At 44.7% G+C, this 144,179-nt stretch overlaps 25 non-coding genes across 25 annotated transcripts; 14 read left to right on the plus strand and 11 right to left on the minus strand.

Moving 5' to 3' along the window:
• Positions 1-5,739: 5,739 nt before the first annotated feature.
• Positions 5,740-5,821, plus strand: trnas-uga (transfer RNA serine (anticodon UGA)). The gene has a single exon. It is a non-coding gene; the product is annotated as a tRNA-Ser (tRNA).
• A 13,621-nt stretch (positions 5,822-19,442) lies between these two features.
• Positions 19,443-19,524, minus strand: trnas-gcu (transfer RNA serine (anticodon GCU)). The gene has a single exon. It is a non-coding gene; the product is annotated as a tRNA-Ser (tRNA).
• An 8,744-nt stretch (positions 19,525-28,268) lies between these two features.
• On the plus strand, positions 28,269-28,339 carry trnag-gcc (transfer RNA glycine (anticodon GCC)). Its single transcript has one exon. It is a non-coding gene; the product is annotated as a tRNA-Gly (tRNA).
• An 11,457-nt stretch (positions 28,340-39,796) lies between these two features.
• Positions 39,797-39,869, minus strand: trnak-cuu (transfer RNA lysine (anticodon CUU)). The gene has a single exon. It is a non-coding gene; the product is annotated as a tRNA-Lys (tRNA).
• A 770-nt stretch (positions 39,870-40,639) lies between these two features.
• Positions 40,640-40,713, minus strand: trnai-aau (transfer RNA isoleucine (anticodon AAU)). The gene has a single exon. It is a non-coding gene; the product is annotated as a tRNA-Ile (tRNA).
• Positions 40,714-45,164: 4,451 nt separating this feature from the next.
• trnap-ugg (transfer RNA proline (anticodon UGG)) lies at positions 45,165-45,254 on the plus strand. Its single transcript is given in 2 exon segments — positions 45,165-45,200; positions 45,219-45,254. It is a non-coding gene; the product is annotated as a tRNA-Pro (tRNA).
• A 526-nt stretch (positions 45,255-45,780) lies between these two features.
• Positions 45,781-45,854, minus strand: trnai-aau (transfer RNA isoleucine (anticodon AAU)). Its single transcript has one exon. It is a non-coding gene; the product is annotated as a tRNA-Ile (tRNA).
• Positions 45,855-48,344: 2,490 nt separating this feature from the next.
• Positions 48,345-48,418, minus strand: trnai-aau (transfer RNA isoleucine (anticodon AAU)). Its single transcript has one exon. It is a non-coding gene; the product is annotated as a tRNA-Ile (tRNA).
• Positions 48,419-50,908: 2,490 nt separating this feature from the next.
• On the minus strand, positions 50,909-50,982 carry trnai-aau (transfer RNA isoleucine (anticodon AAU)). Its single transcript has one exon. It is a non-coding gene; the product is annotated as a tRNA-Ile (tRNA).
• Positions 50,983-52,854: 1,872 nt separating this feature from the next.
• On the plus strand, positions 52,855-52,944 carry trnap-ugg (transfer RNA proline (anticodon UGG)). Its single transcript is given in 2 exon segments — positions 52,855-52,890; positions 52,909-52,944. It is a non-coding gene; the product is annotated as a tRNA-Pro (tRNA).
• Positions 52,945-62,491: 9,547 nt separating this feature from the next.
• On the minus strand, positions 62,492-62,583 carry trnar-ucu (transfer RNA arginine (anticodon UCU)). The gene is given in 2 exon segments: positions 62,492-62,527; positions 62,547-62,583. It is a non-coding gene; the product is annotated as a tRNA-Arg (tRNA).
• Positions 62,584-71,264: 8,681 nt separating this feature from the next.
• On the minus strand, positions 71,265-71,337 carry trnar-acg (transfer RNA arginine (anticodon ACG)). The gene has a single exon. It is a non-coding gene; the product is annotated as a tRNA-Arg (tRNA).
• Positions 71,338-73,968: 2,631 nt separating this feature from the next.
• trnar-ucu (transfer RNA arginine (anticodon UCU)) lies at positions 73,969-74,060 on the plus strand. The gene is given in 2 exon segments: positions 73,969-74,005; positions 74,025-74,060. It is a non-coding gene; the product is annotated as a tRNA-Arg (tRNA).
• A 9,450-nt stretch (positions 74,061-83,510) lies between these two features.
• trnai-aau (transfer RNA isoleucine (anticodon AAU)) lies at positions 83,511-83,584 on the plus strand. Its single transcript has one exon. It is a non-coding gene; the product is annotated as a tRNA-Ile (tRNA).
• A 1,680-nt stretch (positions 83,585-85,264) lies between these two features.
• On the plus strand, positions 85,265-85,337 carry trnak-uuu (transfer RNA lysine (anticodon UUU)). The gene has a single exon. It is a non-coding gene; the product is annotated as a tRNA-Lys (tRNA).
• A 1,018-nt stretch (positions 85,338-86,355) lies between these two features.
• Positions 86,356-86,428, plus strand: trnaf-gaa (transfer RNA phenylalanine (anticodon GAA)). The gene has a single exon. It is a non-coding gene; the product is annotated as a tRNA-Phe (tRNA).
• A 2,828-nt stretch (positions 86,429-89,256) lies between these two features.
• trnaq-cug (transfer RNA glutamine (anticodon CUG)) lies at positions 89,257-89,329 on the plus strand. Its single transcript has one exon. It is a non-coding gene; the product is annotated as a tRNA-Gln (tRNA).
• A 1,018-nt stretch (positions 89,330-90,347) lies between these two features.
• trnaf-gaa (transfer RNA phenylalanine (anticodon GAA)) lies at positions 90,348-90,420 on the plus strand. Its single transcript has one exon. It is a non-coding gene; the product is annotated as a tRNA-Phe (tRNA).
• A 2,850-nt stretch (positions 90,421-93,270) lies between these two features.
• Positions 93,271-93,343, plus strand: trnak-cuu (transfer RNA lysine (anticodon CUU)). Its single transcript has one exon. It is a non-coding gene; the product is annotated as a tRNA-Lys (tRNA).
• Positions 93,344-94,360: 1,017 nt separating this feature from the next.
• Positions 94,361-94,433, plus strand: trnaf-gaa (transfer RNA phenylalanine (anticodon GAA)). Its single transcript has one exon. It is a non-coding gene; the product is annotated as a tRNA-Phe (tRNA).
• A 1,666-nt stretch (positions 94,434-96,099) lies between these two features.
• trnak-cuu (transfer RNA lysine (anticodon CUU)) lies at positions 96,100-96,172 on the plus strand. Its single transcript has one exon. It is a non-coding gene; the product is annotated as a tRNA-Lys (tRNA).
• Positions 96,173-97,198: 1,026 nt separating this feature from the next.
• trnaf-gaa (transfer RNA phenylalanine (anticodon GAA)) lies at positions 97,199-97,271 on the plus strand. Its single transcript has one exon. It is a non-coding gene; the product is annotated as a tRNA-Phe (tRNA).
• Positions 97,272-108,952: 11,681 nt separating this feature from the next.
• trnal-uag (transfer RNA leucine (anticodon UAG)) lies at positions 108,953-109,034 on the minus strand. The gene has a single exon. It is a non-coding gene; the product is annotated as a tRNA-Leu (tRNA).
• Positions 109,035-117,611: 8,577 nt separating this feature from the next.
• trnal-uag (transfer RNA leucine (anticodon UAG)) lies at positions 117,612-117,693 on the minus strand. Its single transcript has one exon. It is a non-coding gene; the product is annotated as a tRNA-Leu (tRNA).
• Positions 117,694-125,899: 8,206 nt separating this feature from the next.
• Positions 125,900-125,981, minus strand: trnal-uag (transfer RNA leucine (anticodon UAG)). The gene has a single exon. It is a non-coding gene; the product is annotated as a tRNA-Leu (tRNA).
• Positions 125,982-144,179: the final 18,198 nt, after the last annotated feature.

Here is a 144,179-nt window from a genome sequence, read left to right on the forward strand (position 1 = left end):
GCAGTTTTCACTCTTAAACCAGTAACCATGATGTTCAGAAAAAGTGTGGCCGAGACATACTCGATTTCAGCGCGGTGACACTGGGTCAGAGTCAAGTTCAGTTCATGCGATTGCCGAGTGGCGAGAAGGTGGATTTGGAACTCCTGTGCGGCTGCACTGCGAGTTGTCCAGATCTGCTTGGAGCGATATTCACTTCAATTCATCACTGACAGGGACAATTTGATTCCAAGTTTCTTTTTCTCTGCTGCTTGGTGAGATTTCAAAAGTTGTAAACGACCCACACCGACCCCAAACTCGTCACTTCCACTCTGACAGATGTAACGCGGTCACACTCTTCACTTCAGTGAGATGAAAGCCGGGAGCGATTTCACGGTCGAATGCAATGGCGAACAAAACTCATTCCAAGAAAGTGCAGGTCATTGAGGTGCCTTTAAATTCCTGATTGTTTGCACTGAACTTCTTCCCAAAGCGTTTGAGATTCACGTGGAGCGATTTGGGGACTTATTTTCCATCTTTGCAAAAGTTTCAACCGCAGTTCAAAATCAAAAGTCGAGGGCAGAATGCGACGCCTTCCTGAAATTTGAGAACCAGGGAAGCAGACTTTGGAGCAAGGTTCTGTTGATTGAGAAAAAGCAGATAAAATATTCATTCCGGAACGATCCAGAATCCGATCAGCTCGAAAAGTAACGGTTGCTCCGTGATTTGAACACGCAGCCTTCTGGTGACGCAAAATGTCATGAAGATAGAAGCAGGAAGTTGAAAAGTGGGAATTGATTGATTCAGTGAGTGGGTAAAACTGCGGCAAATAGAGTTCAATGTGGGGGAGAGCGAGGTCATCCACTTTAAATCTAAGAACGATAAATCAGAATGTTTTCTATATGGTGAGAAACTGGGAACTGTGGAGGAGCAGAGAGATTTAGGGGTCCAATTACAGAAAGCGCTACCAACTAGCGTCGAGGTACAGATATTAATTAAAATGTCTAATGGACCGTCAGTACGGCCGGTTAACTCAGTTGCTTAGAGTGTGTTGTAACGCCTTAATCACGGATTCGATTGTTATAATTTACTTTATTTATTTCGGCTTTTTATCACTTTTAAAATCCAAGCTTTACAAAAAAATATATAAAGACAGATTCGAGGGGACAGTTTTTTGAACAACATCTATTGTCACTTTGCCCCTGGACCGGAGAAACACGTCTTTCTATTTATTCGGGTTTTTCGTTGGCAACTGACCCTGTGACGCAATGGCGAGTGTGTTGGACTTCTACTTGTTTTGTTTGATAAGCTATTCAAAGGTTGTGGATTCGAATTGCAACGGCGTTGGATTTTAGTTCGGGAGCTGGGAAGTGAAATTTTGCAGCAAAACCGCAACAGGATCATTAATGTCCGTCAAGGATGTGAAACTGCCCCCGACACTTCATCTTACACAAGTGGCTCCAGTCACACCCGAATTCATGATTCTTAAACCACTCTGAGCTGGATTGGTGAAACTCTCTCAAGAAGGAGACTCAACATCTGCTCAGACCGAAAGTCAATCTGCTGGACTTCCGGCTCTTCAGACTGCATGTTCCTTCAGACAGGTTTCTAACTGGACACATGCATCCTGCTGCCGTGGCAGCATTGGTGCTTCAGGGGTCGAATTCTTGCCTGTAAAACTAGCTCCTGAAGTGTCGGGTGGAAAGTATCCTGGCTGAGCGGCGTCTGGCGCTGGTTTAAAGCTCCAGTTAAATCCCACGATTTGTAGATGGATCAAAATCATAGTTTGTGTCAACAAAACTGCAGACTCCCTCCTGTAAACAAGTAATACTAAACATCTCATCTGCTATTGCAACAGCGTAGACCGGAGTAAACACATGGCAATTCAGATGAGTAGATGCATTTTGGAACACATCAATTCCACCTTCAGCTCCGGTCGAAATGTTCACAAACAAAAGGATTGCTTGATCGAGGTGAGACTCGAATTAACAACCCCGGCATTTCCCGAGCCTGCAACTCATAGAAGGACCGATTGCGCCGCTGGAGCCCGGTCACTCTGATCACCTGTCCCACTCTGCTGGAAAGAATCTTAAGGTGAGATGTCCTGACCTGTGGAAACGTGTCCTGTCCCCGTGATGAAACTAATATATGCACTTTCACTTTCAGCTTCTTTCACATCCTCTGCTCCATCGCACTGCAATCGGGTTTTCTGTGAACAAGTCAAAATGGACATTTGCATAAATTCTGTCAGTGGTAAAATTCGAATCGAGAAACGCCCCAGACATTGAAACCAGCGATTTAAACCACCAGCTCAAACTTCCACAAAACAACGCATGTCTTTAAAGGTCTGTTTAATGATCAAATAAATTAATTGAAGCTAATTGACCGGATTTGCCGCGTGCTGGGTTGTTCCCCTGAGAGCAGTGAAGGTTCAGAGGGGATTTGATAGAAGTGTTCAAAGTCATGAAGGGTTTAGATAAAGTAAATCAAGGGAAGCTGTTTTAAATGGCGAAATGGTCGGAAACCAGAGGTCCCTAATTTGAGGTGATTGCAAAAGAACAAAAGGCGATATGAGGAAAAACTGAATGACGCAGCGAGTAGTTCTGCTCTGGAATGCGCTGCTTGAAAGGATGGTGGAATCAGATTCAATCGTGACTTAAAAAAGGAATTTGAAGGGGAAAAATACAGAGCACCGGGAAAGGGCCGGGGAATGGGACTAATTGGATTGCTCTTATACAAAGCCGCCACGGGCTCGATGCGCCGAACAGCCTCCTTCTGTGCTGTAACCATTCTATGATTCGATGGACAGAAGCGGTCTGAATGAATAGGCGATCGGTTGTGGGTCGCAGGGATATTTTAACTGGTTGTCCGGTTGTGTTACTGACGGCTCCTTGTTCTCGGATTATGGTTTTCATTTTGGGCGTTTCAATGTTTGATATGCGAGAGGTCCCCAGTTCAAATCCCAGAACCCTCCTGTTTCACTATTTCCAGTAAAGATTCACTCATTTCTTTCTCACATCTTTTCAGCGTTGCAGAAAGCAGGATTGATTTAATCCTCGAGCATGTTTGAGGTCTAGTGGCCAAAATGCAGCCGGCTTGTCGACGCAACACACACGGAGAGAGTAAAATGCCTCACGGCGGTTTGCAGATTGAAACTGAAGGTGAATTTATCCCAATTCAGGCGATCTCAGAGGTGCAGAATAAAAATGCTCCTTAATTGGTCGGGAATATGAAACCTGTTCCCTCGCGTGGTAAGTGCAAATTCTACCAGTGAAACAGCAACGTTTGCATGGTATCGGGCTCTCTGTGTCCAGTTGGAAACCTGTTTGAAACAACATATAATTTCACAAATCTCCTCTGAGTACCTTGCGCATTCTGATTTACAGCCCTGCATTACGAGCACTCACTGCTTGTGATGGCCGAGTGGTTAAGCCGTTACATCTAAAACTCGAAAGGGTCTTTCGGTGAATCATTGGATTCCTGCTCACGGCGCCATTTTTTACAGTTTTGTTCAATGCTCAAATAAATATGAACTGGAGATAACGGGCTGCATTTCCTTCTCTCAGAGAGATCCTCCACCGCGGCAGACCTTCTAATTGGGAGCCCAATGGTCTCTTGCAAAACTTCAAGGTGCTTGAAGGGAACTTGACAATAATCCACAACTGGAGAATTGTGTCCAATTCTGGGCACCGCACTTTTGGAAGGATGTGAAGGCCTTAGAAGTGGCGCAGAAAAGATTTACTGGAACGGTTTCAGGGATGAGGGACTTCAGTGACGTGGATAGACTGGAGAAGTTGGGCTTATTCTCCTTAGGGCAGGAAGGTTGAGAGGAGATTTGATAGAAGTGTTCAAAATCATGACGGGTTTAGATAAAGTAAATAAAGAGAAACTGCTCCCGTTGGCGGAATGGTCGAGAACTGGAGGGCACAGATTTACGGTGGTTGACAAAAGAACCAAAGGCGATATAAGGAAAAACGTTTTAAATCAGCGAGTAGTTATAATCTGGAATGCATCGCCTGAAAGGGTGGTGGAAGCAGATTTAATCGTGACTTTCTAAAAGGAATTGGATAAGTATTTGAAGGAAAAATATTAGCGGGTCCACAGGGAAAGAACGGGGGAATGGGACGAACTGGATTGCTCTTAAAGAGAGCCGGGGAAGGCTCAATGGGCCGAATGGCCTCCTTCTGTGCAGGAACGATTCTATGAATGTATGATTCCATCTCTCTCAAGCTTCATTTCAAATTCTGCTAACTTGATAATCAAGCTTTTTTTCTATACTTAGATCTCTCCATCTCTCCCTGTCTCTGTCCCTCTGTATTTTCCCCTGATGGACTTCTCAGGCTTCGTTGAACGGCCAAAGCTCATCGAACCTGCGACACCAGCAGAGAACGGTAAAGATCGAAAGACTGAGACGGTCGGAAAAGTAAAGGACCAACCCAGATGATGAATTCGTAGCCAATGTCCACATATTGATGTCTCTTCGTCCTCATAGTGAAAACATCAGTACTTTTAGCCCAGTATAAAAACAAAGTCTTGTATTTATAAAGCGCTTTTCACGAGCTCAAGGCTTCCCAAAGCGCTATACAGCCAATGAAGTATTTTTGAAGTGTCGTCACTGTTATACTTGTGGGAGAGTGGATTACCTGCGGATGCCGAGACAGACAACAATGTAGCTTTAGAGCAATTAATTCTGCAAAGTCTCACTTGATAATACAACTCGCACATGCGAAACGAATGTGGTAAAGAGAGGCTAATATTGTTGATATGAAATAGTTAATGTACGTCTTCACATTGCCGTACATCGGAATAGAAAAAGTGATAGGATGCAGAGAATGGTGGCCGATCGGCTGTGGGTGGCACAGAATTCTGCATTGGTTGCACCCCTCTGTTATCAGTGGCTCTTTGGTCTTCGGGTATGATATCTCGCTTTGGGGATTTGCTGATTGTTATGTGAGAGGTCCCGGACGAGCCCTGCGGTGTTACCATTTTTAGTTCAACATCACTAATTGGCTTCTCACGTCTTGTCAGCGGTGTAGTCGGCAGGATTGTCTTAATTCCAGTGCATGGAGGACAGAATGCAGAGGTTCTGTCGACGACAACACACATGGAGAAAGGAAAATGTCACAAGATGGTGTTCAGATTGAAGCTTCATGTGAACGTATCCCAATTCACGTGACCTCATGAATGGAGAATGAAAAATGCTCCTCCATTGAGCGGTGGTCGAACTCGGGCCTCCCGCGCAGACAGCAAGAATTTGATCACTGAAATAACAAAGTCCGCACAGCAGCCGGCGGCAGGCGCTCAGTTCGAAACCTGTCTAAAAGAACATACAGTCTTAGAGTTCTCCTGTCATAACCTTCTTCATTCTCTTCTGCAGCGGTGTCGGATTTGTCGCTTGCAGCTGCGATGACCCAATGATTAAGGCGTTAGACTTGCAATGTGATTTTCCAACCCAGCTTCGACGCAACACAAGTGGAGAATGGAAAATGTCTCAAATGGTGAGCAGATTGAAGCTGAGGGCGAATGTTGCACAATTCAAGCGATCTTATGAATGGAGAATGAAAATAATCCGAAACGAACCGGAAATCGAACCCCGGTTTCTCACGTGATTAATGAGAATTCTATCACCGAAACAGCAAAGTCAGCACATTAACAAGCTGTAAGTTTCCAGTTGGAAACCTGTCTGAGAGAACAAAGTGTCACAGATCTCGTGTGATAACCCTACGCATTCTGATTTATAGCTGTGCATCATGGATGCTTGCAGCTGCGATGGCCGAGTGGTTAAGGCGTTGGACTTGAAATCCAATGGGGTTTCCCTGCACAGGTTCGAATCCTGTTTGCAGTGCTACTTTTTAAAGTTTGTTCAGTGTTCAAATTAATATGAACTTGAACGAACGGACCTTGTTCGCTCCCTCAGAGAGGTGCTCCATCGCCAACGACGCTTTTAACTCGGAGCCCAATGATCTCTTGCAAAATTGCAAGACACGTGAAGGAATCTCTCCCAAGCTCCATTCTAAATTCTGCTCGTTCGCAGAACTTGACATTTATACAATTTGTTTCTATGTTTTAATCTCTCCCTGTCTCTGTCTCTTGACTTTGCCTGTTTTCTCCTGATGGACTTCTCAGGCATCGTGAACAGCGAAGAATGATGGAACCTGCAACACCAGGTGAGAAAGGTAAAGATGGAAAGACTGAGACGGTAGGAAAAGAAAAGGTGCAACGCAGCTGATGAATTCGTAATTAATGTCCACACATTTATGTTTCTTCCCCTCACAATGAAAAAATCAGCAATTTGAGTACAGTACACTTATGGTAGAGTGTATAATATGCGGATGTTGAGACCGACAATCGAACCTTTGCCGTGATGATGAAAGCGCCGAATCCTAAACACTAAACCCCAAGGAAACGCTGAAAATTCTTTGCTGCGAACAAACAGAGCAACGCGGCCTTTCCGACTTGGCCCTTTGTAATTCAGATAATTTTCCTGCCAAACAAACTGCTCGCACAAAATGGCATTTTCTGTTCGAAATAATATCGCGACAGAGGTGATGTTCAGGCAATGACATCACCAAGTGCAAGTAGGCATGTACATGAAATGGAAAGTGAGGTAAAATACTACCACAAGCTGCTGATGGACATGTTCCTATTTCCAAAATTCACGCACTGAATGCAGCTCCTTGGAAAACTGCAAGGTCACGCAGGTCCATCATGAATCGTTTGAAGCAACTGGCAGTTTAAAGTGGCATCTCCTGCTGCTTCTGTGGGGAGTGAGAGAGAGGCACTGTCGGTATTTGCGTGCAGTTTGATTTTGCACAGAACTGCACAGAGAAACAGCAAATATACCGGGGCTGTGAGATGTTCTATATTATTGATATTTGGCCACAGGAATATCCGCGGTCAGAAGCTGAAAAGAAGGAGAGATAAGAGGCCTGAGAATAAACACAGAGCTGAATGAATCATGAAAAAGCGAAAGAAAAAATAATGTCATCAGTTCCACTTTGTCTCGTGCGCAATCTTGGGAGCTCCCCAATGGCCTGGTGGTGAGAATTCGTTACTCTTGCCGCCGCGAGTTTCGATTCCCAGTTAGGGAATTAACTTTAAAAAGAGTTATGAACTTATTAAATTAATTATATGAAGCGAATTAAATCCTGTTCGTCGTTGAATCCCTGCTTTAATCACTATGAATCAATCGATAACTTTCTACTTCAAACTGAAGGCGATGTTGACGTGTTTACCGAGAGACAGTCAAAACTTTAATAAGATTTTTATGCTTTGAATGTGATGAATTTTTTTCATTTTATAGACTGCATCTTAAGAGTGGGATTAAAAACGCAGTGGAGTCCTTGTTAAATTTAACATTAACTGGCAATTGTCGCTGTTTATCACAGGAGCGCCCGAACTGGTTCTCCGATCAAGATGAAAGTAACGCAACGAGGAACATCTGATACAACACGAAAGGCATCGGGCTATGACAAAAATCCCCACCGTTTTGCTTTTCCAAAATAAAGGGTGTGAAATTTATTCTCTGAACATTGGAACAGTCTGGTCTCACTCACTACAGAAATCTCCATGTCACAGCGAACCAGCTCTCCTGCTGCGAATGCGGCCTCCCTTCGGGCCTTTCGGGGGCCTGTCTGTCAAGGAGAATTGTAATTACCGTGAAGCCAATGTTCCATTCCTTTATATCATTCATGTGCCTGATTTCCGACCGCAGGGTAAATGGTAGAATATCAGCCCTGCTCAGCTGGCAATGATTCCGGTACATTTTCTTGATTCCAAAACATGCGTTGAAACCCTGGAACTTTGAGACGATGAATCCTGAGGAAAAATAAAATAAGGGCTCGAACAATCAAACTTTCACGCTAACGGATAACACCGCCGAGAACAGGTGAAGAGATCACCTGCTAAACCAATAATTCACTGGGCTAAACTTTGAGATTGCAGCGACCAATACAACAACTGTCTACAGTCAGTGAAAAATGAATGATTAAAGCTTGTCGGAGTGAAAATCCAACCAGCCAGTCTTCACTCTTAAACCAGCAACTATGAAGAAAAACATGCCGGAGAAATACTCGATTTCAGTGCGGCGACACTGGGCCAGAGTAAAGTTCATTCAATATGATTGCCGAGTGGCTGGAGGGTGGATTTGGAACTCCTGACCGATTGCACCACGCATTTTCTAGATCTGCTTGGATCACCAATCCCTTCAGCTCATCACTGAGAGGGACAACTCGATTCTCGGTTTCTTTTTCCTGACGATTGATGAAATTTTACAAATTGGAAGCGATCAATATCAAATGTAAACACGCCACCGACATGCTCACAGATGCAAAGCGGCCACACTCTGCTTCAATGAGATGAAAGTCAAGAGCGATTTCACGGTCGAATGCAATGGCTAACACAATTCATTCAACGAAAGTTCAGGTCGTTGAGGTGCCTTTAAAGTCCTGATTGTTTCTATTGGACTTCTTCCCAAAGCATTTGAGATTCACGTGAGACGATTTGGGGACGTTATTTTCTTTTGTGAAAAAGTTTCAACTGCAGTTCAAGATCAAAATTCCTGGGACGACAGTTGTTCACAATTTATCGGTGCTGGGACCACTGTTGTTCACAATTTATAGGTGCTGGGACCAAGGTTGTTCACAATTTATCGATGCTAGCACAACTGTTGTTCACAATTTATCGGTGCTGGGACCACTTTTGTTCAAAATTTACATTCATGATTTGGACACGGGAATCGGAAGTACAATTTCAAAACTTAGGGACGACACCTAATTGCGAGCTGTAGTTAATATAAAGAAAAATGCGAATAATAAAGGAAGACATTAGTAAATTCGCAGAATGGGCGTGTAAATGGCAAATTAATTGCAATATTTATTATATACTCCCTTGCCTTTTTGCCCCCCCCCCCCACTAAATGCATTACCTCACATTTCTTCAGATTGAATTGCATTTGCCACTTTTCTATCCACCTGTCTGCTCTCTGGATATTTTCCTGCAGTCGACAGCTTTCCTCCTCACTATCAACCACAGGACCAATTTTTGTATCATCAGCAAATTTCTTCATCATGCCCCCTACATTTAAGTCCAAATCGATGATCTGTACCATGAAAAGCAGGGACCGAGTACGAAGCCGCATGGAACCCCACTCGAAACAGCCTTCCAGTCTCAAAAGCACCCGTCGATCACAACCGCTTGCTTCCTGCTACTCAGCCAATTTTGGATTCAACTTGCCAATGTCCCTTGGATCCAATGGGCTTTTACATTTTTGACAAATCTGCCCTGTGGGACTTTGTCAAAAGCCTCGTTAAAATCCATGTTGACTCCATCAATCGCGATACCCTCATCGATCCTCCTTGATACCTCCTCAAATAATTCAATTCAAACGACCTTCCCTTAACAAATCCACGCTGACTGTCCTTGATTAATCCGTGCCTTTCTAAATGACGATTCATACTTCAGCTCGAGTTTAGGCCGACTGGCCTGTATTTACTCGATCTATTCCTGTCTACCTTTTTCAACAATGGTACAACGTTAGCAATCCTCAAATCCTCCTGCACGACACCTTTTGCCAGGGTGGATTGGAAAATGATGGTCAGAGCCTCCGCTATTTCCTTCCTTGCTTCTGTTAACATCCTGGGATATATTTCATCTGGGCCTGGAGATTTGAGGGCTTCTTTTTCCTCTTTGCAAACGTTTGTCCCGCAGGTCAAGATCACAAGTCTTGGTCCAAATTGGGATGTCTTCCGGCTTTGAACCTCAAATCGTGAATTGTACCCCGATCCCAACGAGCCCAGAAACAAGAAGGTGTCGTTAAATTAACGTGTTACAGACACATTCTCTGAGAGGTCTGTCTGTGGAATGAAAGGGCGTTTTTGAACAGTCATTCTGGTATCCGTTTCCTCATGAAACCTGAAAAATACGAACACCACGTTGTTATTTTGTCGCTTAATTCCACAAATTCGGTAAAATAATAAGCTGCACAAGGCACTGTTGGGAGTTGAACCCAGGACCTCCTATTTATTAGACAGATGCTTTAACCAGCTAAGCCTCAGCGCCAATTGCTAATACTTTGCCCCCACCTCCTCGCACTAATATCTATCAGCGACACTTCACTGTTGGGGGTTCAGGCCGTTTTGTCTCTGTCCATTTCGCTTGTCCGTTTCCCTGTGCATCCCGATACTGCCTGCATTTCTCGCTGTGTATATCTTTGTGTATCCATCAGTGCGTTGATACACGGATGATTACGTATGATTGTATTTGTTACATTAAATAAATTAGGGATTCAGACAATTCTCGCTCTGACATTGGACAACTATTGAGCCGAACTTTGCAGCGAAGTGTTGTTTGTTGTGGTGCTGAAACTAAAAAATCCTCAGAGGAGCAAAAAGGGAAAAGGAGAAAAACTTGTGAGGGAAAATGAGGACAACTCTCAAGGTTTTTACAAGTGTATTCAGAGAAAGAAGGGAGGCTTGGAGTAATGGGGGCCGCTTAAAGACAGATGGAGTTGATATTGTAATTGAAAATCAGGAAATGGCAGATTTGCGAAATTTTTAATTTGCATCGGTCGTCACAGAAATGGATGAGGCTAACATACCAGAGACACGAGGAAAATTGTTAATAAATCAAGGGGATTCGTATAAGTAAAATAATGGCAATGGAGAAAATAATTATGCTAAAGATAGACCAATCTCCAGGACCTGATTGTTACCATCCCAGGGATTAAAAGGAACAGGTGAGGAAATTGTACATACTTTAGTCATGATCGATCAAAACTCTCTTGATTGAGGAATTGTTATTTAACGGAGAACATCTTGATTGGAGGTTTCTTTTTGAGAAAGATCTCGAAGTGGTAATTGAGAGACCGAAAATAAAGCTGTTTGGCAGGAGCGCTGATGCTGTCGGTTGTTCGCTGCTCTCGTGTTGCACAATTGTTAAGCGTGTGTCACTTATTTATAGCAGTATGGGCTCCAGAAATGACCAGGTTGTGAGTTCGAGCATCGTTTAAAATAATCAAACCTTTTACTCCGAACATTTTGACCGGAGTTCAAGGTACAACTGATACGCTCCATAACGCATCTTGTTAACAACCAATCCTTTTTACAATACGCCCTTGTGGGACAAACGTATGGAGGTCAACACTCTACTTCTTAGTTTTCCCATGTGAGCACTTGGGTTCCTCTGGCCTACCGTCTTGCAATAGCAGGTGCCAGTTTACTTGTTCATAGGGGGAGAGGGGGCTTTTAGCGGCAGCTCATATGGCAAAGGGGCCGGTACGAGATCTTTAAATCTAAAGAACCAAACAAACAATTCTTCTTTTCGTTAATCCGATATTCATCGGTTGGAAGTTCCGTGTGGGGAAAATTTGGAAGAGAAATATGCTGCCTGGTGTCACTGTGTAACGGGTGAAATTATTCAGCTTACAGATTTTAATACGCTGAAAGGTCGAGAGGCCTTTTCCAGCTCCCGTGTGGGACAAGTTCAGCTTTTGAGCCGCTGGGTAAAGTGTTGTTTTAATTGCTGCTAACGAATGACAAGACATTTGGTACAAACAAGAAGAATTGTAAACTCACGAGTTCACTGTCCATGTTTCTTGCATCATTTTCAACAGGAACAAGGATTCTCCTCAACACGTTGCTGAGAATTTTATCAAACGGACCTCACCCTTGCTCGACGGCTGCTGGGATAATTCAGAGACCTCCCATGAATATGTACGATGGGAGCTTATGTCGTATCGAGCCTGGGTAGCTCAGTCGGTAGAGTATAATACTTTTAATGTGGGTAGTGAGCTGAAGGTCCAGCGTTTAACTCCCTGTCCAGGTTCCAAATTTCGGAACAGCTGGCAAGCTGTGACTTTGTAGCGGGACCTTCGATGTGTTGTCAAAGTTTCGATAGTATCTTGTTTCCCAGGGATGGGCAGTAATGCGCTGTCTGAGGCGGTTCCCGATCAGGAATTCAACTTTACTGTATTAGTTCACTGTATTAATTTCGCAAAACTCATTAAACTCTGTAAAAATATCGAATACTTGTTCAAATCGCCATTAATCAACCAGTAACTTTCTGTTTCCGGCTGAAAGAAATGCTAACTTTTTTATGCGCTCATTCACCAGGCCGAATTTAAAGAGTTCAGAGGGGAAGTGAAAAAGGAAATGAGAGGCAAAGAGAAATATGACTGTGGACTGATGGCCAGTATAAAAGGGAATCCATAAGTCTTCGACAGGCATGTGAACAGTAAACGGGTAGTAAGGGGAGGGGTGAGGCCGATTAGGCCCGATAAAGCAGAGCTACTCATGGAGGCAGAGGCGATGGCCTAAGTACCAAATGACTACTTTGCATCTATCTTTACCAAGAAGATGCTGCCAAAGTCTCAGCAACGGAAGTTATAGTTGAGATACTGGATGCTCTAAAAACTGATAAAGAATAGGCACTTGAACGGCTGGCTGTACTTAAAACAGATAAACCACCAGGTCCGGATGGGATGCATGCTTGGTTGCTGAGGGAAGTAAGGGTGGAAATTGCGGAGGTCCTGGCCATAATCCAGCAACATCCTCAGATATGTTAGTGGTGCCAGAGGACTGGAGAATTGCAAAGGTTACACGCTTTTTCAAAAAAGGGTGTACGCATAAACCCAGCAATTATAGGCCAGTCAGTTTAACTTCAGTGGTGGGGAAACTTTTAGAAACGATAATCCGGGACAGAATTAACAGTCACTAAGACGAGGGTGGATTGATTAGGGAAAGCCAGCACGGATTTGTTAAAGGCAAATCGTGCTTAACTAACCTGTAAGAGTTTTTTTGATGAGGTAACAGAGAGGATAGATGAGGGCAATTCAGTTAATGTCGTGTATATGGACTTTCAAAAGGTGTTTGATAAAGTGCCGCATAGTAGGCTTATCATCAAGATTGCGGCCCATGGAATAAAGGGGGCAGTAACAACATGAATGCAGAATTGACTAAGAGCAGGAAACAGAGATTACTGGTGAACGTTTGTTTTTCGAACTGGAGAGAGTTGTACAGTGGTGTTCCCCAGGGATCAGTAGTGGGACCATTGCTTTTCTTGATATATATTAATGACTTGGACTTGAGTGCACAGAGCACAATTTCAAAATTTGCAGATGAAACAAACCTTGGAAGGGTAGTAAACAGTGATAAGGATAGTGATAGACTTCAAAGGATATAGATAGGCTGGTGGCATGGGCGGAGACGTGGCAGATGAAATTTAACGCAGAAAAATGCGAAGTGATACATTTCGGTTGGAAGAACGAGGAGAGGCAACATAAACTCCAGGGCACACATGTAAAAGCGGTTCAGGAACAAAGAGGGGCTTATGTGTACAAATCGTTGAATGTGGCAGGGCAGGTTGAGAAAGCGGTTAAAAAGCATACGGGATCCTGGGCTTTATAAATAGTTGTATAGAGTACAAAAGTATAGCAGTCAGGATGAAACTTTATAACACACTGGTTTGAACACAACTGAATTATTGTGTCCGGTCCTGGACACCGCACTTCAGGAAAGATGTGAAGGCCTTAGAGGTGGTGCAGATAAAATATACCAGCATAATTCCAGGGATGAGTTACTTTAGTTACGTGGATAGACAAGATAATCTGGGGTTGTTCTCCTTGAAACAGAGACGGTTTTGTAAAGATTTGATAGAGGTATTCAAAATCATGAAGGGTCTGGACAGAGGAGATGGAGAGTAACTGTTTCCATTGGCGGAAGGGTCAAGAACCAGAGGACAAAGATTGAAGGTGATTGACAAAATAACCAAAGGTGACATGAGGAAAAACTTTTTTACACAGCGAGAGGTTTGGATCTGGAATGCACTGCCCGAGGGTGTGATGGCGGCAGATTCAATCATGGCCTTCAAAGGGGAACTGGATTCGTTCTTGAAAGGAAAAAAAATGCAGGGCTTCGGGGAAAGGCCGGTGGAGTGGTTCTAACTGGATTGCTCTTGTCGAGATCTCGCACGGACTCGATGGCGCGAATGGCGTCTTTCCATGCTGTCACCTTTCTATGATTCAATTCTACGTGTCGGAGGCAATGGAAAGGGAACAGAGCGTGCCATAAATCGACACAACTCTCAGTATCCTCACAAGCAATGTAGTTTAAGAGCAACTAATTCTGAAACGTCTGACTTGATTACTCAAGTCGTTTACTCGAAAGCAATTTGGGAAAGGGAGACTAATATTGGTGACTGGAAATAGTTCGTGTACAACTTGATATTGCTGTACACCCGATTAGAAAACGAGATTGGATGGATCGAAGTGGTCTGAAAGGATGGTCGATCGGCTGTGGGAGGCAACGAACGTTTACACTGGTTGCACAACTAATTTAACAGCGGCTCGTTAATCTAGGGGTATGATTCTAGCTTCGAGAGTTTGATTTGAGTTATGTGGGAGAGGTCCCGGTTTCAAATCCAGGACGAGCCCTCATGTGTTTCTCCTTTTAGTGAAAAGTCACAAATTGGCTTTTCACATCTTTTCAGTTTTGCTGTTGCTAGAACTGAATTATGTCCGGAGGATGTTTGAGCTCCAGTTGTGTGAATGCCGAAGTTTCGTCGGCGCAACGCACATGAAGCAAATGAAATGTCTCAAGATGATGAGGAGATTGATACTGAATTTGGATTTTTCCCAATTCAGGCGGATATTAGGTGACGGGATAGAAAGCCACATATCCAAGTTTGCCGATGACACCAAGATGGGCAGCATTGTAAGCAGTGCAGATGAAAGCATAAAATTGCAGCGAGGCATTAATATAATAAATGAATGTGCAAATTTGTGGCAAATCGATATGAATTTAGTCAAGTGTGAGGTCATCCACTTTGGACCTAAAAGGAGAGATGAGAGTACTTTCTAAATGGTGAAAAGCTCGAAACAGTGGAGGTACAAAAGACTTTGGGGTCCATGAACATACATCATTAAAATGTCATGGACAGGTATAAAAAATAATCAAAAAGGTTAATGGAATGTTGGTCTTTATATCCAGAGGACTAGAATACAAGGGGATAGGCATTATGATACAGTTATACAAAGCTCTGGTTAGACCACACCTGAAGTATTGCATTCAGTTCTGGGCAACGCACCTTCGGAAGGATATATTGACTATGAAGGGAGTGCAGCGTCGATTTACCAGAATGCTACCTGGACTCCAAAGTTGAAATTACGCGGAGAGATTACACAAACTCGGGTTTGCCTCGAATTTGTAGATTAAGGGCTGATTTGATCGAACATTTCAAAATATTAAGGGGAACTGATGGGGTAAATAGAAAAAAAAAGATTTCCACCCGTTAGCGTGCCTTGGACTCGGGGACGCAGCTTAAATATTAGGGTCAGGACTTTCAGGAGTGAAGTTGGGAAACTCCTCTGCAAGCAAAGGGAGGTAGAAGTTTGGAACTCTCTTCCACAAACGGCAGTTGATGCGAGCTCAATTGTTAATTTTAAAACTGAAATTGAACGATTTTTGTTAACCAAAGGCATTAAGGGACATGGGGCTAAGGCGATAATATGCAGTCAGGTTACATATCAACCAGGATCTCACTGAATTGCGCATAAGGCTCGAGGGGCGAAATAGTATACTTTTGCTCCTCAGTTCCTCATTGTTGCAGAATGATCCTGCATTGTATTGGGAATCGAACCAAGGTCTCCAGCGTAACAAGTAAGAATTCGACCCCTGCACAACCAATGCGCGCGTCTGTAACAGCAGCATGTGTCCATTTGGAATCCGATCTGAACGAACATGCCGTTCACAGCTGCGGTGGCCGAGTGTTCAAAGCGTTGGACTCAAAATTCAATTGAGGATTTCCTGCGCAGGTTTGAATTCTGCTCGCAGAGCTACTGTTTAAAGATCCCTTCAGTGCTGAAATAGATTAATTGGAGTTAATTGACCGCATTTATCTCTCTCCCAGAATGAGAGATTCTCCAGCGAGGCCGGTGCTTTTAACTTCTGTCCAATCTTCTCTTGAAAGATTTCAACACCCGAGAAGGAATCTCTCCCAATCTGTAACTTAAATTCTGCTAGTTTGCAAAACCTGACAGTTATACTCTTGATTTTCTTTGTCTGCATCTCTCTATCTCTCCATGTCTCTGTCTCTTGTCTCTCTGTATTGTCCCCAATGGACTTCTCAGGCTTCCTTGAACGGCGATGGCTGATCTAACCGGCAACAATAGCAGAGAAGGGTAAAGAAAAAAAAAGACTGAGACAGCAGGAAAAGGAAAGGTGCAACCCAGGTGATAAATTCGTAATAATGTATCCACATTCATGGCTCTTCGCTCTCACAGTGAATAAAAGCAGCAATTTGAGTGAAGTGTACTTATGGTGGCGTGTAAACTATGACGATGCCGAGACAGACGACAATGTCGTTTCAGAGTAATTCATTCTGTAAAGTGTTACTTGATAATACAAGTCGTACATTCAAAACAAATTTGATAAAGAGAGAGTAATATTGTTGATATGAAATAATTAGTTTAGAACCTGATATTGCTCTACATCGTATATCGTACAAGAAAGCGAGATTGGATGGCCATGGTGTTCTGAAAGGATGGTGGATCAGCTGCGTGGCAGCGAAATTTTACATTGGCTGCACGGCTCTGTTGCCAGTTGGACTTTGGATCTGATTCTCGCTCAGGGAGTTTCACCGGTACAAATCCGGGATGAGCCCCCTTGCGTCCCCATTTTTCGTCAAAAACCACCAATTGGCTTCTCACATCTTTGCAGCAAGTGCACAAGGCAGGTTTGACTTATCTCCAGCAGAGCATGTTTGAACACCAGTGGACAGAATGCAGAAGGTTATGTCCACGAAAGACACGTGGACGAAATGAAGATAATCTTTCAAGAAGTTGTACAGATTGAAGCCGGCATATGAATTCATCCCAATTCAGGCTATCTCATGGGTACAGATGCAAAAGGTAAAGGAAGCTGCATTGGCCTGGAACCAAACCCCTGGTTTCCCACCGGCAGGCGAGGGTTCTGCACTGAATCACCAATGCCCGCACGGCTGCAGGCTGCACGTGTCGTGCTGGATACGTGTCTAAGAACATGCAGTCTGGCAGAGTTCCTGTGATAACCGTATGCAGTCTGTTCGACAGCCGCGTGCTACCTGTGGGTGACGTAATGAGTGGGTGAAGCATGGTCTTGAATTTCACTGGGATTCGAAATCACCTCACATTGTCACTGTGAAATGCTCAAATAAATAAGAGCCGTCGTTACCAAGCAGTGTTTACTTCTCTCAGAAATAAAGTTGTAATCCAACCCTATATACACCTCTAAGATTTCACGACATGCGACGGATTTCCTTTAAGCTGCTCAATCACAGAATTTGGAGATTTATATTATTTTTCTTTGCATGTATCCCTCTATCTCTGTCTGCATTTCTTCACTTTCGGTGTTGCTCCCTAATGGACTTATCAGGCTTCCTTCAACGGCCAGTTCTGGAAACCAGGGATGGGAAAAGGCTGTCGGATCTTCGACCAATTGTTGGATTTCGACGGAATGAGTTTTGCTATTTTCCGTCTCCGCTTTCGGAAAATATAAACCCAGATGGGATTTCCCCTCCTCGGGTCCCGTCACCCCCGGGTAATGGGAATGAACCCGATCTAGCACTCGATCTTAATATCTGTATTCTCATTGCTTAACAATAAAATTACGGGGTTACAGCTATTTTGAGGACACATTTTAGAAATTAACACATAACAGACATATTCGAAATCTAGAAGCACGTGGGATTAAAGGGCCGGTGGTAACGTGGGCAAGTAATTGGCTCAGGGATAGGAGGCCGAGAGTAGTGGTGAACGGATGTTTTTTGTGACTGGTGAGAAATATGCAGTGGGATCCCCCAGGGGTCGGTATTCGGACTATTGCTTTTCTTGTTATATATAAATGATTTTGATGTGGCAATAGGGAGTACAATTTCGAAGTTTGCGGATGATACAAAACTTGGTAACGTGGTAAATAGTGAGGAAGATAGTAGCAGACTTCAGGAGGACAAAGACAGACTGGGGAAATGAGCAGTCACGTGACAGATTTAACGCCGATCAGTGTGAAGTGATGCACTTTTGGAAGAAGAACATGGAGAGGCAGTATAATCTAAATGGAACAATTTATGGGGGTTTCTAAGAGCAGAGGGACCTGGGGGTTCATATTCAGAAAACAGGGTAAGTTGATAAGGTGGTTAAGAAAGCGTATGGGATACTTGGCTTTGTAAATAGGGGCATTGAATACATTAAAAAGGGAAATCATACTAATCCTTAGAAATCTTTGGTTAGCCCTCAGCTGAAGTATATTGTACAGATCTGGGCACCACACTTTTGGATGAAAAGGCATTGAAGAGGATTCAGAGCAGGTTGACCTGGATGACACCAGTGATGAGGGACTTCAGTTATGTGGAGAGATTGGAGAAGCTGGGATTGTTCTCCTTACAGCAGAGATGGTTAACGGGAGACATAATAGAGGTATTCAAAATAATGAGGGGTTTTGAAAGAGCAAGTAGGGAGAAACTGTTTCCTCTGGTAAGTAGGTCGGTAACCGGAGATCACAGATTGAAAATAATTGGCAAAAGAACAAGAGGGGAATTGAGGAGATTTTTTTTCACACAGAGGGTTGTTAAGATCAGGAACGCACTTCCTGAAAGGGTGGTGGAAGCAGATTCCATAGAATCATTCAAAAGGCAATTGGACATAATTGAAGAGGACTAATTTGCAGGGTTATGGGGAAAATCTGGGGTGTGGGTCTAATTTGGACAGATCTTCGAAAAAGCTGACACTGGCACGACGGCCGAATGGCCTCCTTCTGTGCTGTAAGTTTCTATGATTCTATGATAACCTTCTGAATCATTGCAATTGATGCTATTCAGTGTTGAGCAACTAAGAAAATTATAACCGTGATATTCGGCTTCTCCATTCCCTTATGAATATCGCAGATTATAATGTCCAGGCGGGGGTGGGACTGAATGTGGGATAGAGTGCGGAGATTGGAATGGAAGCCCAGCAAAATGAACTTGGTCTCATCAGTTTTTGTTGTTTTTCCTACCAGTTGCCCGAAGCAGGCGGTTAACCTTCTTCTTGTGAGAGGATCGTCATTTCAGTTCAGAAGGGAAAAGGTATCAAGAAAATCTGGTAAAACGCACACAGAATGATACGGGACTGACAGCACACCCCTTTTAAACAGACACAGATACGGAATAATCCGGGACTAACAGTACGTCCCTTTTTAACGGACACAGACACGGAATGATCCGGTCATAAATCTTCATTGTGGTCCATAAGTTTCTCTTCCGTTCACCATAAGATTTACTCTTTTTACAATGACACCAATGTACAATCTGATATTTCGCGACCATACAATCTCAACACCTTCCTGGAAGGAACTGTTGCTGATTTCGGGAAACAATGCAATACCCACGGTCTGCCGTTTCGAGAAGGATGGGACTTCGACCAGAACTTCTGGGTGGACTGAATGAGAGAAACAAAACAACGACGAGGGTGGGATTCGAACCCACGCGTGCATCGCACAATGGATTAGCAGTCCATCGCCTTAACCTCTCGGCCACCTCGTCGCATGCTGAAGTAAGCGAAAGCTCCTTTATTCAAAATGAAAATACTGGCTATGTTGCCAACCTGAAATGAAAATTGTGAATTGTTTATCCTCAGCAGGTCAGGCAGAATCTTTAGATATGGAAACAGAGTTAACGTTTCAGGTCGATGACCATCACATGAGCATTCCAACGGCTTGAGGGAATTAGAAGGTGAGTGACTTGGCTCTGAATATCCAGCCTCTGATCTGCTCTTGTAACCACAGTATGTATGTGGCTGGTCCAGTTATGTTTCTGGTTAATGATAACCACTAGTATGTTGATGGTGGGGGTTCGGCGATGTTAATACCAAATCCCCACAGAAGAGATTTACTGTAAAGATTCTAGGGATGAGGGGCATAAGTTTCATGGATTGATTGGAGAAGCTGGGGTTGTTCTGCTTGGAACAGAGACGGTTACGAGGAGATTTGATAGAGGTATTCAAAATCATGAAGGATCTGGACAGAGGAGATAGAGAGAAACTGTTCCGATTGGCGGAAGGTTCAAGGACCAGAGAACATCGATTAAAGGTGTTTGGCAAAATAACGAAAGGTGACATGAGGAGAAACATTTCTGCACAGCGAGTGTTTAGGATCTGGAATGTACCGCCCGAGGGGGTGGTGGAGGCAGATTCAATCATGGTCTTCAATAAGGAACTGGATAAGTATTTTAAACGAAAGAGAATAAGGGCTACAAGGAAAGGGTGGGGGAGTGGGTCTGTCTGGATTGCACTTGCAGAGAGCCGGCACGGACTCGATGTGCCGAATGGCCTCTTTTCGTGCTGTGACCTTTCTATGATTCCATTCTATTTGTGGGAGGCGATGCGAAGCGACCGGAGCGTGACGTAAATCGACCTGCATATGTACTTTCTCTGATAATAAATCCTAGTGTGATGCCAAGAAGAAATTCATAATTATGGTGCATATCATTTTTATTATGCTGACTATAAGAGGTACTCAGTTCACCAGGGCGCCATTGTGCACATTGATTGATACTTCGCCGAGATCACCCCTTACAGTCCCAGCACCTCCGTCTCAGAAACAGTTGGGTGGCAATCCAGACTTTGCTGAATTGTGCAAATAGGTGGAAACCAGCAATGCGGAAAAGCACTTCTTTTTTAAGAAGGGTTTTTGGTGAGGCGGCTAAAATGGAAGGGTGTACAAATTCTGGCAGCAGTGAGATTCGAACCCACATAATTCAGAGATGGAAACCAGCATCGCAGACAGCGAAGTTACTCACGCATAGGGTAAGCTATTCAGATCTGACGATAAATGCCACAGAGCTGAAACATTCCCTCTGGCTCTTTCGCCACAGGTGCTGCCTGACCTTTTCAGCATTTTCTGTTTTCATTTTTGTGATTTCACAGTGGCTGTTTTCCTGAAAACACCCAATTTGACCCAAGCACGCAGCTCGCACTTTACTTTCCTCACGCGCTTAAAGTCTGCCGTTTCCGAACAAAATCCCCTCCGCGCCGAGCTTTCAAAGGACCTTTCGCTCACGGCCAATCTCCTGTCATCGACAACTTTTCACCATTGCCGCTCTTTTCATTTCTCCTCATTTCTTTTCAATCGGACATTTCCACAGACCTATTACGATCCAGCCGAACATTTCCGACTTTCGTGCACCGCCCAAATTGCCAAAAGTGCACCTTTCAGCCGTCATTCGCAGCTACGTCGCGCCGCCCGTCTCTCCCGCACATCAATTGCTCGGGGAAAAGCGCCAACGACCATGAAAACAAAACCCAGTTCTTCAGTTAACATCCCCCGTGTCACAAGATATCCCATGGTAATTTCACGGAAAAGTATTCCGCTGTCCTTCCGAATGCCTGCCCTGCTTTCTCAGTGCTTGTCTCTGGAACAGTCACGCAGATCGAAATGTATCGATTGGTTTCAAGGCACAAATTAACATTGGTGAGAACGGAACATGTGCCCCCGAGAAACAGCGGTCGATGTAGAGCAAACTTGAAGGCGTAAGAATGTGAAAGTAAATGTTAGAGTGGGCAAGGCCGCAGTGAAGTCTCAATGAAATGGACCATGATTGTGGAAGGAAGGAAAAGCTGGAAGAAGCGGCGGGTCTGAATTTTTGATCATCCAACAGAGACACGTGAGAGAACAAAAACAGGATACGGACACAGGTGTTGGAGGCAGAAAGAAAAAGAACGAAAGAAGAGGAATGAAAAGAAAGTGACTTACTTGAGAGCGAAGAGACATTATTGTGCAGACATTGGCTGCAGCAGCGGGGCTGCACCTTTACTTTTCCTACCGTCTCAGTCTTTCTTTGACCTTCTCTGCTGGTGTTGCAAGTTCGATCAGCCAACGCCGTTCAAGGAAGCCTGAGACAACAAAAGAGACAGAGACAGGGAGAAATAGAGAAATGCATACAAAAAAAATAAAGAGAATAAATAGAATCATACAATCATAAAATGTTTACAACACAGAAGGAGGCTATTCGGTCCATCGAACCCGTGCCGGCTCATTATAAGAGCGATCCAGTTGGTCCCACTCCCGCGCCGCTTCCCGGTAGCCCTGCATTTATTCCCCTCCAAGTATTTATCCAATTCCTTTTTGAAATTCACGATTGAATTTGCTTCCACCACCCTTTCAGGCAGCGCATTCCAGATTATAACTACTCGCCGGGTAAAGAAGTGTTTCCTCATTTCGCCTTTGGTTCTTTTGGCAGTCACCTCAAATCTGTGTCCTCTGGTTCTCGACCCTTCCGCCAATGGGAACAGTTTCTCTTTATTTACTTTTTCTAAACCCTTCATTATTTTGAACACTTCTATCAAATCTCCTCTTAACATTCTCTGCTCGAAGGAGAACAGCCCCAGCACGGGGTAAATGCGGTCAATTAGCTTCAATTCATATATTTGTGCATTAAACAGCTCTTTAAACATTACTGTGACATTATGGTAGCGCGGCCACGCGGTCTAAGGTGTTACATTTAATTTCTATGGAGGCGTGGGTTTGAATCCCAATGCTCTTAGAATTTCTGCCAATGTTTATTTTGACCTGTTCACAGAAAACCCGGATGTAGTGCGATGGAGCAGAGGATGTGAAAGAAGCTGAAAGTGAAAGTGCAGATATTATTTTCATCACGGGGACAGGACACGTTCCCACAGGTGAGGGCCTCTCTCCTTAATATTCCTTCCAGCAGAGTGGGACGGGTGATCAGAGTGACCGGGCTCTTGCGGCGCGATCAGTCAGTGGGCGGTCCTTATATGACAGTCCAGGGTCGGGAAATGGCGAGGTTGTTAGTTGACTCTCATCGAGATCAACCAATCCTTTTCTTTGTGAACATTTCGAACGGAGTAGAATGTGCAATTGGTGTGTTACAAAATGCATCTAGTTATTTGTTCAGCCATGTGGTTCCTCCGGCCTACGCTGTTGCAAAAACAGATGAGCTGTTTAGTTTTATTAGTTTACAGGAAGGAGGCTGCGGAATTGGAGCCACAAACCGTGATTTTGAACCCATCTACAAAATATGGGATTTAACTGGAGCTTTAAACCAGCGGGTGAGACCGCTCAGTCACGATACTTGAATTCTTGCGATTTTCAGGAGCTACAAGAGGGTTGTTTCCCTTCTTTGATGAACATTTGTGATCCTGTTGTGGTTTTGCTGCAAAGTTCTAATTCCCACCACCAAAATTGAGCCCTCAACTTCAACGGTAGTCAAATTGGAATCCACAACTTTGGAGCTGGTGATTTGAAGTCCAACGTGCGATCGATTGCGCCACAAATCGGCTGTCGATTATGTGATTTCACATTACCCATTTGCTGCTTTTGACTTTTTGCTGCGGTGGAGCAAGTGGTTCGAAAGCTCAGTGGGGATTCACAGCAGCTCCTGAGAAATCTACACAGCGACGGTTTCTCCAATGCCTAGTGATCTGTCTGTCTGTCTGTCTGTCTCTATTCGTCTTGCTCTCTCTCGCTTTCATTCTTGAGCTCTTACTCTCCCCGTTTATTTCAAGAAGGCTGGAATACAAAGGGGTGGAAGCTATGTTACAGCTGCACAGAGCTCTGGTGAGACCTCATCTGGAGGACATCATTCAGTTCTGGGCACCCCACCTCAGGAAGGATGTGTTAACCTGGAGGCTCGAGGGGCTGAATGGCCGATTCCTGTTCCTATGCTCCAATAAATGAAAACATAAATCAAGTATAGAGACCCTAATGTATAAGGGTATCCGTTCACCACTGCTCTCTGCCTCCCATTCCTGAGCCAATTAGGTGCCCACGTTACCACAGGTCCTTTAATTCCACGTGTTTCTAGTTTTCGCATAAGTCTGTTACGTGTTAATTTCTAAAATGCGTCCTGAATATAGCTGTAACCCCGTAATTTTATACTTAAGCAATAAGAATACGGATGTTCCGACCGAGCGATAGATTGGGTTCATTCCCATTACCCGGAGGTGACGGGACTGAGGAGGTGAAATCCCATCTGGGTTTATATTTTCCGAAAACGGAGACGGAAAATAGCAAAGCTCATCCCGTCGAAATCCAACAATTGGACTGAAGATCCGACAGTCTTTTCCATCCCCGGTTTCCAGACCTGGCCGTTCAAGGAAGCCTGATAAGAGAGAGAAGAAACGTGGACAGCGATAGAGAGATGCATGCAAAGAAATAAAATAGTATAAATCTCCAAATTCTGTGATTGAGCAGAATTTAAGGTACAGTTTTTTTGAAATTCTGTCTCAAGTCGTGAAATCTTAAAGGTGAACATTGGGCTGGATTATCCCTTAACCTCTGAGAGAAGTAAACACTACCTGGTAATTACAGCTCTTATTTATTTGACTGTTTCACAATCGTCGTGTAAGCTGGTTTCGAACCCCCATTGAATTTCACGACCATGCTGAATCTATAAGTTAACACAAAGGCATCGCGCGGCTGTCGAGTCGATTGCGGAGGGTAATCACAGGAACTCTGCCAGAGTGCATGTTCTAGACATGTATCCAAAGCTACATGTGCTGCCTGCAGCCGTGTGTCCATTGCTGGTTCAGTGGTGGAACCCTCGCCTACTGGTGGGAAACCAGGGGTTTGTTTCCAGGCCAATGCAGCATCCTTTACCTTTTTTGTTCTGTACCCATGAGATTGTCTGAATTGGGATAAATTCATGTGCCGGCTTCAATCTACAACTTCTTGAAAGATGATCTTCATTTCGTCTACTTGTGTTGCATGGACAAACCCTTTGCTTTCTTTCCTCTGGTGCTCAAACATGCTCTGCTGGAGATAAGTCAAAACTGCCTTCCACACCGCTGAAAAGATGTAAGAAGCCAATTGGTGATTTTTGACTAAAAATGGGGACATAACAGGGCTCATTCGGAATTTTGAACGATTCGAACTTCCTGAGCGACATTCAGACCCAAAGACCAACAAGCAACAGAGCCGTGCAGCCGCTGGAAAATTTCGCTGCCATGCAGCCGTTCCGCCATCCTTTCAGAAGGCTCTGTCCATACAATCCCGCTTTCTTCTACGATGCACGATGTGGAGCAATATCAGGTTCTACACTGATCATTTCATATCAACAATATTTCTCGCTCATTATCAAATTTGCTTTGAATGTAAGGCTTGCATTATCAAGTAACACTTTGCAGAATGAATTGCTCTGAAACAACATCATCGTCTGTCTCGACATCGTCATAGTTTACATTCTACCATAAGTATAATTTACTCAAATTGCTGCTTTCAATCACTATGAGAGTAACATAAATGTACATATGCAGTGCGTGTACGCACGAGTATTGGTGGCTCTGGGATAGAATTCTGGCCTCTGACACGGATTCGATTCGCGGACAATGCATGAACGTTTCATGTTTTGGACCAATTAGGAAGATGAGTAGGTCATTTAGCCACTCGAGCCGGTTCCGCAATTCAGTGAGATCATGGCTGATCTGTGACCTAATTCCATATAACCGCCATCGCTCCGTATCCCTTAATACCACTGGTTAACGAAAAAATCTATCAGTCTCAGGTTTAAAATCAACAATTAAGCTAACACTGTCGCTTGCAGAAGAGAGTTCCAAACTTCTACCCCCCTTTGCTTGTCGAAGTGTTAACTAATTTCACTCCTGAAATTCCTGACTCCAATTTTTAGGCCAGGTTCCCGAGTCCAAGACATCCGAACGAGCGGGAAGAGTTTCTCTCCATCAACACCAACAGTTCCCCGTAATATCTTGAAAACTTCAATCAAATCAGCCCTTATTCTACTAAATTCCAGGGAATACAACCCTAGTTTGTGTAATCTCCCCTCGTAATTTAAACCTTGGATTCCAGGTATCAATCTAGCAAAATTACACTGCACTACCTCCACGGCCAAAATATCCTTCCTAAGGTGTGGTGCCCAGAATTGAACACAGTACTCCAGGTGTGGCCTAACCAGAGCTTTGTGTAGCTGTATCATAATGTCTATCACCTTGTATTCTCGTCCTTTAGATATAAACGCTAGTTTTCCATTAGCCTTTTTGATTATTTTCTGTACCTGTCCATGACATTTTAATGATCTATGTATATGGACCGCTAAGTCCCTTTGGAACTCCACGGTTTCGAGCATTTCACCAGTTAGAACGTATTCTGATCAGTGCTCTATAGGTCCAAGTTGGATGACCTCACACTTACCTAAATTGAAATCCATTTGCCACAGTTTTGCCCATTCATTTATTATATTAAATACACTCTGTAATGTTCTGCTTCCATCTACTTTGCTTACAGTGCTGCCCATCTTGGCGTCATCTGCACATGTCGCTCTCTATCCCGTCATCTTATATCAATGAGACCGACTGCACTGGGGTAAATTCACATTCAGCTTCAATCTCCTCACCATATTGAGACATTTTTTTTTTCACCTGTGTTGTGCCTTGGAAATTTCCGCACTCTGTCCTCTGGAGCTCAAACATTCTCTGGATATAATTCAATTCTACCAACAGCAACACTGAAAAGATATCGGAAGCACATTGGTGACTTTTCACTAAAAGCACAGAAACAGGAGGGGTCATGCTGGATTTGAAGCTGAGATCGCGCGCATATCACATAACACAACCCTCGAAGCGAAAATCATACCCCAAGACCAACAAACCACTGATGCTGAAGTCGTGGAGTCAGTTGAAAGGTGCGCTGCCTCCCACAGCCGATCGGCCATCCTTTCAGACCTCTTCTGTCCATCCAATCTCGTTTTCTGTTCCGGTGCACAGCAATATCAAGTTGTACATTAACTACTTCCAGTCACCAATAATAGTCTCCCTGTAACAAATTGGTTTCGACTGTACAACTTGAATTATGAAGTAAGACTTTTCAGAATTAGTTGCTCTGAAACTACATTGCTTGGGAGGAGACTGAGAGGTGTAGATAAACATCAAAACCTTGGAGTGCATGTCCACAGATCCCAGAAGGTAGCAGAACAGCTGGATAAGGCGGTTAAGAAGCCATAAAGAATATTCTCCTTTCTTAGCCGAGGCATAGAACATAAGAGCAGGGGAGGTTCTGGTAGAAATTTATAACACAATAGTTAGGCCACAGCAAGAATACTGCATACAGTTGTGGTCACCACATTACAGGAAAGATGTGATTGCACGAGAGATGGTACAGAGGAGATTTAAGACAATGTTGCCAGAACTGGAGAATTTTAGCTATGAGATTAGATTGGATAAGCTGGGGTTGTTTGCTTTGGAACTGAGGAGGCTGTTGGGAGATTTAATTGAGGTGTATAACATTATGACGGGCCTCGATCGAGTGTATATTAAGGACCTATTTCCCTTCGTAGGGAGGTCAATAATCAGGATACATCAATCTTAGGTAATCGGTAGAATGATGAGAGGGGAGTGAATTTTTTTTTCCATCCAGAGGGTGGTGGGTGTGGGGGTCGGAAAATCACTGCCAGAAAGGGTGGGAGAGGCGGAAACCCTCATCGCATTGAAAAATAAAAACTTCAATATGCACGTGAAGATCCATAACCGACAAGATGAGGGACCAAACGCTGGAAAGTGAGATGAGGCTCGGTACCGATTTTTCGGCCGGCACAGGCACGATGTGCAGAATGGCTTCCTTCTTTGGCATAACTTTCTCGGATTCTATGATATAATTGCCGTCTGTCTCGGCATCGCGATAATATACACTCGACCAGAAGTATACTTTAATCAAATTGATGCTTTGTTTCACTGTGAGAGTGAAGAGACATAAGTGTGTAGACATTAGCTGCAGCAGCTGGGTTGCACCTTTACTTTTCCAACCGTCTCAGTGCCTTTTTTTTACCTTTCTCTGCTGGTGTTGCAGGTGAGATCAGCCTTCGCCGTTCAAGGAAGCCTGAGAAGCCCGTCGGGCACAACAGAGAGAGAAGAGACAGAGACAGGGAAAGATAGAGAGATGCATGCAAAGAAAATAAAGAGTATAAATGTCAGGTTTTGCAAACGACCAGAATTTAAGTTACAGATTGGGAGAGATTCCTTCTCGGGTCTTGAAATCTTGCAAGAGAAGATTGGACGCTCAATTAAAAGCACCAGCCACGTTGAAGTATCTCTGATGCTGGAAGAGCGGTAAATGCAGTCAATTAACTCCAATTAATCTATTTGAGCATTGAAGAGATCTTTAAACAGTTGGGGGTTGCGAGCAGAATTCAAACCTCGGCAGGAAAACCCCAATGGAGTTTTGAGACCAACGCTTGAACCACTGGGCCATCGCAGCTGTCAACGGCATGTTCGTTTAGACAGAATTCCATATAGGAACATGTAACTTCTACAAAAGCAAGCATTGGTGGTTCAGGGGTAGAATTCTCGCCTGCCACGCGGGAGACCCGGGTTCGATTCCCGGCCAATGCAAGATCGTTTTGCATTTTGCACCAATGAGGAACCTCGGAACAGGGTTGTGGTCTTTGGTCCGTCGAGTCTGTTCCGCAACTCAATACGATCATGGCTGAGTTATGACCGACATCCCTGTACCCGCCTTTGTCCCATATCTCTAAATATCTTTGGTTGACAAAAATCGATAAATCACGGGTTTGAAATTAACAATTGAGCTCGCATCAACTGCCGTTTGTGGAAGAGAGTTCCAAACTTCTCCAACACTTTGCTTGTAGAAGTGTTTCCTAACTTCAACTCCTGAAATTCCTGACTCTAATGTTTAGCCGATGTCCCCAAGTCCTAGACACCCCAACGAGCGGAAATAGTTTCTATCCATCTACCCCATCAGTTCCTCTGAATATCTTGAACATTTCGATCACATCAACCCTTCATCTACTAAATTGAATGGAATACAACTATAGTTTGTGCAATCTCTCCTCATAATTTATTGCCTAGAGTCCAGTTATCTTTCTAGTAAATCACACTGCACTCCCTCCAAGGCCAATATATCCTTCCTAAGGTGCGGTGCCCAAAACTGAACACAGTACTCCAGGTGTGGTCCAACCAGAGCTTTGTGTAGCTGTAGCATAATGTCTATTCTCATCCTCTAAACATATAGGCCACCATTCCATTAGCCTTTTGGATTATATTCTGTTCGTGTCCATGACATGTTGTTGATCTATGTACATGGACACCTAAGTTCCTTTGGAACTGCACAGTTTCGAATTTTTCACCTTTTATAAAGTATTCTGATCTATCCTTTTGAGGTCCAAAGTGGATGACCTCACACTTGCTTATATTGAAATCCATTTGCCACAGTTTTGCCCATTCATTCATTATATTAATGTCTCTCTGGAATTTACCAGAATGATACCCGGACTTCAAGGGTTAAGTTACGAAGAGAGATTACACAGATTGGGGTTGCATTCTCCAGAATTTCGAAGGTTAAGGGGTGATCTGATCGAAGTTTATAAGATATTAAGGGGAACAGATAGAGTGGATAGAGAGAAACTATTTCCGCTGGTTGGGGATTTTGGAAGTAGGGGGCAATGTCTAAAAATTGGAGCCAGACCTTTCAGGAGCGAGATTAGAAAACATTTCTACACACAAAAGGTTGTAGAAGTTTGGAACTCTCTTCCGCAAATGGCAATTGATACTAGCTCAATTTATAAATTTAAATCTGAGATAGATAGCTTTTTGGCAACCAAAGGTATTAAGGGATATGGGCCAAAGGCAGGTATATGGAGTTAGATCACAGATCCGCCATGATCTTATCAAATGGCGGAGCAGGCACGAGGGGCTGAATGGTCTACTCCTTTTCCTGTGTTCCTCTTCCTATATAATCTGCACTGCTTATAACGCTGCCCATTTTGGTGTCATCGGCAAACTTCCATATGTCGTTCCCTGTCCCGTCATCCAATATCAATGAGACCACCTGAATAGGGGGAGATTCACATTCAGCATCAATCTCTGCATCATCTTGAGACATTTTATTTACTTCACATGTGTTGCACTTTGGAAACTTCAGCACTCTGTCCTCTGGAGCTCAAACATGCACTTTAATCCTACCAACAGGAACACTGAAAAGATGTCAGAAGCCAATTGGTGAATTTTACACTCAACGTAGCTGAACAGCAAGAGCTTATTGGGGATTTTACCCCGGGACTCTCAGATATTAATCAACCAAAGCCCCCGAAACAAGAATCATACATCTAGACCAACCAGACGCTGTTACTTACATCATGCAGCCAGTTTAAAGTTTCGCTGTCTCCCATAGCCGATCGGCTACCCTTTCAGACCTCTTCTGTCCATCCAATCTCGTTTTCTATTCCGGTATACAGCAATATCAAGTTGTACACTAACTATTTCCAGTCACCAATATTAGTTTCCCTTTACTAAATTGGTTTCGTCTCTACGACTTATATTATCAAGCAAGACGTTTCAGAATTAGTTGCTCGGAAACTACATTGCTTTGGAGGATACTGAGAGGTGTCGATAAAAAGAGAGACCTTGGAGTGCATGTCCACAGATCCCTGAAGGGAAGAGGAGAGGTGGTTAAGGTGGTGAAAAAGGTATAAAGGATACTTTGCTTTATTAGCCGAGGCATAGAATGTAAGAGCAGGGAGGTTATTCTGGAACTGAATAAAGCACTAGTTCGGCTACAGCTGGAGTATTGCGTACAGTTTTAGTCACCACATTACAGGAAAGATGGGACTACACTCGAAATGGTACAGAGATTTACGACGATGTTGCGAAGAGTGGAGAATTTTGGCTATGAGGATAGATTGGATAGGCTGAGGTTGTTTTCTCTGGAACCGACGAGGCTGAGGCGAGATTTAATTGAGGTGTATAAAATTATCACGGGCCTCGATAGAGTGGATAGGAAGGACCTGATTCACGTAGCAGAGAGTTCAATAAAAAGGGTCATAGATTTAAGGTAATTGGTAGAAGGATTAGAGTGGAGCAGAGGGGAATTTTGCTCCACCCAGCGGGTGGTGGGGGTCTGGAACTCACTGCCTGAGAGGGTGGGAGAAGCAGAAACCCTCATCGGGTTTAAAAAGCACATCAATATGCACTTGAAGAGCCGTAATCGACAAGACTACGGACTAAACGCTGGTAAGTTGGGTGATGCTGGATATCTCTTTTCTGACCGGTACAAACATGATGGGCCGAATGGCCTCCGCTAACGTAAATTTTAATGAATCGATGATTCTATGATATAATTGCTGTCTGTCTCGGCATGATGATAATATACACTCTCCCATAAGTATACTTCAATCAAATTGGTGCTTTGTTTCACTGTGAGAGCGAAGAGATCTTAATGTTTAGACATTGGCTGCAGCAGCGGGGTTGCACCTTTACTTTTCCGACCGTCTCAACCTTTCTTTAACCTTCTCTGCTGGTGTTGCAGGATCGATCAGCCAACGCCGTTCAAGGAAGCCTGAGAAGTCCATCAGAGGACAACACAATAGACAGAGACAGGGAGAGATAGAGAAATGCATGCAAAGAAAATAAAGAGTATAAACAGAATCATAGAATCATAAAATGGTTACAGCAGAGAGGGAGGCCATTCGGCCTATCGAGCTCGTGCCGGCTCGTTGTTAAAGCAGTCAAGATAGTCCCATTCCCCCGCTCCTTCCCGTTAGCCCTGAATTTATTTCCCTTCAAGTGTTTATCCAATTCCTTTTTGAAAGCCACCTTTCAATCAGCGCATTCCAGATTATAACTACTCGCTGGGTAAAGAAGTGTTTCCTCATATCGCCTTTGGTTCTTTTGCCAATCACCTTAAATCTGTGTCCTCTGGTTCTCGACCCTTCCGCCAATGGGAACAGTTTCTCTTTATTTATTTATCTCAACCCTTCATGATTTTGAACACTTCGATCAAATCTCCTCTTAACGTTCTCTGCTCGAAGGAGAACAACCCCAGCACCGGCTAAATGCGGTCAATTAGCTTCAATTCATTTATTGGAGCATTAAACAGCTCTTTAAACATTACTGTGACATTATGGTAGCGCGGCCTCGCGGTCGAAGGTGTTAAATTTAATTTCTATAGAGGCGTGGGTTTGAATCCCACTGCTCTTAGAATTTCTGCCAAAGTTTATTTTGATCTGTTCACAGAAAACCCGATTGTCGTGCGATGGAGCAGAGGATGTGAAAGAAGCTGAAAGTGAACGTGCAGATATTATTTTCATCACGGGGACAGGACACGTTTCTCACCTTAAGATTCTTTGCAGCAGAGTGGGACAGGTGATCAAAGTGACCGGGCTCTAGCAGCGCAATCAGTCAGTGCGCGGTCCTTATATGACCGGACAAGGTCGGAAAATGGCGAGGTTGTTAGTCGAGTCTCACCTAGGTCAACGAATCCTTTTCCTTGTGAACATTTCGAACGGAGCTGAACGTATAATTGAGTGTTCCAAAATGCATCAATTATTTGTATCGCCACGTGGTTCCTCTTGTTGCAATATCAGATGAGATATTTAGTGTTATTAGTTTACAGGATGGAGGCTGCGGTATTGGAGCCGCAAACTATGATTTTGATCCATCTACAAATTATGGGATTTAGCCTGAGCTTTAACCCTGCGCGTTCGACCGCTCAGTCACGATACTTTCCATCTTGCGATCTTCAGGAGCTACTTTCACAGGAATAGAATTACTGCAAGCAAGAATTCTACCCCTCAAGCACCAATGCTCGCAGGCAGCAGGGTGCATGTGTCCAGTTGGAAACCTGACTGAAGGAACATGCAGTCTGACAGAGCCGGAAGTCCAGCAGATTGACTTTTGCGGTGAGCAGATGATGTGCCTCCTTCTTGAGAGTGTTTCGCCAATCCAGCTCAGAGTGGATTAAGCATTATAAATTCGGGTGGGACTGGAGCCACTTGTATCAGATGAAGTGGAGGGGGTTATTTCCCTTCCTTGACGAGCATTAATGATCCTGTTGCGGTTTTGCTGCAAAATTTCACTTTCCAGCGCCGAAATCACCGAACCCTGAAATAAAATTCAACGATGGTGAGAATCGGACACACAACCTTTGCAGTGATTCGAAGAAGTCCCACGTGCTACCCATGGCGCCACAAATCGGCTGTCAATTAGGTTATTTCACGTTACCCATATGCTGCTTTGGAACTTTTTCTGCGGTGCAGCAAGTGATTCAAAAGCTCAGTGGGGATTCACAGCGCTCCTGAGAAATCGACACAGGGACGGTTTGTGCAATGCATCGTCCTCTCTCTCTCGCTCCCATTTGCTCACTCTCGCTTTCTCTCTTGAGCTCTGACTCTCCCCGTTTATCTCAAGAGGGCTGGAAAACAAGGGGTGGATGTTATGTTACAGCTGCACAGAGCTCTGGCGAGACCCCATCTGGAGGATTGCATTCAGTTCCGGGCACCCACCTCAGGAAGGATGTATTAACCTGGACGCTCGAGGGGCTGAATGGCCTACTCATGTTCCCAAGTTCCAATGAATGGAACAATAATTCAAGTATAGAGACCCTAATGTCTCAGGATGAGTGAGTGAAGAATGTTTTCTGTTTGAAGTACTGATTTCATTAATTGAATACTCCCAGTGTCCTACCTCATTGCAGCCCAGGCCGGACAAACTGCTCGCACAAAGTGGCATTTTCTGTGAGAACACGAAAGACTTGTTCAGGCCATGACAGTACCGAGTGCGGGTAGGTCTGCGCGTAAAATGGAAAAGTGAGGTGAAATACTCCAACAAGCAGCGGATGTCTCTGTTTCCATTTCCAAAATGCACGCACGCACGGGCCCATGATCCCCACTCACACTCTCCTTCCAATCTCACACACCTCGCTTTGGTTTGAAATCGTGTATGTTTTCACAATGGGATTTAATTTGAAGAAAGCAGTGCTGTAACAACCTGGGGATATTGATGAGATGCAGTACAAGAAGATACATAAAAGGCAAATGATAACAATGACTGTTCTCACACTGTGAGCTACAGTTAAAGGCTGACAACATTTAAAATCTCATGCAGCAGGTCCGGGTCCAAATCTTTCACGTGGCATCTCCTTCTGTTTCTGTCACTCCTTTTCTTTCATGTGGAGTGGATTTGGAATTCCTGTGCGGCTGCATTGCGCATTTTCCAGATCTGCTTCGAGCTCAATTCACTCCAGTTCATCAATTGCAGATATTAGTTTGATCAAGGGGAGAGGACACCTTTTCACAGACAAGGGCTGTTCATCCTATTGTTTTTCTAGCAGAGTAGGGCAGATCATCAAAGTAACCGGATAGGGTGAACTGTCCGTACAGGTGCCTGGTGGGCTCGTGGTTATGATTCGGCGTTCACACCTCTATAATTAATTGCATGAAACCAAATAAACTCGACGAAAAGAGGAATATTTCTGTAAACACCATTAACCAACCTATAACTTTCTGTTGCAGACTGAAAGAGACGCCAACGTGGTTACCGAGTGACAGTCACAAGTTTAATAATGATTTGTTTTGTATGTGAAACGCTTTTCAGACTGCATTTTAGGAGACTGGTTGTACAGCTTGCTGGAGTAAAACATGCCACAATGTCGTGATCGCGGGTTTGATTCCTGTATGGGCTGATAAGGGCCTTTGTTTTGGGTTTTCGTAATTTTAAAATCCAAGCTTTACAATCAGATCCACAGACAAATTCACGGGACAATTTTATTGAATAACATCCATTGCAACTTTACCCCTGGGCCGGAGAAACACGTCTTTCTTTTTCTTTTTCTTTCTCCGGTTTGCAGAGAAACATTCAACTCGCGGCCTGTTCCCTTTAATGATCATCAGCAACAACAGAAAGACAGAGCGGGTCTGACCGCCCCGAGATGTGGAAAAGGGATCAGTTTAGAACAAATGCATCAAATCAAATGGTCACCCGGCACCGAGAGAGGAAAAACCAAGAGGAAAAGGCAGAAGGTAGCAGAGAAATAAAAACCAAATGCAGACGATATAAATATTTCCCATCGTTGATGTCTCTCTGTTCCATCCCCAATCCTTCAGTGGCGGGGATAAAATTTCACTGCAAATAAATGCGAGAATCGACCCAAAGAAGAAGAAACTAAATAACCAAAAACTGCCAAACACTGGGTTACACCAAAGACCTTTAAGTTTTCAGTCTAATGCAACCGCGACTGAGCTGTTGGGACACCAAAGCAAATGCAATTTTTCGCCATTGTCTTGCAAGAAAATATCACACCAGCGACGCCTTGCTGTTTATTACTGCACCTCATATATAAACATCACACTCATATATACCCAACCACAGTCCATAGATAAACACCACACTCATATATTCACATCCACTGTTCAAGATACAAACACCGCACTCATGCACATAACAACAGTTCATATATAAACATCGAACTTATATATACACACTCACAGTTCATATATAAACATCACACTCATATATGCACACCCACAGTTCATATATAAATATCACACTCATATATACACACCCACAGTTCATATATAAATATCACACTCATATATACACACCCACAGTTCATAGATAAACATCGCACTCATATATGCACACCCACAGTTCATATGTCAATACTGCACTCATATATACACATCCACTGTTCGGATATAAACATCTCACTCATACACACTCACACACAGTTCATATTTAAACATCGCACACCTATATATACACCGACAGTTCATATATAAACATCGCACCCACATATACAAATCCACAGTCCATATATCAACATCGCACTCATATATACATACCCACATTTCATATATAAACATCGCACGCATATATAAACACCCACAGTTCATATATAAACATTGCATTCATATACACTCACCCACAGCTCATATATAAATATCGCATTCATTGATAGTCACCCACAGCTTATATATAAAAATCGCATTTTTTTTATTCGTGCATGCGATGTGGGCGTCGCTGGCGAGGCCAGCATTTATTGCCCATGCCTAATTGGCCTTCCAGAACTGCTGCAGTCCGTGCGGTGAAGCTTCTCCCATAGTGCGGTTAGGAAGGGAGTTCCAGGATTTTGACCCAGCGACGATGAAGGAACGGCGATATATTTCCAAGTCGGGATGGTGTGTGACTCGGAGGGGAACGTGCAGGTGGTGTTGTTCCCATGTGCCTGCTGCCCTTGTCCTTCTAGGTGGTAGAGGTCGCGGGTTTGGGAGGTGCTGTCGAAGAAGCCTTGGCGAGTTGCTGCACTGCATCCTGTGGATGGTAAACACTGCAGCCACGGTGCGCCGGTGGTGAAGGGAGTGAATGTTTACGGTGGTGGATGGGGTGCCAATCAAGCGGGCTGCTTTGTCCTGGATGGTGTCGAGCTTCTTATGTGTTGTTGGAGCTGCACTCATCCAGGCGAGTGGAGAGTATTCCATCACACTCCTGACTTGTAACTTGTGGATGGTAGAAAGGCTTTGGGGGGTCAGGATGTGAGTAACTCGCCGCAGAATATCTGACCTGCTCTTGCAGCCACAGTATTGATATGGCTGGTACAGTTAAGTTTCTGGTCAATGGTGAGACCCAGGATGTTGATGGTGGGGGATTCGGCGATGGTAATGCCTTTGAATGTCAAGGGGAGGTGGTTAGACTGTCTCTTATAGGAGATGGTCATTGCCTGGCCCTTGTCTGGCGCCAATGTTACTTGCCACTTATGAGCCCAAGCCTGGATGTTGTCCAGGTCTTGCTACATGCCGGCTCAGACTGCTTCGTTATTTGAGGGGTTGCGAATGGAACTGAACACTTTGCAATCATCAGCGAACATCCCCATTTCTGACCTTATGATGGAGGGAAGGTCATTGATGAAGCAGCTGAAGATGGTTGGGCCTAGGACACTGCCCCGAGGAACTCCTGCAGCAATGTCCTGGGGCTGAGATGTTTGGCCTCCAACAACCATTATTATCTTCCTTTTTGCTAAGTATGACTCCAGCCACTGGAGAGTTTTCCCCCTGATTCCCATTGACTTCAATTTTACTGGAGCTCCTTGGTGCCACACTCGCTCAAATGCTGCCTTGTTGTCAGGGGCATTCACTCTCACCTCACCTCTGGAATTCAGCTCTTTTTTCCATGTTTGGACCAAGGCTGTAATGAGGTCTGGAGCCGAGTAGCCCTGGCGGAAACCAAACAGAGCATCGGTGAGCAGGTTATTGGTGAGTAAGTGCCGCTTGATAGCACTGTCGACGACACGTTCCATCACTTTGTTGATGATTGAGAGTAGACTGATGGGGCGGTAATTGGCCGGATTGGATTTGTCCTGCTTTTTGTGGACAGGACATACCTGGGCAATTTTCCTCGTTGTCGGGTAGATGCCAGTGTTGTAGCTGTACTGGAACAGTTTGGCGAGAGGCGCAGCTCGTTCTGGAGCACAAGTCTTCAGCACTACAGCCGGGATGTTGTCGGTGCCCATTGCCTTTGCTGTATCCAGTGCACTCAGCCGTTTCTTGATATCAAGTGGAGTGATTCGAATTGGCTGAAGACTGGCTTCTGTGATGGTGGAGATATCGGGAGGAAGCTGAGATGGATCATCCACTTGGCACTTCTTCCTGAAGATGGTTGCAAACGCTTCAGCCTTGTCTTTTGCACTCACGTGCTGGATTCTGCCCTCATTGAGGATGGGGATGTTTACACAGCCTCCTCCTCCCGTTAGTTGTTTAATTGTCCACCACCATTCACGACTGGATGTGGCAGGACTGCAGAGCTTTGATCTGATCCGTTGGTTGTGGATTCGCTTAGCTCTGTCTATGGCATGTTGCTTCCGCTGTTTAGCTTTCATGTAGTCCTGAATTGGAGCTTCACCAGGTTGGCACCTAATTTTTAGATACGCCTGATGCTGTTCCTGGCATGCTCTTCTGCACTCCACATTGAACCAGGGTTGATCCCCTGGCTTGTTTATTAATGGTAGAGTGAGGAATATGCCGGGCCAAGATATTACAGATTATGCTGGAATACAATTCTGCTGCTGCTGATGGCCCACAGCACCTCATGGATGCCCAGCTTTGAGCTGCTAGACCTGTTCTGAATCTATCCCATTTAGCACGCTGATAGTGCCACACAACACGTTGGATGGTATCCTCAGTGCGAAGACGGGACTTCGTCTCCACGAGGACTGTGCGGTGGTCACTCCTACCAATACTGTCATGGACAGATGCATTTGCGACAGGTAGATTGGTGACGACGAGGTCAAGTAACTTTTTCCCTCGTGTTGCTTCTCTCACCATCTGCCGCAGTTCCAGTCTGGCAGCTATGTCCTTCGGGCCTCGGCCAGCTCAGTCAGCAGTGATACGACCGAGCCACTCTTGGTGATGGACATTGAAGTCCTCCATCTAGAGTACATCCTGTGCCCTTGCTACCCTCAGTGCTTCCCCCAAGTGATGTTCAACATGGAGGAGGATTGATACATCAGCTGAGGGAGGGCGGTTGGTGGTAATCTGCAGGAGCTTTTCTTGCACTTGTTTGACCTGATGCCATGAGATTTCATGGGGTCCAGAGTCAATGTTGAGGACTCCCAGGGCCACTCCCTCCTGACTGTATATCACTGCACCGCCACCTCTGGTCGGTCTGTCCTGCCGGTGGGACAGGACATGCACAGGGATGGTGATGGAAGAATCTGGGACGTTGGCTGAAAGGTATGATTCTGTAAGTATGGCTATGTCAGGCTGTTGCTTGACTAGTCAGTGGGTCAGCTCTCCCAATTTTGGCACAAGTCCCCAGATGTTAGTGAGGAGGACTTTGCAGGGTCGACTGGGCTTGGTTTGCCTTTGTCGTGTCCGGTGCCGAGTGGTCCGATGCCGGGTGGTCCTTCCGGTTTTATTCTTATTATGACTTTTATTAGCGAGATTTTACAACTGAGTGGCTTGCTAGGTCTTTTCAGAGGGCAATTAAGAATCGACCACATTGCTGTGGCTCATTTATACTCACTCACATTTCACATATAAACATCGCATTCATATATACTCACCCACAGTTCATATATAAACATCGCACTCATATTTTTACACCCACAGTTCACATATAAACATCGCTCTCATATATAAACTCATTCGGTTTATAAAGCAACAGCGCGCTCATACACCCACACCCAGTTTATAGTAGCAGATCGGTACCGATCGCCGAAAGAGCTCTCAGATTCCGAGTCTCCGAAGCAGCAGCGACCGAACAAATTCTGGATCTCATCCTTAACACAGACCGGTCGATCCACCTGTAAAATTACATCGCCCTTGGATATCAGGGAGGGTAATGGTTTCTGAGAATGTATCAGGGAGCCTAATGGCTTCTCAGTGGCGATCCATCGGGGCAAGGGGATCTCAGAGAGGGGAAGGGACTGTCAGAGGGTATCAGAGAGTGTAAGGGGATCTCAGAGCGGGGAAGGGATAGTCAGATGTCATCAGAAAGTGTCAGGGGGCTCAGAGAAGGGAAGGGACTGTCAGAGGGCATCGGAGAGTACATTAAGAACTGAGAGAGGGGAAGGACTGCCGAGTCTGAGAGAGTGTAAGGGGGCTCAGGGCAGATCTGTGCAAGGGGCACTCAGTGGGTATGAGAGAAGGTAAAGAACGCTGACAAGGTTCAAAGATGATCATGGACTCTCTGAGGTCAGAGACAGAGTGTATCAGAGAAGTTAAGGAGCTCAGCGAGAATCAAAGAGGGTAAGGGGGGCTCAGGATGTATCAGAGAGGCAAATGGATCCAGAGATGTCATCTTCTAAATATTACAATTTCGAACATTCAACATTTTTGATCACAGCAATAAATGAAGCCGATTGAACCGATAATCTGCCGTGTCCCATCTGGAGGGAATGAGAAGGTAGAATCGGGAGGGACTGGATATTTGGCAACGCTCAAGGTTTCATTTCACACAGTTCAGTGTTGTGTCTTGTTTTTAACTGGATTTTCATGAACTCGAGAAAAGAGGTTGCAATTTGAAAATGTTATTACCCATTGTGAAAAATAGAACACAAATCGCCCAACGTGGGGCTCGAACCCACGACCCTGAGATTAAGAGTCTCACGCTCTACCGACTGAGCTAGCCGGGCTTGTTGCTAAAATTCTTCCCATTCTATTATTGTAGAGAGACAGCTGTTGGCTTTGCTGCAGGGGTTCAGTTCGTTCTGCAATCTCAGGGTTTCTCCTTCTGTGCACCTGATTTTCATTCTGGTGTCAGTCTGATGCCTTTTGCACGTCATTCAGCACCACGCTGAGCTGAAAAGGAACATCGGAACAGGAGAGGGCCATTCAGCCCCTCTTCCTGCTGTGCCATTCAATTCGATCATGACGTGATCTGCAACTCAACTCTCCTTCCCCGCCTTGGACACATATCCCTTGGAACCCAAACCGAGAAATGATCTATCAATATCAGTCTTGAAAATTTGAATTGAGCCACAATCCACATCCTTTTGGCCGAGAGAGTTCCAGCTTTCCGCCGTATTTTGTTTGCTAAAGAAATTCCTGATTTCTTGCCTGATTGGTCTGTCTCCAATTTCAAGATTAAAACCCCTCATTATGGATTCCGCCAACATAGAGAGAGGTGACACAAAGATAGACAGAATTATAAGCAGTGCAGATGGAAAAATGAGATGACAGAGAGATATTATCAGATTAAGTGAATGGGCAAAACTGCGGCAAATGGATTTCAACGTAAGCAAGTTTGAGGCCGTCCACTTTGGACCTCAAAAAGATAGATCAGAAAACATATTAATGGATGTTGCTCCGAAAAATTAACCTCATGACATTTTGTGCGGATTCGATTGTTTCTGAAGTCTGCCAAACATTTAAAAGTTATCAAAATATTGCAACAGGAACGTTATGGCCCGTACGGGGATCGAACCCGCGACCTTGGCGTTATTAGCACCACGCTCTAACCAACTGAACTAACCGGCCATTTATACATCTTACCTTTATGGGCTGACCCACGTGTTGGGTAGTTTATGTTTATTTTTACACCGGCTGAAAGGGTTTTTGGACGAATGTTGATTGCACCACATCCCTGAAACATTGTTACTTGTTTCTGCATACATTGTCGATGATGTAGATCAAAATTAACAAACAAAGAGCACTTTAATGTCACAAATTAAATTCCGATCAATATTATTTTACAAACAATGAACAGCCCATCCATAAAACACTGCCCCGCTATAAAACCTGTGGGCAGGACCCTGAGCTGCTGTGAAAATGATATCACCGCAACGTGATTCGATCACGCTGCGTTTTGACGTTGAGTCAGATGTCTGTCTGTCTATCTGTCTGTCTGTTTATCCGTCTGATTGGGTCTCTGCCTTATTCTCAGGCCAGGCTTTTTGTTTGCTGGCTGCAGGCCTCGCTCCCCGACTGACTGAACAACTGCCGGGCCGTGTGTCAGAATCAATGACTGTGACTGACTGTCTGCCCATTGATCGCCACATTTCTGAGTTCCTGCCTTCGCTCTGTGTCGCAGGCCTGTCTCTGTCCCTTCGGATCACAACACACCCACAAGCTTCACGACTGAACGCAGGTTTGGTCAGTCTGTCCTCGCAGGTCCTTCGGAAGCTAATGATTTTGAACTGAATTATTTTTCCTGAGTGTCTTGTGAAGTTTTGTTCAGTGATATGTTTGCGAAAGAGAACGGAGGAAACAGTTAGTGTGCAATTCGCCATTTCTCTACATCGGAATAGAAAACGTGATTGGATGGATAGAAGAGGTCTGAAAGGATGGCCGATCGGCTGTGGGTGGCACCGAATTCTGCAGTGGGTGCAGTGGTTCATTACCGGTAATGAAAATGAGGTAATATACTACCACAAGCTGCCGGTGAAAATCATTCAATTTCCCAAACTTGACCCACCGAATCAAATGAAGCTCCTGGGAAAGCTACAAGACAACGCCGGTCTATCGGGCATCGTTTGAAGCAACTGGCAGTTTAAAGTGGCATCTACAGCCATGCAAGTACTGCCATGTGCCGCTGCGATCGACGAGTGGTTGAAGCGTTAAATTCAAGATCAAATGGAGTTTTCCTTCGCAGGTTTGATTTCTGCTCGCTGAATTATTGTTTAAAGATCCGTTCAATGCTCAAATGAATGAACTGGATCGAACTCACTTCATTTATCTCTCTCAGAGCATGAGAGATACTCGAGCGTGGCCGGCGCTTTTAATTGGGTGCCCAATGTACTCTTGCAAAATTCAAATACACAAGAAAGAATCTTGCCCAATCTGCAACTAAAATTCTGCTACTTTGCAGAACCACCCATTTATAAGCGACTTTATTTACATGAATCTCTCTATCTCTCCTTGTCTCTTGTCTCGATGTTGTCCCCTGATGGACTTCTCAGGCTTCCTGGAACGGTGAAGGCTGATCTCACCTGCAACACCAGCAGGCAAAGGTGAAGGAAAAAAAGACTGAGACGGTCGGAAAAGTAAAGGTCCAACCCAGCTGATAAATTCGCAGCTAATGTCTCCACATTTTTGTCTCTTCGTCCTCACAGTGAAAGGAAACAGCAATGTGAGTAAAATATACTTATGGTAGCTTGTGCACTCTGACGATGCCGAGACAGATGCCAATGTAGCTTCAGATTAACTAATTCTGAAAAGTATTATTTGAAAAAACAAGTCGTACTTTGTAAACGAATTTAGTAAAGAGAGGCTAATATTGGTGACTGGAAATAGGTAGTGTACAACTTGATATTGCTGTATGCAGGAATAGAAAACGAGATTGGGTGGACAGAAGCGGTTGGAAAGGATAGCCGATCGGCTGAAGACTATGGTGAAATTTTAAACCGGCTGCAGGGCTTTCTCGGGGTATGATTCTCGCTTTGGGCGTTTTTTCTCATGGAATATGCGAGAGCTCCCGGGTTCAAATCCGGGACGAGCGCGATGATCTCACTGCTTTTTAGTGCAAAGTCACCAATTGGATTCTGACATCTTTGCAGTTGTTCGAATTGAATTATATTTGAGCTCCAGAGGACAAAGTGCAGAAGTTTCCAAGGCGCAACACACACTGAGGAAATAAAATGTCTCAAGATGATGTGGAGATTGAAGCTGAATGTGAATTTACCCAAATTTAGGCGGTCTCATTGATATGAGATGACGGGATCGAGAAACACATATTCAAGTTTGCCGATGACACAAAGATAGACAGAATTATAAGCTGTGTGGATGGAAGAATGAGATTACAGAGAGATATTACTAGATTAAGTGAATGGGCAAAACTGCGCCAATGGAATTCAACGTAAGCAAGTTTGAGGCCGTCCACTTTGGACCTCAAAAAGATAGATCAGAAAACATATTAATGGATGTTACTCCAAAAAATTGACCTCATGACATTTTGTGTGGATTCGCTTGTTTCGAAAGTCTGCCAAATTTTTAAAAGTTACCAAAATATTGCAATAGGATCCTTAAGCCCCGTACGAGGATCGAGCCCGCGACCTTGGCTTTATTAACACCACGCTCTAACCAACTGAGCTAACCGGCCATGTATACATCTTAGCTTTATAGGCTTACCCGCGTGTTAGGTAGTTTGTGTTTATTTTTACACCAGCTGACAGGGTTTCACAACGAATATTGAATAAAGCACATCCCTTAAACATTGTTACTTATTTCTGTGTATACTGTCGAGGATGTAGATAAAAATTAACAAACAAAGAGCACTTTAATGTAACGAATTAAATTCCGATCAATATTATTTTACTAACAATGAACAGCCCATCCATAAAACACTGCCCCGCGATAAAACCTGTGGGCAGGACCCTGAGCTCCTGTGAAAATGATATCACCGCAACGTGATTCGATCACGCTGCGTTTTGACATTGAGTCAGATGTCTGTCTGTCTATCTGTCTGTCTGTTTATCCGTCTGATTGGGTCTCTGCCTTATTCTCAGGCCAGGCTTTTTGGTTACTGGCTGCAGGCCTCGCTCCCCGACTGACTGAACAACTCCCGGGCCGTGTGTCAGAATCAATGACTGTGACTGACTGTCTGCCCATTTATGGCCACATTTCTGAGTTCCTGCCTTCGCTCTGTGTCGCAGGCCTGTCTCTGTCCCTTCGGATCACAACACACCCACAAGCTTCACGACTGAACGCAGGTTTGGTCAGTCTGTCCTCGCAGGTCCTTCGGAAGCTAATGATCTTGAACTGAATTATTTTTCCTGAGTGACTTGTGAAGTTTGGTTCAGTGATATGTTTGCGAAAGAGAACGGAGGAAATTGTTAGTGTGCAACTCGACATTTCTCTACATCGGAATAGAAAACGTGATTGGATGGATAGAAGAGGTCTGAAAGGATGGCCGATCGGCTGTGGGTGGCACCGAATTCTGCAGTGGCTGCAGTGGTTCATTACCGGTAATGAAAATGAGGTAATATACTACCACAAGCTGCCGGTGCAAATCGTTCAATTTCCCAAACTTGACCCACTGAATCAAATGAAGCTCCTGGGAAAGCTACAAGACAACGCCGGTCGATCGGGCATCGTTTGAAGCAACTGGCAGTTTAAAGTGGCATCTACAGCCATGCAAGTACTGCCATGTGCCGCTGCGATCGACGAGTGGTTGAAGCGTTAAATTCAAGATCAAATGGAGTTTTCCTTCGCAGGTTTGATTTCTGCTCGCTGAATTATTGTTTAAAGATCCGTTCAATGCTCAAATGAATTAACTGGATCTAACTCACTTCATTTATCTCTCTCAGAGCATGAGAGACACTCGAGCGTGGCCGGCGCTTTTAATTGGGTGCCCAATGTACTCTTGCAAAATTCAAATACACAAGAAAGAATCTTGCCCAATCTGCAACTAAAATTCTGCTACTTTGCAGAACCACCCATTTATAAGCGACTTTATTTAGATGAATCTCACTATCTCTCCTTGTCTCTTGTCTCTGTGTTGTCCCCTGATGGACTTCTCAGGTTTTCTGGAACGGTGAAGGCTGATCAAACCTGCAACACCAGCAGGGAAAGGTAAAGGAAAAAAAAGACTGAGACGATCGGAAAAGTAAAGGTGCAACCCAGCTGATAAATTCGCAGCTAATGTCTCCACATTTTTGTCTCTTCGCCCTCACAGTGAAAGAAAACAGTAATGTGAGTAAAATATACTTATGGTCGCTTGTATACTCTGACGATGCCGAGAAAGATACCAATGTAGCTTCAGATTAACTAATTCTGAAAAGTATTATTTGAAAAAACAAGTCGTACATTGTAAACGAATTTAGTAAAGAGAGGCTAATATTGGTGACTGGGAATAGGTAGTGTACAACTTGATATTGCTGCAAATAGGAATAGAAAACGAGATTGGGTGCACAGAAGCGGTTGGAAAGGACAGCCGATCGGCTGAGGACTATGGAGAAATTTTAGACCGGCTGCAGGGCTTTTTCGTAAGCGGCTCGTTGGTCTAGGGGTATGATTCTCGCTTTGGGCATTTTTCTAATGGAATATGCGAGAGGTCCCGGGTTCAAATCCCGGACGAGCCCTGTTATCTTACTGCTTTTTAGTGAAAAGTCACCAATTGGATTCTGACATCTTTGCAGTTGTTCGAATTGAATTATATTTGAGCTCCAGAGGACAAAGTGCAGAAGTTTCCAAGGCGCAACACACACGGAGTAAATAAAATGTCTCAAGATGATGTGGAGATTGAAGCTGAATGTGAATTTACCCCAATTTCGGCGGTCTCATTGATATTAGATGACGGGATCGAGAACCACATATCCAAGTTTGCCGATGACACAAAGATGGACAGAATTATAAGCAGTTTGGATGGAAGAATGAGATTACAGAGAGATATTACTAGATTAAGTGAATGGGCAAAACTGCGGCAAATGGATTTCAACGTAAGCAAGTTTGAGGCCGTCCACTTTGGACCTCAAAAAGATAGATCAGAAAACATATGATTGGATGTTACTCCAAACAAGTGACCTCATGACATTTTGTGTGGATTCGCTTGTTTCCAAAGTCTGCCAAACTTTTAAAAGTTACCAACGCATTGTAATAGGAACCTTATGGCCCGTACGGGGATCGAACCCGCGACCTTGGCGTTATTAGCACCACGCTCTAACCAACTGAACTAACCGGCCATGTATACATCTTAGCTTTATGGGCTTACCCACGTGTTGGGTAGTTTGTGTTTATTTTTACACCATCTGACAGGGTTTTACAACGAATATTGAATAAATCACATCCCTTAAACATTGTTACTTGTTTCTGTATATACTGTCGAGGATGCAGATCAAAATTAACAAACAAAGAGCACTTTAATGTAACAAATTAAATTCCGATCAATATTATTTTACTAACAATGAACAGCCCATCCATAAAACACTGCCCCGCTATAAAACCTGTGGGCAGGACCCTGAACGACTGTGAAAATGATATCACCGCAACGTGATTCGATCACGCTGCGTTTTGACGTTGAGTCAGATGCCTGTCTGTCTATCCGTCTGATTGGGTCTCTGCCTTATTCTCAGGCCAGGCTTTTTGTTTGCTGGCTGCAGGCCTCGCTCCCCGACTGACTGAACAACTACCGGCCGTGTGTCAGAATCAATGACTGTGACTGACTGTCTGCCCATTTATGGCCACATTTCTGAGTTCCTGCCATCGCTCTGTGTCGCAGGCATGTCTCTGTCCCTTAGGATCACAACACACCCACAAGCTTCACGACTGAACGCAGGTTTGGTCAGTCTGTCCTCGCAGGTCCTTCGGAAGTTAATGATTTTGAACTGAATTATTTTTCCTGAGTGACTTGTGAAGTTTTGTTCAGTGATATGTTTGCGAAAGAGAACGGAGGAAATAGTTAGTGTGCAACTCGACATTTCTCTACATCGGAATAGAAAACGTGATTGGATGGATAGAAGAGGTCTGAAAGGATGGCCGATCGGCTGTGGGTGGCACCGAATTCTGCAGTGGCTGCAGTGGTTCATTACCGGTAATGAAAATGAGGTAATATACTACCACAAGCTGCTGGTGAAAATCGTTCAATTTCCCAAACTTGACCCACCGAATCAAATGAAGCTCCTGGGAAAGCTACAAGACAACGCCGGTCTATCGGGCATCGTTTGAAGCAACTGGCAGTTTAAAGTGGCATCTACAGCCATGTAAGAACTGCCATGTGCCGCTGCGATCGCCGAGTGGTTGAAGCGTTAAATTCAAGATCAAATGGAGTTTTCCTTCGCAGGTTTGATTTCTGCTCGCTGAATTATTGTTTAAAGATCCGTTCAATGCTCAAATGAATGAACTGGATCTAACTCACTTCATTTATCTCTCTCAGAGCATGAGAGATACTCGAGCGTGGCCGGCGCTTTTAATTGGGTGCCCAATGTACTCTTGCAAAATTCAAATACACAAGAAAGAATCTTGCCCAATCTGCAACTAAAATTCTGCTACTTTGCAGAACCACCCATTTATAAGCGACTTTATTCAGATGAATCTCACTATCTCTCCTTGTCTCTTGTCTCGATGTTGTCCCCTGATGGACTTCTCAGGCTTCCTGGAACGGTAAAGGCTGATCGAACCTGCAACACCAGCAGGGAAAGGTAAAGGAAAAAAAAGATTGAGACGGTCGGAAAAGTAAAGGTGCAACCCAGCTGATAAATTCGTAGCTAATGTCTCCACATTTTTGTCTCTTCGCCCTCACAGTGAAAGGAAACAGCAATGTGAGTAAAATATACTTATGGTAGCTTGTACACTCTGACGATGCCGAGACAGATGCCAATGTAGCTTCAGATTAACTAATTCTGAAAAGTATGATTTGAAGAAACAAGTCGTACATTGTAAACGAATTTAGTAAAGAGAGGCTAATATTGGTGACTGGAAATAGATAGTGTACAACTTGATATTGCTGCAAATAGGAATAGAAAACGAGATTGGGTGGACAGAAGCGGTTGGAAAGGATAGCCGATCGGCTGAAGACTATGGTGAAATTTTAGACCGGCTGCAGGGCTTTCTAGCAAGCGGCTGGTTGGTCTAGGGGTATGATTCTCGTTTTGGGCGTTTTTCTAATGGAATATGCGAGAGGTCCCGGGTTCAAATCCCGGACGAGCCCTGTTATCTCACTGCTTTTTAGTGCAAAGTCACCAATTGGATTCTGACATCTTTGCAGTTGTTCGAATTGAATTATATTTGAGCTCCAGAGGACAAAGTGCAGAAGTTTCCAAGGCGCAACACACACGGAGTAAATAAAATGTCTCAAGATGATGTGGAGATTGAAGCTGAATGTGAATTTACCCCAATTTAGGCGGTCTCATTGATATTAGATGACGGGATCGAGAACCACATATCCAAGTTTGCCGATGACACAAAGATAGACAGAATTATAAGCAGTGTGGATGGAAGAATGAGATTACAGAGAGATATTACTCGATTAAGTGAATGGGCAAAACTGCGGCAAATGGATTTCAACGTAAGCAAGTTTGAGGCCGTCCACTTTGGACCTCAAAAAGATAGATCAGAAAACATATTATTGGATGTTACTCCAAAAAATTGACCTCATGACATTTTGTGTGGATTCGCTTGTTTCCAAAGTCTGCCAAACTTTTAAAAGTTACCAACGCATTGTAATAGGAACCTTATGGCCCGTACGGGGAACGAACCCGCGACCTTGGCGTTATTAGCACCACGCTGTAACCAACTGAGCTAACCGGCCATGTATACATCTTAGCTTTATGGGCTTACCCGCGTGTTGGGTAGTTTGTGTTTATTTTTACACCATCTGACAGGGTTTTACAACGAATATTGAATAAATCACATCCCTTAAACATTGTTACTTGTTTCTGTATATACTGTCGAGGATGTAGATCAAAATTAACAAACAAAGAGCACTTTAATGTCACAAATTAAATTCCGATCAATATTATTTTACTAACAATGAACAGCCCATCCATAAAACACTGCCCCGCTATAAAACCTGTGGGCAGGACCCTGAACTGCTGTGAAAATGATATCACCGCAACGTGATTCGATCACGCTGCGTTTTGACGTTGAGTCAGATGTCTGTCTGTTTATCCGTCTGATTGGGTCTCTGCCTTATTCTCAGGCCAGGATTTTTGGTTCCTGGCTGCAGGCCTCGCTCCCCGACTGACTGAACAACTACCGGGCCTTGTGTCAGAATCAATGACTGTGACTGACTGTCTGCCCATTTATGGCCACATTTCTGAGTTCCTGCCATCGCTCTGTGTGGCAGGCCTGTCTCTGTCCCTTCGGATCACAACACACCCACAAGCTTCACGACTGAACGCAGGTTTGGTCAGTCTGTCCTCGCAGGTCCTTCGGAAGCTAATGATCTTGAACTGAATTATTTTTCCTGAGTGACTTGTGAAGCTTTGTTCAGTGATATGTTTGCGAAAGAGAACGGAGGAAATAGTTAGTGTGCAACTCGACATTTCTCTACATCGGAATAGAAAACGTGATTGGATGGATAGAAGAGGTCTGAAAGGATGGCCGATCGGCTGTGGGTGGCACCGAATTCTGCAGTGGCTGCAGTGGTTCATTACCGGTAATGAAAATGAGGTAATATACTACCACAAGCTGCCGGTGAAAATCATTCAATTTCCCAAACTTGACCCACCGAATCAAATGAAGCTCCTGGGAAAGCTACAAGACAACGCCGGTCTATCGGGCATCGTTTGAAGCAACTGGCAGTTTAAAGTGGCATCTACAGCCATGCAAGTACTGCCATGTGCCGCTGCGATCGCCGAGTGGTTGAAGCGTTAAATTCAAGATCAAATGGAGTTTTCCTTCGCAGGTTTGATTTCTGCTCGCTGAATTATTGTTTAAAGATCCGTTCAATGCTCAAATGAATGAACTGGATCTAACTCACTTCATTTATCTCTCTCAGAGCATGAGAGATACTCGAGCGTGGCCGGCGCTTTTAATTGGGTGCCCAATGTACTCTTGCAAAATTCAAATACACAAGAAAGAATCTTGCCCAATCTGCAACTAAAATTCTGCTACTTTGCAGAACCACCCATTTATAAGCGACTTTATTTACATGAATCTCTATATCTCTCCTTGTCTCTTGTCTCGATGTTGTCCCCTGATGGACTTCTCAGGCTTCCTGGAACGGTAAAGGCTGATCTAACCTGCAACACCAGCAGGGAAAGGTGAAGGAAAAAAAAGATTGAGACGGTCGGAAAAGTAAAGGTGCAACCCAGCTGATAAATTCGTAGCTAATGTCTCCACATTTTTGTCTCTTCGCCCTCACAGTGAAAGGAAACAGCAATGTGAGTAAAATATACTTATGGTAGCTTGCATACTCTGACGATGCCGAGACAGATGCCAATGTAGCTTCAGATTAACTAATTCTGAAAAGTATGATTTGAAGAAACAAGTCGTACATTGTAAACGAATTTAGTAAAGAGAGGCTAATATTGGTGACTGGAAATAGGTAGTGTACAACTTGATATTGCTGCAAATTGGAATAGAAAACGAGATTGGGTGGACAGAAGCGGTTGGAAAGGATAGCCGATCGGCTGAAGACTATGGTGAAATTTTAGACCGGATGCAGGGCTTTCTCGCAAGCGGTTCGTTGGTCTCGGGGTATGAGTCTCGCTTTGGGCGTTTTTCTAATGGAATATGCGAGAGGTCCCGGGTTCAAATCCCGCACGAGCCCTGTTATCTCATTGCTTTTTAGTGAAAAGTCACCAATTGGATTCTGACATCTTTGCAGTTGTTCGAATTGAATTATATTTGAGCTCCAGAGGACAAAGTGCAGAAGTTTCCAAGGCGCAACACACACGGAGTAAATAAAATGTCTCAAGATGATGTGGAGATTGAAGCTGAATGTGAATTTACCCCAATTTAGGCGGTCTCATTGATGTTAGATGACGGGATCGAGAACCACATATCCAATTTGCAGATGACACAAAGATAGACAGAATTATAAGCAGTTTGGATGGAAGAATGAGATTACAGAGAGATATTACAAGATTAAGTGAATGGGCAAAACTGCGGCAAATGGATTTCAACGTAAGCAAGTTTGAGGCCGTCCACTTTGGACCTTAAAAAGATAGATCAGAAAACATATTAATGGATGTTACTCCAAAAAATTGACCACATGACATTTTGTGTGGATTCGCTTGTTTCTCAAGTCTGCCAAAATTTTAAAAGTTACCAAAATATTGCAATAGGAACCTTATGGCCCGTACGGGGATCGAACCCGCGACCTTGGCGTTATTAGCACCACGCTCTAACTAACTGAGCTAACCGGCCATGTACACATCGTAGCTTTATGGGCTTACCCGCGTGTTGGCTAGTTTGTGTTTATTTTTACACCATCTGACGGGGTTTTACAACGAATATTGAATAAATCACATCCCTTAAACATTGTTATTGTTTCTGTATATACTGTCGAGGATGTAGATCAAAATTAACAAACAAAGAGCACTTTAATGTAACAAATTAAATTCCGATCAATATTATTTTACCAACAATGAACAGCCCATCCATAAAACACTGCCCCGCTCTAAAACCTGTGGGCAGGACCCTGAGCTACTGTGAAAATGATATCACCGCAACGTGATTCGATCACGCTGCGTTTTGACGTTGAGTCAGATGTCTGTCTGTCTCTCCGTCTGATTGGGTCTCTGCCTTAATCTCAGGCCAGGCTTTTTGTTTGCTGGCTGCAGGCCTCGCTCCCCGACTGACTGAACAACGACCGGGCCGTGTGTCAGAATCAATGACTGTGACTGACAGTCTGCCCATTTATGGCCACATTTCTGAGTTCCAAATCGCTCTGTGTCGCAGGCCTGTCTCTGTCCCTTCGGATCACAACACACCCACAAGCTTCACGACTGAATGCAGGTTTGGTCAGTCTGTCCTCGCAGGTCCTTCGGAAGCGAATGATTTTGAACTGATTTATTTTTCCTGAGTGACTTGTGAAGTATTGTTCAGTGATATGTTTGCGAAAGAGAACGGAGGAAATAGTTAGTGTGCAACTCGACATTTCTCTACATCGGAATAGAAAACGTGATTGGATGGATAGAAGAGGTCTGAAAGGATGGCCGATCGGCTGTGGGTGTCACCGAATTCTGCAGTGGCTGCAGTGGTTCATTACCGGTAATGAAAATGAGGTAATATACTACCACAAGCTGCCGGTGAAAATCATTCAATTTCCCAAACTTGACCCACCGAATCAAATGAAGCTCCTGGGAAAGCTACAAGACAACGCCGGTCTATCGGGCATCGTTTGAAGCAACTGGCAGTTTAAAGTGGCATCTACAGCCATGCAAGTACTGCCACGTGCCGCTGCGATCGCCGAGTGGTTGAAGCGTTAAATTCAAGATCAAATGGAGTTTTCCTTCGCAGGTTTGATTTCTGCTCGCTGAATTATTGTTTAAAGATCCGTTCAATGCTCAAATGAATGAACTGGATCTAACTCACTTCATTTATCTCTCTCAGTGCATGAGAGATACTCGAGCGTGGCCGGCGCTTTTAATTGGGTGCCCAATGTACTCTTGCAAAATTCAAATACACAAGAAAGAATCATGCCCAACCTGCAACTAAAATTCTGCTGCTTTGCAGAACCACCCATTTATAAGCGACTTTATTTAGATGAATCTCCCGATCGCTCCTTGTCTCTTGTCTCGATGTTGTCCCCTGATGGACTTCTCAGGCTTCCTGGAACGGTAAAGGCTGATCGAACCTGCAACACCAGCAGGGAAAGGTAAAGGAAAAAAAAGATTGAGACGGTCGGAAAAGTAAAGGTGCAACCCAGCTGATAAATTCGTAGCTAATGTCTCCACATTTTTGTCTCTTCGCCCTCACAGTGAAACGAAACAGCAATGTGAGTAAAATATACTTATGGTAGCTTGTATACTCTGAAGATGCCGAGACAGATGCCAATGTAGCTTCAGATTAACTAATTCTGAAAAGTATTATTTGAAGAAACAAGTCGTACATTGTAAACGAATTTAGTAAAGAGAGGCTAATATTGGTGACTGGAAATAGGTAGTGTACAACTTGATATTGCTGCAAATAGGAATAGAAAACGAGATTGGGTGGACAGAAGCGGTTGGAAAGGATAGCCGATCGGCTGAAGACTATGGTGAAATTTTAGACCGGCTGCGGGGATTTCTAGCAAGCGGCTCGTTGGTCTAGGGGTATGATTCTCGCTTTGGGCGTTTTTCTAATGGAATATGCGAGAGGTCCCGGGTTCAAATCCCGGACGAGCCCTGTTATCTCACTGCTTTTTAGTGAAAAGTCACCAATTGGATTCTGACATCTTTGCAGTTGTTCGAATTGAATTATATTTGAGCTCCAGAGGACAAAGTGCAGAAGTTTCCAAGGCGCAACACACACGGAGTAAATAAAATGTCTCAAGATGATGTGGAGATTGAAGCTGAATGTGAATTTACCCCAATTTCGGCGGTCTCATTGATATTAGATGACGGGATCGAGAACCACATATCCAAGTTTGCGGATGACACAAGGATAGAGAGAATTATAAGCAGGGTCGATGGAAGAATGAGATTACAGAGAGATATTACTGGATTAAGTGAATGGGCAAAACTGCGGCAAATGGATTTCAACGTAAGCAAGTGTGAGGCCGTCCACTTTGGACCTCAAAAAGATAGATGAGTAAACATATTAATGGATGTTACTCTAAAAAAATAACCTTCTGATATTTTGTGTGGATTCGCTTGTTTCTGAAGTCTGCCAAACCTTTCAAAGTCACCAAAATATTGGAAACGGAACCTTATGGCCTGGACGGGGATCGAACCCGCGACCTTGTCGTTATTCGCACCACGCTCTCACCAACTGAGCGGATATGTTCGCTTTGTGGTCCAACCAAGGTGTTGGAAAATTTGTGTTTTTTTTTACACTCGGCGACAGGGTTTTTCCACAAATATTGAGTAAACCACATCCCTTAAACATTGTTACTTGTTTCTGTATATACTGTCGAGGATGTAAATCAAAATTAACAAACAAAGAGCACTTTAATGTAACAAATTAAATTCTGATCAATATTATTTTACTAACAATGAACAGCCCATCCTTAAAACACTGCCCCGCTATAAAACCTGTGGGCAGGACCCTGAGCAACTGTGAAAATGATATCACCCCAAGGTTGAGTCAGATGTCTGTCTGTCTATTTATCCGTCTCATTGGGTCTCTGCCTTATTTTCAGGCTTTTTGTTTGCTGGCTGCAGGCCTCGCTCCCCCGCTGACTGAACAACTACCGGGCCGTGTGTCAGAATCAATGACTGTGACTGACTGTCTGACCATTTTTGGCCTTAAATGGCCACATTTCTGAGTTCCTGCTTTCGCTCTGTGTCGCAGGACTGTCTCTGTCCCTTAGGATGACAACACACCCACAAGCTTCAAGACTGAACGCAGGTTTGATCAGTCTGTGCTCGCAGGTCCTTCAGAAGCTAATGATTTTGAACTGAATTATTTTCCCTGGGTGACTTGTGAAATTTTGTTCAGTGATATGTTTGCGAAAGAGAACGGAGGAAATAGTTAGTGTGCAACTCGGCATTTCTGTATCGGAATAGAAAACGTGATTGGATGGATAGAAGAGGTCTGAAAGGGTGGCCGATCGGCTGCCGGTGGCACCGGATTATGCAGTGGCTGTCGTGGTTCATTACCGGTGATGTGTTACCGGTGGCTTTTTGGTTTAGGGGTATGATTCTCGCTTTGGAATATTTGACGATTGATTCTGAGCGAGGTCCCGTTTCTTAATGTTGTTTAAAGCTCAAATAAATATGAACCAGATGTAACCAACCGCATTTCTCTCCTTCAAAGAGGTATTTCAGCAGACGTGTTTAATTCGAGAGCCCAATGGTCTCTTGCAAGATATTTGAAGGAATCCCTCCTGAGTTCCGTGTGAAATTCTTGCTCGTTCGCCGAACTTGACATTTGTTTCTATACTTTAATCTGTCTCTTGACTCTCTGTGTTTTCCCCTCATGGACTTCTCAGGCTTCATTAAACGGCCAAGGGTGATCGAAGCTGCAGAGAAGTGTAAAGATAGGAAGACGGAGACGGTAGGAGAAGCAAAGGTGCAACCCAGCTGATGAATTCAGAACTAATGTCCACTAAAGTCTCTTCGCCGTCAAAGTGGAAAAATCAGCAATTTGAGTACAGTATACTTTTGGTAGAGTGTATGATGGGCAGATGTTGAGACAGACACCAATCGAACTGTTGCCGTGGCGATGAAAGCGCCCAATGCTGAACACTCGATCACAAGGTAACGCTGAACATTCTTTGCTGTGAACAAGCAGACAAACGCGGCCTTTCTCACTTGCCCCTTTGTAATTCGGGTCATTTTCGGGCCAGACAAGCTGCTCGCACAAAATAGCATTTTCTGTTCGAACTACTGTTACAGCAACAAGTGCAAGTAGGCATGTACATGAAATGGAAAATAAGGTAAGAATCTACCACAAGCTGCCGGTGATAAGGCCAGCATTTATTGCCCATCCCTAATTGCCCTTGAGAAGGTGGTGGTGAGCCGTTTTCTTCAATCGCTGCAGTCCGTGTGGTGAAGATTCCCCCACAGTGCTGTTCGGTTTGGAGTTCCAGGATTGATACCCAGCGACGATGAAGGAACGGCCGATATATTTCCAAGTCGGGATGTTGTGTGACTTGGAGAGGAACGTGCAGGCGGTGTTGTTCCCATGTGCTTGGTGACCTTTTCCTTCTTGGTGGTAAAGATCGTGGGTTTGGTAGGTGCTGTCGAAGAAGCCTTGGCTAGATGCTGCAGAGCATCCTGTGGATGGTGCACACTGCTGCCGCGGTGCGCCGTTGATGAAGGGAGTGAATGTTTACGTTGGTAGATGGGGTGCCAATCAATTGGGCTGCTTTGTCCTGGATGGTGTCGAGCTCCTTGAGTGTTGTTGCAGCTGCACCCATCCAGACAAGTGGAGAGTATTCCATCACACTCCTGACTTGTGCCTTATAGATGGTGGAAAGGCTTTGGGGAGTCAGGAAGTGAGTCACTCGCCACAGAATACCCAGCCTCTGACCTGCTCTTGGAGCCACAGTATTTATGTGGCTGGTCCAGTTAAGTTTGATATCAATTGTGACCCCCAGGATGTTGATGTGAGGGATTCTTTGATGGTAATGCCAATGAATGTCAAGAGGAGGTGGTTAGAAAGTCTCTTGCCTGGCACTTGTCTGGCGCGAATGTTACTTGCCACTTATCAGCCCAAGCCTGGATGTTGTCCAGGGCTTGCAGCATGTGGGCACGGACTGCTTCATTATCTGAGGGGTTGCGAATGGAACTGAACACTGTGCAATCATTAGCGAACACCCCCATTTCTGACCTTATTATTGAGCGAAGATCATTGACGAAGCAGCTGAAGATGATTGGGCCAAGGACACTGCCCTGAGGAACTCCTCCAGCAATGTCCTGGGGCTGAGATGAATGGCCTCCAACAACCACTCCCATCTCCGTTCGTGCTCGTTATAACTCCAGCCACTGGGGAGTTTTCTCCCTGATTCCCATTGACTTCAATTTTACGAGGGCTTCTTGATGTCACACTCGGTCAAATGCTGCCTTGATGTCAAGGGCCGTCACTCTCACCTCACCTCGGGAATTCAGCTTTTGAGTCCATGTTTGGACCAAGGCTGTCATGAGATCTGGAGCCGATTTGTCCTGGTGGAACACAAACTGAGCATCGATTAATACGTTATTGGTGGGTTCGTGCCGCTTGATAGCACCGTCGACGACATCTTCCATCACTTTGCTGATGATTGAGAGCAGACTGATGGTGCGGCAATTGACCGGATTCAAATTGTCCTGCTTTTTGTGGACTGAACAGCGAAACAGGCTCGTTGGGCGAAATGGCCGACTCCTGTTCCCGTGTTCCTCATTGGTGCAGAATGTAAAACGATCCTGCATTGGCCAGGTATCAAGCTCGAGTCGCATGATAAGCAGGCAAGAATTCAACGCCACTACCACCAATCCTCGCATGGCCATTTGTTGCATGTGTCCATTTGGAATCCTTTTTGAAAGCATATGCAGTCTGGCGGAGGTACTGTGATAACCCAACGCAGTCTGACCTACAGCTGTGCAAGAACTGCTGTGTGCAGCTGCAATGGCCCAGTGTTTGAAGCGTTAGACTCATAAGCCACTGGGGTTTTCTTGCACCGGTTTGAATTCTCCTCGGTGTGTCACTGTTTAACGATCTGTTCAATGTCCAAATGTATAAACTGGATCGAATTGACGCAATTACCCTTTTCAAAGCAGGAGAGACATTCCACCGTGGCGGGCGCCCAAAGTTCTCTTTCAAGATTTCAAGACACGAGAAGGAATATCTCCCAATCAGCATCTTAAATTCTGCTAGTTTGCTGAACCTGGCATTGAAACTCTTCGTTTCTTTCCTTGCATCTTTGTATCTGTCACTGACTCTGTCTCTTGTCTCTCTGATAGAATTCTCAGGCTTCCTTGAATGTCCAAGGTTGATCTAACCTGCAAGACAAGCAGGCTGAGATGGTCGGAAAAGTAAAGTTACAACCCAGCTGATGAATTCGTAGCCAATATCTCCACATTTATGTCGCTTCAGAGCAATTCATTCTGGAAATTGTTTCAGGATAATGCAAATCGTACATTCAAAACGAATTTGGTGAAGAGAGGCTGATATTGTTAACTCGAAATAATTAGTGTTGAATCTGATCTCGCTGTACATCATATTTTGTACAAGAAAACGAGATTGGATGGACATTCTATTCTGAAAGGATGGTTGATCGGCTGCGTGGCAGCGAAATTTTACATTGCCTGCACGGCTCCGTTGCCAGTTGGTCTTTGGATCTGATTCTCGCTCAGGGAGTTTCAATGGTTCAAATCCTGGAGCTCTTATTCACGTTCACTGGATTTCCCACTAAAGCCCAAATAAAGTTTCACTCTCTCCGGTCCTCCATAAATCCTGATGTCGCAGCCTCTCCGGGAGCTGGGGAACAGCAGAAAACTGATGGGTTTGTTGTCCATCTGAAATGCGGTTTTGAACTGTTGTTTTTCGCCGAGACAGCGTTGCAGAATCCTTTAATGACCTCTCACAAACCAGCTGAAACCGGTCGGAATGTACAAACTATTTTGCTTTTCCGAAATAAAGGAGTGACATTCATTGTGGAAACACGGTAGCAGTCTGGTCTCGTTCACTGCACAAATATCCATACCTGAATGAACCAGCTCTGCGGCAACCATTGAGTCCTCGCTTCGGACCTTGTCTGTGAAGAAGAATTCTGAGTTCTGTATAGCCAATCGCGGATATTTAAATATTTTTCATGTGCCTGCTATCGGACCGCAGGTTCAATGGTGGAATAACAGCTGTGCTCCACCGGCAATTTTTACCCTGTATTTTCTTGCAGACAAAACACACATTAGAAAACTGGCGCTGTGAGGCAATGAATCCTGAGGTAAAAGTTATCCTGGGCGGGCTTAAACCACCAACCTTTCAATTAAAAGTCGAACGCGCTGACCGATTACACCACAGAGACACCATGTGCTTCATACTAAACCATCAGTTCACCGCGCTGAAGCTTGAGGTTGCAGTGACCAATACAGCAGCTGTCTACCATCGGTTTACTTTTCTAAAATAAAAGGAGTGCAGCTTGCACGAGTGAAGATCTGCGCGGTATTATTTCTGAGCATCAGACTCAACTTGCCCCATAAATGCCTGTATGGTTGTAGGCTCAGTCCCCAGTGGTAGAGACGATTGGTTTCTTGAGCTGTTATTTGACCAGGCTCCATTTCAGTAATATTCCCGTTACCAGAAAATGAGATGAGATGAAACGAGCAGGTCCAACCTGCCGTTTTATAACACTACACGGCATCTACAAAGTTGGCTCTTTGTACTTACAGTGAAGCGGAGGGCAGTTTTCACCATTAAACCAGCAAGATAGGTGACACGGTAAATAGTGTAGATTGGAGCAGAAAGTAGCAAAGGGCCATTGATGATTGAATGAGTGGGCCAAACTGTGACAGATGGAGTTCAATGTGGGGAAGTGTGATATAATCCACTGAGAAACGAAGATAGATCAGAGTATTTTATCAATGGAGAGAAGTTTGGAACTGTCCAGGAGCGGAGAAATTCAGGGGTCCAACTCCAGAAATCTTTGCGTCGACTGATTTTTTTACTGATCTGCTGGCTGGCAGCTGGTGTTCACGATGTAATGGTTTCACTTTTGTGCTGCGGGTTCGATTCTCTGTCAAGGAAATAATTTTAACAAAACAATTATGAACATTACCAATTTAATATACGAAACCGAAGATTCTCTTTGAAAGATGAATAATTGTAATGGTCATTAATGAACCGATAACTTTCTGCTGCAGACCGATGGAAATATTAACATGGTTAACGAGTGACAGCGAAACTTTGTGCTTTGCATGAGATGAACTTTCATCCGTTTTCATTTCCCGGACAGTATTTTAAGAGTCTGGTTAAAAATGTTCAGTGTTTATGACACCAGGACTGTGATAGAGCCGTTGTTAAATTTAACAGGAACAAACAATTGGCGGCGCATTTTCACAGATGAAGCTCAGCCCTGGAGGGTCATCAGGAGGAACTTCCCAAATAAATTTTCCGCCTGGGATCTAATCGGGGACTTTTCGCATGTGAGGCGAACGTGACGACCGCTAAACTAGCGAAACCTTTGCTCAGTTCATTGCACTGTGTCGCTTCTCCGTTAGACAACATCACTTCTGTCCCACACTAAACGCCGCCAATCCTCTTCCGCTTTCCTTCACAAGCATCTCAATGATCAAAACTTCACAAGTTACACAGGACAAAATCTTCAAAATTTCAAAATCATTCAACTCCAGAAGGAACTAAGATGTTAATTCATGGGATTTAGGCGTCGCTGGCAAGGCGCGCATTAATTGCCCATCCCTAATTGCCCTTGAGAATGTGGTGGTGAGCCGCCTCCTTGAACCGCTGCAGTCGGTGTGATGAATGTTCTCCCACAGTGCTGTTAGATTGGGAGTTCCAGGATTTTGACCCAGCGACGATGAAGGAATGACGAATGACACCATTCCAAGTCGGGATGTTGTGTGACTTGGAGCGGAACGTGCATGTGGTGTTGTTCCCATGCGCCTGCAGCCCTTGTCCTTTTGGTGTTGGAGGTCGCAGGCTTGGGAGGTGCTGTCGAAGAAGCCTTGGCGAGTTGGTGCAGTGCATCTTGTAGATGGTACACACTGCAGCAGATTAAAGTTGCGTTCAGTCAAAGTCGGTGTGTTAATGTTGTGTGTGTATTGTCATCCTGAGAGACAGAGACAGGATTGTGACACAGAGCGAAGATATGAACTCAGAAATGTGGCCATTCAGGTTCATAAAAAGGAAGACGGTAAGTCAAAGTCATTCATTCTGACACACGGTCCGGTACTTGGTAATTCAGTCGGGGAGGGAGGCTTGCAGCCAGCAATCAAAAAGCCTGAGAATAAGGCAGAGACGCATTCAGACGGATATAGAGGTAGACTGCCAGATGGACAAACAGACAGACAGGCAGAGAAGCAGACCGTGTCCTTTGCCTTTTATCCTGATTTGTCAGTAATAATTTTAAACATCTTCTGGATCGGTCCCTTCCTTTAATCCTGTGCAGCAGCAGTGAAAATAACTTTGGGGATTTGAGTGTTGAGCCGAATCCGAGTCCGATCCCCAGTCCCCAGGAGAAATTCCCTAATTCCTGGGCACTTTGTGTTAAGCAGAGGTGAGCAGCAAAAAGTGTTAATAATGGGAATAGTGGGACTGAGATTTGCTTAAACAGCCGGCACCCTGTAAAACAGAGCTCCAAGTATCGGTTTAAATAAAGACCTGAACTGACAGAGGGGAGGGCAGATGAGGATTGAATTAAATCCCAATTCACTGAATCTAAACAAGGTTTAAAGAAGTGAATCTTTCAGGAGTTGGATTCCTGAGCCTGTGTGTGAGCTGAAACTGGATCGGTCCCGTTCAGTAAAAGAGACCGGCAGGCGGCTCCCAGACAGGGCTCAGGCCGGGACCGGGCAGCGGCTGGTTGAGAGAGCGGGGCTCCTGCGCTGTTGCTGCGACTGCTTCCGCCTCTGTGAGTCCCTGCGGTGGCCGGTACTGATTTCCCTCTTATGGATCCGGCTCCAAGCTTTCGTTGTGATCCTCGTGGCGCAACGGTAGCGCGTTTGATTCTAAATCCCAAAAATGCATGTTCGAATTACGTTGGGGTTGTTACATTTTCACCACGTTTCAGTGTCACTCTGTTTTAACGCGGGCCAGTCTTTCAGGGATGGTCCATTCACTGCATGCAAAATGATATTGATCATAGAATGAACACACCACAGAAGGAGGCCATTCGACCCATCAATTCCTTACCTGCCTTTTGTAAGAACAATCCCATTGGTCCCATTCCCCGTCCCTTTCCCCGTGGCCCTGCGTTTTCCCCTTCAAGTATTTATCAAATTCCTTTATGAAAGCCACGATTGAATCTGCTTCCATCACCTTTTCAGGCAGCGCATTCCAGATCATAACCATTCGCTGCGTAAATAAAATTTTGCTCATGTCGGCTTTGGTTCTTTTGCAATCACCTCAAATCTGTGTCCTCTGGTTCTTGACACTTCCGCCAAAGGGAACAGCTTCTCTTTATTAACTTTATCTGAACCCTTCATGATTTTGAACAACTCTATCAAATCTCCTCTGAACCTTCTCTGCTCTCAGGAGAACAACCCCAGCACGGCGTAAATGCGGTCAATCAGCTCCAATTTATTTATTTGGGCATTAAACAAAACGTGAAAGACTGGCAAGGCGTTGTCCGAACAGAAGTCACTGCTTGAAGATAATAAATCCAATCGCTGCGTGGGCGCTGGGTTCAAATGCGACTACTGATAGAATTTCTGGCAATGTTCATTTTGACCTGTTCGCAGAAAACCCGATTGTCGTGCGATGGAGCAGAGGATGTGAAAGAAGCTTAAAGTGGAAGTGCAGATATTAGTTTCAATACAGTGACTGGACACGTTTCCACAGGGAAGGGCCCCTCACCTTAAGATGCTTTCCAGCAGAGTGGGACAGGTGATCAGAGTGACCGGGCTCCAGCGGCGCAATCGGTCAGTGCGCGGTCCTGACATGACAGTACAGGATCGGGAAATACCGAGGTTGTTAATTCGAGTCTCACCGAGATCAAACAATCATTTTGCTTGTGAACATTTCGACCGGAGTTAAATGTACAATTGGTGTGTTCCAAAATGCATCCATTCATTTGTATTGCCACGTGGTTCCTCCGGACTACGCTGTTGTATTCGCAGATGAGATGTTCAGTATTACTTGTTTGTCCGAGGGAGGCTGCGGTTTTGGTGACGCAAATTATGATTTTGATCCATCGACAAATCGTGCGATTTAACTAGAGCTTTAAATCAGCGCCTGAGACCGCTCAGCCAGGATACTTTCCATCCGACACTTCTAGAGCTAGTTTTACAGGAACAGAATTACTACAAGCAAGAATTCTACCCCTCCAGCACCAATGCTCGCACGGCAGCCAGATGCATGTGTCCAGTTAAAAACCTGTCTGAAGGAACATGCAGTCTGACAGAACCGGAAGTCCAGCAGATTGACTTTCGGTCTGAGATGATGTTGAGTCTCCTCCTTGAGAGTGTTTCGCCAATCCAGCTCAGAATGGATTTAGAATCATAAATTCTGGTTTGACTGGAGCCACTTGTGTAAGATGAAGTGCAGGGAGCAGTTTCCCGTCCTTGACGGACATTAATGATCCTGTTGCGGTTTTGCTGCAAAATATCACTTCCCAGCTCCCGAAACTAAAACCCAACTCTGGTGGGACTCGAACCCACAACCTTTGAATACCTCCTCCAATCATTCAGTAGAAGTCCAACACGCTATCCATTGCGCCACAGAGTCAATTATGTAACATTGCCGAGAGCGGGGATCTTGTGCTGTGGTTGAGGCGTTCAGGCTGCTCCTGCTTCCGCTTCTCACATTCCCAGAGCCGCGGCGGCAGTCTGCACGGATCACCCTCCAATGGATCCGGCTCCAGCCGCTTGTTGTGGGCCTGGTGCAAGAACTGTCGCGTCTGACTCCAAATCAGAAGGCTGCGTGTTTTGAACCAGGTTGAAATCACAGCATTTTCACTGTGGCTCAGGGTCCTGCCGACTGATTTTAGATCGGGACCGTGTTTCAGTGATGGGATGTTCAGTGTTTGTGCAACAATATCAAAATTAAGTTTGATACATTAATGAGCTTTTTTTCTGTTACTTTCTATTTGCACCCTCTCCAGTTTTATGTAGAAAGAGTTAACAATGTTTAAGGGATGTGCTGTGCTGTGTTTGTGGAATCAGTGTAATTAAATTGGATACTTTCATCAGTTCCTTCTCTAACCCAGACTCTTATCATTAGATTTGTAGCTTCACCCTGTTTAAAATAGGTTACTCAGTGATATAAATGAATCAGGAACAATCTCGAGACCTCAGTGGGTATATTTTTTCCAATGCTTTGTGATGGTCTCGATTTCCATTGAAATTTTCAATCAGCAAATCACAACGGGTGCTTTGGATTTGACAAACTAATTTATTACTTGTCTGGTTCCTGGAAATTATCCAGTGGGGATTTCCTTACCCGTACAGATATAGAAATAAATACATTCCATCATTTCACAAATGACAGTTGTGTAAATAAATATATCGCGATATCCAACATGGAAAAGCAGCTCTTCGTGTTCTTAAACAAATTTCCTCATTTTATTTTATTAATCCACTTACGTTTCAATGTAAAACATATATTCAGAGCATCTCTCTAAACTTAAAGAATGGTAAAACAATTCCGGGACCGGGACCAATGTTTTCGAGGGGGTGTTTGCGAGTGCTGTTGGGGAAGGTTTAAACGAGAGTGGCAGGGGGATGGGAACCTGAGCGGGGAGTCAGAAGAGAATAAAGTTGAAAGCAGCAAGAGAGGGGAAGACCCAGGGGAAATCTACAATACAAATAGTACAAAAAGTTGTTCAAGAACAAGTGAAAGGGAAACGCGTAGAGCAGTGGAAAGAAAGTGTACTTTAGGCTCGACAGATAAAATAAAAACTAGAAGGAGTAAGGCGATTAACCAAGCATCAAAGCTGTGGCAGGGGTTTGGGAACCTGAGCAGGGAGACAGAGGAAAGCGTGTCAGGAAGGGACAGAAGGTATGGACTAAAAGGTAAAGTGTTAAAAAAGGAAAAAGCAGGAACGAAGTGTCACAAAACATATTTGAAAGTTCTTTATCTGAATGCACGTAGCATTCGTAACAAAATGGACGAGCTAACGGCACAAATAACGACGTATGGGTATGATCTTGTGGCCATTATAGAATCATGGCTGCAAGGTAACAACAACTGGGAATTAAATATGCCAGGTTATCTAACAATCAGGAAGGACAGGCAGGAAGGAAGGGGAGGTGGGGTGGGGTGTTAATAAAGGAAGGAATCACTGGTGAGGTGTTAATAAAGGAAGGAATCACTGTAATACAGAGAAATTATATTGGGACAAAGGATCAGGACAATGAAACAGTTTGGGTAGAGATAAGGAATAATAAGGGGGAGAAAACACCAGTGGGCGTACTATATAGGCCTCCTAATAGTTGCAACACTGCTGGATGAAGCGTTAATCAGGAAATAGTCGGGGCATGTAATAAGGGAACAGCTATAATTATGGGGGATTTTAACTATCATATTAACTGGACAAATCAAATTGGGCAGGGCAGCCTTGAAGAAGAGTTTATTGAGTGTATTAGGGATGGATTTCTTGAGCAGTTTGTAACTGAACCTACAAGGGGGCAAGCAACCTTGGACCTGGTCCTGTGTAACGAGCCAGGATTAATTAATAATGTCCTAGTTAAGGATCCCCTCGGAATGAGTGACCATAACATGGTTACATTCCATATCGAATTAGAGGGTGAGAAGGTTGGTTCTCAAACAAGCGTACTGAGCTTGAATAAAGGAGACTATGATGGTATGAGAGCGGAATTGATTGAAGTGGACTGGGAAAATAGATTAAAGGGTAAGACGGTACATGAGCAGTGGTGTTCATTCAAGGATTTATTTTACAACTTTCAAAAAATATATATTCCACTGAGGAAAAAAGGGTGTAAAAGAAATGACAGCCATCCGTGGCTAAGTAAAGAAATTAAGGATAGTATCCGACTAAAAACAAGGACATATAAGGTATCCAAACTTAGTGGGAGGATAGAAGATTGGGAAGTCTTCAAAAGACAGCAAAAGTAACTAAAGGACTGATTAAGAAAGGGAAGATAGATTATGAAAATAAATTAGCAAAAAATATGAAAACAGATAGCAAGAGCTTCTATAGTTATATAAAAAGAAAAAGGGTGGCTAAGGCAAACGTCGGTCCCTTAGAGGATGAGACCGGGAAATTAATGGTGGGAAACATGGAGATGGCAAAAATGCTGAACAAATATTTTGTTTCATTCTTTACGGTAGAGGACACTAAGAATGTCCCAACACTGGACAAACGGGAGGCACTAGGGGGAGGAGCTAAATACGATTAAAATCACTAAGGAATTGGTACTCAGTAAATTAATGGGACTCAAGGCGGATAAATTCCCTGGACCTGATGGCTTACATCCTAGGGTCACGAGGGAAGTGGCAGTCGGGATTGTGGATGCTTTGGTAATAATTTTCCAAAATTCTCTGGACTCGGCAAAGGTCCCGGCAGATTGGAAAACTGCTAATGTAACACCCTTATTTAAAAAGAGTAGTGGGCAGGAGGCTGGAAATTATGAACCAGTTAGCCTAACACCTGTGGTGAGTAAAATTTTGGAGTCTATTATTAAGGAGCCAATAGCGGAACATTTGGATAAACATAATTTAATAGGACAAAGTCAGCATGGCTTTGTGAAGGGGAAGTCATGTCTGTCAAATTTGCTTGAGTTCATTGAGGACATAACGTACATGGTGGATAAAGGGGAACCAGTGGACGCAGTGTATTTAGACTTCCAGAAGGCATTCGACAAGGTGCCACATAAAAGATTATTGCTCAAGAGAAAGAATCACTGGATTGGGGGTAATATTCTGGCATGGGTGGAGGATTGGTTATCGAACAGCAAGCAGAGAGTTGGGATAAATGGTTCATTCTCGGACTGGCAAACAGTAGCCAGTGGTGTTCCGCAGGGGTCGGTGCTGGGTCCCCAACACTTTACAATCTATATTAACGATTTGGAGGAGGGGACCGAGTGTCACATATCAAAGTTTGCAGATGATACAAAGATGAGAGGGAAAGTAGAGAGTGAGAAGGACATAAAAAACCTTCAAGGGGATATCGACAGGCTGGGTGAGTGGGCGGAGATTTGGCAGATGCAATACAATATTGGAAAATGTGAGGTTATGCACTTTGGCAGGAAAAATCAGAGAGCAAGTTATTATCTTAATGGCGAGAAACTGTAAAGTACTGCAGTACAAAGGGATCTGGGGGTCCTAGTGCAAGAAAATCAAAAAGTTAGTATGCAGGTGCAGCAGGTGATCAAGAAGGCCAACGGAATGTTGGCTTTTATTGTGAGGTGGATAGAATATAAAAACAGGGAGGTATTGCTGCAGTTATATAAGGTATTGGTGAGACCGCACCTGGAATACTGCATACAGTTTTGGTCTCCATACTTAGGAAAAGACATACTTGCTCTCGAGGCAGTACAAAGAAGGTTCACTCTGTTAATCGCGGGGATGAGGGGGCGGACATTTGAGGAGAGGTTGAGTTGATTGGGACTCTACTCATTGGAGTTCAGAAGAATGAGAGGCGATCTTATTGAAACATATAAGATTGTGAAGGGGCTTGATCGGGTGGATGCCGTAAGTATGTTCCCAAGGATGGGTGAAAATAGAACAAGAGGGCATAATCTTAGAATAGGGGGCTGCTCTTTCAAAACTGAGATGAGGAGAAACTTCTTCACTCAGAGGGTAGTAGGTCTGTGGAATTTGCTGCCCCAGGAAGCTGCGGAAGCTACATCATTAAATAAATTTAAAACAGACATTGACAATTTCCTAGAAGTAAAGGGAATTTGGGGTTACGGGGAGCCGGCAGGAAATTGGACATGAATTTAAATTTGAGGTTAGGATCAGATCAGCCATGATCTTATTGAATGGCGGAGCAGGCTCGAGGGGCCGATTGGCCGACTCCTGCTCCTATTTCTTATGTCCTTATGTTCTAAATTGTAGGTAAGGAATTGATGGGTCGCATGGCCTCCTCTGTGGTGTGTTCGTTCTATGATTCTATGATAAATGTTATTATAAACAGTGAACAGACAATCCCAAAAAGACTGCACAGCTAAAAAAAACAAACTGACACTGAAACATTGCGATGACCCCAACATAATTCGAACACGCATTTTTTTGATTTGGAATCACGAGGTCCATCACAAGCATTTGCAGCCGGATCCATAGGAGGGAGATCGGTACCGATCGCCACAGGGACTCGAAGAGGCGGATGCAGGAGCAGCATCAGCACAGGAGCCCCGCTCTCGAATCCAGCCGTTACCAGCGGAGAGCTGCCAGTCCCGGCCTGAGCCCTGACTGGGAGCCGCCTGCCATTCTTTCTTTACAGAACGGGACCGATCCAGTATCAGCTCACACAAAAGGTCAGGAATCTCACTCCTGACAGATACACTGATTTAAACCTTGTTTAGATTCAGTGAATTGGGATTTAATTTAATCCTCAGCTGCCCGCCGCTCTGTCAGTTCCGGACTTTATTTAAACCGACACTTGGAGCTCTGTTTTACAGGGTGCTGGCTGTTTAAGCATTTCGCAGTCCCACCACGAACACTTTTTGCTGCTAACTTCTGCTTAATACAAAGTTCCCAGGACAGAGGGAATTTCTCCTGGGTACTGAGTTCGAGTCAAGGAACAATAGAGGTGCGATTACACTACTTGGTGTATTCTATAGGCCAACAGCTAGTGGGACGGATATAGAGGAGCACATTTGCAGGGGAATTACAGAGAGGTGCAAAAGCCAGAGAGTAGTGATAACAGGGGATTTCAACTATCCTAATAGAGGCTGAGATAACCAGAAAATAAGGCGCAAAGAAGGGGAAGAATTGTTGAAATGTGTTCAGGATAACTTTCTCGACCAGTCCGTTTCTGGCCCACTGAGGAAGGAGGCATTGCTGGATTTGGTTCAAAGGAATGACACGGGCCAAGTGGAGCAAGTGTCAGTGGGGGAGCATTTAGGGAGCAGCATTCAGTATCATAAGGATTAGAATAGCTATGGAAATGGACTCTGTCCAATCTTAGTAAAAATACTCAATTGGAGGAGGTCAATCTCAGTGGGATGAGAACGCATCTGGCCCCGGTAAATTGGAATTAAAGATTGACATGGAAAACTATAATTGAACAATGAGCGACCTTTATGAAGTGATGGTTCAGGTACAGTCGAGGGACATTCCCACTAGGGGGAAAAGTAGGGCAAATGAAGCAAAGAGCTCCCTGGATGACGAAAGAGATAGAGAGTAAGTTGAAAAGAGAGGCGTTGGACAGATGTCAGGTTGATAATACAGTCGAGAGTTCAGAGGGGAAGTGAAAAGGGCAAAAAAGGGGCATGGAGAGAGAATGAGTATAGACTGGTGGCTAACATAAAAGGGAATTCAAAAGTCTTCTTTTGGCACATGAACAGTGAACGGGTCGGAAGAGGAGGGGTGGGACCGATTCGGGACCAAAACTGAGAGCTACGGATGGAGGCAAAGGGCATGGCTGTGGTACTAAATGGGTACGTTGCATTTGTCTTCACCAAGGAAGAAGATGCTGCCAAGTTACAGAAAAAAAAGTATTCGAGATACGAGATGGGCTATAAATTAATAAATAGGAGCACTTAGGAAGGCCAGCTGTATTTAAAGTAGATCAGTCACCTGGTCCGGATGGGATGCATCCTAGTTTGCTGAGGGAATTAGGGGTGGAAATTGTGGAGGTACTGGCCATAATCACTCAATCATCCTTAGATACGGGGGTGGTGCCAGAGGACTGGAGAATTGCAAATATTATACCCTTGTTCAAAAAGGCGTGAAAGGATAAACCCAGGAACTACAGGCCAGTCAGTTTAACCTCGATGAAGGGCAAACTTTTAGAAACGATAATCCGAGACAAAGTTAATCGCCAATGGACAAGTGTGGATTAATTAAGGAAAGCAGCACGGATTTGTTGAAGGCAAATCGTGTTTAACTAACTTGATTGAGTTTTTTGTTGAGGTAAGAGAGAGTCGATGAGGGCAATGTGGTTGACATGGTATATCTGGACTACCAAAAGCCGTTTGATAAAGTGTTGCATAATAGGCTTGTCATCAACGTTGAAGCCCATAGAATAAAAGGGGCAGTGGCAGTACGAAATTGGCTCAAGTGACAGGAAACAGAGAGCAGTGGTGAACGGTTGTTTATCATACTGGAGGGAGGTTTACAGTCGTGTTCCTCACGGGTCGGTACTCGGACCACTGCTTTTCTTGATATATATTAATGAATTGGACTTTGGTGTACAGGGTACAATTTCAAAATTTGCAGATGACACAAAGCTTGGAAGTGTAATGAACATTGAAGAGGATAATGATAGGACAAGACAGGCTGGTGGAATGGACGAACACATGGCAGATCAAATTTAACGCGTAGAAAAGCGACGCGATAAATTTTAGTTGGAAAATCGAGGAGAGGCGAATTGAACTGAAGGGCTTAATTCTCAAGGAGCTGCAGGAACCGAGAAATCTGGAGGTATGTGTGAACAAATCTTTAAAGGTGGCAGGGCAGACTGAAAAACGGTTTAAAAAAAGCATATGGGATCCTGTGCTTTACAAATTAAGGCAAAAAGTACAAAAACAAGGAAGTTACGATGAGCTTTTATAAAGCACTGGTTCGGCCACAACTGCAGTATTATGTCCAGTTCTTGGCACCGCACTTTGGGACGGGTGTGAAGGCCTTAGAGAGGGTGAAGAAAACATTTATTAGAATTGTTCCAGGGATGTAAGACTTCAGTTACGTGGATAGACTGGAGAAGCTGGGGTTGTTGTCCTTGGAGCAGAGAATGTTGAGAGGAGATTTCATCGATGTATTTAAAATCACGAAGGATCTAGACAGAGTAGATAGAGAGAAACTGCTCCCACAGGCGGAAGGGTCAAGAACCAGAGGACAAAGATTTATGGTGATTGCAAAAGAATGAAAGTCGACATGAGGAAAAACGCTTTTACACAGCGAGTGGTTAAGATCTGGAATTCACTGCCTGAGTGAGCGCTGGAGGCAGATTCAATCGTGGCTTTCAAAAGGGAATTGGATAAGTACTTGAAGGGAAAAAAATGCAGGGCTACGGGTAAACTGCGGGGGAGTGTGACGAGCTGGATTGCTCTTGCAGAGTTCCGGCATGGACTCGATGGGCAGAATGGCCACCTTCCGTGCTGTAACCATTCTCGGATTCAAAGAAGCAGAAATTAAATAACTCAAACTGCAAAAACCCGAGATCTTTAGACCTTTTGTAAAACACCCTCCCAACTGAGCTATTTCCAGCCCACTGTTAATTGATCTTTGTGTCCTTATGTTGGAAGAACATATAACCCCAGGGGGAATTGCCCCTCCCGGTCATTCCGCACTTCATGTATGAACATCACACTCATATCTCCACACCCACAGTTCATATATAAACATCGCACTCATACATACATCCCCACAGTTCATATATAAACATCGCACTCATACATACATCCCCACAGTTCATATATAAACATCGCACTCATATATACACAGCCAGAGTTCATATATAAACATCGCACTCAGATATACTCACCCACCGTTCATATATAAATATCGCACTCATATATATACGCTCATAGTTAGATAAAAATGTCGCACTCATATATATACACCCATAGTTCATATATAAACATCGCACTTATATATACTCCGCACAGTTCATATATAAACATCGCACTCATATATGCACACTCATAGTCGATATATAAACATCGCACTTATATATACGCACCTACTGTTCATATATAAACATCGCACTGATATATACACACCCACAGTTCATACATAAACATCACACTCATATATACACACCCATAGTTTATAAAAGAACAGCGCACTCCTACTCCACACCGAGTTTATATGTATCCAAAGTCCTGTTTATAGTTCTCACCAAAGTCTGAACACTGAAAGTATAACTGTTTTCCAGATACTGTCCGTCCTACTTTGTATTTTCAGCATCGGATTTCCTGCAGACCGGCAAAGGGAGCGGAATAGCGGTCCTGTCGGTGAATGCTGCTTTCAACGAACGTCTCGGCGTTCAGGAGCAAGCGGGGATTGGAAAGCTCTTGTGTCACACGAAGTGTCTGAACGGCCCGGATACACCTGAAGATCATCAGCGCGGTGCCTCCACCTCGTGCTGCAATGTTCGTGTGTCTGACATCAAACTAAAAGGCGGCTTGTTGGAAAACGTTGTGGTCACAGTTTCTTTTTGTAATTGAACCTAAATCTTTCAAGATGGAATGTTTTCTTTCCTGCTTCACCATAAACAATATCTTATCAGGAAATTTGATTCTTCGTTCCCCAGTGTCAGAGATAAAATTGCACAAACCCGAGCCAGGTAGGAGTCGAACCTACAATCTTCTGATCCGTAGTCAGACGCGTTATCCATTGCGCCACTGGCCCAATTCATGGGAGTTGATGTATTTTATTTCACTTTTCATTCAGAATCAACCGACAGGTTGACAGATAAAAACAGCGAAATGTGCAAGCGAAATCGAAATGAACCAAACGGCCTCAAACTCCAACACACAGTGGGGAGTATCTGACAGGTGTCAGTGAGAGGAGATGGTGATTTTGCAGCTTGATTTGGCTCCGTGGCTTCGCTGCTCAAAGTGCCTGTTTCATCGGGTCCTTTATTGTCTTAAGCCTCCGATGTGATATTTACCCAATTTGTGAGTTCAACAACAAAATGATCTTTAACAAAATAATATTTGTATTAGTTTCGGAGTCAACAAGGAAAGGATTCCAGAACTGCAGTGCGGAAGTGTTCCTTCATTGGACAGATGGACCTCTCATACAATGTGTCCGAAACACGTTTCGAGGATACTGTTCCAGAGGGCTGATTTTACAAACTAATTTAGTTACAACCAGCAACCCTTCTCCATTAAAAGTTACGAAGCGAAACTCGTTTCAGAGCAGTTTCGCTGTTCAGCTTTTGTAAAATTAGCAGAAACTCATTTTGAACACATCATAGTATTAATGAGAATATCAGGCACATGACAATTGGGATGGAACCGTCTCTTACAATAAGTACAAAGTATAATCGATTACAAAGTGAAAAAGCCAATCCAATCTCTCAGTCTCTCTGTCACTTTCTCGGTGAGTGAACGGAAACCAGCAGAAGAAGCTAAAACAAAGAACTGAGCAGTTTTGTTTGTTTCCTTTTCCTTCGGGCGAGTACAGTTGAAGAGAATGATTTCTGTTTGCTGCTGGACAAATAACTGGAATGAGCAGTGTATCAGGTTCCCATGGTACCCAGTTAAACATCCACGTTTATATATCACATTTTGACTGATACCTTCCTTCCTCACGAATTATAGGAAACTTTTGGGAAGGTTCAATCACACTTCAGAAGTCCAGAAGCGCAAAGAAAGCTGGACATCTCATAGTGACGTCACCTACAGGCGAGGGAGGTTTGCAGGTTTCACCTGGAGCTGTAATTGTATAAACTCCTTCCAATGTGCAAACTCCCCTCACCAACAGCAATTCAATTCTTACTGATCTGAGACTTTGGTCATTTATGGTGATTAAAGTTTGTGGAGTTAAAGCAGCAGTAAAATCCGTTCTGCGTTATATACATAGCCGTTCAGTCAATATAAAACATTGTCATCCGACCTACCATGAGCAATGCCACACGGGGTATGTAAGGAGACAGTTCTGCCTCCAGCAGTTGTTCTCTCGGTCACACATCCGGCATCACCTCTCGGTCTCACACTTCAGAGTCACGCCTGAATATAAACACATTTCTGTTTCAGATTTTGACCTGAAGGTCGACAAATCACAAGTGAAGAGGTAGGGAACAAACAAATCAAATATTTAAGAACGTTAACGGATAGAAAATTCACCATAAATGACTGGAAAAAATGAAGCAAACGGATCAAGATGAACAATTATCAAAAGGTAACAATTAAAGAAAGGAGAAGGGGAACCGATCAAATCGCTCCAAATAGTTTTTGAAAAATCCTTTTGGTTTTCATCTTAGTTTCTCTGTTAAGTTGGGGACGGACATCGAGAAATATTTTTCGCACCATCATAAAGATAATTAGAATAAAAATTTCACAAAGTCAGCCTTAATCTTACTTATACGATCGCATGTTATGTGTTTGTAAAACCTGCAATTGTTTTACCATTCTTTAAGTTTAGAGAGATGCTCTGAATATATGTTTTACATTGAAACGTAAGTGGATTAATAAAATAAAATGAGGAAATTTGTTTAAGAAAATGAAGAGCTGCTTTTCCATGTTGGATATCGCGATATATTTATTTACACAACTGTCATTTGTGAAATGATGGAATGTATTTATTTCTATATCTGTACGGGTAAGCAAATCCCCACTGGATAATTTCCAGGAACCAGGCAAGTAAAAAATTAGTTTGTCAAACCCAAAACACCCGTTGGGATTTGCTGATTGAAAATTTCAATGGAAATCGAGATCATCATAAATCATTGGAACAAATAAACCCGCTGAGGTTTCGGGGTTGTAACTGATTTATTTCTATCACTGAGTAACCTATTTTAAACAGGGTGAAGCTACAAATCTAATGATAAGGGTCTGGGTTAGAGAAGGAACTGATGAAAGTATCCAATTTAATTACACTGATTCCACAAACACTGCCCACCACATCCCTTAAACATTGTTAACTCTTTCTACATAAAACTGGAGAGGGTGTAAATAGAAAGTAACAGAAAAAAAGCTAATTTATGTATCAAACTTAATTTTCATATTGTTGCACAAACACTGAACATCCCATCACTGAAACACTGTCCCGATCAAAAATCTATCGGCAGGACCCTGAGCCACAGTGAAAATGCTGTGATTTCAAACTGGTTCAAAACACGCAGCCTTCTGATTTGGAGTCAGACGCGACTGTTCTTGCACCAGGCCCACAACAAGCGGCTGGAGCCGGATCCATTGGAGGGTGATCCGTGCAGACTGCCGCCGCGGCTCTGGGAATGTGAGAAGCGGAAGCAGGAGCAGCCTGACCGCCTCAACCACAGCACAAGATCCCCGCTCTCCCGCATACTACATAACTGACTCTGTGGCGCAATGGATAGCGTGTTGGACTTCTACTGAATGATTGGAGGAGGTATTCAAAGGTTGTGGGTTCGAGTCCCACCAGAGTTGGGTTTTAGTTTCGGGAGCTGGGAAGTGATATTTTGCAGCAAAAGCGCAACAGGATCATTAATGTCCGTCAAGGACGGGAAACTGCTCCCTGCACTTCATCTTACACAAGTGGCTCCAGTCAAACCAGAATTTATGATTCTAAATCCATTCTGAGCTGGATTGGCGAAACACTCTCAAGGAGGAGACTCAACATCATCTCAGACCGAAAGTCAATCTGCTGGACTTACGGTTCTGTCAGACTGCATGTTCCTTCAGACAGGTTTCTAACTGGACACATGCATCCTGCTGCCGTGTGAGCATTGGTGCTGGAGGGGTAGAATTCTTGCTTGTAGTAATTCTATTCCTGTAAAACTAGCTCCTGAAGTGTCGGATGGAAAGTATCCTGGCTGAGCGGTCTCAGGCGCTGATTTAAAGCTCCAGTTAAATCGCACGATTTGTCGATGGATCAAAATCATAATTTGCATCACCAAAACCGCAGCCTCCCTCGGACAAACAAGTAATACTGAACATCTCATCTGCTATTGCAACAGCGTAGTCCGGAGGAAACACGTGGCAATACAAATGAATGGATGCATTTTGGAACACACCAATTGTACCTTTAACTCCGGTCGAAATGTTCACAAGCAAAATGATTGTTTGATCTCGGTGAGACTCGAATTAACAACCTCGGTATTTCCCGATCCTGTACTGTCATGTCAGGACCGCGCACTGACCGATTGCGCCGCTGGAGCCCGGTCACTCTGATCACCTGTCCCACTCTGCTGGAAGGAATCTTAAGGTGAGGGGCCCTTACCTGTGGAAACGTGTCCAGTCACTGTATTGAAACTAATATCTGCACTTCCACTTTAAGCTTATTTCACATCCTCTGCTCCATCGCACGACAATCGGGTTTTCTGCGAACAGGTCAAAATGAACATTGCCAGAAATTCTATCAGTAGTAGCATTTGAACCCAGCGCCCACGCAGAAATTGGATTTATTATCTTCAAGCAGTGACTTCTGTTCGGACAACGCCTTGCCAGTCTTTCACGTTTTGTTTAATGCCCAAATAAATAAATTGGAGCTGATTGACCGCATTTACGCCGTGCTGGGGTTGTTCTCCTGAGAGCAGAGAAGGTTCAGAGGAGATTTGATAGAAGTGTTCAAAATCATGAAGGGTTCAGATAAAGTTAATAAAGAGAAGCTGTTCCCGTTGGCGGAAGTGTCAAGAACCAGAGGACACAGATTTGAGGTGATTGCAAAAGAAACAAAGACGACATGAGCAAAATTTTATTTACGCAGCGAATGGTTATGATCTGGAATGCGCTGCCTGAAAAGGTGATGGAAGCAGATTCAATCGTGGCTTTCATAAAGGAATTTGATAAATACTTGAAGGGGAAAACGCAGGGCCACGGGGAAAGGGACGGGGAATGGGACCAATGGGATTGTTCTTACAAAAGGCAGGTTAGGAATTGATGGGTCGAATGGCCTCCTTCTGTGGTGTGTTCATTCTATGATCAATATTATTTTACATGCAGTGAATGGACCATCCCTGAAAGACTGGCCCGCGTTAAAACAGAGTGACACTGAAACGTGGTGAAAATGTAACAACCCCAACGTAATTCGAACACGCATCTTTGGGATTTGGAATCAAACGCGCTGCCGTTGCGCCACGAGGATCACAACGAAAGGTTGGAGCCGGATCCATAAGAGGGAAATCAGTACCGGCCGCCGCAGGGACTCACAGAGGCGGAAGCAGTCGCAGCAGCAGCGCAGGAGCCCCGCTCTCTCATCCAGCCGCTGCCCGGTCCCGGCCTGAGCCCTGTCTGGGAGCCGCCTGCCGGTCTCTTTTACTGAACGGGACCGATCCAGTTTCAGCTCACACACAGGCTCAGGAATCCAACTCCTGAAAGATTCACTTCTTTAAACCTTGTTTAGATTCAGTGAATTGGGATTTAATTCAATCCTCATCTGCCCTCCCCTCTGTCAGTTCAGGACTTTATTTGAACCGATACTTGGAGCTCTGTTTTACAGGGTGCCGGCTGTTTAAGCAAATCTCAGTCCCACTATTCCCATTATTAACACTTTTTGCTGCTCACCTCTGCTTAACACAAAGTGCCCAGGAATGAGGGAATTTCTCCTGGGGACTGGGGTACGGACTCGGATTCGGCTCAACCCTCAAATCCAAAAAGTTATTTTCACTGCTGCTGCACAGGATTAAAGGAAGGGACCGATCCAGAAGCTGTTTAAAATTATTACTGACAAATCAGGATAAAAGGCAAAGGACACGGTCTGCTTCTCTGCCTGTCTGTCTGTTTGTCCATCTGCCTGTCTACCTGTATATCCGTCTGAATGCGTCTCTGCCTTATTCTCAGGCTTTTTGATTGCTGGCTGCAGGCCTCCCTCCCCGACTGAATGACCAAGTACCGGACCGTGTGTCAGAATGAATGACTTTGACTTACCGTCTTCCTTTTTATGAACCTGAATGGCCACATTTCTGAGTTCATATCTTCGCTCTGTGTCACAATCCTGTCTCTGTCTCTCAGGATGACAATACACACACAACATTCACACACCGACTTTGACTGAACGCAACTTTACTCTGCTGCAGTGTGTACCATCTACAAGATGCACTGCACCAACTCGCCAAGGCTTCTTCGACAGCACCTCCCAAGCCTGCGACCTCCAACACCGAGAAGGACAAGGGCTGTAGGCACATGGGAATAACACCACATGCACGTTCCGTTCCAAGTCACACACCATCCCGACTTGGAATGGTGACGTCATTCCTTCATCGTCGCTGGGTCAAAATCCTGGAACTCCCTATCTAACAGCATTGTGGGAGAACCTTCACCGCACGGAATGCAGCGGTTCAAGGAGGCGGCCCACCACCACATTCTCAAGGGCAATTATGGATGGGCAATAAATGCTGGCCTTGCCAGCGAAACCTACATCCCACGAATTAACATCTTAGTTCCTTCTGGAGTTTAATGATTTTGAAATTTTGAAGATTTTTTCCTGTGTAACTTGTGAAGTTTTGATCATTGAGATGTTTGTGAATGAAAGCGGAAGAGGATTGGCGGCGTTTCGTGTGGGACAGAAGTGATGTTGTCTCACCGAGAAGCGACACAGTGCTATAAACTGAGCAAAGGTTTCGCTAGTTTAGCGGTCGTCACGTTCGTCTCACATGCGAAAAGTCCCCGGTTAGATCGGAGGCGGAAACGTTATTTGGGAAGTTACTCCTGATAACCCTCCAGGGCTGAGATTCACATGTGAAAAGGCGCCGTCAATTGTTTGTTCCTGTTCAATTTAACAACGGCTCTATCACAGTCCTGGTGTCATAAACACTGAACATTTTTAACCAGACTCTTAAAATACTGTCTGGGAAATGAGAACGGATGGAAGTTCATCTCATGCAAAGCACAAAGTTTCGCTGTCACTCGTTAACCATGTTAATATTTCCACCGGTCTGCAGCAGAAAGTTATCGGTTCATTAATGACGATCACAAACATTCATCTTTCACAGAGAATCATCGGTTTCATGTATTAAATTGGTAATGTTCATAATTGTTTTGTTAAAATGATTTCCTTGACCGAGAATCGAACCCGCAGTATGAAAGTGAAACAATTATATCGTAAACACCAGCTGCTCGCCAGCAGATCAGCAAATAATCAGTTGACGCAAAGATTTCTGTACTTGGACCCCTGAATATCTCCGCTCCTCGACAGTTCCTAACTTCTCTCCATTTAGAAAACACTCTGATCTATCTTCGTTTCTCAGTGGATTATATCAAACTTCCCCACATTGAACTCCATCTGTCACAGTTTTGCCCTCACATTTAATCATCAATGGCCCTTTGCTGCTTTCTGCTCCCATCGACACTATTTACTGCGCCAACTATCTTGCTGGTTTTAGGGTGAAAACTGCCCTCCGCTTCACTGTAAGTGCAAAGAGGCAACTTTGTAGATGCCGTGTAGTGTTACAGAACGGCAGGTTGGACCTGCTCGATTCATCTCATCTCATTTTCTGGTCACGGGAATTTTACTGAAATAGAACCTGGTCAAATAACAGTTCAAAAAACCACTTCTCTCTCCCACTGCGGACTGAGCCTTCAAACATACAGGCAGTTATGAGCCTAATGCTCAGAAATAATACAGCAAAAATTTTCACTCGTGCAAGCTGCACACCTTTTATTTCGAAAAGTAAACTGATGATGGACAGCTGCTGTATTGGTCGCTGCAAACTCAAACTTTAGCGCGGTGAATTAATGGTTTAGTATAAAGAACATAGTGTCTCTGTGGTGTAATCGGCCAGGGCGTTCGGCTTTTAATTGAAAGGTTGGTGGTTTCAGCCCGCCCTGGATATCTTTTACCTCAGAATTTATTGCCTCACAGCGCCAGGTTTCCAATGTGTGTTTTGTCTGCAAGAAAATGCACGGTAAAAATTGCCAGCGGAGCACGGCTGATATTCCACCAGTGACCCTGCGGTCCGATAGCAGGCACATGAAAAATATTTAAAAATCCGAGATTGGCTGCACGGAACTCAGAATTCTTCTTCACAGACAAGGTCCGAAGGGAGGACTCAATGGTTGCCGGAGAGCTGGTTCATTCAGATATGGATATTTGTGCAGTGAGCGAGAGCAGTCTTCTACCGTGTTTCTACAATGAACGTCACTCCTTTATTTCGGAAAAGTAACATGGTTTGCACATTCCGACCGTGTTCAGCTGATTTGTGAGAGATCATTAAAGGCTTCAGCAACGCTGTCTCGGCGAATAACAACAGTTCAAAACCGCATTCCAGATGGGACAACAAACTCATCAGTTTTCCGCTATTCCCCAGCTCCCGGAGTGAGAAAGGCTGCGACATCAGGATTTATGGAGGACCGGAGAGAGTGAAACTTTATTTGGCTTTCGTGGGAAATCCAGTGAAAGTGAATAAGAGCTCCAGGATTTGAACCAGTGAAACTCCATGAGCGAGAATCAGATCCAAAGAGCAACTGGCAACAGAGCCGTGCAGGCAATGTAAATTTTCGCTGCCACGCAGCCGATCAACCATCCTTTCAGAATAGAATGTCCATCCAATCTCGTTTTCTTGTACAAAATATGATGTACAGCGAGATCAGATTCAACACTAATTATTTCGAGTTAACAATATCAGCCTTTCTTCACCAAATTCGTTTTGAATGTACGACTTGCATTATCCTGAAACACTTTGCAGAATGAATTGCTCTGAAGCGACATAAATGTGGAGATATTGGCTACGAATTCATCAGCTGGGTTGTAACTTTACTTTTCCGACCATCTCAGCCTGCTTGTCTTGCAGGTTAGATCAGCCTTCGCCATTCAAGGAAGCCTGAGAATTATATCAGAGAGACAAGAGACAGATTCAGTGACAGATAGAGAGATGCAAGGAAATAAACGAAGAGTATAAATGCCAGGTTCAGCAAACTAGCAGAATTTAAATTGCTGATTGGGAGATATTCCTTCTCGTGTCTTGAAATCTTGAAAGAGAACTTTGGGCGCCCGCCACGGTGGAATGTCTCTCCTGCTTTGAAAAGGGTAATTGCGTCAATTCGATCTAGTTTATTCATTTGTACATTGAACAGATCGTTAAACAGTAACACACCGAGTATAATTCAAACCGGTGCAAGAAAACCCCAGTGGGTTATGAGTCTAACGCTTCAAACACTGGGCCATCGCAGCTGCACACAGCAGTTCTTGCACAGCTGTAGGTCAGACTGCGTAGGGTTATCACAGTACCTCCGCCAGACTGCATATTCTTTCAAACAGGATTCCAAATGGACACATGCAGCAAGTGGCCATGCGAGGATTGGTGGTAGTGGCGTTGAATTCTCGCCGACTTATCATGCGACTCGAGCTTGATACGTGGCCAATGCAGGATCGTTTTACATTCTGAACCAATGAGGAACACGGGAACAGGACTCGGCCATTTCGCCCATCGAGCCTGTTCCGTTATTCAGTCCACAAAAAGAAGGACAAATCGAATCCGGCCAATTGCCGCACCATCAGTCTGCTCTCAATCGTCAGCAAAGTGATGGAAGATATCGTCGACAGTGCTTTCAAGCGGCACGAACTCACCAATAACCAATAAATCGATGCTCAGTTCCCTCTCACTCCCCACAGAAGCAGCAGGAGATGCCACTTTCAACTGGCAGTTGCTTCAAACGATGCCCGATAGACTGCGTTGTCTTGCAGCTTTCCCAGGATCAACATTTGATTCGGTGGGTCAATATTGGGAAATTGAATGATTTTCACCGGCAGCTCGTGGCAGGATATCACCTCATTTGCTATTTCATGTACATGTCTACTTGCACTTGGTGCTGTTATTGCCTGAACATCAACTTCTGTCCCAATAGTAGTTCGAACAGAAAATGCTATTTTGTGCGAGCAGCTTGTCTGGCCCGAAAATGACCGGAATTACAAAGGGGCAAGTGGGAAAGGCCGCGTTTGTCTGCTTGTTCACAGCAAAGAATGTTCAGCGTTACCTTGTGGTCCAGTGTTTCGCATTTGGCGCTTTCATCGCCACGGCAACAGTTCGATTGGCGTCTGTCTCAACATCTGCCTATTATACACTCTACCAAAAGTATACTGTACTCGAATTGCTGATTTTTTCACTGTGACGGCGAAGAGACTTTAGTGGACCTCAGTTATGAATTCATCAGCTGGGTTGCACCTTTGCTTCTCTGACCTTCTCCGTCTTCCTATCTTTGCACTTCTCTGCAGCTTCGATCATCCTTGGCCGTTTAATAAAGCCTAAGAAGTGCATGAGGGGAAAACACAGAGAGTCAAGAGACAGATTAAAGTAAAGAAACAAATGTCAAGTTCTGCAAACGAGCAAGAATTTAACACGGAGCTCGGGAGAGTTTCCTTTCAATGTTTTTTAAGAGACCATTGGGCTCTCGAATTAAACACGTCTGCTGAAATATCTCTTTGAAGGAGAGAAATGCTGTTGGTTAAATCTGGTTCATATATATTTGAGCTTTAAACAACATTAAGAAACGGAACCTCGCTCAGAATGAATCGTCAAATATTCCAAAGCGAGAATTATACCCCGAAAATAAGAAGCCACCGGTAATATATCACCGGTAATGAACCACTGCAGCCATTGCAGAATTCGGTGCCACCCACAGCCGATCGGCCATCCTTTAAGACCTCTTCTATCCATCCAATCACGTTTTCTATTCCGATGTAGAGAAATGTCGAGTTGCACACTAACTGTTTCCTCCGTTCTCTTTCGCAAACATATCACTGAACAAAACTTCACAAGTCACCCGGGAAAAATAATTCAGTTCAAAATCATAAGCTTCCGAAGGACCTGCAAGGACAGACTGACCAAACCTGCATTCAATCGTGAAGCTTGTGGGTGTGTTGTCATCCTAAGGGACCGAGACAGGCCTGTGACACAGAGCGAAGGCAGGAACTCAGAAATGTGGCCATTCAAGGCCATAAATGGGCAGACAGACAGTCACAGTCATTGATTCCGACACACGGCCCGGTAGTTGTTCAGTCAGTCGGGGAGCGAGGCCTGCAGCCAGCAAAGAAAAAACATGAGAAGAAGGCAGAGACACAATCAGAAGGATAAACAGAAAGAAAGATAGACAGATAGACATCTGACTCAACGTCAAAACGCAGCGTGATCGAATCACGTTGCGGTGATATCATTTTCACAGCAGCTCAGCGTCCTGCCCACAGGTTTTATAGCGGGGCAGTGTTTTATGGATGGGCTGTTCATTGTTAGTCAAATAATATTGATCGGAATTTAATTTTTTACATTAAAGTGGTCTTTGTTAATTTTGATCTACATCCTCGACAGTATATACAGAAACAAGTAACAATGTTTAAGGGATGTGGTATATTCAATATTAGTTCAAAAACCCTGTCAGCTGGTGTAAAAATAAACACAAACTGCCCTACACGTGGGTAAGCCTAAAAAGCAAATCTGTATACATGGTCCATTGGCTCAGTTTGTGCAGAACGTGGTGCTGATAACGCAAAGGTCGCGGGTTCGTGTAATAAGGTTCCGATTGCAATATTTTGCTAACTTTTAAGCCTGAGAAGTCCATCAGGGGACAACATAGAGACAAGAGACAGGGAGAGATAGAGAGATTCATGTAAATAAATTCGAGTTTAAATGGGTGGTTCTGCAAAGTAGCAGAATTTTAGTTGCAGATTGGGCAAGATTCTTTCTTGTGTATTTGAATTTTGCAAGAGTACATTGGGCACCCAATTGAAAGCGCCGGCCACGCTCGAGTATCTCTCATGCTCTGAGAGAGATAAATGAAGTGAGTTAGATCCAGTTCATTCATTTGAGCATTGAACGTATCTTTAAACAATAATTCAGCGAGCAGAAATCAAACCTGCGAAGGAAAACTCCATTTGATCTTGAATTTAACGCTTCAACCACTCGTCGATCGCAGCGGCACATGGCAGTACTTGCATGGCTGTAGATGCCACTTTAAACTGCCTGTTGCTTCAAACGATGCCCGATAGACCGGCGTTGTCTTGTAGCTTTCCCAGGAGCTTCATTTGATTCGGTGGGTCAAGTTTGGGAAATTGAATGATTTTCACCGGCAGCTTGTGGTAGTATATTACCTCGTTTTCATTACCGGTAATGAACCACTGCAGCCACTGCAGAATTCGGTGCCACCCACAGCCGATCGGCCATCCTTTCAGACCTCTTCTATCCATCCGATCACGTTTTCTATTCCGATGTGGAGAAATGTCGAGTTGCACACTAACTATTTCCTCCGTTCTCTTTCGCAAACATATCACTGAACAAAACTTCACAATTCATTCAGGAAAAATAATTCAGTTCAAAATCATTAGCTTCCGAAGGACCTGCGAGGACAGACTGACCAAACCTGCGTTCAGTCGTGCAGCCTGTGGGTGTGTTGTCATCCTAAGGGACAGAGACAGGCCTGCGACACAGAGCGAAGGCAGGAACTCAGAAATGTGGCCATAAATGGGCAGACAGTTAGTCACAGTCATTGATTCTGACACACGGCCCGGTAGTTGTTCAGTCAGTCGGGGAGCGAGGCCTGCAGCCAGCAAACAAAAGCCTGGCCTGAGAATAAGGCAGAGACCCAATCAGACGTATAGACAGACAGACATCTGACTCAACGTCAAAACGCAGCGTGATCGAATCACGTTGAGGTGATATCATTTTCAGAGCAGCTCAGGGTCCTGCCCAAAGTTTTGAAAGCGGGGCAGTGTTTTATGGATGGGCTGTTGATTGTTAGTAAATAATATTGATCGGAATTTAATTTGTGACATTAAAGTGCTCTTTGTTTGTTAATTTTGATCTACATCCTCGACAGTATATACAGAAACAAGTAACAATGTTTAAGGGATGTTGTTTATTCAATATTCGTTCAAAAACCCTGTCAGCTGGTGAAAAATAAACACAAAGTACCCAACACGCGGGTAAGCCCATAAAGCTAAGATGTCTACATGGCTGGTTAGCTCAGTTGGTTAGGGCGTGGTGCTAATAACGCCAAGGTCGCGGGTTCGATCCCCGTACGGGCCATAAGGTTCCTATTGCAATATTTTGGTAACTTTTAAAAGTTTGGCAGACTTGAGAAACAAGCGAATCCACACAAAATGTCATGAGGTCAATTTTTTGGAGTAACATCCATTAATATGTTTTCTGATCTATCTTTTTGAGGTCCAAAGTGGACGGCCTCAAACTTGTTTACGTTGAAATCCATTTGCCGCAGTTTTGCCCATTCACTTAATCTAGTAATATCTCTCTGTAATCTCATTCTTCCATCCACACTGCTTATAATTCTGTCTATCTTTGTGTCATCGGCAAACTTGGATATGTGGTTCTCGATCCCGTCATCTAATATCAATGAGACCGCCTAAATTGGGGTAAATTCACATTCAGCTTCAATCTCCACATCATCTTGAGACATTTTATTTACTCCGTGTGTGTTGCGCCTTGGAAACTTCTGCACTTTGTCCTCTGGAGCTCAAATATAATTCAATTCGAACAACTGCAAAGATGTCAGAATCCAATTGGTGACTTTTCACTAAAAAGCAGTGAGATAACAGGGCTCGTCCGGGATCTCTCGCATATTCCATGAGAAAAACGCCCAAAGCGAGAATCAAACGCCTGGACCAACGAGCCGCTTGCGAGAAAGCCCTGCAGCCGGTCTAAAATTTCACCATAGTCTTCAGCCGATCGGCGATCCTTTCCAACTGCTTCTGTCCACCCAATCTCGTTTTCTATTCCGATGTACAGCAATATCAAGTTGTGCACGACCTATTTCCAGTCACCAATCTCTTTACTAAATTCGTTTACAATGTACGACTTGTTATTTCAAATAATACTTTTCAGAATTAGTTAATCTGAAGCTACATTGGCATCTGTCTCGGCATCGTCAGAGTCTTCAAGCGACCATTAGTATATTTTACTCACATTGCTGTTTTCTTTCACTGTGAGGGCGAAGAGACAAAAATGTGGAGACATTAGCTACGAATTTATCAGCTGGGTTGCACCTTTACTTTTCCGACCATCTCAGTCTTTTTTACCTTAACCTTTCCCTGCTGGTGCGAGCTCCTTCACACTGACATGGATATTTCTGCAGTGAGCGACATCAGACTGTTTCCACAATGAATGTAACTCCCTTTATTTTGGAAAAGTGAAATGGTATTCACATTCCGACTCGTTTCACTTGATTTGTGAGAGATCGTTGAAGGATCAATCTCCGGTTAAGACGGCCTTTTTCTCTCTCTCTGTTGGCCGAATCCAAAATGAAATTGGAGCTGGACTCATCAGGCAAGAAATCAGGAATCACTTTAGCAAACAAAATACGGCCGAAAGCTAGAACTCTCTCATCCCAAAGGATGTGGATTGTGGTTCAATTCATAATTTGAAGTCTGATATTGATAGATCGTTTTTCGATTCGGGTACCAAGGAATATGAGTCCAAGACGGAGAAACAGAGATGAATTGCAGATCAACTCATGATCTAATTGAATGGGGCAGCAGGTTCGAGGGGCTGAATGGCCTTCTCTTGTCCCGATGTTCCGATACTGCTCAGCGCGGAGGTGGACGAATGGAAAAAGACATCAGACTAACTCCAGAATGAAAAAACGGGTGTTCAGAAGTCGATACCCTGAGATTGTGGAACGAACTGAACTCCTACAGCAAAGTCAACAGTTGTCTCCCTGCAATAATAAGATGGGAAGAATTTCAACAATCGGCCCGGCAAGCTCAGTCGGTAGAGCATGAGACTTTTAATCTCAGGGTCGTGGGTTCGAGCCCCACGTTGGGCGATTTGTGTTCCACTTTTCACACTCGGTGACAAAATTTTTCAAGTGCAACCTCTTGTCTCCAGATTCGAAACAGGCACAACCCTGAGCTGTGTGAAAGGAAACCGTGAGCGTTGCCAAATATCCACTCCCTCCCGATTCTACCTTCTCGTTCCCTCCACATGGGACACGGACAGGTTATCGGTTCAATTGGATTCACTTTTTGTTGTTATTAAAAATGTTGAAGGTCAGAAAATGTAATATTTAGGAGATGCCAACGCTGGAACAATTCGCCTCTCTGATACCTCCTGATCCCCCCTTACCCTATTTGATTCTCCCTGTGCTCGTTATCATCGCTGATACGCTCTGTCTCTTACCTTCTCCGATACCCTCAGAGAGTCCATGATCCACTTTGAACCTTGTCAGCGCCATTCACCTGCTCTGATACCTATTGATTGCCCCAAACACAGATGCGCCCTGAGCCGCCTTACACTCTCCCATACTCGGCAGTCCTTCCCCTCTCTCAGATCTTAATGCACTCTCTGATGCCATCTGACTGCCCGCTCTCCACTTTGAGTCCCCTTGCACTCTCTGATGCCCTCTGATAGTACCTTCCTCTCTCTGAGATGCCCTTGCCCCAATGGATCGCCACTAAGAAGCGATTAGACGCCCTGAGGCCTTCTCAGAAGCAATTACCGTCCCTGCTATCAAAGTGCGGTGTAACTTCACAGGTGGATCTACCGGTCTGTGTTAAGGATGAGATCAAGAGTTTGATCGGTCGCTGCTGCTTCCGCCTCTGAGAGCTCTGTCGGCGGTCGGTACCGATCTTCCTCCCATAAACTGGGTGTGGATGTATGAGTGCGCTGTTGATTTATAAACTTTGGTAGTTTACGTATGACAACGATGTTTATATATGAACTGTGGGTGTATCTCTATGAGTACGATGTTTATATATGAATTGTGGAATGAACAGGAGGGGCAATTCCTCCTGGGGTTATATTTTCTTCCACGACAATAACACAAAGTAACTGCTGGGTGTCGAGCCGAAATAGCTCAGTTGGGAGAGCGTTGGACTGAAGATCTGAAAGTCCTTGGTTCAATCCCGCGTTTCGGCAGTTTTTGGTTGTTTACTTTCTTCTTTCTTGCTTCGATTCTCGGATTTATTTGCAGTGAAATTTAATTCCCGCCACTGTCGGATTGAGGATTGAATGGAGAGACATCAAGGATGGGAAATATTTATATCGTTTTTATTTGGCTGTTATTTCACTGTTACCTTCTGCCTTTTTCTCTTGGTTTTGTCTCTCTCGGTGCCAGGTGACTATTTGATTTGTCCGAAACTGATCCATTTTCCACACCTCGGGGCGGTCAGACCCGCTCTGTCTGTCTGTTGCTGCTGCTGATCATCAATGGGAACAGGCCGCGAGTCAAACGTTTATCTGCAAATTGGAGAAAGCAAATAAAAAGAAAGACGTGTTTATCCTGCCCAGGGGCAAAGTTACAACGGATGTAATTCAAAAACGGTGCCCGTGTATTTTTCTGTGGATTTTCTTTTTAAAGCTTCGATTTCAAAAGTTACAAAAACGCGAAATAAATAAAGTAAATTACAAGAATCGAGTCCGTGATCATTATGTTACAGTATACTCTTTGCAAACGAGTTTACCGGCCGCACCAACGGCACATTAGGCTGTTTAATTAATTTTTGTACCTGCAGCGATTTCTGCACTTGGACCCCTAAATCTCTCTGCTCCTCCACAGCACCGAGTTTCTCACCATTTAGAAAATACTCTGATTTATCTTTCTTAGATTTAAAGTGTATGACCTCGGTCTCCCCCACATTGAACACTATTTGCCACAGTTTTGTCCACACACTTAATCTCTCAATTCCCACTTTTCAATTTCCTGCTATCAGCTGCGTTCCTTCCTGCGTCACCAGAAGGCTGCGTGTTCAAAACACGGGGTAACCGTTGCCTTTAGAGCTGATAGGATTCTGTATCGTTCCGGAATGAATGTTTCATCTGCTTTTTCTCAATAAACAGAACCTTGCTCTAAATTCTGGTTCTCTGGTTCACAAATTTCAGCAAATCGTTTCATTTTGCCCTCGACTTTTGATCTTGTGCTGCGGATGAAACTTTTGCAAAGAGGGAGAAGAAGTCCCCAAATCGCCCCACGTGTATCTCAAACGCTTTGGGAAGAAGTTCTGTGTAAACAATCAGGAATTTAAAGGCACCTCAATGACCTGCACTTTCATTGAATGAGTTTTTTTCGCCATTGGAATCGACGAGAAATCGCTGTCGGCTTTCATCTCACGGAAGTGGAGAGTGTGGCCGCCTTGTATCGGTCAACGTATTAGTGACGAGTTTGGGTTATGCACGGGTCGCGATTATTTCTGAAATCTCACCAAGCACCGGGAAAAAGAAACTTAGAATCAAACTGTCCCTGTAAGTGATGAATTGAAGTGAATATCGCACAAAACAGATCTGGACAATGCGCAGCGCAGCCGCTCGGCAATCGCATGAACTGAACTTTACTCTGGCCCGTGTCACCGCGCTGAAATCGAGTCTTTCTCAGGCAACATTTTTTCTTAACATAATAATTACTGGTTTAAGAGTGAAGATTGTCGTCCACTTCACTGTAAGTGCAAGAGACAACTTTGTAGACACCGTGTAGTGTCACAGACCTACTGGTTTGTCCTGCTCATTTCATCTCATCTCATTTTCAGCAAACCTGAATATTACTGGAACAGAGAATGGCGAATCACAGCTCAAAAATCAATCCTCTCTTCCACGAGCGGACTGAGTCTTTCAACATACAGGTGTTTAATGGCAAGGTGAGTTTAATTTTTAGAAATAATACAGCACAGATTTTCACTCGTGCAAGCTGCACACCCTTTATTTTGGAAAAGTGAACTGATTGGAAGAAAGCTGTTACATTGAGCGCGGCAACCTGAAGCTTCAGCTCGATGAATTTGTCCTTGAACATTTGCAAGTTCTGTTTCTGTGGCGCAATTGGTTAGCGCGTTTCGTTGCGAACTGAAAAGTTGGTCGTTCGAACCCACTCGAGGACGCTAAAGCAAACTTTTACCTCAACATTCATTGTCTCGCATTTCTTGGGTTCGAATGTGTGTCTTATCTGCCAGAAAATGTCCCGCAAACATTGCCAGCTGAGTGCGTCTGATTTTCCACCATTTATTCTGCGGTTGGATAACAGGCATATGAAAAATATCCAAAAAAACGAGGTTGGCTTGAACGAAGTCGGAATCCGTCTTGACAGAGAAGGTTCGAAGGTTGCAAGCGAGCTCCTTCACACTGACATCGATATTTCTGCAGTGTGCGACATCAGACTGTTTCCACAATGAATGTCACTCCCTTTATTTTGGAAAAGTGAAATGGTATTCACATTCCGACTGGTTTCAGTTGATTTGTGAGAGATCGTTATAGGATCAATCACCGGTTAAGACGGCCTTTTTCTCTCTCTCTGTTGGCCGATTCCAAAATGAAATTGGAGCTGGACTAATCATGCAAGAAATCAGGAATCACTTTAGCAAACAAAATACGGCCGAAAGCTGGAACTCTCTCATCCGAAAGGATGATGATTGTGGTTCAATTCATAATTTGAAGTCTGATATTGATAGATCGTTTTTCGATTCGGGTACCAAGGAATATGAGGCCAAGACGGAGAAACAGAGATGAATTGCAGATCAACTCATGATCTAATTGAATGGGGCAGCAGGTTCGAGGGGCTGAATGGCATTCTATTGTCCCGATGTTCCTATACTGCTCAGCGCGGGGCTGGACGAAAGGTAAAAGACATCAGACTAACTCCAGAATGAAAAAACGGGTGTTCAGAAGAAGATACCCTGAGATTGTGGAACGAACTGAACTCCTGCAGCAAAGCCAACAGTTGTCTCTCTGCAATGATAAGATGGGAAGAATTTCAGCAGTCGGCCCGGCGAGCTCAGTCGGGAGAGCATGAGACTCTGAATCTCAGGGTCGTGGGTTCGAGCCCCACGTTGGGCGATTTGTGTTCCACTTTTCACACTCGGTGATAAATTTTTTAAAGTGCAACCTCTTGTCTCCAGATTCGAAACAGGCACAACCCTGAGCTGTGTGAAAGGAAACCGTGAGCGTTGCCAAATATCCACTCCCTATCGATTCTACATTCTCGTTCCCTCCACATGGGACACGGACAGGTTATCGGTTCAATTGGATTCACTTTTTGTTGTTATTAAAAATGTTTAAGGTCAGAAAATGTAATATTTAGGAGATGTCAACGCTGGAACAATTCGCCTCTCTGATACCTCCTGATCCCTCCTTACCCCATTTGATTCTCCCTGTGCTCCTTATCATCGCTGATACGCTCTGTCTCTTACCTTCTCCGATACCCTCAGAGAGTCCATGATTCACTTTGAACCTTGTCAGCGCCATTCACCTGCTCTGATACCTATTGATTGCCCCTCACACAGATGCACCCTGAGCCGCCTTACACTCTCCCGTACTCGGCAGTCCTTCACCTCTCTCAGATCTTAAAACACTCTCTGATGCCATCTGACTGCCCGCTCTCCTCTTTGAGCCCCCTTACACTCTCCGATGCCCTCTGACAGTACCTTCCCCTCTCTGAGATGCCCTTGCCACAATGGATCGCCACTAAGAAGCGATTAGACGCCCTGAGGCCTTCTCAGAAGCAATTACCGTCCCTGCTATCAAAGTGCGGTGTAACTTCACAGGTGGATCTACCGGTCTGTGTTAAGGATGAGATCAAGAGTTTGATAGGTCGCTGCTGCTTCCGCCTCTGAGAGCTCCATCGGCGGTCGGGACCGATCTTCCTCCCACAAACTGGGTGTGGATGTATGAGTGCGCTGTTGATTTATAAACTTTGGTAGTTTACGTATGACAACGATGTTTATATATGAACTGTGGGTGCATCTCTACGAGTACGATGTTTATATATGAATTGTGGAATGAACAGGAGGGGCAATTCCTCCTGGGGTTATATTTTCTTCCACGACAATAACACAAAGTAATCGTTGGGTACAGAGCCGAAATAGCTCAGTTGGGAGAGCGTTAGACTGAAGATCTGAAGGTCCTTGGTTCAATCCCGAGTTTCGGCAGTTTCTGTTTGTTTCCTTACTTCTTCCTTGCTTCGATTCTCGGATTTCTTTGCAGTGAAATTTAATTCCCGCCACTGAAGGATTGGGGATTGAATAGAGAGATATCAAGGATGGGAATTATTTATATCGTTTGTATTTGGCTGTTATTTCACAGTTACCTTCTGCCTTTTTCTCTTGGTTTTGTCTCTCTCGGTGCCAGGTGACTATTTGATTTGTCCGAAACTGATCCATTTTCCACATCTCGGGGCGGTCAGACCCGCTCTGTCTGTCTGTTGCTGCTGATGATCATTAATGGGAACAGGCCGCGAGTTAAACGTTTATCTGCAAATTGGAGAAAGACAAATCAAAAGAAAGACGTGTTTATCCTGCCCAGGGGCCAAAGTTACAACGGATGTAATTCAAAAACGGTCCCCGTGAATTTTTCTGTTGATTTTCTTTTGAAAGCTTCGATTTCAAAAGTTACAAAAACGCGAAATAAATAAAGTAAATTACAAGAATCGAGTCCGTGATCATTATGTTACAGTATACTCTTTGCAAACGAGTTAACCGTCCGTACCAACGGCACATTAGGCTGTTTAATTAATTTTTGTACCTGCAGCGATTTCTGGACTTGGACCCCTAAATCTCTCTGCTCCTCCACAGCACCGAGTTTCTCACCATTTCGAAAATACTCTGATTTATCTTTCTTAGATTTAAAGTGTATGACCTCGGTCTCCCCCACATTGAACACTATTTGCCACAGTTTTGTCCACACACTTAATCGATCAATTCCCACTTTTCAATTTCCTGCTCCCATCTGCATTACTTCCTGCGTCACCAGAAGGCTGCGTGTTCAAAACACGGGGTAACCGTTGCCTTTAGAGCTGATAGGGTTCTGTATCGTTCCGGAATGAACGTTTCATCTGATTTTTCTCAATAAACAGAACCTTGCTCTAAATTCTGGTTCTCTGGTTCTCAAATTTGAGCAAATCGTTTCATTTTGCCCTCGACTTTTGATCTTGTGCTGCGGATGAAACTTTTGCAAAGAGGGAGAAGAAGTCCCCAAATCGCCCCACGTGTATCTCAAACGCTTTGGGAAGAAGTTCTGTGCAAACAATCAGGAATTTAAAGGCACCTCAATGACCTGCACTTTCATTGAATGAGTTTTTTTCGCCATTGGAATCGACGAGAAATCGCTGTCGGCTTTCATCTCACTGAAGTGCAGAGTGTGGCCGCCTTGTATCGGTCAATGTGTTAGTGACGAGTTTGGGTTAAGCACGGGTCGCGTTTATTTCTGAAATCTCACCAAGCAACGGGAAAAAGAAACTTAGAATCAAACTGTCCCTGTAAGTGATGAATTGAAGGGAATATCGCTCCAAACAGATCTGGACAATGCGCAGCGCAGCCGCACAGGAGTTACAAATCCACCCTCTCGCCACTCGGCAATCGCATGAACTGAACTTTACTCTGGCCCGTGTCACCGCGCTGAAATCGAGTCTTTCACGGCCACATTTTTTCTTAACATAATAATTACTGGTTTAAGAGTGAAAATTGTCGTCCACTTCACTGTAAGTGCAAGAGACAACTTTGTAGACACCGTGTAGTGTCACAGACCTGCTGGTTTGTCCTGCTCATTTCATCTCATCTCATTTTCCGCAAACCTGAATATTACTGGAACAGAGAATGGCGAATCACAGCTCAAAAATCAATCCTCTCTTCCACGAGCGGACTGAGTCTTTCAACATACAGGTGTTTAATGGCAAGGTGAGTTTAATTTTCAGAAATAATACAGCACAGATTTTGACTCGTGCAAGCTGCACACATTTTATTTTGGAAAAGTAAACTGATTGGAAGAAAGCTGTTACATTGAGTGCGGCAACCTGAAGCGTCAGCTCGATGAATTAGTCCTTCAACATTTGCAAGTTCTGTTTCTGTGGCGCAATAGGTTAGCGCGTTTCGCTGCGAACTGAAAAGTTGGTCGTTAGAGGACACGAAGGCAACCTTTTACCTTAACATTCATTGTCTCGCAAATTCTTGGGTTCGAATGTGTGTCTTGTCTGCCAGAAAATGTACCGCAAGCATTGCCAGCTGAGTGCGTCTGATTTTCCACCATTTATTCTGCGGTTGGATAATAGGCATATGAAAAATATCCAAAAAAACGAGGTTGGCTTGAACGAAGTCGGAATACTTCTTGACAGAGAAGGTTCGAAGGTTGCAAGCGAGTTCCTTCACACTGACATGGATATTTCTGCAGTGAGCGACATCAGACTGTTTCCACAATGAATGTCACTCCCTTTATTTTGGAAAAGTGAAATGGTATTCACATTCCGACTGGTTTCAGTTGATTTGTGAGAGATCGCTAAAGGATCAATCTCCGGTGAAGACGGCCTTTTTCTCTCTCTCTGTTGGCCGAATCCAAAATGAAATTGGAGCTGGACTCATCATGCAAGAAATCAGGAATCACTTTAGCAAACAAAATACGGCCGAAAGCTGGAACTCTCTCATCCCAAAGGATGTGGATTGTGGTTCAATTCATAATTTGAAGTCTGATATTGACAGATCGTTTTTCGATTCGGGTACCAAGGAATATGAGTCCAAGACGGAGAAACAGAGATGAATTGCAGATCAACTCATGATCCAATTGAATGGGGCAGCAGGTTCGAGGGGCTGAATGGCCTTCTCTTGTCCCGATGTTCCGATACTGCTCAGCGCGGAGCTGGACGAATGGTAAAAGACATCAGACTAACTCCAGAATGAAAAAACGGGTGTTCAGAAGTCGATACCCTGAGATTGTGGAACGAACTGAACTCCTGCAGCAAAGCCAACAGTTGTCTCTCTGCAATGATAAGATGGGAAGAATTTCAGCAGTCGGCCCGGCTAGCTCAGTCGGTAGAGCATGAGACTCTTAATCTCAGGGTCGTGGGTTCGAGCCCCACGTTGGGCGATTTGTGTTCCACTTTTCACACTAGGTGATAAAACTTTAAAGTGCAACCTCTTGTCTCCAGATTCGAAACAGGCACAACTCTGAGCTGTGTGAAATGAAACCGTGAGCGTTGCCAAATATCCACTCCCTCTCGATTCCACCTTCTCGTTCCCTCCACATGGGACACGGACAGGTTATCGGTTCAATTGGATTCACTTTTTGTTGTTATTAAAAATGTTGAAGGTCAGAAAATGTAATATTTCGGAGATGCCAACGCTGGAACAATTCGCCTCTCTGATTCCTCCTGATCCCCCCTTACCCCATTTGATTCTCCCTGTGCTCCTTATCATCGCTGATACGCTCTGTCTCTTACCTTCTCCGATACCCTCAGAGAGTCCATGATTCACTTTGAACCTTGTCAGCGCCATTCACCTGCTCTGATACCTATTGATTGCCCCTTACACAGATGCGCCCTGAGCCGCCTTGCACTCTCCCATACTCGGCAGTCCTTCCCCTCTCTCAGATCTTAATACACTCTCTGATGCCATCTGACTTCCCACTCTCCTCTTTGAGCCCCCTTACACTCTCTGATGCCCTCTGATAGTACCTTCCCCTCTCTGAGATGCCCTTGCCACCATGGATCGCCACTAAGAAGCGATGAGACGCCCTGAGGCCTTCTCAGAAGCAATTACCGTCCCTGCTATCAAAGTGCGGTGTAACTTCACAGGTGGATCTACCGGTCTGTGTTAAGGATGAGATCAAGAGTTTGATCGGTCGCTGCTGCTTCCGCCTCTGAGAGCTCTATCGGCGGTCGGTACCGATCTTCCTCCCACAAACTTTGTGTGGATGTATGACTGCGCTGTTGATTTATAAACTTTGGTAGTTTACGTATGACAACGATGTTTATATATGAACTGTGGGTGTATCTCTACGAGTACGATGTTTATACATGAATTGTGGAATGAACAGGAGGGGCAGTTCCTCCTGGGGTTATATTTTCTTCCACGACAATAACACAAAGTAATCGTTGGGTACAGAGCCGAAATAGCTCAGTTGGGAGAACGTTAGACTGAAGATCTGAAGGTCCTTGGTTCAATGCCGAGTTTCGGCAGTTTTTGTTTGTTTGCTTTCTTCTTCCTTGCTTCGATTCTCGGATTTATTTGCAGTGAAATTTAATTCCCGCCACTGAAGGATTGGGGATTGAATAGAGAGACATCAAGGATGGGAATTATTTATATCGTTTGTATTTGTCTGTTATTTCTCTGTTACCTTCTGCCTTTTTCTCTTGGTTTTGTCTCTCTCGGTGCCAGGTGACTATTTGATTTGTCCGAAACTGCTCCATTTTCCACATCTCGGGGCGGTCAGACCCGCTCTGTCTGTCTGTTGCTGCTGCTGATCATTAATGGGAACAGGCCGCGAGTTAAACGTTTATCTGCAAATTGGAAAAAGACAAATAAAGCGAAAGACGTGTTTCTCCGGCCCAGGGGCAAAGTTACAATGGATGTAATTCAAAAAACGGTCCCCGTGAATTTGTCTGTGGATTTTCTTTGTAAAGCTTCGATTTTGAAAGTTACAACAACGCGAAATAAATAAAGTAAATTGCAAGAATCGAATCCTTGATCATGATATTACGGTAGACTCTTTGCAAACGAGTTCACCGGCCGTACCAACGGCACATTAGGCTGCTTAATTAATTTTTGTGCCTGCAGCGATTTCTGTACTTTGACCCCTAAATCTCTCTGCTCCTCCACAGCACCGAGTTTCTCACCATTTCGAAAATACTCTGATTTATCTTTCTTAGATTTAAAGTGTATGACCTCGGTCTCCCCCACATTGAACACTATTTGCCACAGTTTTGTCCACACACTTAATCTATCAATTCCCACTTTTCAATTTCCTGCTACCATCTGCGTTTCTTAATGCGTCACCAGAAGGCTGCGTGTTCAAAACACGGGGTAACCGTTGCCTTTAGAGCTGATAGGATTCTGTATCGTTCCGGAATGAATGTTTCATCTGCTTTTTCTCAATAAACAGAACCTTGCTCTAAATTCTGTTTCTCTGGATCTCAAATTTGAGCAAATCGTTTCATTTTGCCCTCGACTTTTGAAGGTTCGAAGGTTGCAAGCGAGCTCCTTCACACTGACATGGATATTTCTGCAGTGAGCGACATCAGACAGTTTCCACAATGAATGTCACTCCCTGTATTTTGGAAAAGTGAAATGGTATTCACATTCCGACTGGTTTCAGTTGATTTGTGAGAGATCGCTAAAGGATCAATCTCCGGTGAAGACGGCCTTTTTCTCTCTCTCTGTTGGCCGAATCCAAAATGAAATTGGAGCTGGACTAATCATGCAAGAAATCAGGAATCACTTTAGCAAACAAAATACGGCCGAAAGCTGGAACTCTCTCATCCCAAAGGATGTGGATTGTGGTTCAATTCATAATTTGAAGTCTGATATTGACAGATCGTTTTTCGATTCGGGTACCAATGAATATGAGTCCAAGACGGAGAAACAGAGATGAATTTCAGATCAACTCATGATCCAATTGAATGGGGCAGCAGGTTCGAGGGGCTGAATGGCCTTCTCTTGTCCCGATGTTCCGATACTGCTCAGCGCGGAGCTGGACGAATGGTAAAAGACATCAGACTCACCCCAGAATGAAAAAACTGGTGTTCAGAAGTCGATACCCTGAGATTGTGGAACGAACGGAATTCCAGCAGAAAAGCCAACAATTGTCTCTCTGCAATGATAAGATGGGAAGAGTTTCAGCAGTCGGCCCGGCTAGCTCAGTCGGTAGCGCATGTGACTCTTAATCTCAGGGTCGTGGGTTCGAGCCCCACGTTGGGCGATTTGTGTTCCACTTCTCACACTCGGTGATAAAATTTTTAAAGTGCAACCTCTTGTCTCCAAATTCGAAACAGGCACAACCCTGAGCTGTGTGAAAGGAAACCGTGAGCGTTGCCAAATATCCACTCCCTATCGATTCTACCTTCTCTTTCCCTCCACATGGGACACGGACAGGTTATCGGTTCAATTGGATTCACTTTTTGTTGTTATTAAAAATGTTGAAGGTCAGAAAATGTAATATTTAGGAGATGCCAACGCTGGAACAATTCGCCTCTCTGATACCTCCTGATCCCCCCTTACCCCATTTGATTCTCCCTGTGCTCCTTATCATCGCTGATACGCTCTGTCTCTTACCTTCTCCGATACCCTCAGAGAGTCCATGATTCACTTTGAACCTTGTCAGCGCCATTCACCTGCTCTGATACCTATTGATTGCCCCTTACACAGATGCGCCCTGAGCCGCCTTACACTCTCCCATACTCGGCAGTCCTTCCCCTCTCTCAGATCTTAATACACTCTCTGATGCCATCTGACTTCCCGCTCTCCTCTTTGAGCCCCCTTACACTCTCTGATGCCCTCTGATAGTACCTTCCCCTCTCTGAGATGCCCTTGCCACAATGGATCGCCACTGAGAAGCGATTGGACGCCCTGAGGCCTTCTCAGAAGCAATTACCGTCCCTGCTATCAAAGTGTCAAAGTGCGGTGTAACTTCACAGGTGGATCTACCGGTCTGTGTTAAGGATGAGATCAAGAGTTTGATCGGTCGCTGCTGCTTCCGCCTCTGAGAGCTCTATCGGCGGTCGGAACCGAACTTCCTCCCACAAACTGGGTGTGGATGTATGAGTGCGCTGTTGATTTATAAACTTTGGTAGTTTACGCATGAAAACGATGTTGATATATGAACTGTGGGTGTATCTCTATGAGTACGATGTTTATATATGAATTGTGGAATGAACAGGAGGGGCAATTCCTCCTGGGGTTATATTTTCTTCCACGACAATAACACAAAGTAATCGTTGGGTACAGAGCCGAAATAGCTCAGTTGGGAGAGCGTTCGACTGAAGATCTGAAGGTCCTTGGTTCAATCCCGAGTTTCGGCAGCTTTTGTTTGTTTACTTTCTTCTTCCTTGCTTCGATTCTCGGATTTCTTTGCAGTGAAATTTAATTCCCGCCACTGAAGGATTGGGGATTGAATACAGCGACATCAAGGAGGGGAATTATTTATATCGTTTGTATTTGGCTGTTATTTCACAGTTACCTTCTGCCTTTTTCTCTTGGTTTTGTCTCTCTCGGTGCCAGGTGACTATTTGATTTGTCCGAAACTGATCCATTTTCCACATCTCGCGGCGGTCAGACCCGCTCTGTCTGTCTGTTGCTGCTGGTGATCATTAATGGGAACAGGCCGCGAGTTAAACGTTTATCTGCAAATTGGAGAAAGACAAATCAAAAGAAAGACGTGTTTATCCTGCCCAGGGGCAAAGTTACAACGGATGTAATTCAAAAACGGTCCCCGTGAATTTTTCTGTGGATTTTCTTTTTAAAGCTTCGATTTCAAAAGTTACAAAAACGCGAAATAAATAAAGTAAATTACAAGAATCGAGTCCGTGATCATTATGTTACAGTATACTCTTTTCAAACGAGTTAACCGTCCGTACCAACGGCACATTAGGCTGTTTAATTAATTTTTGTACCTGCAGCGATTTCTGTACTTTGACCCCTAAATCTCTCTGCTCCTCCACAGCACCGAGTTTCTCACCATTTAGAAAATACTCTGATTTATCTTTCTTAGATTTAAAGTGTATGACCTCGGTCTTCCCCACATTGAACTCTATTTGTCACAGTTTTGTCCACACACTTAATCTATCAATTCCCACTTTTCAATTTCCTGCTACCATCTGCATTACTTCCTGTGTCACCAGAAGGCTGCGTGTTCAAAACACGGGGTTATCCGTTGCCTTTAGAGCTGAGAGGATTCTGCATCGTTCCGGAATGAATGTTTCATCTGCTTTTTCTCAATGAACAGAACCTTGCTCTAAATTCTGGTTCTCTGGTTCTCAAATTTCAGCAAATCGTTTCATTTTGCCCTCGACTTTTGATCTTGTGCTGCGGATGAAACTTTTGCAAAGAGGGAGAAGAAGTCCCCAAATCGCCCCACGTGTATCTCAAACGCTTTGGGAAGAAGTTCTGTGTAAACAATCAGGAATTTAAAGGCACATCAATGACCTGCACTTTCATTGAATGAGTTTTTTTCGACATTGGAATCGACGTGAAATCGCTGTCGGCTTTCATCTCACTGAAGTGCAGAGTGTGGCCGCCTTGTATCGGTCAACGTGTTAGTGACGAGTTTGGGTTAAGCACGGGTCGCGTTTATTTCTGAAATCTCACCAAGCACCGGGAAAAAGAAACTTAGAATCAAACTGTCCCTGTAAGTGATGAATTGAAGGGAATATCGCTCCAAACAGATCTGGACAATGCGCAGCGCAGCCGCACAGGAGTTCCAAATCCAATCTCTCGCCACTCGGCAATCGCATTAACTGAACTTTGCTCCGGCCCGTGTCACCGCGCTGAAATCGAGTCTTTCTCGGCCACATTTTTTCTGAAAATAATAATTACTGGTTGAAGAGTGAAAATTGTCGTCCACTTCACTGTAAGTGCAAGGGACAACTTTGTAGACACCGTGTAGTGTCACAGACCTGCTGGTTTGTCCTGCTCATTTCATCTCATCTCATTTTCCGCAAACCTGAATATTACTGGAACAGAGAATGGCGAATCACAGCTCAAAAATCAATCCTCTCTTCCACGAGGGGCTGAGTCTTTCAACATACAAGTGTTTAATGGCAAGGTGAGTTTAATTTTCAGAAATAATACAGCACAGATTTTGACTCGTGCAAGCTGCACACATTTTATTTTGGAAAAGTGAACTGATTGGAAGAAAGCTGTTACATTGAGCGCGGCAACCTGAAGCTTCAGCTCCATGAATTAGTCCTTGAACATTTGCAAGCTCTGTTTCTGTGGCGCAATTGGTTCGCGCGTTCGGCTGCTAACTGAAAAGTTGCTGGTTTGAACCCACCCGGGGACGCTGAAGCGAAATTTTACGTTAACATTCATTGTTTCGCATTTCTTCGGTTCGAATGTGTGTCTCGTCTGCCAGAAAATGTACCCTAAACATTGCCAGCTGTATTGCGTCTGATTTTCCACCATTTATTCTGCGGTTGGATCACAGGCATCGGAAAAATATCCAAAAAAAACGAGATTAGCTTCAACGAAGTCGGAATACTTCTTGACAGAGAATGTTCGAAGGTTGCAGGCGAGCTCCTTCAGACTGAATCACACTGACATGGATATTTCTGCAGTGTGCGACATCAGACTGTTTCCACAATGAATGTCACTCCCTTTATTTTGGAAAAGTGAAATGGTATTCACATTCCGACAGTTTTCAGTTGATTTGTTAGAGATCGTTAAAGGATCAATCGCAGGTTAAGGCGGCCTTTTTCTCTCTCTCTCTGTTGGCCGAATCCAAAATAAAATTGGAGCTGGACTAATCAGGCAAGAAATCAGGAATCACTTTAGCAAACAAAATACGGCCGAAAGCTGGAACTCTCTCATCCCAAAGGATATGGATTGAGGCTCAATTCAAATTTTCAAATCTGATATTGATAGATCTTTTTCCGTTTCGGTTACCAAGGGATATGAGTCCAAGGCGGGGAAACATTGATGAATTAATGGTCACCTCATGATCTAATTGAATGAGACAACAGGTTCGAGGGGCTGAATGGTCTTCTCCTGTCCCGATTTTCCTCTCCTGCTCAACGCGGATCTGGACGACTGGTAAAAGGCATCAGACTGACTCGAGAATGAAAATCGGGTGTTCAGATTCACCCACCTTGGGATTGTCGGACAAACTGAACCCCTACAGCAACGTCACCACCTGCCTCTCTGCAATAATAGGATGAGAAGGAGCCCTGCCGCTGGCCCGGCTAGCTCAGTCGGTACAGCACGAAATTCCTAATCTCAGGGTCGTGGGTTTAAACCACACATTGGGCATTTTGTGTTCTTTTTTTCACAATGGGTGATGAAAGGTTCAAAGTGCAACCTCTTATCTCCAGTTCAAGAAATCCAGTTATATCAACAGACACAACACTGAGCTGTGTGAAAGGAAACCGTGAGCGTTGCCAAATATCCAGCCCCTCCCGATACTATCTTCTCATTCCCTCCACATGGGACAAGGCCGATACCGTTTCAATCGGCTTCATTTATGCTGTTATTAAAAATGTTGATGGTTAGGATGTGTAATATTTAGAAGATGCCAACTCTGGATCCATTCGCCTCTCTGATACCTCCTGAGCCCACGTTACCCTCTTTGATTCTCCCTGAGCTCCTTATCTTCTCTGATACCCTCAGAGAGTCCATTATCCTCTTTGAACCTTGTCAGCGCCCTTTACACTCTCTGATACACGCTGAGTGCCCCTCACCCCCTGATACGCCCTGAGCGTCCTTACACTCTCTGATACCCTCTGGCAGTCTTTCTTCTCTGCGAGATCTCAATAAACTCTCTGACACCCTCTGACTGCCCGCTCCCCTCTCTGAACCCCGTAACACTCTCTGATGCCCTCTGACTGTCTCTTCCCCTCTCTGAGATGCCCTTGCCCAAATGGATCGCCGCCAAGAAGCCATTAGACCCCCTGATGCCTTGTCAGTTCCCATTACCGTCCCTGCTATCAAAGTACGGTTTAACTTCACAGGTGAAACTCCCGGTCTGTGTAAAGGATGAGATCCAGAGTTTGTTCGGTCGCTGTTGCTGCCGCCGCTCCCACCCTGATTGCTCTATTGGCAGTCGGTCCTGATCGACGTCCGTTAAACTGGGTGTGGATCTATTAGTGCGCTATCGATTTATAAAATTTGGGAGTTTATGTATGACAGCGATGCTTATATATGAACTGTGGGTGTGTATATTTGAGTTCGACATTTATACCTGCACTTTGGGTCAGTATATATGAGTGCGATGTTAAAATATGAAGTGTGGGTGTGTATATATCAGTTCGATGTTTAAAAATGAATTGTGGAATGAACAGGATGGGCAATTCCTCCTGGGGTTATATTTTCTTCCACGACAATGACACAAAGCAAAGGTTGGATGTGTCGTCGAAATATTTCAGTTAGGAGAGCGTTAGACGAAAGATCTGAAGTTCCTTGGTTCAATCCCGAGTTTCGGCAGTTTATGGTTGTTTAGTTTCTTCTTCCTTGATTCGATTCTCGCACTTATTTGCAGCAAAATTTGACACCCGCCACTGAAGAATTGGGGAGGGAATAGAAAGGCATCAAGGATGGGAAATATTCATATCGTCTGTATTTGGCTTTTATTTCTCTGTGACATTCTGCCTTTTTCTCTTGGTTTTTTCTCTCTCGGTGCTGGGTGACTTTTTGATTTGATGCATTTGTTCGAAATTGATGCCTTTTCCACATCTCGGGGCGGTCAGACCCGCTCAGTCTGTCTGTTGCTGCTGATGATCATTAATGGGAAAAGGCCGCGAGTTAAACGTTTATCTGCAAACCGGAGAAAGGCAAAAAAAAAAAGACGTGTTTCTCCGGCCCCGGGGCAAAATTACAATGGATGTTATTCAAAAAACTGTCCCCTTGAATTTGTCTGTTGTTTTTTGTGTGAAGCTTCCATTTTAAAAGTTACAAAAATCCGAAATAATTAAATTAAATTACAAGAATCGAATCCGTGATCAAGACATTACGGTATACTATATGCAAATGAGCTAACGGGCCCGACGAACCGCACATTCGGCTGTTTAATTAATTTTTTACCTGTACGCTGGCTGGTAGCGGTTTCTGTACATGGGTCCCGAAATCTCTCTGCTCCTCCACAGTTTCTGGATTCTCACCATTTAGAAAATACTCTGATTTATCTTTCTCAGATTTAAAGTGGATGACCTCGCCCTCCCACACATTGAACTCTATTTGCCGCAGTTTTGCCCACTCGCTTAATCTATCAATTCCCACTTTTCAACTTCCTGCTTATTGCTACATTACTTATTGCGTCACCAGAAGGCTGCGTGCACAAATCACGGGTAACCATTGCTTTTAGAGCTGATAGGATTCTCGCTCGTTCCGGAATGAATGTTTTATTTGCTTTTTCACAATAAACAGAACCTTGCTCTAAAGTCTGCTTCCCGAGTTCTCAAATTTCAGGAAGGCGTCTCATTCTGCCCTCGACTTTTGATCTTGACCTGCGGTTGAAACTTTTGCAAAGAGGGAAAAGAAGTCCCTAAATCACTCCCCCTGAATCTCAAACGCTTTGGGAAGAAGTTCAGTGCAAACAATCAGGACTTTAAAGGCCCCTCAATGACCTGCACTTTCATTGAATGTGTTTTGTTCGCCATTGCATTCGACCGTGAAATCACTCTCCGCTTTCATCTCACTGAAGTGAAGAGTGTGACGGCCTTGTATCTGTCAGCGTGTAAGTGACGAGTTTGGGGTAAGCACGGGTCGCGTTTATTTTTGAAATCTCAGCAACCACCGGGGAAAAGAAACTTAGAATCAAACTGTCCCTGTAAGTGATGAATTGAAGGGAATATCGCTCCAAACAGATCTGGACAATGTGCAGCGCAGCCGCACAAGAGTTCCAAATCCACCCTCTCGCCACTCGGCAATCGCATGAACTGAACTTTACTCTGGCCCTTGTCATCGCGCCGAAATCGAGTCTTACTCGGCCACATTTTTTCTTAACATAATAATTACTGGTTTAAGAGTGAAAATTGTCGTCCACTTCACTGTAAGTGCAAGAGACAACTTTGTAGACACCGTGCAGTGTCACAGACCTGCTGGTTTGTCCTGCTCATTTCATCTCATCTCATTTTCAGCAAACCTGAATATTACTGGAACAGAGAATGGCGAATCACAGCTCAAAAATCAATCCTCTCTTCCACGAGCGGACTGAGTCTTTCAACAGACAGGTGTTTAATGGCAAGGTGAGTTTAATTTTCAGAAATAATACAGCATAGATTTTCACTCGTGCAAGCTGCACACCCTTTATTTTGGAAAAGTAAACTGATTGGAAGAAAGCTGTTACATTGAGTGCGGCAACCTGAAGCTTTAGCTCGATGAATTAGTCCTTGAACATTTGCAAGCTCTGTTTCTGTGGCGCAATTGGTTCGCGCGTTCTGCTGCTAACTGAAAAGTTGGTGGTTTGAACCCACTCGAGGACGCAAAAGCAACCTTTTACCTTCACATTCATTGTCTCGCATTTCTTGTGTTCGAATGTGTGTCTTGTCTGCCAGAAAATGTACCGCAAACATTGCCAGCTGAGTGCGTCTGATTTTCCACCATTTATTCTGCGGTTGGATAACAGGCATCTGAAAAATATCCAAAAAAAACGAGATTGGCTTGAACGAAGTCGGAATACTTCTTGACAGAGAAGGTTCGAAGGTTGCAGGCGAGCTCCTTCAGTCTGAATCACACTGACATGGATATTTCTGCAGTGAGCGACATCAGACTGTTTCCACAATGAATGTCACTCCCTTTATGTTGGAAAAGTGAAATGGTATTCGCATTCCGACTGGTTTCAGTTGATTTGTGAGAGATCTTTAAAGGATCAATCTCCGGTTAAGACGGCCCTTTTCTCTCTCTCTGTTGGCCGAATCCAAAATGAAATTGGAGCTGGAATAATCATGCAAGAAATCAGGAATCACTTTCGAATACAAAATACGGCCTAAAGCTGGAACTCTCTCATCCCAAAGGATGTGGATTGTGGCTCAATTCATAATTTGAAGTCTGATAGTGATAGATCGTTTTTCGGTTCGGGTACCAAGGAATATGATTCCAAGGCGGAGAAACAGAGATGAATTGCAGATCAACTCATGATCTAATTGAATGGGGCAGCAGGTTCGAGGGGCTGAATGGCCTTCCCTTGTCCTGATATTCCTATACTGCTCAGCGCGGGGCTGCACGAATGTTAAAAGACATCAGACTAACTCCAGAATGAAAAAAACGGTTGTTCAGAAGTGGATACCCTGAGATTGTGGAACGAACTGAACTCCTGCAGCAAAGCCAACAGCTGTCTCTCTGCAATAATAGGATGGGAAGAGTTTCGGCAATCGGTCCGGCTCGCTCAGTCGGGAAAGCATGATATTCTTCATCTCAGGGTCGTGGGCTCGAGCCCCACGTTGGGCGATTTGTGTTCTACTTTTCACACTCGGTGATAAAAGTTTCAAAGTGCAACCTCTTATCTCCAGATTCCAACCAGACACAACCCTGAGCTGTGTGAAAGGAAACCGTGAGGGTTGCCAATTTTCCACTCCCTCCCGATTCTACCTTCTCGTTCCCTCCACATGGGACACGGACAGGTTATCGGTTCAATCTGATTCATTTTTTGCTGTTATTAAAAATGTTGAAGGTCAGAAAATGTAATATTTAGGAGATGCCATCTCTGGAACAATTCGCCTCTGATACCTCCTGATCCCCCCTTACCCTATTTGATTCTCCATGTGCTCCTTATCATCGCTGATACGCTCTGTCTCTTACCTTCTCCGATACCCTCAGAGAGTCCATTGAGATGGTTGCGGTGTGTGCGAGAGGTCCAAAGGCAGAGTCTCTCAGCGTAGTCTGTGTTGTATATTGACTTGAGTGGGTTCGTGATCTGTAGTCCTTTCGGGATCTTGTCTGCTTTCTTTCAGCTCTGTAGAAACTTATGCGTGATCTTCTTGGAGATTCTCTCCACTTTTAGCCGGCAGTTTGTGGTGTCGATAGTGGCCACGATGTGGAGATGCCGGTGATGGACTGGGGTGGACAAATGTAAGGAGATGCACAACACCCGGTTATAGTCCAACGAAGAAAGTCAAGGCTAAACCTTTACCAATTACTCGTTAGGCCTCAGCTGGAGTACGTTGTTCAATTCTAGGCACCACCATTGAGGAAGGATGAAAATGCTTTGGAGACGGTGCAAAGGCAGTTTACCAGGATGATACCAGGGATGAGGGACTTCAGTTATGTGAAGAGATCGGAGAAGCTGTGATTGTTCTCCTTAGAGCAGAGAAGGTTAAGTGGAGACCTAATAGAGGCATTCAATATCATGAGGGGTTGTGATAGAGCAAGGAGGGCGAGACTGTTTCCTCTGGCAAGCGGGCCGGTAACCAGAGGTCTTAGATTGAAAATAGTTGTCAAAAGGGGAATTGAGGAGAATTTCTTTCCACACAGAGGGTTCTTAAGAGATGGAACGCAATACCTGATAGGGCGGTGGAAGCAGATTGTACATGATCTTTCAAACGGGAATTGAACATTTATGTGAAGAGGACTAAATTGCAGATCTATCGGGGTAAAGTGGGACTAAACTGGACTGAACTTTCGAAGAGCCGGCACAGGCACGACGTGCCGAATGGCCTCCTTCCGTGCTGTAAAATTCTATGATTCTATGGTTCCACAAACCTAAAACTTCTCTCATCTAGAAGATGTCACCAGGCGGTGGCTATATTTTACGTGTTTCCGTCCTTCTGAAGTGTGATCGAACATTACCAAACGTTTCCTACAATTAGTAAGGAAGGAAGGTATCTGTGTAAATATCAGATATACACGTGGATGGTACCGTGGGAACCAGATACAATGCTCATTCCAGTTACTTGTTTAGCAGGAAACAGCGATCATTCTCTTCATCTGTACTTGCCTGAAGGAAAATGAAACAAACTAAACTACTCAGTTCTTTGTTATCGCTTCTTCTACTGGTTTACGTCCACTCACCGAGAATGTGACGGAGAGATTGAGAGATTGGATTGGCTTTTTACTTTGTAATCTATTATCCTTTGTAATTATTGCAAGAGACGGATCCAACCCAACTGTCTTGTGCCTGACATTATCATTGATACTAAGATGTGCTATAAATGAGTTTCTCCGAATTGCACATTGCGGACAAAAGCTGAACACCGAAACTTGCTCTCATACCAGTTTCGCATCGCATCTTTGGGTGGGAGGTGGGTTGCTGTTTGAAAGTAAAGAATCTTGTAAAATCAGCCCTCCAGAGCAGTAACCGCGAAATGTATTCAGGACACTTTCTGTGAGAGGCCTGTCTGCAGAACGAAAGAGGACTTCCGCACTGCAATTCTGGAATCCTTTCCTTGTTGGCTTCTCAACCGATACAAATACCGACCAGTGATATTTTGTTGCTGAAATTCACAAAGTGCTAAATATCACTCAGGAAACAAAAAGACACGACTGGGAGTCGAACGCACGATCGCCTGTTGAAAAAACAAGCGCTTTGACCAGCTGAACCACGGCGCAGAACCACGTTGCTAAACAAACACATCTTCGGGCTGATACCTGTGAGCTGCCGAAGAGCAGAGAAGGTTAATTTGAGGAATGCGGGTCCATTTTGAAGTCATCCATTTCTTTTGTCGATTTCTCTGTGTTTCCCGATACTGTCTGTGTCTCTCGCTGTGTTTTTCTTTGTGAGTCCATCTGTGAGTTGATTCTGATCTAATGCATGTGTTTGTGTTTGTGTTTGTTTATTACGTGAAATAAATGAGGAGATCAAACAGTGCTCCCTTTAAGACTTGTAAAAAATTTTACAACACCAAGTTATAGTCCAGCAATTTTATTTTAAATTCACAAGCTTTCGGAGGCTTCCTCCTTCCTCAGGTGAACGTTGTTGGAAATGGGGAATTTAAGACTGAGGAACTAAGAAACCAAACTTAATCGCAAGATATTGTTTGTTTTGTAGCAGTAAATGAAATATGACACCTTGAATGATTTCGGTTCAGTTATGTGCAAAAAGAAACTGTGACCCGAAGATATTTAGAACTTGTAAGTTGTTGCCAGAAACGTTACGTTTGCAACTCAAGGTGTGTTTAATTTCGACAGGGCATGTTTCGCTAGTTTCGTATTATTTAATTTGCGTTAAATGAATGAAATCGGAAATAATCGCAGCGACCATTACAACAGTCTAAACCATTCTAATATTAAAGGTAACAGAAGATGTTGAGAACAGTATCGAATATTCTGCAGGATAATGAATATAAACAGAAGGAATAGTCGCCAATAATTCCAATAGGGAATTCAACAGAAACCTCTTTACCCAGAGAGTGGTTAGAATGTGGGACGTGCTAAGAAAAGGAATAGATGAAGAAAATAATAATGATGCATTGAAGAGGAAGCGAGATAAGCCCATGAGGGAGACAGCAATAGAGGGGTATCCTGATATGTTTAGATGAAGTAGGGAGGGAGGAGGCTCGTGTGGAGCATAAACGCCGGCAGACACCAGTTGGGCCGAATGGCCTGCTTCTGTGTTCTTGTTTCGATGAAACTCGATGAATATTTTTTGGTGTTCTGCTCCCACGTGACGCTGAGAGCCACAGTCTCTACTTCCTTCCCGCCGACTGCGGAAATATTGGGCGGGAGGTTAGGCCGTTGGACTCGACACTCACTGCGGTTATTCCTCGCTCAGGTTGTCGCCTTGATTGCAGAGCATTCTCTCAACAATCTAAGTTTCTGCTTTGAATTTGAATCCTCTCCCTGTGAAGAACAGGATTCAAAAAACGGCTGGAATTCGTTCGGCTGCGTTTGGTTAAAAAATCCAGTTTGTATGTTGATGCACAAGCTTGTTGCAGTTAATTGGAAACATGAATAATATTTCAGCGTAAATCGGATTTCGTGGCAGTTATTAATTAGAAATATTTCTGTCTTCTTCAATGTTTTTTTATGAATTGGAGATTTTTGATTAAAACTGTCCGCTTTATGCGGGACTTGGACACTGGGCTTCTCGCATTTCAATCAGTGCAAGTCCCTATGCTGGCGACTCATGCAACTTTATTAGAATCATTCAATTGTTGGGATTGGAACCCACGCCTGCAGGGAAGATTGCGACATGAGCTCAGCACCTTACACCCTGTAGGCCATTCTGATCCCTGGAGCTGTTACACTGAAGCCCAGAGAACACGCAAAAAGGAGCCTCATCATCTGCTTCATACAAAATTCAATCTGCTGGACGTCCAGTTCTGCCAGACTGCATGTTATTTCATAGAGGTTTCCAACTGGACAAAACACTCTTCTGCCGTGCGAGCATTGGTGCTTCAGAGGTACTATTCTTGCTTGTAGTATTTCTATTCCTCTAACAGTAGATCCTGAAGAGCAGGGTGGAAAGTATCGTGTCTGAGTGGTCTAAGGCGCTGTTTTAAAGCTCCAGATAAATCCCACATTTTTTAGATGAATCAAAATCAAAGCCTGTGGCTCCAAAACCACAGCCTCCCTCCTGTAAACAAGTAATGCTGAAGCGCTGCTTTTAACCTCTCATCTGCTATTGGAACACGATAGGCCGGAGAAACCACATGGCAACACCAATAAGGAGATGTCGTTGGAAGAAGACCAACTGCACCTTCAACTCCGTTCGAATTGTTCACAAGCAAAACGATTGTTTGTTCCAAGTGGGAATCGCATTCACAATCTCGGGATTCCCCGAACCTTTACTGACATACAAATACCGCGTATTGACATGTCCCACTCTGCTGGAAAGAATGCAAACGGGAGCCGCCCTTACCGATGAAAACGTGTCTTATCCCCTTGTTGAAACGAATCATGGATTAGAGCTCCAGTCTCTTCGGGAACATGATATAGAACCGCAACGCTGCAAAAATTTGAAAGCGGCACGGACACGATGGGCCGAATGGTCCACCCTTGTGCAGCAACTGTCCATGATTCTCATTGCTGCACTTTTCGCTTCTTTTTCATTCTCCGCTGCACCACACTCCACCATGATCTTCTGTGAATACGTCAAAATAAACATTGCTGCTAATCCTGACAGCAGTGGGATTCGAACCCACGTCCCCGAAGAGACTGGAGCCTAAATCCAGCGCCTTAGACCGCTCGGCCATGCTGCCACGAAAGAAGCTCATCATTACTGAAACATGAGGCTAGTGATTGAAATCCGGCTTTCTTGCTCTTTATCATCTGGGTCCAGTGCTTTTGAATTGTGCAGGAAGGAAATTAAAGGGCTTTCTGAGCCCTTCCTGCATTTAACACTTGATCAAATAACTTGTCATCGATCTCCACGTTGATAAACATAGAAAATTGAGGACAGGAGAAGACTATTCAGCCCCTCGAACCTGCTGCGCGATTTAATTAGATCAGGGGTGATCTGTGCATCAACTCTATTTACCCGACTGTGACACATATCCCTTGATGCACTTTCGGGGAATAATCAATCGATGTCAGTCTTCAATATGTGAATTGACCCAACATCTGCAGCCTTTTGTTGAAAAGAGTTCCAGATTTCTAAGACACTTTCTGTGATAAAGTGCTTCCTGATTTATCAGATGAATGGTTTTGCTCTACGTTTCAGATTAAGCCCCCTCATTCTGGATTCTACCAACAGAGAGAGCTGCCGAAACCCGAGATTGAACAATAAACCTGTAAATCTTCTGAGAAGGTATCAGGGAGTTTAATGGCTTCTTCGTGGTGATCCGGTCGGGCAAGGGGATCTGAGATAGGGGGAACGGATTGTCAGAGGGTGTCAGAGAATGTAACGGGTCTCCGGGCATATCAGTGTGTAAGGGACACTCAGGGTATCAGAGAACGTAAAGGGCGCTGACAAGGTATCAAAGAGGATCATGGACTCTCTGAGGGTATCGGAGAAGGTAAGAGACAGACCGTATCAGAGAAGACAATGAGCTCAGGGAGAATTAAAGAGGATAAGGGGCGTTCAGGAGGTATCAGAGAGGCTCATGGATCCAGAGTTGTCATCTTCTAAACATTACATTTCTTAATATTTAATAACAGCAAAAAATGAATCCGAATTGAACAGATAATCTGCCGTGTCCCACGTGCAGGGAATGAAAAGGTAGAATCGGGACGGGACTGGATGTTTGCCAGTGCTCACGGTTTTCTTTCACACAGCTCATTGTTGTTCCGTTAATATAACTGGATTTCATTAATTGAAGATAAGAGTCACAGAGTCATAGAGTCATACAGCACGGATAGAGGCCCTTCGGCCCATCGTGTCCGCGCCGGCCATCAGCCCTGTCTACTCTAATCCCATATTCCAGCATTTGGTCCGTAGCCTTGTATGCTATGGCATTTCAAGTGCTCATCCAAATGCTTCTTGAATGTTGTGAGGGTTCCTGCCTCCACAACCCTTTCAGACAGTGAGTTCCAGACTCCAACCACCCTCTGGGTGAAAAAGTTCTTTCTCAAATCCCTTCTAAACCTCCCGCCTTTTACCTAGAATCAATGTCCCCTTGTTATAGAACCCTCAACGAAGGGAAAAAGCTCCTTAGTATCCATCCTATCTGTGCCCCTCATAATTTTGTACACCTCAATCATGTCCCCCCTCAGCCTCCTCTGCTCCAAGGAAAACAAACCCAATCTTCCCAGTCTCTCTTCATAGCTGAAGCGCTCCAGCCCTGGTAACATCCTGGTGAATCTCCTCTGCACCCTCTCCAAAGCGATCACATCCTTCCTGCAGTGTGGCGACCAGAACTGCACACAGTACTCCAGCTGTGGCCTAACCAGTGTTTTATACAGCTCCATCATAACCTCCTTGCTCTTATATTCTATGCCTCGGCTAATAAAGGCAAGTATCCCATATGCCTTCTTTACCACATTATCTACCTGTTCCGCCGCCTTCAGGGATCTGTGAACTTGCACACCAAGATCCCTCTGACCCTCTGTCTTGCCGAGGGTCTTCCCATTCATTGTGTATTCCCTTGCCTTGTTTGTCCCTCCAAAGTGCATCACCTCGCACTTTTCCGGGTTAAATTCCATTTGCCACTGTTCCGCCCATCTGACCAACCCATCGATATCGTCCTGCAGACTGAGGCTATCCTCCTCGCTATTTACCACCCTACCAATCTTTGTATCATCAGCGAACTTACTGATCATACCTTTTACATTCATATCCAAGTCATTAATGTAGACCACAAATAGCAAGGGACCCAGCACCGATCCCTGTGGTACCCCACTGGCCACAGGCTTCCAGTCACAAAAAAACCTTCGACCATCACCCTCTGCCTTCTGCCACTAAGCCAGTTTTGTATCCAAAGTGCCAAGGCACCCTGGATTCCATGGGCTCGTACCTTCTTGACCAGTCTCCTGTTGGGGACTTTATCGAAGGCCTTACTGAAATCCATGTATACCACATCCACTGCGTTACCCTCATCCACACGCCTAGTCACCCCCTCAAAAAATTCAATCAAATTAGTCAGACATGATCTTCCCTTGACAAAGCCATGTTGACGATCCCTGATTAATCCTTGCTTCTCCAAGTGGAGACTAATTTTGTCCTTCAGAATTTTTTCCAATAATTTTCCTACCACTGATGTTAGGCTCACTGGCCTGTAGTTCCCCGGTTTTTCCCTACTCCCCTTCTTGAATAATGGTATTACATTAGCGGTTCTCCAGTCCTCTGGCACATCCCCTGTGGCCAGAGAGGTTCCGAATATATGTGTCAGAGCCCCCGCAATCTCCTCCTTTGCCTCACACAGTAGCCTGGAATACATTTCGTCCGGGCCTGGGGATTTATCCATTTTTATGCCTGCTAAAACCGCCAATACCTCCTCCCGCTCGATGTTAATATGTTCGAGTATATCACAGTCCCCCTGCCGTATTTCTATGTCTACATCGTCCTTCTCCATAGTGAAAACAGATGCAAAAAAATCATTTAGAACCCCTCCTACATCTGCCGGCTCCACACACAGATTGCCATTTTTGTCCCTAATGGGCCCTATTTTTTCCCTAGTCATCCTCTTACCCTTAATATATTTATAAAACATCTTAGGATTTTCCTTTATTTTGCTCGCCAGTGTTATTTCATGGCCCCTCCTTGATCTCCTAATTTCTTTTTTAAGTATCCCCCTGCACTTTTTGTACTCCTCTAGGGCTTCCTCCGTCTTTCGCCTTTTGTATCTGCCAAAAGCCCTCCTTTTTTTCCTAATCCATTCTCGTATATCCCCTGACATCCAAGGTTCCCTGGAGTTCTTGGAACCACCCTTGACCTTTACGGGAACATGTTGCCATTGTATGGTCTCAATCTCCCTTCTGAAAGACTCCCATTGCTCCGATGCGGATTTTCCTACAAGCAGCTGATCCCAGTCCATTTTGGCCAGATCCTGCCTTATCCTATTAAAATCGGCCTTCCCCCAATTTAGAACATTTATTTCCGGCCCCTCCCTGTCCTTTTCCATGACCACCTTAAATCTCACCGAATTATGGTCACTGTCACCAAAGTGCTCACCTACTAGCACTTCTTCCACTTGTCCGTCCACATTCCCTAGAATTAGGTCCAGTACCGCCCCCTCCCTTGTAGGACTTTCTACATGCTGGCTCAAAAAGCTCTCCTGGATGCACGTTAAGAATTTTGTACCCTCTAAGCCTTTTACACTCTGAGTATCCCAGTTAATATTGGGGAAGTTGAAATCCCCCACTATTATTACCCTATTATTTGCACAATTTTCTGAGATTTGCCTACATATCTGTTCCTCTATCTCCCCCTGACTGTTTGGGGGCCTATAGTACACTCCCATCAAAGTGCTTGCCCCCTTTTTGTTTTTAAGCTCCACCCATATGGCCTCATTAGAGGAACCTGCTAATATATCATCCCTCCTTATGGCAGTAATTGATTCTTTAATTAATATTGCAACCCCCCCTCCTCTTATACCTCCCCCTCTGTCTCGCCTGAAGATTCTGTACCCCGGAATATTGAGCTGCCAGTCTTGCCCCTCCCTCAACCATGTCTCTGTGACAGCAACAATATCACACTCCCATGTGTTTATCAACACCTCAGTTCATCCACCTTATTCGCAAGACTCCTTGCATTAAAATAGATGCCATCCAGCCTTGCCCTCACATATTTGCCCTGTCTTCCAAGCTGACTTGTTTTTTTCTCTATATTTGGCTGCACATCACCCCCTATTGTAGCTCCACTCTGTATCCCATCCCCCTGCCAAGTTAGTTTAACCCCCCCCCACCCCCCACCAACAGTGCTAGCAAACCTCCCCGCAAGGATATTTGTCCCGCTCTGGTTCAGGTGCAACCCGTCCGACTTGTACAAGTCCCACCTTCCCCAGAAGCAGGCCCAGTGATCCAGTAAACTGAAACCCTCCCTCCTGCACCAACTCTTTAGCCACGCATTCATCTGTTCTATCCTCCTATTTCTATACTCACTCGCCCGTGGCACTGGGAGTAATCCAGAGATTACAACCTTTGAGGTCCTGCTCTTTAATCTGCTACCTAGCTCCCTAAATTCTTGATGCAGGACCTCATCTCCCTTCCTACCTATGTCGTTGGTCCCAATGTGGACCACGACCTCTGCCTGCTCACCCTCCCCCTTGAGAATGCCCTGTAGCCGCTCAGTGACATCCATGACCCTGGCATCAGGGAGGCAACAAACCACCCTGGAGTCACGTTTACGGCCACAGAAACGCCAGTCTGTTCCCCTTACGATAGAATCCCCTACCACTATAGCTCTTCCACTCTTTTTCCTCCCAGCCTGTGCAGCAGAGCTACCCCTGGTGCCAGGAAGTTGGCTGCTGCTGCCTTCCCCTGATAAGTCATCCCCATCAACAATATCCAAAGCGGTATATTTGTTTGAGAGGGGGACGGCCACAGGGGACCCCTGCACTGCCTGCCTGCTCTTCTTACTCTGCCTGGTGGTCACCCAATTACTTCCTGCCTGTACAACCTTTACCTGCGGTGTGACCATCTCACGAAACGTGCTATCCACGACGTTCTCAGCATCGCGAATGCTCCTTAATGAATCCATCCGCAGCTCCAGTGCCGCAATGCGGTTTGTCAGTAGCTGCAGCTGGTTACATTTCCCGCACACATGGTCGTCAGGGACACCGGAAGGGTCCCTGAATTCCCACATATAGCAGGAAGAGCATAACATGGGGCTGGGCTGTCCTGACATGACTTACCCTTTAACTAATTAATTCAAATTAAATGAATCCCACCAATTTCACTTCAATTAAAAAGGTATACTCAAGGGCCCTTGCTGAACAGCAGTCCCCCACTACACAACAGAGACCAGAGAATCCACAAACTCTAACCTTAGACAAATTCAGCAGGAAAATACTCACCAGCCAATCACTTACCTCTTCCTTGGTGACGTCCCACTTGGATTACTTTTTGCTTCTTCTTTATCTTAGGTCCAGGAGTTAAGTCCCTGTGATGTCGCACAGTAGTTGTCTCTTGGTGCAGGTCTGCTGCTGCTTTTATTCCACAATCTCAGTCTTCTACTCTCAGGTCCACTACCGCTGTGCAGGAAAAGTTTGGAAAAGCAAGGCAAAGCAGCACCTCCTTCCCCCACTTCACCAAACTCCCACACTTACCGAACTCTCAGCACACTGTGTAATATCCGCACACCGTGCAGTCCGCACTGACAGGCCCCTGTATTTCTACAGTTGAGACTCAGATGAGTCAGGCCTGCCCCACCTTCAGGTACCAATTGAATCTAGCGAACCAATTAACTTGCTACAGCAGCTCTCTGCTGAAGCCTGACAGAAACTTAGAAATTTAAACTTTTAAATTGACCTTAAACAGTTGAAGCAATATGCACTAGATTTAAAGAGATTAACCCTTCAACTCCCACACTTACCGAACTCTCAGCACCTGGAACCCTTTGTGAGCAATAAAATGTAAACCGCCCAACATGGGGCTCGAACCCACGACCCTGAAATTAAGAGTCTCATGCGCGAACGACGAGAGTTCGCCGGGCCCACTGGCAACATTTGTTGCCTCTTCTGGCAGGAAGGGAGCAATTTGTTTTGCTTCATTGGGTCAATTTGTCCAACAATCCGAGGAGAGTTCCTTCTGAAGACCCGATTTATCAATCTGGAGTCTGTCTGTATTTTGTTACTTGCCATACAACCCCGCGTTGAGCCATATGGGAACATCGGAACAGGAGAAGACCATTCAGCCCCTCCAACCTGCTGCGCCATTCAATTTGATTTTGGGTGATCTGTACCTCAACTCCGCCCTGTGATATTGTGTTGGTTAAATTCACAAAGTACCAAATATCACGACGGAAACAAAAAGGCACCGCTGGAAATCGACCCCAAGATCTACCTATTTACTCGATAGTGTAGATAATGTGCTTTGAAGAGCTAAACCAAGGCGCCAAATCACATTACTAAAATACCACATCTCACTGATATCTTTCAGCTTCGTTTGAGCAGAGAAGGTGAGTTTGAGGAGTGTGGGGCCATTTTGTACTCATTCATTTCTTTTGTCTGTTTCTCTGTGTTTCCCGATACTGTCTGTGTCTCTCGCTGTGTTTTTCTTTGTTTGTCCATCTGTGAGTTGATTCTGATTTACTGCATGTGTTTGTGTTTGTGTTTGTTTCTTACGTGAAATAAATGAGGAAATCAGACAATTCTCCCTTTGACACTGGGGAACTAAGCAGCCAAACTTAATGGCAAGATATTGTTTACTTTAAGCATTATAAAGCTGCCATCTTGAATGATTTAGGTTCAGTTCTGTTCAAAAAGAAACTGTGACCACAACGTGTTTCAAACACATCGTTTTTTAAGTTGTTGCCAGACACGTTCCGATTGCACCTCAAGGTGTGACTCGGCAGGAAATGTTTCGCTAGTTTAGTATTATTCAATTTGCATGAAATTAATGAATCGGAAATAATCGCTGCAACCATTACAATAGTACAAACCCTCCAATATTAACGGTAATTGAAGATGCTGAGAACAGTCTCGAATATTCTGCAGGATAATGAATATAAACAGAAGGAATAGTCGCTGATAGACTGGTTAGAATATGGAACGCGCTACCACAAGGAATATTTGAGGCAAATAGTCGAGATACATTGAAGAGGAAGCCAGATAAGCCCATGAGGGAGAAAGTAACAGAAGGGTATCCTGATAGGGTGAGATAAAGTAGGGAGGGTGGATGCTCGGGTGGAGCTTAAACGCCGGCACAGACCAGTTGGGCCGAATGGCCTGTTTCCGTGCTGTAGTTTCGATGTAATTCGATGAATATTATTTGGTGGTCTGCTCCCACGTGACGCACATCAGCCTCAGCCTCAACTTCCATCCCACCGACTGCAGAAACCTTGGGCGGGAGGTTAAGCCGTTGGACTCGACACTCACTGCGGTTTTCCCCGCTCAGGTTCCCGTCTTGTTTGCAGCGCATTCTCTCAACAATCTAAGTGTCTCCTGTGAATTTGAATCCTCTCCCTGTGAAGATCAGGAGACAAAAAACGGCTAGAATTCATTTTACTTCGTTTCGTAAAAATCTCTCATTTATATTTTGATGCAACGCTTGTTGCTGTTTGTTGGAATCATGAATAATATTTCAGCGTAAATCAGATGTTGTGGCAGTTATTAATTAAAAATATTTCTGTTTTCTTCAACGTTTATATGAATTGGAGATTTTTGACTGAAGATGCCCGCTTTATCCTGGACTTGGACCATTGACTTATCGCATTTCAATCAGAGCAAGTCCCTGAACAAGCGACTCAAGCAACTTTATTAGAATCATTAAATTATTCGGATTGGAGCCCACGTCTCCAGGGAAGATTGCGACCTGAACTCAGCACCTTACACCCGTCCGGCCATTCTGACCCCTGGAGCTGTTACACGAAAGTCCAGAGAACTCTCAAGAAGGAGCCTCATCATCTGCTTCGCGCAAAATTCAATCTGCTGGACGCCTAGCTCTGCCAGACTGCATGTTCTTTCATATAGGTTTCCAATTGGACAAAACACTCTTCTGCCCTGCGAACATTGGTGCTTCAGAGGTGCTATTCTTGCTTGTAGTGATTCTATTCCTGTAACAGTAGATCCTGAAGTGCAGGATGGAAAGTATCGTGTCTGAGTGGTCTAAGGCGCTGGTTTAAAGCTCCCGATAAATCCCACATTTTGTGGATGGATCAAAATCAAAGCCAATGGCTCCAAAACCGCAGCCTCCCTCCAGTGAACAAGTAATGCTGCAGCGCTGCTTTCAAACTCTCATCTGGTATTGGAACACGATCGGCCGCAGGAACCACGTGGCAACACCAATAAGGAGATGCCGTTTGAAGAACACCAATTGTTCCTTCAACTCCGTTCGATTATTCACAAGCAAAACGATTGTTTGTTCCAGGTAGGAATCGAACTCACAATCTCTGCATTCCCCTAGCCTTTATTGGTTTACGAATACCGCGTACTCACCTGTCCCACTCAGCTGGGAAAGACACGGACATGAGCCGCAGTTACCAATGAAAACGTGTCTTGTCCCCTTGTTGAAACGAATCCTGGATTCGGCCTAAAGTCTCTCCGGGTATATGGTATGGCATCGCACCGCTGCAAAAAATTGATAGCGGCACGGACACAATGGGCCGAATGGTCCACCTTTGTGCAGGAACTCTCCACGATCCTCATTGCTGTACTTTTCGCTTCTTTTGCATTCTCCGCTGGACGACACTGCACCATGATTTTGTGTGAATACGTCAAAACAAACATTGCTGCTAATCCTGACAGCAGTGGGATTCGAACCCACGTCCCCTCAGAGACTGGAGCCTAAATCCAGCGCCTTAGACCGCTCGGCCATGCTGTCACGGAATAAGCCGATCATTAATGAAACATGAGGTTAGTGATTGAAATCCGGCTTTCTTGCTCTTTATCATCTGGGTCCAGTGCTTTTGAATTGTGCAAGAAGGAATTTAAAGGGCTTTCTGAGCCCTTCCTGCATTTAACACTTGATCATAAAACTTGTCATCGAGCCCGACGTTGATAAATGTCGAAAATTGGAGACAAGAGAAGACTATTCAGCCCCTCGAACCTGCAGCGCCATTTAATTCGATCAGGGGTGATCTGTGCATCAACTCCATTTCCCCGACTGTGACACAGATCCCTTGATACACTTTCGGGGAAAATTCCATCGATCTCAGTCTTCAAAATGTGAATTGACCCAACATCTACAGCCTTTTGTTGAAAAGAGTTCCAGATTTCTACGACACTTTCTGTGATAAAGTGCTTCCTGATTGATCAGAAAGTGACGCGGCACAGGGGAGGCAGCTGATTGGTGAGTAGGTTCAGGTGAGTATTTCTACCATTTTACTGTAAGTAAAGTAATAAGAAAGGGAAGATCTGCAGGTTTTATAGCAGATAGTGTTTTTTTTAGTGAACCTAGGTCCCTAGTATAGTTAACATTTTCTAATTTCAACGTAATTTAAAAGGGGTAACTCAGCTAAGGCAAGTCATGGCAGCAGACCTCGCACCCGTGATATGCTCCTCCTGCAAGATGTGGGAAGTCATGGACACTACCAGTGTCCCTGCCGACCATGTGTGCGGGAAGTGTGTCCACCTGCAGCTACTGACCGATCGTATCTCGGAGCTGGAGCTGCGGGTGGACTCACTGTGGAGCATCCGCGATGCAGAGAAACTCGTGGATAGCACGTTTAGCGAGTTGGTCACACCGCAGGTAAAGGGTATACAGGCAGGAAGTGAATGGGTGACCACCAGGAAGAGTAAGAGATGCAGGCAGTTGTGCAGGGGTCCCCCGTGGCCATCCCCCTCTCAAACAGATATGCCACTTTGGATGCTGTTGGGGGGGATGACTTATCAGGGGAAGGCAGCAGCAGCCAACTTCCTGGCACCACGGGTAGCTCTGCTGCACAGGCTGGGAGGAAAAAGAGTGGCAGAGCTATAGTGATAGGGGACTCAATTGTAAGGGGAATAGACAGGCGTTTCTGCGGCCGCAACCGAGACTCCAGGATGGTGTGTTGCCTCCCTGGTGCAAGGATCAAGGATGTCTCGGAGCGGCTACAGAACATTTTGGAGGGGGAGGGCGAACAGCCAGCTGTCGTGGTGCACATAGGCACCAACGATATAGGTAAAAAATGGGATGAGGTCCTAAAAGCAGAATATAGGGAGTTAGGAGGTAAATTAAAAAATAGGACCTCAAAGGTAGTAATCTCAGGATTGCTGCCAGTGCCACGTGCTAGTCAGAGTAGAAATAGGAGGATATTTCAAATGAATACGTGGCTAGAGGAATGGTGCAAGGGGGAGGGATTCAAATTCCTGGGACACTGGAAACGGTTCTGGGGGAGGTGGGACCAGTACAAACCGGATGGTCTGCACCTGTGCAGGGCCGGGACCGCTGTCCTAGGAGGAGTGTTTGCTAGTGCTGTTGGGGAGGGTTTAAACTAAAGTGGCAGGGGGTTGGAAACCTGAGCAGGGAGAGAGAGGAAAGCGTAACAGGAAGGGACAGAAGGTATGGAGTAATAGGTAAAGTGTTAAAAAAGGAAAAAGCAGGAACTAAGCGTCACAAAACAGATTTGAAAGTTCTTTATCTGAATGCACGTAGCATTCGTAATAAAATGGACGAGTTAACGGCACAAATAACTACGTATGGGTATGATCTTGTGGCCATTACAGAAACATGGCTGCAGGGTGACAACGACTGGGAATTAAATATGCCAGGCTATTTAACAATCAGGAAGGACAGGCAGGAAGGAAGGGGAGGTGGGGTGGCTATGTTAATAAAGGAAGGAATCACTGTAATACAGAGAAATGATATTGGGACAAAGCATCAAGATAATGAAACAGTTTGGGTGGAGATAAGGAATAATAAGGGGGAAAAAACATTAGTGGGCGTAGTATATAGGCCTCCTAATAGTTGCAACTCTGCTGGAAGAAGTATTAATCAGGAGATAGTCGGGGCATGTAATAAGGGAACAGCCATAATTATGGGGGATTTTAATTATCATATTAACTGGACAAATCAAATTGGGCAGAGCAGCCTTGAGGACGAGTTCATTGAGTGCATCAGGGATGGATTTCTTGAGCAGTATGTAACTGATCCTACAAGGGGGCAGGCAACCTTGGACCTGGTCCTGTGTAATGAGTCAGGATTAATTAATAATGTCCTAGTTAAGGATCCCCTTGGAACGAGCGACCACAACATGGTTGAATTCTATATCCAATTAGAGGGTGAGAAGGTTGATTCTCAAACAAGCGTACTGAGCTTGAATAAAGGAGACTATGATGGTATGAGAGCGGAATTGATTAAAGTGGAATGGGAAAATAGATTAAAGGGTAAGACGGTACATGAGCAGTGGTGTTCATTTAGGGAGTTATTTTACAACTTTCAAAATAAATATATTCCACTGAGGAAAAAAGGGTGTCAAAGAAATGACAGCCATCCGTGGCTAAGTAAAGAAATCAAGGATAGTATCCGACTAAAAACAAGGACATATAAGGTAGCCAAACTTAGTGGGAGGATAGAAGATTGGGAATTCTTCAAAAGACAGCAAAAAGTAACTAAAGGATTGATTAAGAAAGGGAAGTTAGATTATGAAAAGAAATTAGCAAAAAATATAAAAACAGATAGCAAGAGTTTCTATAGTTATATAAAAAGAAAAAGGGTGGCTAAGGCAAACATAGGTCCCTTAGAGGATGAGACCGGGAAATTAATGGTGGGAAACATGGAGATGGCAAAAATGCTGAACAAATATTTTGTTTCAGTCTTTACAGTAGAGGACACTAAGAATATCCCAACACTGCACAAACAGGGGACTCTCGGGGGGGAGGAGCTAAATACGATTAAAATCACTCAGGAGATGGTACTCAGTAAAATAATGGGACTCAAGGCGGATAAATCCCCTGGACCTGATGGCTTCCATCCTAGGGTCTTGAGGGAAGTGGCAGTAGGGATTGTGGATGCTTTGGTGATAGTTTTCCAAAATTCCCTGGACTCAGGAGAGGTCCCGGCAGATTGGAAAACTGCTAATGTAACACCGTTATTTAAAAAGGGTAGTCGGCAGAAGGCTGGAAATTATAGGCCAGTTAGCTTAACATCTGTGGTGGGTAAAATTTTGGAGTCTATTATTAAGGAGACAGTAACGGAACATTTAGATAAGCATAATTTAATAGGACAAAGTCAGCATGGCTTTATGAAGGGGAAGTCATGTCTGACAAATTTGCTTGAGTTCTTCGAGGATATAACGTATAGGGTGAATAAAGGGGAACCAGTGGACATAGTGTATTTAGACTTCCAGAAGGCATTCGACAAGGTGCCACATAAAAGATTATTACTTAAGATAAAAAATCACGGGATTGGGGGTAATATTCTGGCATGGGTGGAGGATTGGTTATCGAACAGGAAGCAGAGAGTTGGGATAAATGGTTCATTTTCGGACTGGCAACCAGTAACCAGTGGTGTTCCACAGGGGTCGGTGCTGGGTCCCCAACTCTTTACAATCTATATTAACGATTTGGAGGAGGGGACCGAGTGCAACATACAAAATTTGCAGATGATACAAAGATGGGAGGGAAAGTAGAGAGTGAGGAGGACATAAAAAACCTGCAAGGGGATATAGACAGGCTGGGTGAGTGGGCGGAGATTTGGCAGATGCAATATAATATTGGAAAATGTGAGGTTATGCACTTTGGCAGGAAAAATCAGAGAGCAAGTTATTTTCTTAATGGCGAGAGACTGGAAAGTACTGCAGTACAAAGGGATCTGGGGGTCCTAGTGCAAGAAAATCAAAAAGTTGGTATGCAGGTGCAGCAGGTGATCAAGAAAGCCAACGGAATGTTGGCTTTTATTGCTAGGGGGATAGAATATAAAAACAAGGAGGTATTGCTGCAGTTATATAAGGTATTGGTGAGACCGCACCTGGAATACTGCATACAGTTTTGGTCTCCATACTTAAGAAAAGACATACTTGCTCTCGAGGCAGTACAAAGAAGGTTCACTCGGTTAATCCCGGGGATGAGGGGGCGGACATATGAGGAGAGGTTGAGTAGATTGGGACTCTACTCATTGGAGTTCAGAAGAATGAGAGGCGATCTTATTGAAACATATAAGATTGTGAAGGGTCTTGATCGGGTGGATGCAGTAAGGATGTTCCCAAAGATGGGTGAAACTAGAACTAGGGGGCATAATCTTAGAATAAGGGGCTGCTCTTTCAAAACTGAGATGAGGAGAAACTTCTTCACTCAGAGGGTGGTAGGTCTCTGGAATTTGCTGCCCCAGGAAGCTGTGGAAGCTACATCATTAGATAAATTTAAAACAGAAATAGACAGTTTCCTAGAAGTAAAGGGAATTAGGGGTTATGGGGAGCGGGCAGGAAATTGGACATGAAGCTGAGTTCGGATCCGTCAATGCCCTTTGGGTGGCGGAGAGGGCCCAGGGGCTATGTGGCCGGGTCCTGCTCCGACTTCTTGTGTTCTTTAGATTTGTGGTTGGGATCAGATCAGCCATGATCTTATTGAATGGCGGAGCAGGCTCGAGGGGCCGATTGGCCTACTCCTGCTCCAATTTCTTATGTTCTTATGTTCTTATGAATGGTTTTGCTCTACTTTTCAGATTAAGACCCCTCATTCTGGATTCTCCCAACAGAGAAAGCTGCCGAAACCCGAGATTGGACCATAAACCTGTAAATCTTCTGAGAAGGTATCAGGGAGTTTAATGGTTTCTTCGTGGTGATCCCGTAGGGCAAGGGGATCTGAGATAGGGGAACGGATTGTCAGAGGGTGTCAGAAAATGTAAGGGGTCTCCGGGCATATCAGTGTGGAGGGGGCATTCAAGGTATCAGAGAACGGAAAGGGCGCTGACAAGGTATCAAAGAGGATCATGGACTCGCTGAGGGGATCGGAGAAGGTAAGAGACAGAGCGTATCAGAGAAGTCAATGAGCTCAGGTTGAATTAAATAGGGAAACGGGCGTTCAGGAGGTATCAGAGAAGCTCATGGATCCAGAGTTGTCATCTTCTAAACATTACATTTCTTAATATTTAATAACAGCAAAAAATGAAGCCGAATTGAACAGATAATCTGCCGTGTCCCACGTGCAGGGAATGAAAAGGTGGAATCGGGACGGCACTGGATATTTGCCAGTGCTCACGGTTTTCTTTCACACAGCTCTTTGTTGTTCCGTTTCAAAAACTGGATTTCATTAATTGAAGATAAGAGGTTGCACCTGGAACTCTTTGTGAGCAATAACATGTGAACCACCCAACGTGGGGCTGGAACCCACGACCCTGAAATTAAGAGTCCAACGCGCGAAATAGCTGGGCCCACTGGCAACATTTGTTGCCTCTTCTGGCAGGAAGGGAGCAATTGGTTTTGCTTCATTGGGTCAATTTGTCCAACAATTCCAGGAGTGTTCCTTCTGAACACCCGATTTTTCAATCTGGAGAATGTCTGTGTTTTTTCACCTGTCACAAAGCCCCGCGTTGAGCAGTACGGGAACATCGCCACAGAAGAAAACCATTCAGCCCCTCGAACCTGCTGAGCTTTTCAATTTGATCATGGGTGATCTGTACCTCAACTCCGCCCTGCGATATTGTGTTGGTTAAATTCACAAAGTACCAAATATCACGAAGGAAACAAAAAGGCACCGCTGGAAATCGACCCCAAGATCTACCTATTTACTAGATAGTGTAGATAATGTGCTTTGAAGAGCTAAACCACGGCGCCAAATCACAATACTAAAATACCACATCTCACTGATATCCGTCAGCTTCCTTTGAGCAGAGAAGGTGAGTTTGAGGAGTGTTGGGCCATTTTGTACTCATCCATTTCTTGTGTCTGTTTATCTGTGTTTCCCGATACTGTCTGTGTCTCTCGCTGTGTTTTTCTTTGTTTGTCCATCTGTGAGTTGATTCTGATTTAATGCATGTCCTTGTGTTTGTGTTTGTTTCTTACGTGATATAGATGAGGAAATCAGACAATTCTCCCTTTGACACTGTGGAACTAAGCAGCCAAACTTAATGGCAAGATATTGTTTATTTTTAAGCATTATAAAGCTTCCATCTTGAATGATTTAGGTTCAGTTCTGTTCAAAAAGAAACTGTGACCACAACGTGTTTCAAACACATCGTTTTATAAGTTGTTGCCAGACACGTTCCGATTGCACCTCAAGGTGTGTCTCGGCAGGAAATGTTTCACTAGTTTAGTATTATTCAATTTCCATGAAATCGGAAATAATCGCAGCGACCATTACAATGGTATAAACCCCTCCAATATTAACGGTAATAGAAGATGCTGAGAACAGTATCGAATATTCTGCAGGATAATGAATATAAACAGAAGGAATAGTCGCTAATAGACTGGTAAGAATGTGGAACGCGCGACAACAAGGAATAGTTGAGGCAAATAGTCGAGATACATTGAAGAGGAAGCCAGATAAGCCCATGAGGGAGAAAGTAACAGAAGGGTATCCTGATAGGGTGAGATAAAGTAGGGAGGGTGGATGCTCGGGTGGAGCTTAAACGCCGGCAGAGACCAGTTGGGCCGAATGGCCTGTTTCTGTGCTGTAGTTTCGATGTAATTCGATGAATATTATTTGGTGGTCTGCTCGCACGTGACGCTGATCAGCCTCAGCCTCAACTTCCTTCCCGCCGACTGCAGAAACCTTGGGCGGGAGGTTCCACCGTTTGACGCGACACTCACTGCGGTTTTCCCCGCTCAGGTTCCCGTCTTGTTTGCAGCGCATTCTCTCAACAATCTAAGTGACTCCTGTGAATTTGATTCCTCTCCCTGTGAAGAACAGTCGACAAAAAACGGCTGGAATTCATTTTACTTCGTTTCGTAAAAATCTCGAATTTTATTTTGATGCAACGCTTGTTGCTGTTAGTTGGAATCATGAATAATATTTCAGCGTACATCAGATGTTGTGGCAGTTATTAATTAAAAATATTTATGTTTTCTTCAACGTTTATATGAATTGGAGATTTTTGACTGAAGATGCCCGCTTTATCCTGGACTTGGACCATTTACTTATCGCATTTCAATCAGAGCAAGTCCCTGAACAAGCGACTCAAGCAACTTTATTAGAATCATTAAATTATTCGGATTGGAGCCCACGCCTCCAGGGACGATTGCGACCTGAACCCAGCACCTTACACCCGTTAGGCCATTTTGACCCCTGGAGCTGTTACACTAAAGTCCAGAGAACTCTCAAGAAGGAGCCTCATCATCTGCTTCGCGCAAAATTCAATCTGCTGGACGCCTAGCTCTGCCAGACTGCATGTTCTTTCATATAGGTTTCCAATTGGACAAAACACTCTTCTGCCGTGCGAACATTGGTGCTTCAGAGGTACTATTCTTGCTTGTAGTAATTCTGTTCCTGTAACAGTAGATGCTGAAGTGCAGGATGGAAAGTATCGTGTCTGAGTGGTCTAAGGCGCTGGTTTAAAGCTCCCGATAAATCCCATATTTTGTAGATGGATCAAAATCAAAGCCTGTGGCTCCAAAACCGCAGCCTCCCTCCTCTGAACACGTAATGCTGAATCGCTGCTTTCAACCTCTCATCTGGTATTGGAACACGATATGCCGGAGAAACCACATGGCAACACCAATAAGGAGATGCAGTTTGAAGAACACCAATTGTTTCTTCAACTCCGTTCGAATTGTTCACAAGAAAAACGATTCTTTGTTCCAAGTGGGAATCGAACTCACAATCTCGGCATTCCCCGAACCTTTACTGACATATAAATACCGCGTATTGACATGTCCCACTCTGCTGGAAAGGATGCAAACGGGAGCCGCCCTTACCTATGAAAACGCGTCTTATCCCCTTGTTGAAACGAATCCTGGATTCGAGCTCCAGTCTCTCCGGGTACATGATATAGAATCGCAACGCTGCAAAAATTTGAAAGCGGCACGGACACAATGGGCCGAATGGTCCACCTTTGTGCAGCAACTCTCCATGATCCTCATTGCTGCACTTTTCGCTTCTTTTGCATTCTCCGCTGGACGACACTGCACCACGATTTTCTGTGAATTCGTCAAAATAAACATTGCGACGAATTCTGACAGCAGTGGGATTCGAACCCACGTCTCCGCAGAGACTGGAACCTAAATCCAGCGCCTTAGACCGCTCGGCCATGCTGCCACGAAATACGCCCATCATTAATGAAACATGAGGCTAGTGATTGAAATCCGGCTTTCTTGCTCTTTGTCATCTGGGTCCAGTGCTTTTGAATTGTGCAAGAAGGAATTTAATGGGCTTTCTGAGCGCTTACTGCATTTAACACTTGTTCAAAAAACTTGTCATCGAGTCCGACGTTGATAATTGGGGACAGGAGAAGACTATTCAGCCCCTCGAACCTGCTGCCCCATTTAATTCGATCAGGGGTGATCTATGCATCAACTCAATTTCCCCGACTGTGACACATATCCCTTGATACACTTTCGGGGAAGATTCCATCGATCTCAGTCTTGAAAATATGAATTGACCCAACATCGACAGCCTTTTGTTGAAAAGAGTTCCAGATTTCTACGATACTTTCTGTGATAAAGTGCTTCCTGATTTATCAGCTGAATGGTTTTGCTCTACTTTTCAGATTAAGCCCCCTCATTCTGGATTCTCCCAATAGCGAAAGCTGCCGAAACCCGAGATTGAACTATAAACCTGTAAATCTTCTGAGAAGGTATCAGGGAGTTTAATGGCTTCTTCGTGGTGATCCGGTCGGGCAAGGGGATCTGAGATAGGGGGAACGGATTGTGAGAGGGTGTCAGAGAATGTAACGGGTCTCCGGGCATATCAATGTGTAAGGGGCACTCAGTGTATCAGAGAACGTAAAGGGCGCTGACAAGGTATCAAAGAGGATCATGGACTCTCTGAGGTTATCTGAGAAGGTAATAGACAGAGCGTATCAGAGAAGACAATGAGCTCAGAGAGAATTAAAGAGGGAGAGGGGCGTTCAGGAGGTATCAGAGAGGCTCATGGATCCAGAGTTGTCATCTTCTAAACATTACATTTCTTAATATTTAATAACAGCAAAAAATGAATCCGAATTGAACAGATAATCTGCCGTGTCCCACGTGCAGGGAATGAAAAGGTAGAATCGGGACGGGACTGGATGTTTGGCATGGCTCACGGTTTTCTTTCTCACAGCTCATTGTTGTATCCGTTTTTTTTATCTGGATTTCATTAATTGAAGATAAGAGGTTGCACCTGGAACCCTATTGAACAATAAAATGTGAACCACCCAACGTGGTGCGCGAACCCACGACCCTGAAATTAAGAGTCTCATGTGTTAATGACGAGAGATAGCTGGGCCCACTGGTAACATTCGTTACCTCTTCTGGCAGAAAGGTACCAATTGGTTTTGCTTCATTGGGTCAATTTGTCCAACAATCGAAGGGGACTTCCTTCTGAACATCTGATTTTCAATCTGGAGTCAGTCTGATGTTCTTTCCCTGTCAGACAGCTCCACGTTGAGCAGGACGGGAACATGGGGACAGGAAAAGACCATCCAGCCATTCGAACCTGCTGCGCTATTTAATTTGATCATGGGTGATCTGGACCTCAATTCCGCCCTGTGATATTTTGTTGCTTAAATTCACAAAGTTGTAAATATCACTTAGGAAACAAAAAGGACACACGCTGGGAATCAAACCCAGGATCAGCTGTTTAGTTAGATAGTCGCATTAACCAGCTAAGACACGGCGCCAAATCACATTGATGAAGCACCACATCTTCTCACTGATATGTGAGCTTCCTTTGAGTCGAGACGGTGAGTTTGAGGATTGTGGCGCCATTTTGTCTTCATCCATTTCTTTTGTCTGTTTCACTGTGTTCCCGATCCTCTCTGTGTCTCTCGCTCTGTTTTTCTTTGTTTGTCCATCTGTGACTTGATTCTGATTTAATGCATGTGTTTATGTTTGTGTTTGTTCCTTACATGAAATAAATGAGGAAATCAGACAATTCTCCCTTTGACACTGGGGAACTAAGCAGCCAAACTTAATAGCAAGATATTGTTTATTTTGATACAGTAAATAAAATCCCACCTTGAATGATTTAGGTTTCGTTCTGTGCAAAAAGAAACTGTGACCCCAACGTGTTTCAAAGACGTCGCTTTATAAGTTGTTGTCAGACACGTTACGATTGCACCTCAAGGTGTGTTTAATATCGGCAGGAAATGGTTTGCTAGTTTGTATTGTTCAATTTGCATGAAATTAATGAAATCGGAAATAACCGCAGCGACCATTACAACAGTCTAAACCCTTCCAATATTAACGCTAATAGATGTTGAAAATAGTATCGAATATTCTGCAGGATAACGAATATAAACAGAAGGAATAGTCGCTAATAGACTGGTTAGATGTGGAACGCGCTACCACAAGGAATAGTTGAGGCAAACAGTCGACATGCATTGAAGAGGAAGCCAGATAAGCCCAAGAGGGAGAAAGTAATAGAAGGGTATCCTGACAGAGTGGCATAAAGTCGGGAGGGTGGAGGCTCGTGTGGAGCTTCAACGCCGGCAGAGACCAGTTGGGCCGAATGGCCTGTTTCTGTGTTGCAATTTCGATGTAACTCGATGAATATTATTTGGTGTTCAGGTCCCACGTGACACAGATCAGCCTCAGCCTCTCCTTCCTTCCCGCCGACTGTTGAAACCTTGGGCGGGAGGTGAAGCCTTTGGACTCGACACTCACTGCGGTTTTCCCCGCTCAGGTTCCTGTCTTATTTGCAGCGCATTGTCTCAACAATCTAGGTGTCTCCTGTGAATTTGAATCCTCTCACTGTGAAGAACAGGAGACAAAAAAACGGCTAGAATTCATTCTACTGCGTTTCGTTAAAATCCTTCGTTTATATTTTGATACAAAGCTTGTTGCTGTTAGTTTGAAACATGAGAAATATTTCAGCGTAAATCAGATTTTGTGGCAGTTATTAATTTAAAATATTTCTGTCTTTTTGAACGTTTATATGAATTTGAGATTTTTGATTAAAAATGCCTGCTTTATCCGGGACTTGGACCCTGGATTTTCGCATTTAAATACGTAAGCAAGCAACTCACGCAACTTTATTAGAATCAGAGAATTATTGGGATGGGTGCCCACGCCTCCAGGGAAGATTGCGACCTGAACTCAGCACCTTACACCAGTTCGGCCATTCTGACCCCTGGAGCTGTTACACTAAAAACCAGAGAGCGCTCAAGAAGGATCCTCATCTTCTGCTTCGCACAAAATTCAATCTGCTGGACGTCCAGCTCTGCCAGACTGCACGTTCTTTCAAACAGGTTTCCAACTGGAAAAAACACTCTTCTGCCGAGCTACTATTCTTGCTTGTGCTAATTCTATTCCTGAAGTGCAGGATGGAAAGTGTCGTGTCTAAGCCGCTGGTTTAAACCTCCAGTTAACTCCCACATATGAAGATGGATCAAACTCATAACCTATGGGACACTGGGATTTATTAATACAAAAGCAAGGAAGTTTCTCCAACACCTAATCTCAATGGTATTATTTTGAGGGGGAAGTGAGAGGCCTGAAACTTTTTTCTTCAACACCCAAACCTAAATTGAGCAAAGTTTCCCAGTACTTATTCTGGGCTTATATCTGCTTTACACATCCTGCACCACCCTCCTTCCCTGCAATAACCCTTCTTTACCCTCGCAGTTCAGCGACCGCTCGATCCATGCATCAACCCATTCGGATATCAAATACAGAAACCATCCCCACCAACCCCAGCTCTTTTAGAAAGCTGCCAATAAGCTCATTGATTGCTCAGCTGAAGCAGCCAGTGAGGTAGAGATTTAAAGCAATGTGGCCTAAAATGGATGGTACAGGCACAAAAAACAAGATTAAAGAGATAAATAGATAAATTAAAGAATATGGAAGAAAGCTGAGGGGGAGGCTAAGTCATGTTTTAGAACGATATTTAAATCGATGAACTATATTCTATTAATATTGCAGTGATCAGGCAAGTCCGGATTTCCCTGTACCATTTTTAATATTAAGTATTTCTTGAGCATTTGGCGTGTGAGGTGAAACGTTTAGCAATTGGCCAGAGCAGGGATGCTGCCATTGAAAGGGTTAAAGGCATCTTGACACGAGGATATCAGTCCGAATTCAACCACCTTCTGTACCCACCACCTGCCCAAATACTGTGTGCAGCCATTCAGGCCTAGTTATTACAACAGCAACAACAACTTGTATAATACAACGCCTTAAATGTGGAAAAAAACATCCTGAGTGGCTTCAGGGTGGGGCGAGGAAAAAGATAAGCCAAGGAAGGAGATATTAGGAGGGGTGACAAAAAGCTCGGTCAAAGAGATGGGTTTAACGAGAGCGGGCTTTTTGCTCTCAAGATTGGAGGAGAGTGGAGAGGGAAGGTAAAGGATAAAGGAAAACGACATCTACCTGGAAGGAGGGCGATTGACTGACTCATTCTGATTCATCCCAACCTCGATTGCGCGGGGTTGGTTGTATCTATCATCACATCACAGGAGGTGGAAGAAGTGGTCTGCGTTTGCGGCAATTTTCTATATCTTCTTTTAGGCATTTTGCTTCGCCTGGAAAAGACAAGATCTAGGAAGAGGTTGAAGAGAGGCAGGGGAAGGAAAAAAGACACAAGGTCTAAAGGGGGGGGGGGGTGAATCATATTTAATACACACCCCCATTGCCTGTGCTGTTCCAGCTGTCTGAGGTGACGAGATCTCCTCCACCCGTCCACTCCCCACAAGAAGACAACATCGGCCAACGGGAAAGTGTATCCCACCCCACTCACCGTTCCCTACTTTGTCAGATACCCACTCTCATTCCCTCATTTCCTTCTCTCTCTCTCTGTGTAGAGAGAGCACCGTTTTTTGTTTTTTTACGGAAGTGAGAAAGCAGCTCTGCCAACTCGGGTTGAGGTGTTGCCTCTTGTGAAGACTCCAGAATACAAGGGCCATTTTACACCCAGGCCTGAGACTCGGGGTGAGGGCAGCTACGAATAAATATCGATATGGCGGCTCCACCTTGGCCTGTGCCACGACCTAACTGGACGTGCACGGGCTTGGCCTCCACAACTGCTCCTGCTGCCTCGGCACCTTTCTGGGGAAGAGATTTTGGTTTGTGATGTGCTGTTTCGGATGTGGGGTCGTGATGTCAGTGAGATGTGGTGTTGTGATGTGTGGTTGTGATGTGGGTTGTGGTGATGTGGGTTTGTGATGTAATTTGTGATGTGCGTTTGAGATGTCAGTTGAGATGTGGGTTTTGATGTGGGGTTGAGATGTGTAGTGAGACCAGGGCCATGGGATGGTAAGGTTAATGGGCAGAGAGAATTTTTCTCCGGTATTTACACCAGTTCACTCTACAGATGGAATCGAATCGTCTCCTACAATTATCCTTTCACGCCATCCATAATTTTGTGGTGGAGAATTTGCAGCCGGCTTATGTAAAAGTCTATGATTACTCCGAGACAGGTAGGGCCCCTCAAACAGTCGACTTCCACCTCTCCCTGTCAAATCATCGGGTGTTTTTTCCCTTCCATCTCTCTGTGCAATCCCTGGGTGTTTATTCCGTTCGATTTCTCTTTGTGCAATCCCCTTGTGTTTATTCTGTTCGATCTCTCTCTGTGCAATTCCCAGTTGTTCATTCCCTTCCACCTCTCCTTGCCAATGCCGGGATTTTTCTTATCTTCATTCTCTCCCTGTCCAATCCCGAGTGTTGAATCCCTTCCATTAATCGCTATCCAATTCCTGGTTTTAATTCCCGGCCACTTCTCTCTGTTCACTTCCCGTGTGTTTATTCCTTTCGATCTCTCTGTGTCCAATTCTCGGGTGTTTATTCCCTTCCATCTCTCCCTGTACAATTCCAGGGTGTTTATTCCCTTCGACCTCTCCCTGTCCAATTACTGGGTATTTTTCCTTCATGTTTCTCTCTGTCCAATTCCTGTGTTTATTGCCTTCGATATTTCACTGTCCAATTCACAGGCATTGTCTCCGTTCCTTGTCTCTCTGTCCAATTCCCTGGTATTTTCTGCCTTCCATGTCTCTCTGTCCATTTCCCAGATATTTTCTTCCTTCCATATCTGACTGGCCAATTCCCAGGTATTTTGTCCCTTCCATGTCTCTCTGTCCAATTCCTGGATTTTAATTCAATTCCATCTCTCCCTTACAATTTCCGGGTGCTAATTCACTTTGATCTCTCCGTGTCCAATCACTGGGTAAATATTTCATTCTACGGCTCCCTGTACAATTCCCGGGCATCATTCCTTCGATATCCCTGTGTCCAATCCCCGGGTGTTTAATCTCTTCCATCTCTCCCTATCCAATTCCTCCGTGTTTATTCCCTTCGATCTCTTCATGTTTCATTCATTGGTCCTTATTCCCTTCCATCTCTCCCTTTCAAAATTCCCTGTTATTTATTCCCGTCGATCTATCGCTTTCAATTCCCGGGTGATTTTTCCCATTCAACTCTCCCACTCCAATACTTGAGTCTTTATTGCACTACACCTCTCACTGTCCAATTCCCGCGAGTTTATTCCCTTTGATCTCTCACTGTCCAATTCCCGTGTGTTTATTCCCTTTGATCTCTCACTGTCCAATTCCCTGGTTTGTATTCCCTTTGATCTGTCCCTATCCAATTCCCGTGTGTTTATTCCCTTTGATCTCCCACTGTCAAATTCCCGTGTGTTTATTCCCTTTGATCTCTCACTGTCCAATTCCAGTGTGTTTATTCCCTTTGATCTCTCACTGTCCAATTCCCGTGTGTTTATTTCCTTTGATCTCTCGCTGTCCAATTCCCGTGTGTTTATTCCCTTTGATCTCTCACTGTCCAATTCCCTGGTTTTTATTCCCTTTGATCTCTCCCTGTCCAATTCCCGTGTGTTTATTCCCTTTGATCTCTCACTGTCCAATTCCCGTGTGTTTATTCCCTTTGATCTCTCACTGTCCAATTCCCTGGTTTTTATTCCCTTTGATCTCTCACTGTCCAATTCCCGTGTGTTTATTCCCTTTGATCTCTCACTGTCCAATTCCCTGGTTTGTATTCCCTTTGATCTCTCCCTATCCAATTCCCGTGTGTTTATTCCCTTTGATCTCCCACTGTCAAATTCCCGTGTGTTTATTCCCTTTGATCTCTCACTGTCCAATTCCAGTGTGTTTATTCCCTTTGATCTCTCACTGTCCAATTCCCGTGTGTTTATTCCCTTTGATCTCTCGCTGTCCAATTCCCGTGTGTTTATTCCCTTTGATCTCTCACTGTCCAATTCCCTGGTTTTTATTCCCTTTGATCTCTCCCTGTCCAATTCCCGTGTGTTTATTCCCTTTGATCTCTCACTGTCCAATTCCCGTGTGTTTATTCCCTTTGATCTCTCACTGTCCAATTCCCTGGTTTTTATTCCCTTTGATCTCTCACTGTCCAATTCCTGGGTGTTTATTCCCTTCCATCTCTCCCTATCCAAGTCCATGCTGTTTATTCCCTTTAAACCATCCATTTCGAATTCCTGGCTGTTTCATCCCTTCGATCACTCCCTGTGCAATTCCCGGCCGTTTATTCCCTTCCATCGCTCCCTTTCCAATTCCAGGATGTTTCTTCCCTTCGATCTCTCCCTGTTCAATACCGGGGTTATTATTGCATTCGATCGCTCTCTGTACAATATGCGTGTGTTTATTCCCGTCGATTTCTCCCTTTTCAGTTATCGGTGTTTATTCCCTTCGATCTCTCTTTATCCAATCCCCAGGGGTTTAATCCCTTAGATCTCTCCTTCTCCAATTCCTGAGTGTTATTCTCTTCAATCTCTACTTGTCCAATTCCCGGGTGTTTAATCACTTATATTTCTCCGTGTCCAATTCCCGGGTATTTATTCCCTTCCATCTCACCCTGTCCAATTCCTGGGCGTTTATTCCCATCCATCGCTCCCTATCTGTTTCCCGGTCATTTATTCCCTTCAATCACTCCCTGTCAAATTCACGAGTTTTAATTCCTTTCATCTCTCCCTATCAAATTCCCGGGCGTTTCTCCCATTGACCTCTCCCTGTCCAATTCATGTGTTTATTTCCAGAGATCGCTCCCTGTCCCATTCCCGATTTATCACTGGGTGTATATTCCCAGGAGTTTATTCCCTCATGTGCATTCAATTGTGTTAATTCTCGGGTGTTTATTCCACCGCTTTTATTTCCTGGTGTTTATTCCCAGAATGTTATCCCATTCTTTATTTACCAATTGTTTATTCCCAGATGTCTCTCCATGCGTGTTTATTCTCGGATGTTTATTCCCGGTTGTTCATTCCCATTTTTATTTCCTTCCTCCTCTCCCTTTCCCCTTCAGGTGACTCGGCCATCGCTGAATACCACAGACCAATCAGAACGGAAAGTGTGTCACGAATCACTGTCACGAGATGACAAAACCTCAAGTGAATTTGGAGCATTTTCACTTGCCACAGAATCCACTCTCACTCCCTCTCTCCCTGTCCACAGAATCCACTCTCACTCCCTCTCTCCCTGTCCACAGATTCCACTCTCACTCCCTCTCTCCCTGTCCCCAGAATCCACTCTCACTCTCTCTCTCTCCCTGTCCACAGAATCCACTCTCACTCCCTCTCTCCCTGTCCACAGAATCCACTCTCACTCCCTCTCTCCCTGTCCACAGAATCCACTCTCACTCCCTCTCTCCCTGTCCACAGAATCCACTCTCACTCTCTCTCTCCCTGACCACAGAATCCACTCTCACTCCCTCTCTCCCTGTCCACAGAATCCAATTCTCACTCCCTCTCTCCCTGTCCACAGAATCCACTTTCACTCCCTCTCTCTGTCCACAGGTTCCACTCTCACTTCCTCTCTCCCTGTCCATAAAATCCACTCTCATTCCCTTTCTACCTGTCCACAGAATCCACTCTCACTCCGTCTCTCCCTGTCCACAGAATCCACTCTCACTCCCTCTCTCCCTGTCCACAGAATCCACTCTCACTCCCTCTCTCCCTGTCCACAGAATCCACTTTCGCTCCCTCTCTCCCTGCCTCTCCATCTGTCTCTCTCTGCCCTCTCTATCTCTTTTGTCTCTCTCCGTCTCGCCCTTTCTTTCGCTCTCTCTCGCTTACTCGTTCACTTTCTCCGTCTCTCTCACTCCCCCTCTCTCTCTGCCTCTCTATGTCTCTCTGTCTCTCTCTTTCTCTCTCTCTCCCACCTATCTCTCCCTCTCTATATCTCTCTCCCCTCTCTCTAATTCTCTCTCTCCCTCTCTCTCTCTCTCCGTCTGTCTGTCTGTCTCTCTCCCTCCCTCTCTCTCTCTTTCTCTCTTGCTCTGTCTCCATCTTCCCGTGTGTCTCATTGCCTGTCTCTCTCCCTGTCTCTGGCTGTCCCTCTCTCTCTTTGTCTCTCCCTTCATCTCTCTCTATCTGACCCTCTCCGTTTCTCTCACACCCTCTCCCCCTTTGTCGCTCAATCTGTCTGTCGCTGTCTCCGTCTCTCACTCTCTCACTCTGTCACTCTGGCTCTCTGACTCTCTCTCGCTGTCTCTTGGCATCTGTATCTCCCTGATTCCCTTAATACCCCTTAATCCTCTCTATTAATAAGCTGTGAGCTACCTTGTCCTAAAGTCCATGTATTCTACATCCACTGCATTCTCAGTCTACCCTCTCTGTTTCCTCCTGAAATTAATTCGTAGAGGTTTGTCACACACGATCGTTACTTTTGAAATCCGTACAGGCTCCTTCGAACTATTGTCTCATTATCTGGAAAGGTGGTCATTTCATCCACAATTAAAAACTAGAACATTCCCTGTTTATTCATAGGAACAGGAGGAGGCCATTCATCCCATCCAGTCGAGCTGTTCCCCTCAGCTCAGATTCCGTGTTTTATTGTCTGTTGTTTTTTTGCACAGTGAACTATCCCTCTGAGAGATCGCCGGCAACAGAGGCCTAGGGGTGGAGCACCACCAGATTCTCCACCTTTGGCCAGGCCCGAGATTAACATCTGACCTGTAACCGACTCTCACAATAAACGTGTTGATCGATGAGTCTCGTGTCTCTCCCTCACTCTCTCTCCCACACTCACAGACACACTCACAGCCACTCACAGACACAATTACAGACACTCACAAAGACAAACTCACTGACACTTACACAAACAGACTCACAGACACACTCACAGCAACTCAGCCACACTCACAGACACACTCAGACACACACGCAGACACTCACACAGACACAATTACTGCAACACTCACAGACACACACAGGGAAACTCACAGTCACAATCACAGACACACTCAGCCACGCATACACAACCACACTCACAGACAGACTCACAGACAGACTCACAGACCAACTCACAGACCAACTCACAGAAAAACTCACAGACAAAGTTACAGTCACGCTCAGAGCCACGCACAGACACACTCACAGACACACTCACAGACACGGACACTCACAGCCACAGTCACAGCCACACACGCAGCCACACTCACAGACACGATCACAGCCATACTCACAGACACACTAACAGACACACTCACAGACTCGGACACTCACAGCCACAGTCACAGCCACACACGCAGCCACACTCACAGACACGATCACAGCCATACTCACAGACACACTAACAGACACACTCACAGACACTCTCACGACCAAACTCACAGCCACACACACACACACACCCACACTCACAGACACACTCACAGACAAACTCACAAACACACTCACAGATACAATCACTGACACATACAGACACAATCACAGTCACTCTCACAGAAAAATCGCAGCCACACTCACAGACACATTCACAAACACACACAGCCACACACACAGACACACTCGCAGACACACACAGAGCCATACTCACAGACACAATCACTGCCACACTCTCAGACACACACAGGGGCACACACAGTCACACTCACAGACACAATCACAGACACAATCATAGCCACACTCATAGACACACCTACACACTCACAGCCACATTCACACACTGACATACACACTGACAGACACACCTAAACACTCACAGCTACATTCACACACTGACAGACACACCTACACACTCACAAACGCAATAAAACAGGAAGCAGAATGATCTCACCAGTACCTGAGGACTAATACCCAAGCTAGGACATGGAGGGAAGGAGAGGGGGAGGGTTCATAGAGCGCACGAGAAATAGGGGTGGAGGGGATGAGTCTCTATCAGGGAAGGGTGGAACAGGCATTTGTTCGGGGCTCCTCTCATTCCTAATTCTGTACATTCTACGCATGTATGAGAACCCCTCAAATTTCCCCACTCAGTCTCTTATTCCACTCTAAAAGGACCTCTCTCATTCACCATTTAGACAGTTATAACCCTTTATAAGGGCCTCTCTCATTCCCGACACATTCCCTCAAACCCCTCTGTAAGGATCACTCTCATTCACCACTCAGTCCCTCGTACACCTCTATAAGGACCCCACTCATTTCCCACTCAGTTCATTATACCCCTCTATAAGGACCCCTCTCATTCCCCACTCAGTCCCTTATAACCCTCTATAAGGACACCTCTCACTCCCCACTCAGTCCCTCATACCACTCTGTAAGGACCCCTCCCATTCCCTACTCAGTCCTTATACCCCTCTACAAGGACCCCTCTCATTCCCCACTCAGTCCCTTATACCCCTCTATAAAGACACCTCTCATTCCCCACTCAGTCCCGTATACCCCTCTATAAGGACCCCTCTCATTCCCCACTCACTCCCTCATACCCCTCTATAAGGACACCTCTCATTCCCCACTCACTCCCTCATACCCCTCAAAAAGGACACCGCTCATTCCCTACTCAGTCCCTAATATCCCTCAATAAGGACCCCTCTCATTCCCCCCTCAGTCCCTTATACCCCTTTATGAGGACCCGTCTCATTCTCCACTCAATCCCTTATACCCCTCTATAAGGACCTCCCTCATTCCCCACTCAGTCCCTTATGCCCATCTAAAAGGACCTGTCCCATTCCCCACTCAGTCCCTTAAACACTTTTATAAGGACCCCTTTCATTGCTCACAAAGTCCCTTATACCCCTCTATACGGACCCCTCGCATTACGCATTGAGCCCTTATACCCCTCTATAAGGGCCAATCTCATTGCCCACACAGCTCCCATACCCCTCTATACGGATTCCTCTCATTCCCCACTCAGCATGATACTCTCTATAAGGGCCCCTCTCATTCCCCAAACAGCCCCTTACCCCCCCTCCATCCTTTAGAAGGACCTCTCCCATTCCCCACCTCGCCGTTTATGCCCCATTTAGCAGAGTAACTGAGGGCCCTGATCTCCGAGCAAGGATGTAGCCCTTTAAGGGAATCTCGCCTTTCAGAGGAGATGTGTGGATCTTTTAAGGGACCTCACCTTTAAGAAGTAATTAAGGCTGGAGTGGGTGGAGACCTTCCAGAGACAGGTGAGAGTTAACAGGGTGAGGCACAAGAGAAAGAAGGCTGTTGCTGTTGCCGAGACACATTGACCTGAACACAGCCCAGAGAGGACGCTGTCAAGTAGCTGGGGTACGAATTACAGAAAAATGTACTCGGCGTCGCCAGAGGGACGGTGTATTGGGAAAAGTGTACAAGCATTTTCAAAGGGACGGTGTATTGGCGAAAGTTTACTCGGCTTCACCAAATGGACGGTGTATTGGGGAAAGTTTACTCGGCTTCACCAAAGGGACGGTGTATTGGGGAAAGTTTACTCGGCTTCACCAAATGGACGGTTTATTGGGGAAAGTTTACTCGGCTTCACCAAAGCGACGGTGTGTTGGGGAAAGTGTACCAGATATCAACAAAGGTACGGAGTATTGAAAAGTGTACTAGGCATCGCCAAAGGTACGGTGTATTGAAAAGTGTACGAGGTATCGCCAAATGGACGGTGTATTGAAAAGTGTACGAGGTATCGCCAAATGGACGGTGTATTGAAAAGTGTACGAGGTATCGCCAAATGGACGGTGTATTGAAAAGTGTACGAGGCATCGCCAAATGGACGGTGTATTGAAAAGTGTACCAGGCATCGCCAAATGGACGGTGTATTGAAAAGTGTACCAGGCATCGCCAAAGGGACGGTGTATTGAAAAGTGTACGAGGCATCGCCAAATGGACGGTGTATTGAAAAGTGTACCAGGCATCGCCAAAGGTACGGTGTATTGAAAAGTGTACCAGGCATCGCCAAAGGTACGGTGTATTGAAAAGTGTACGAGGTATCGCCAAATGGACGGTGTATTGAAAAGTGTACGAGGTATCGCCAAATGGACGGTGTATTGAAAAGTGTACGAGGCATCGCCAAATGGACGGTGTATTGAAAAGTGTACCAGGCATCGCCAAAGGGACGGTGTATTGAAAAGTGTACCAGGCATCGCCAAAGGGACGGTGTATTGAAAAGTGTACGAGGCATCGCCAAATGGACGGTGTATTGAAAAGTGTACCAGGCATCGCCAAATGGACGGTGTATTGAAAAGTGTACCAGGCATCGCCAAAGGGACGGTGTATTGAAAAGTGTACGAGGCATCGCCAAATGGACGGTGTATTGAAAAGTGTACGAGGCATCGCCAAAGGGACGGTGTATTGAAAAGTGTACGAGGCATCGCCAAATGGACGGTGTATTGAAAAGTGTACGAGGCATCGCCAAATGGACGGTGTATTGAAAAGTGTACGAGGCATCGCCAAAGGGACGGTGTATTGAAAAGTGTACGAGGCATCGCCAAATGGATGGTGTATTGAAAAGTGTACGAGGCATCGCCAAATGGACGGTGTATTGAAAAGTGTACGAGGCATCGCCAAAGGGACGGTGTATTGAAAAGTGTACGAGGCATCGCCAAAGGTACGGAATATTGATAAATGTACTTGGCTTCGCAAAAGGGACTGTGGTGTGAATTTGTTTGGAGCGTATTAACAGAAACGTGGTCTGAAGGATGAATTAGTCAAACTCTATCGTTGGTTGTGTGAGGAAGCGAATGAGATGGTCGGACTCTGTAACAATTTATAAAGGTATATTATCTGTACAAGAAGTTGTAAAATAGAAATAGCAGTTGGTCCGAATGCCCTCTGTGCTGTACTGTGCATTCGATGCAAAATATACATAATATAATAGAATTACATATTGATCATAGAAAGTTACCGCACAGAAGGAGGCCATTAGGCCCATCGTGTCCGTGCTGGCCGAAAGAGAGCTATCCAGCTTAATTCCACTTTCTAGCACTTGGTCTGTTGAACTGGAGGTTCCAGCACCTCAGGTGCACATCCAGGTACTTTTTAAATGAGATGAGGGTTTCTGCCTCTCTGGTCAATATATTGTTGTTGTCAATTATGATTTCAGGGAAACTTTGTTACCCTGTTGGGCCGAACTGCCAATACCTGTGCCGTGCTGTATTCCATGCGATAGATATACTATATCCAGGAATTGGGACGTGCAGCGGACATTTTTCAGGCGCTATGCGGTCTCCTAAGACCTCAAAATGGCGTCTGGAATGAGCGTGCACGTTTCTCGTGTAATGTGCGCTGGATGCCATTTTGATAAAGGCGTTTGCGCACGTGCGGATAATAAACACCGGCATCATGTAAAGTAAGGAGAATGGGGGTTAAATTGAATATGTCTCGAAAAGCATGATTTGCTCCCACCTCTTAAAGACAGGCTGCACCTCTTAACGGCACAGAGTCTGAACGGAGATCAGAAATCGCACACGGACATCACAGAGGCTGGTCCCGTCCTTGTTTACAAACTGATGATCTCTGTTAAATCATTAAATAAAGGCTGCGCACGACTAAACCCCACATCCTCCAATCTGCACGCCAGAACTCAACAATCTGCCGATCTGAGTTTGTACCATGCCTGCGAGAGAGCGTGCACCAAGGTTCTCTGATGATGCACTGGAGACCTTGGTGCAAGAGGTGGACAGAATGAGTGGCATCCTATATCCGCAGAGGGGCGAGAGGCCCTCCAGGCATATGCTGCCAAGGCAGTGGGAGGCAACGGAAGACAGGAGCATAGCAACACGAACATCGATTCAGTGCACAAAGAATTTCAATGATTTGACCTGAGTGTTCAAGGTGAGTGAGGTCAACTGTCAAGTGGCATCTCCTACCAAATGCAACACTCGCCTCATCCACTGTTCCACGCTCTACACCCGCCATCACTCACCTACCAACAAACTCTTTCAAGCAGTACTCAACTCTTGCTATCAGATGCTTCCCCTCACCTTAACCCATTACCACTGCTGCAAGGCCACACAAACTGGCAGCTACTCAACCTTGAAAGGCACGTCACCCAGACATTCCGGTAGACGATCACCGACACAATTTTCGCTTTCTTGCTGGAGCAGGTGGTGCATAACAGGAGATAGCGAGTGTCAGTGACATTTGGCCCCTCGAGCCTGTTCCGCCATTCAATGAGTTCATGGTGGACCTGTGATCGAACTCTTAGCCCCTTATTCCTTAATATCTATGGGTCACAGAAATCTATCAATCTCAGATTTACAATTCACAATTGAGCGAGCTTCAACTGCTGTTTGCAGAAGAGCGTTCCAAACTTCTCCCACACTTTGCGTGCAGAAGCGTTTCCTAACTTCACTCCTGCACGTCCTGGCTCTAAACGTACGGCTATGTCCCCATGTCCGAGTATTCAATTATTGGAGACCTCCAAAAAATGGGTCAAATGCATCAGTAGCCAGAAGCAATAATCCAGCAACTAATCTGTAAATCCTTCATGGTCCCTTTAAATAGCGCCGTTCGGGGTCGTTCAGTCACTCTAAGACACGTTCAGATGGTTGGGGTTAAGACTGTGCGTTGAGTTGTGCGTTATTCTCAAAATTGTGTGTATCACTTTAAATCAGCGTTGCACACTGATCTAACGCATCTTCTCCCAACTTTACATGTTGCCGGCGTTCGTCATCTGCGGGAACGCGAAACCCTTTACCAAGATGGCGTCCGGCGCACAAAAGACTGGAAGCCGCTCAGCAATCCTAGAGATCAGCTGGAGAATGGAGCGTGTCACTCAACAGTCTGAGCTTCCAAATGAAGCATACACACATTTGACATCGGTTTCTGCTGCAATGGAAGCTGCGACATTGGTCAACAGGCTCTGCATCATGGTTGGTTCCACAGGTGTGCTGTTGGAGGTGACCACCCGTTCTGTGTAGGAAGGGATGGGCTCCAAGCTCTGTGCAAATCCCTGTGACAAGTTCCCAGTGGACTCCTCCATGCCCCTTGATATTGTGTTCAGGCTTTCCAGTGCACCAAGCTATCGGTTTTTTACGCCCATCAGCCGCCTTCTGCAGCCTGGCCCATCTGAGTCCTTGGCAGCAGAACAAGTGCCCTCTTGCGATCTGGCACCTGTGGGACCTGCTCCCCCTGCCCCAGCTCCTGTGCACTTGTGCCCGGTGTCTCACCATGCGCCGAAGCGTCCTCTAAACTACGCGCAGTGTGAGACTGAGTTGGTGGCTGGGAATATAAGATCGAGTGACGGTGTGTCTATAACATCACTCTCATCTCCCTCTGCCTCCTCCGACTGGGCAGGTTCCGGTTCTCGGGTATCTGCAATGACAACTGGACACGGGTTGAGTTGTGGTGCGGGGAGAGGAGACAGTAAGATGTGCGTGCTTACATCTTCTGCAGCACGTGAGCCAGAACAGCTTGTGGGGTGAGGGAGAAATGGGAAGCGAGAAGGAGCATGAGATATGCATTGTCGGGACCCCCTTCGTCGATGCCTCCAGCACCGCCACGGCCGCAGCGACGGCCCGCTCAATAATGACCAGCACTGCCTCCTCCAGTGAGTGTCCTGCAAGATGTTTGGGAGATGTGGCTGTCATGATTGTCGTTAATGGTGCAGTTGGTAGGAGACGCCACTTGACAGTTGAATTCACTCACCTTGACCACTCGTGTCAAATCGTTGAACATTTTCGTGCGCTGCATCCATGTGTCTGGTGCAATGCTCCTGGCATTGAATCCTCGCGCAGAATATGACTGGTGGGCCTCTTGCCCCCCACCCTCCGCGGATACAGGATGCCCATCTGTGCGTCCATCTCCTGCACCAAGGCTTCCAGTGCGTGTTCTGAGAAACTTGTTGCACGGAGGCCCAGCCATTACTACAGAATTGTTCATAAACACAGAAAGCTGTCACATCGGGGGAGACCTCATAGTTCTGGACACTGGGTGAAATACACTGAGGTGTTTATAAACACAGAAAGCTGTCACATCGGGGGAGACCTCACAGATCTGGACACTGGGTGAAATATATACAGGTGTTTATAAACACAGAAAGCTGTCACATCGGGGGAGACCTCACAGGTCTGGACACTGGGTGAAATACACTGAGGTGTTTATAAACACAGAAAGCTGTCACATCAGGGGAGACCTCACAGGTCTGGACACTGGGTGAAATACACTGAGGTGTTTATAAACACAGAAAGCTGTCACATCGGGGGAGACATCACAGTTCTGGACACTGAGTGAAATATATTGAGGTGTTTATCAACAGAAAGCTGTCACATCGGGTGAGACCTCACAGTTCTGGACACTGGGTGAAATATATACAGGTGATTCTAAACACAGAGGTGCTTTAATTGTATAACCACAGAAAACATTCGCTGGGATTGTGGTGCGCAATATATCTGCACCGGTTGGTTGCGATACAGGCGGCACCTAACATACTTGCTGCCTCATGATTTCAATGATTGCTGCCTTCAGACTGTGCTACCTACGCAGTTGATAAGCTTCAGGCACCAGCAGGGTTTCCCAATATCGGGAGTGGCGAGTTCTACTTAAATGCAGCCTGCACCTCTTAAAGGGGAGGTGCAATGTGGCTGCAGGAATTAGTGGAAGCCGATTGGGAAGTAAATCTATGTTGGAATATATTGAAGGAAACAAAACGAAAGATTTGCATTTATATACCGCTTTTCACAACCTCAGGACATACCAAAGCGCTTTCCAGCAAATGAAGTGCAGTCAATATTGTAATGTGGGTAACCTGGCAGCCAATTTATCACAGCAAGCTCCCACAAACAGAAGTTTGATAATGAGTAGATAATCTGTGCTTCAGTGATGTTGTTTGAGGGATTAATATTGGCCCCAGGACACCAAGGAGAACACCCCCTGCTCTTCTTTGAAATAATGCCATGGGATTGTTTATGTGCACCTGAGAGGGCAGAACGGGGACTCCGTTTCACCTCTCATCCGAAAGACGGCTCCTCCAACAATGCTGCACTCCCACAGCACTGCAATGGAGTGTCAGCCTAGATATTGTGTTGAAGTTTCTGGAGTGGGTCTTGAACCCACGACCTTCTGACTCTGATGAGAGGGCGACCCACTTAGACCCAGCTGATACTATGAATGGCTGTGCCTGTGAGAGCGTTCACCAAGGTTCTCTGGTGGAAGAGGTGGAGA

The sequence above is a fragment of the Heptranchias perlo genome, chromosome 20 (genome assembly GCF_035084215.1).
Source record: "Heptranchias perlo isolate sHepPer1 chromosome 20, sHepPer1.hap1, whole genome shotgun sequence".
Taxonomy (NCBI): Eukaryota; Metazoa; Chordata; class Chondrichthyes; order Hexanchiformes; family Hexanchidae; genus Heptranchias; species Heptranchias perlo.